The sequence below is a fragment of the Acomys minous genome (assembly GCF_964271855.1).
Source record: "Acomys minous genome assembly, chromosome: 13".
NCBI lineage: Eukaryota > Metazoa > Chordata > Mammalia > Rodentia > Muridae > Acomys > Acomys minous.
This window is the reverse complement of record NC_140495.1, coordinates 25948062-26079401: the sequence shown is the minus strand read 5'-3', so window position 1 is coordinate 26079401 and position 131340 is coordinate 25948062. Positions and strand designations below refer to the sequence as shown.

General features: G+C 47.6%; 1 protein-coding gene and 1 long non-coding RNA gene across 4 annotated transcripts; one reads left to right on the top strand and one right to left on the bottom strand.

The window, feature by feature from the left end:
* The first annotated feature begins 31435 nt into the window (after positions 1–31435).
* Positions 31436–57600, top strand: LOC311580316. The gene is made up of 3 exons (XR_014773422.1): positions 31436–31578; positions 56105–56251; positions 57234–57600. It is a non-coding gene; the product is annotated as an uncharacterized lncRNA (long non-coding RNA).
* On the bottom strand, positions 52322–123530 carry PXYLP1 (2-phosphoxylose phosphatase 1). 3 transcript variants are annotated; one of them, XM_084751760.1, is made up of 7 exons: positions 123000–123530; positions 94335–94416; positions 88779–88910; positions 67120–67278; positions 66245–66371; positions 57615–57754; positions 52322–54602 (listed from the first exon to the last, which is right to left on the bottom strand). In XM_084751760.1, the coding sequence occupies exons 3-7, from the start codon at positions 88855–88857 to the stop codon at positions 53665–53667; spliced, it is 1443 nt and encodes a 480-aa protein (XP_084607886.1). In that variant the 5' UTR covers positions 88858–88910; positions 94335–94416; positions 123000–123530; the 3' UTR covers positions 52322–53664. The 3 variants fall into 3 exon arrangements, with proteins under 3 accessions (XP_084607886.1, XP_084607885.1, XP_084607887.1); XM_084751759.1 differs by lacking the exon at positions 94335–94416 and having other exon boundaries at positions 123000–123529; XM_084751761.1 differs by lacking the exons at positions 94335–94416; positions 123000–123530 and adding an exon at positions 111263–111498.
* Positions 123531–131340: the final 7810 nt, after the last annotated feature.

The window sequence follows — 131340 nt, the reverse complement described above, 5'->3', positions numbered from 1 at the left end:
GTTCAACAGTCTTGTTCCTGGGCCACTCTAGTGGCTTCCCTGAGTTCCTCTGGCGGCATCTCTTTGATCTCCCTGAGTCTACAGGATCACATGAGTTGGACAGCATCCAGAATTACCTGGCAGGCGGGCCTCTGGCATGTCTGTGTTAGGGGAAAAAAATCTTAATTATGTCAGTTGCTGTGGGAAGACCCGTCTTAACTGTGGGTGGCAAGGGGAGGGGGAGGGGTAGGATGGATGAAAAGGGGAGGGAAGGGAGCACACGCAAGCATTACTCTCTGCTTCTTGATTACATGTGCGGCCTGTTCAGCTCCCCAGTCTGCTACCTCTGTGATGTCCCAGTCATGAGGGAATGAGAGCTAAATAAACTCTTTCTATCTTAAGTTGCTCTTATCAGGGTAACTTGTTTTTTTTCCATCACAACAAGAAAACAAACAAACAAACAAACAAAAAAAAAAAACTAAAACACCTGCCTGCAGTCTTCGCTCCACACCAGAGGCAGGATGGTGCTGTTACAACTCAAAGCAGACCATACCTCTCTGTGGTTCAAATTCTCCTAAGGCTCCCTCCCTGTCGTACCCAACACAAATCCCAATCCTAACCCCAATCCTGAGACCTTAAGTGACTGATCCCCTCTTAGATTCCTCTCCCGGAGGAGTCCAGTCTGGTCTTCCCGGGTCCTTGGCCAATCCATCAGGCTCTTCTGTGGATTTCTGTCCACCTGCTGCCCTCTGCCTGTGCTGAGTGACTGTTCTTGGCTGTCAACTTGACTACATCTGAAATTAACTAAAACCCAAGCTCTTGGGCATACCTGTGAGGGATGTGTCTTAAGTAAATCATTTGAAGTTGGGAAAACCCACTTTTAATCTATTATCTTCTGAGGTGGGACAATCTACCTTTTTGTTGGTTTGATTTTTTTGAGCCAGGGTTTTGTTTTTTGTTTTGTTTTTTTGTTTGTTTGGGTGTGTGTGTGTGTGTGTGTGTGTGTGTGTGTGTGTGTGTGTGTGGCCCTGGCTGTCCTAGAACTTGCTCTGCAAACCAGGCTGGCCTTGAACTCACAGAGATCAGCTTGTCTCTGCCTCCCAAGTGCTGGGACTACAGGTGTGTGCCACCAGGGCCCGTCTAGGGAAGACCCATCTATAATCTGGGCCACAGGCTCTGGTGGCAGTTTATACAAGGAACATGGGAGAAGGACTCTCTCACTCTTTGCCTGCTTGCTCTCACTCTCACTGGCAGATCCACTTCCTCACTGGCTTTAGTGTCTGCTACTTCTGGACTCCAGCTTCTACTGAAGACCAGCTGGGACATCCCGCCTCATGGACTGAACAACCACTGGATTCTCGGACCTTTCATGGGTAGACAGCTCTTTTTGGACTAGCTGGACCACAGCCTGACAGCCTGTAAGCCACTCTAATAACTCCCATATATATATTTATTCATATATGTATAATATATATTCACTCTCTCAGTTCCATTCCTCCGAACAACCCTGACTAATACAGCCTGCAACACTAGCTCACATGAACTCCCTCCCTCCCTCCCTCCCTCCCTCCCTCCCTCCCCCCCTCCCTCTCCCTTCCTCTCTCTCTCCTTCCCTCCCTTTCACTTGATTCAGGTCACTGCTTCAATGTCAAAATATCAGAAATATTAACCCTTTATTTTGCTTTGTGTTGATTTATAGAAGCTAGCGTTCTCAAAATAAGATAGATTTGTTTATTTCGGCCGTGGCTTCCACCCCTCATTAACATGGCTGCTCTATGCTGGAAGAAATCTCTCCTTTGTTTACTGCTGCATTCCTACTGCTCAGGACTGTCCCAGCACTTCACAGAAATCCATCCCGTAACTGCTGAGTACAGACGGCATCATAATTATCGTCAGGAAGCAAGCCCTGTGTCTGTACCGCTTACTAACCGATTTGCCCCAGGCAAACCATGTAATCTCTCCGGGTCTGTCTTCTCACCTACAAATCCAGCTAGCAATGCTCTGGATGAATTGAAGACAAAGGGTGGAGCTGCTTGATAGTAGGTGTTCAATACGCAGATCTAGAGTTACACACACACACACACATACACACACACACACACACACACACACACACACACACATTGCCTTTATCCTTTCACTGAAGAACAAAAGGAGACTCATTGCTAAGGTTTGAATGTTCATTTTAAAATCATGTTGAGATTAATCACCACTGGGACAGGACTGGAGCTGGGACCTTTCAGGAGAATGATTACGTTGACGCTGGATTAGTGTTGTTGTCACAGTAGTGGTTTTATTGTAAACCCAGCTCTCTGTGTCCCCAGCCCACAGACTTCCCCTTCTGTCACATTTTGATGCAGTGTCAAGGCTCCTGATAAAGGCTGGCACCAGGCTCTCAGACCTCGCAGCCTCTAGCCACGATGTTGCCATATGGTTAAACCTTCGAGAGGTGAGGTTTGATGGGTTGCTCCTAGGTCCCTGGCTCTTCTCTTTGGCATTCTGGCCCAGAGGTGAACAGTTTTGCTCCCCTAAGCACTCTTTGTCACAATGGCTACCTCGACACAGACCCCAAAGCAACAAAGCCACTCATTAGAACAAGACCTCCAAAACACTGAGCCAAAACAAACCTTTCCTCTTTGGAAATTATCTCAGGTATTTTATTACAGTAACAGAAAGATGCCTGAGCTACTCTGTCTCCGTTATCTTGTCACAGAAGCAGGAAGAAGACTAAAACAGTCATCACCCTCGCTTTCTTAGAACCATAAACTTACTGGCTGTAGCTGTGTGTAGTCCTGAGAGTCACCCATGCTCCTTTAAATAACCTGCATACTCATCGATTCATCAAGCTAGAACTGGGGTGGAATTATTTGTTAACCGCATCTATATGGGTTAAACCAACATTTGTTCACAGCTTGCCAGGGGAAGTCACACAATATAATTGATCCCTGAACAGAGAGACCGAACCAATGATGAGTGTACAAGGCGTGGTTTGTGTGGCCCCTGCTATAGGCGATCAGTTGTACAACTGAGACTGGTCCACCTATAAATGGAGTGTTCCTGGCGACAGACAATCCCAAGATGGCTACCTTTCCCCCATGTGGTACAGACTACACACCTCCTTCCTTAATGGTGAATGCCCGCCCCCCCCCCCCCCGGATATGAGTGCTAAGATACCCAACCAGGCTGAGCCACCTGAGGATGGTGCATACCTCATGGGGAACCGAGGTGTCACAATCCTCCACACAGTATAGGGAAGCATACATCCTTGATGAATGAGAATGCTCCCCCCCCCAAAGGGCTGCTGCATGGGGAAAGTACAGTGAAGACTTTGAAAGTAGCAAGCATAGAACAGGGTTGGAAGCAGTGGAAGAGTGGTTGCAGTTGCTTGGTCTTCACTGTGGGTGGTGGGATATGAAAAATGAGGCTCAGCTGTGTTCCCAGACAGACCTTGCCCACACAAGAGTAGAAGTCTAAGAAGGACACGTGCAGACCCTGCTCTCTACATTAGCCTCTGATTTGCCAGGAAACATGGACAAAGTTTGGAAGGATGCCCAAGAGTCCCCCACGCTGTTTTAAGGAACCCCCAATGGACTCACTGGTTCAGCAGGCTGCTGCGGATGGAGTGCTGCTCTGGTCTGTTGTCAGTCTCCTATCTGATGTGAACAGATGCTTGTTCACATCCTACTCAGGGACAGTCACACGGCAGAGGAGATGGTTCGAGATGACCTCATCTTTTGTCTAATCTGGTCCTATGACCAGACCACAGGCAACACCTTATTTGGGGTAATAGCTTCCTATATAGCTCTCGGCTAGGAGACACACTGTTAAAGTGGCGTGCAGCACTTATAAAGAGCAAGACGTTTCTCCACATTTTAATATGGAAAAATAACCAAGATGCATTTTGGATTTTAAAAACCCAATGTGCAAACCAACACAGAGCTACCTAAAGAGCACGAATTACCTTACCACACCAAAATGAGTGTACAGTGGTTTAAACTGTAAAAGTGATTAAACATGAAGATGTGTAGCTACAGATGCTTCAGCCTTCCCTATGATATTTGATTACAAAGGAGATGTGCTGGGGCTGGAGAGATGGCTGGGCAGTTAAGAATAGTTGCTGCTCTTGCAAAGGGCCCAGGTTCGGTTCCCAGGACACACACGGTAGCTGCCAACCATGTATAGCACCAGTTCCAGGCCCTCCAGCCCTCTTGCGCACACATGCACATACACACACGCTGACAAGACACTCATATACATAAACATTTTAAAATTTGAAAATATTCTACAAAGGCACTATATTGTTTACTAATTAAAATGATTAGTTTTAAAGATGTATTTGTTTTTATTGAATGCATATGTGTGAGTGCCTGCAAGTATGTATGTACATCACATGGGTGCCTGGTGCCTGCAAAGTCCAGAAGAAGGTGTCAGCGTCTTTAGAATTGGGGTGTCAGGTGGTTGTAAGGCACCTGTTGTGAATGCTGGAAACTGAACCTGGGTCCTGCATTTCTCTAGTTATTGGGGGTGGGGGGGCGTCCTCTTCAGCACTGTGGTCCCCAAACAGCTTTCTGTCTAAGGGTTTTTCATGAAGTACAGCCTAGAACTGCACTTCCTAACCCATTTCTACACTCTGGTGTGTGATAGCCCACATTTTAAGAAGCTGCACCTTTGAATGCAAGCCAAAAAAATGTTCCTGGTTTTCAAGAAAAAAAAAATTAAGTCTATTCTAAGGCTGAGGAAAATGGCTGTGATGGAACTAAGAGACCTTTGTTTGTTTTGTGTGTGTGTGTGTGTGTGTGTGTGTGTGTGTGTGTGTGTGTGTGTGTGAGATCTATGTAACTTTAACTTTTAGCTCGGGGTGGTGGATGCCAAGCAGAGGCAGGCAAAGAGAAACAGGACAAGTAGTTCTGAATAACCGTCCCTGGGAAAGACGATGTCCCACTAAGAGTGTCTGGGCCCGGCCACACCTGACTCAGTGTTATAATTCCCACTCTCCTATCCCTCAACCCTAACCCCAACTCCTTTTATGGAGGCAGGTAGCATGCCCTAACCCTAACCCTAACCCTAACCCTAACCCTAACCCTAACCCTAACCCTAACCCTAACCCTAACCCTAACCCTAACCCTAACCCTAACCCTATTTTGTGCCCAAATAAGACTCTTCCAGACACCTGGCTGTACCCTGTCCATTGGGGTCCTCAGATGGTATTTTAGCACTTGCCCACCATAGGCTGGTTGTTTTCTGCTGGTGCTGTGTACAGCATCCATTCTGGTCCTAAGCCATTCCTCTGATGCTTTCTCTGTGCTACGGGAACACTGAGCTCCTCTACTGTTCATCACATTCGCCATGGAAATAATAGCAATGGTCTCTATGTTTTCAGCAAGCACCTCTTTTTATTATTAAATTAATGTTTTTGGAAGCTCAGTACACACCAGGCACAAGCGAGCCATCTCTGACTTCCTTTTCTACCCTCCCAATGCTACCTGGGGCTCCTCCAAATGCCTGGGAATGGGTATTCAGGCTACTGCTGAGGACAGCAGATCCTTCATCCTTATAGAGATGGGATGGCATCACAGAGCATTTGATGTGTATTATAGCCCCTCCCAAGCCCTGCAAATGCAGCAAAGTGGAAAGTATAAGCCAAATGTGAATGGTAGGTGGGCCAGATTATAGGGAGCAGAGGAGGCACCTAAGTGAGTCAAGTCCTGAGTATATTTTGATATGGGCACAGCCATGCCTAGGACTCCAAGGTCTTGGACTCATGGGACATTTGGCAAATGCAGTTCCTTCTATGGGCTAGGCGCAAAAGGAGTGGTAAAGCTCTCCTTGGGAGCCCGGGTGCGCACATTTATGGACAATTGATCGATGTGTACAAAGACTAGCAACTGCAGCTTCCTCCTCTCCGTTGAGGTTCTGGGTTGCTGCTAAGAACCCCACCTGATTTTGGCTTTACATCCATGTGTCTGTGTGTCTGTCCTTTTTCGTTCCTTCAAGGCCCCTACCCAGGGTTCCAGGATCCAAGCTGCATAGGGCAAGGCATCAGATAAGACACCGACATCAATCAGAGCCCAGGCCCAGCAAGGAGCTGTTGTAGGCATATCAAAGCCACAGGGCTGAGAGATGGAGACGTGACTAGAGGTTGGAGTAGCTGGAGCAGGTACCAGGGGAGATGGGGCAAGAGCAGGGTTTCACTAGCTTTACCCAAAAGTTAAAGATGAAATCTCTCTAATCTCTCTCTCTCTCTCTCTCTCTCTCTCTCTCTCTCTCTCTCTCTGTGTGTGTGTGTGTGTGTGTGTGTGTGTGTGTGTGTGTGTGTGTATGTGTAAGAGACAGAGTCAAGGGGAAGGATTTCCCACTAGGATGAGAAAGAAAAACAAGAAGTAACAATGAGATGCCAAACTGCTGAGCTGTTTGCTGTGTCTAGCATGAACCTATCCAGGGAAGCCTGGGGTCAGCAAGGGAGCACGGGTGACTCGTCTGATGCTCACCCTCTTCCCAAAAGATCGCAAGCTTCCAGACCGCTGACTGTAAGCTGCGTTATCTTCCATTTGTTCGTCAGGTGTCAAGAAGCATGGTGACTCATCTGTAGTCAGTCATCGAAAGACTCCAGGGGCTCTGACTCACAGGCTTTCCCGAAAGAATCCTCTCCGGACAAGGGCACGTGATTGCCAGGCAGATGAGCAGCCTCCTGACCAGGCTGGGGCTCCTTGGAACTCTCTCTGACCACCCACATTCATAAGAGAAAGAGCCATAACCATGGCCACTGTTCCGTGTCCTATGACTCTTTTGTGGCCAAAGAGCTGCTCCCAAACCATCAACACGTGCACATGCATGCACACATGCACAGTCACATGTAGCAGGTATGTGCATCAGTGCTGAGCTGGGGTCTGTGGGGGCAGGGCTGTGGGTCATATGGGAGCAGACGACAGCCTCGGAAGATAGCATTAGACTTCGTTTCCTTTTCAGACACCATGATGGTAACACATCTGGGCTAACCTGCTGTTCTCCCTGACTTGGTTCAGTGAATGCCTGGAGTGAAGTGAATTCTCCTATGGGAATCAGCAGTGGCCTTTGTCCGTTACTCAGAACTCAGCCACCGCCAGCACATGTCACTGTAGCTTGGATACACACACCAACATAAAAGCAAACTGGACCTTAGGTTTGATGCCGTAGGCAATTAACCAAGTTGAGGTGGGGATAATTATGAGCAGAAATTCAGAGATGCTGCCCGCAAGAGAGGCTGTTTGTAGCTGAAGGCACCCCACTTTCTTCTTCCCTTGACCTTCACAATAATCTGGGCACGTGGGAAAACATGTTAGTTGGCGGGCTGGGTGGGAATGGATAAAGCGCTAGGAAGTAGAACAAGGTTTTTTTTCCCCTCAGGTCCAAAGGCTGGGTGATTTCCGGAGCTCTACAGGGTGGGTCAGAAAGAGGGCAGAGAGGAGGTGGGAACTTCCAGGCGAGGCATCCTGGCCAAGAAGGGGGTCTACACTAACTTCTCAGCCCCATTTCCCAATTCCCAAAGTCTGACCTGGAGGTTCCCACTGAGTGCCTGGCAGTCAGGATGCTTGTGGGCTGCAGTGGCAGCTGGTGACTCAGCCCTGATGGGAAGGCCAGACCCCATCCCGGGGGCCACTGGTACACTCAGCCCTGGCCGCCAAAGGAAGGAACTCTTTCAAGACGCCCAGGGCGGGCAGCCTCTTTTCCATGTTAAACACATCACACACAGTCTCTCTGATGTTTGACCCAGCTAGTCTGCCCAACTAAAGCAAAACAAAACAACAACAACAAAACCCACAGTGAAAAGAAAAGCAACAGGGGCTTAGGTACAGTCTGCCTTCCTTACCCATGGGTCTGCATTCTTGGGTTCAGTCAACAAAGTATCAAAGATATTTAAAAAACATGGCTTCTGTTCTGAACAAGAACAGAACTTTTTCTTAGCAATACATTTAGTGACTGTTTACACACTGTGAACTAAAGGTCCCAGGGGGTGATTTAAAATATATGGGAGATAAGTAGCCAGATCTATGCAAATGCTGTATTATTTTATTTTTAATTAGCATATAATAATTGTACAAAGTAATGGTTTTCTTTTTCTTTATTTATATTTATTTATTTATTTATTTATTTATTTATTTTGTTTTTCAAGACAGGGTTTCTCTGTCTAGCCTTGGCTGTCCTGGACTCACTTTGTGGACCAGGCTATCCTTGAACTCACAGTGATCCGCCTGCCTCTGCCTCTCAAGCGCTGGGATTAAAGGCGACCGCCACCATGCCTGGCCCTCTTTTTAATTTTTAACTTATTATAATTTATTCAGATCACATCCCAATTGTTATCCCCTTGCTTGTATCTTCCCATTCCCACCCTCCCTCCGTCTTCTGCCCTATTCCCCTCCCCTAGACCTCTGACAGGAGGGGACCTCCTCCCCCATATGTGACCACAGCCTGTCAGGTCTCAATCCAGATAACCAGCTTCCCCTTCCACTGTGTACCTGCCAGGCCTCCCCATCAAAGGGAAGTGGTGAAGTCTGTTCAGATATGACCAGTGGACAGCTCATTTTCCACGGTTGTGGGGAGAGCGGGGACTGCCTCTGACAAAGTAATGGTTTTCGTAGTGACTTCTTCCTGTGTGTATATAACGTACTTTGACTGTATTTGCTGTCCCCTGTTCTGTCATGTCTGTCCTCCCACTGGTCTCCTCCATCTTCTTAAATAACCTTTCTTCTACTTCCCTGTCTTAGCAAAGTCTATATTCTGCATATGAGAGAAGGCATGAGGTATTTGTCTTCCTGAGTCTGGCCTGTTGTGCCATTTTCCCCAATGATGCCCATTTTCCTCAAACAGAGAGGGCAATTAGCTGCTTCCCACGTGTGCTTTTGTTTTTGTTTTTAATCAACTTGATACAAGCTAGAGCCATCTGCAAAGAAGAAACCCAATTGTGAAAATGCCTGCATCATGCCGGCCTGTAGGCACACCTGTGGGGGCACAGTCTTGATTAACAATTGACGAGGGTGTGTGTGTGGGGGGGTGGGTTGCCAAGCCACCTCTGTGTCGGTAGTCCTGGGTTGAATAAGAAAGCAAGCAGAGAGAGCCATGAGAGCCAGAGCAAGCCAGGCGGCAGCATCCCTCCATGGTCTCTGCGTCAGCCCCTGCCTCCAAGTGCCCTTCCTTCCCTTCTGATGACGGACTGAAAGCTGCAAACAGGACTAAAGCCATCCTTCCCCAAGTGGCATTCAATCATGGTGTTTCGTCACAGCAAGAGAAAGAAACTAGGGCAGCAGATCTGCTTCTGCCCCCACACCCTCTCCAGCCTCTGGTCCCCTTTCTGTCACTTGACATGGCAGCAACGCCTGGAGCTTTCTGCGTTCCACTCTAGGAATATTCCATCGCCTGTGCTTTGTACACAGTTGGGTTCTTTAAATGAGAGCAACCAACACTTTTGCTGGCTGTGGACATATTCTTCTCCGAAGAGGCAAGTGGATTTGGGAACCAGGCCCGACTGGGCTGCCTGCCTGTCTTGCTGTTGCATGTCCTGTTTCTAGCAGCTTCCCTGTCTGTGCTTATGTTGGTTAGCTAGCCACGGTTACCGCTCTGAGAAAGCACCCCTCCCATCCTTGGAACTTTCCCTCACGTGTGCAATCACCTCTTGAGGGATTTCACCTGCGAGTGGCATTCCTGCTTTGCTGCCTATAAAAGGGCTCTGTGGATGCTGAATAAAGGCTGTTGCTCTCCTAGCACGAAGGACCCGCTGTTTTATTGTGTGTTAAATCTGCAGTCCCTCGCCCTTGACTCGGTACCACGGTGGCGCAGGCACCACAAGTGGAGATCTTAGTGAAGGACATGCGGCCATGTGTCATGGGGGAACAGACGAAGTCCCCAGGGAATGTGTAGAGTTGACAGGAGCATAGCCATGTCAAGACCTTGGATGTTGCCTCAGACCCATAGGAATTGGCAAAGCCTTCACTGGGTCAAGGGTCAAGTTCAGAGCGCTGGGAAAGTCTCCTTCTGGTCTGGCTATGAATACTGGCAGAGAGAGCAGAAACTATCAACACAGCAAGTGACCATATGTGAGATTGCGCCCCTACGAAGCCCTCCTATGTGAGATTAGTCAAGCCTGCCTCTCCGCTGTTCCACCGTGTACCATACACCTGCCTCCTCAATCCAGATGTATGTGACAAACCTGCGTCTTCGACTCGGATGTGTAAAGCCAATGTGCTGAGAGTCTGGTCTGCAGTTGGCGTCCTGCATTAGAGCAAGCATCAAATAACCAATCCAGCTTCTCTGCAGGTGTGCCCGTGTGTCTGTCTGTCCTTGCTTCCTTCCCTCGCTGCCCCAGTTAGTTCAGTCCCTGAAGCTGTGCAGAGCACTACAATGTGTCAGCATTACTAAATGTGTGCTGCTCCGAGGGCTGGGAACGTAGCTCAGCGACAGAGCAAGTGCTTAACGTGCTTTAGACCTTCAGTTTAAAATGTTATGTGTACGGGTGTGGGTATGTGATATGCACATGAATATGGTGACTATGGAGGCCAGGGGCATTAGATACTCTCAGAGCTGGAGTTATAGGCAGATGTGGGTCTGGAAACTAAACTTGAATTAGACCAACACACACACACACACACACACACACACACACACACACACACAAATAAACAAATAAATAAAACTAACTACACTGGTAGACAGATTTAAGGATGGAATGGAATAATTAATTGGTTACTTTACTTTTCCTCACCATATTGAAGATATTTTCTTTCTTTCCTTTTTTTCCCGAGACAGGGTTTCTCTGTGTAGCGTTGGCTGTCCTGGACTCATTTTGTAGATCAGGCTGGCCTCGAACTCACAGTGATCTGCCTGCCTCTGCCTCCCAAGTGTTGGGATTAAAGGTGTGCGCCACCACCACCCAACTGAAGATATTTTCTTAAGCCCTGCCGTTGAGTGGCTTGAAGATGAAGGGGAAAAAATCAAAACCTTTGTGTGTCTAGCTGTACATGAGTCCTGTGTGCTGAGAAATATGTTGAAATCTTAATAAAAAAAACTGTTCTTGCCTTCTGAGAGAGGAGATTGGGAAAATCAGACAGTGTGTGAAGAGCAACAGCCCAGGAAGATGCTGTCCCCACCCTTTTCCACTGTTGCATTTGTAATAGTCTGACTAGTCAACTGTTGAATGCAATGCCCGAGTCAGGCATGGTGGCAGGGTTGGGGAGGGGCACCCCTAAGGACACCAAGGACACCTGTGTCAGGTTGCAAGGCTCCTGAAGAGGGTTGGGTTGAATATGGAAGACTGAGCAGGAGTAGGACCATGGAAGAAACAGGGAAAGGGGAGGGAACAGACAGCGTGATGAGGAGGGAATAGAGACATACTTAGTAGACTAAGCAGGCCATCCCAGGGATGACCAGGAGTCTGAAGAGTTGTCACCACAGGAATATCATGGCTGAATGTGTACATGCTGGGCTGGGGGCTCGTGGGGCTGGAGGCAGCAGTTCAGCTCAGCTAGGGAGCTAAGGCCAGCTCCGAGAAAGGGATGTGACACCCGACAGCTGAGGCACAGAGGCTGGAGGGAAGGCCCAGACCCAGGAGACACTGAGGCACACACTGCATTCTTTGGTAGGTGAATTATTTTTATGGGATGAGTGAAGAGTCCAAGGTGAGTCCCCGATTAAGCAGATAGGGATGATGACATTATTCATTAGAATAGAGACTTTTTTAAAAAATAGAGAATATATCTTTTAAAAAGTGGTTGGGTGGCTGCAGTAGAGTGCCTGTGCTTGGCATACATCAAGCCTTGGGCTCGATCCCCAGTTCTCCCTGCGGAAACATGATGAGCTAAGCAAGGGTGGGAACAAGACTGTGCTGAGCGCCCTGCCGGACTTGATTTCCATGTGGGATAGCCCAGTGGAGATGTCTTCCATCAGGTGGTTATATTTATAGATCAGACAGTCTCTGTAGGTAAATAAGGTACTTATAGGCAAGTGCAGGAAAAAGAAAACCACATTCTTTGATGATGGATATGTACAGAGAAAAGGTGTCACTGTTTGGGCTGGGGGCAGGAGAGAATGAATGTATGTATATGTGAATGAATGAATGAATGAATGTGTGAATGAATGAATGAGACTATATAGTGTGTAGAATTCTCATATAACCAATAGACAGTTTTCCCTACTATTCAAATCCCCCTTAAATCCTTTTATTAGGTGGGACACTTGTTTTTACAAGCTAATGCCAAAAAATTATTTCTAGGCTTAAGCCTGAGCCTCATTCTGTTTCTTTAAGTCAACTTCCTTTTTCTGTTCTACAAAAGCACTGCAGTGGTGGCACACACTTAGCTGTCACACTTCTTCAGGCTCCTCTGGCCTTGTATGGTTTCTCTCTCCACCACACCCAACCTCCATCATTTTTTACGACCTAGAACCTGTGGATCAAAGCTGCTTCGACAGACCTCTATCTCCAGAACTGTTTACAGTACGATTCATAACAGCAGTAAAATTAAAGTTAGGAAATAGCAACAAAATAATTTTATGGTTGGGGGCCACCACAACATGAGGAACTGTATTAAAAGCTGGCAAGATTAGGAAGGTTGAGAACCGCTGACCTAGACAGAGCTGAAGACTAATGATTGTAGATTCTAACTATTTATAGAATTTCCTTTCATTCAGATTTGACATTTTTCTCATAGTCAGAGCAGGCAGGGTTCTTTCTGGTCTGGGGAAAGAGATCACACAGGTAAAGTGGCATCATGACACACCATGTGACATGTCAAGGTAGGGACTGCCAACCCCAGTCATCCCTGAGGATGTTAATAATGATCACATGAGTAGGTGTCTGTCTTGCCTTTCTGTTGGAAGAAAGCATCTTTTCCCACTCCCTTTGTTGTCTTTTGAATATTCTTTCAAAAGCACATAGGCCAGTCAACCTTGGGGTCTGATTCTAAGAGACCTTTAGTGGGACTTAACATCTCTGGAGAGATGATGGCTCAGTGGTTAAGAGCACTGGCTATCTCTTCTAGAAGACCCAGGTTCCATTCCCAGCACCCACGTGGCAACTCACAATGATCTGTAGGCATCGGGTATTCACGTGATGCACAGATAGACATGCAGGCAAAACGCTCATGCACATGTAAATGTCTCTAAGTGTGCATGCCTCTAAATCACTACATGGCGAGATGGTAACACGCCGGTCAGATGACTCCACTCCTGATCTGGAGGGTTCACTGAAGCAAGCCTAGATGGATGTTTTCCAGGATCCCACCTGCTAGAAACTCATGCTTGTCTGTCTCATGCTAGTCCCACATGTGTGGCCGGTTTAACCACACAGTCAGGAGAAAGTGGCCTTCACCTCCTCCAAGAGGCGACAGAAGTGTTTGAGAAGTAACGTTGGACGGATCTTTTCGTTATCTAACACCAAGTCCCACCTTGTTCCCTAAAGAGCATTCATTCCCACCAACCAACAGTGCCCTTGTAAAGAAGACGCAGGGAGACCAAACGTCACATGGCTACAGAGAGAAGCCAGGCAGAGTTCCACACCACGACAGTGGGGAAGAGGATTGTTCTTTGTAACAACTGGAACAAGAGTAACCGTCGTGGGAGTCACGAAACAAGGTGCTTGTATTGTTGCATCATAAAATTTTATAATTTAATAAAATAATCATTGTACCTTGATAAGATAAGAAGCTGCCCCCTCCCCCACTTCAGTTTCCCTCAGCGGCTGTGTCTGCCCCATCCCCCACCCCCCACCGCTCCATCTCCACAATCCTCTCTCTCTCTTCTCACAAATAAGCTATTTTTCTCTCTCACATTCTTCTCCTTATTGCCTGGACTTTGAAGTCCGTTGCCATGTAAACATTAACTTGCTTCTTAAATAAAACCACAAAGAGCAAACTATAACTTACAACATTTCCCACGAGCTCTGAGGAGTCTGATTTTCTCTCCCAGTGTGTCTCAACTTCACCAAACTTATTTTGAAACAGCCTTCACTTATTTGTTATTGAAGCGTTTTGCAAAGAATAGTTACTAGAGATGATTTATGGGTGTGCCACCCACCATTTCCTTTTAAATAGAGTTAAGTCTAAACATTGGTGACTTAAAGAGAAAGCACACTAAATAGCGGTACAAATGGTAGAAAAGAAAAAAAAAAATCACATGTGTTAGCCAGGCCCGGTGTCTCATTCCTGTAATCTGAGCACTTGGGGAGGCAGAGACAGGCGAATCTCTGAGCTGCAGGCCAGCCTGGTCTACAAAGCAAATCCAGGATGGCCAAAGCTGTCTCAAGACCTCTCTCAAAAAACAAACAAACAAACAAACAAAAGTCATGTGTGACACAGACTGAACATTAGGCATCCTTCAACTTGTAGACTTAACCCCTGCCATCTAAGGTGCCACGTGCCTCCCTTCCCTTGGTCCTGAGCCACTGACTATCTGTATCACCAACAGTCACTTGCTTGTTTATTTTTAATACAGTTGAGACTATCACGAGTCCAAATTTCCCTAGAGAACCCTTCAATTCACCCCAGCACATGCTTCAGTCATGTAATCTATGGGAAACTGGTATCAAAGGGGAGTTTTTATTTTTATTTTTTAAAAATTTTCTACAGAGCTGTTTTTAGACTTTGCCATACATAGTTTTAACTGTCCCTCCCTCTCCCCATCCCCCACTCCAAAGAGGTAGTTTGAAATTATAGTGACTTTTCCAACCATGGGGCATTTTCACTTTACTATAAATTACTATCTGGCCTGCTAAGGAGGCAGTCTTAGCCTTGAGATTTTTACTCTAATATGATATTTCCATCACTTTAGATTTTTTTTTTACTCTAAGTTTGGTATTTTTATCCCTCTCTTCTCCATCCAGCATCCGTGCTACTCGAAGTTGACTTGCTGGACCAGAACTGTATACCTGTATGATATCTAATAGACGAAAGACTGATACTAAAAGGAAAAAAATACAGCAAATCCCCTTTATCTTTTTTTTTTCTTCCCTCTCCTGCACTGAGTTATTTTTCCTTGACACATGATTAAATACACAGAGCACTTGCCAAGTTACTCTGTGGCTAATCTCTCTCAACAGCAGGAAGCTCCGTGAATTTCCTCACCACATCATTTCTGATTAGCTGACCTTTTCCAAATGCCAAATAGAACAGTTGCAGTCAATTCTATCCCCTCTGCCCTCAGCTCCCATTTATCCTCAAAGCACCTGTTTGCTGACCTGAAACAAAATCTTGGTTAGCCAATTTCCTTTAGAGAATTGACGTAGATGCGGAACAAATGGCGGTTACCATTAGGAAGTTTCAACTGTATCTTGAAATATGATCACTACTGTTATTTATACGCTTGTGTCACTACTCTTTACACATAGGCACTGAAGAGTATACTTTTGTTGTCATTCTGCTCTTATTGATCTCTTATCATTTTACAAAGTGGCATTAGATTTAATTATTCTGAATGTTAGCGATAATGCACCTGATTGGTTCTGAAAACAAGATGGCCGTCAACACATTTTTTTTCTAGACGACATTAGCATTCTTTGTATTCATGTCCATCCTCCAATCTTTTCTTCCTTCTCTCCCAAAATCTTTTTTGAGCACCAGTGTGTCAGACAAGCACCACTCTGGATGCTGATGAATTGGTGACAGATAAACTCTAGGACTCCATGGGGCTTAGGCTGTTGGTTTCAAATCTTTTCCTTCTTGCCTGTTCTAAAACTCACTTAGAGAAACCACTCTATCGGAATTCCTGGAAAGGAAAGCCAACGCAGGTGGCTCTAACTGAGCTGGAGGCATGTCACCAACCTTTAGCTGCTGTAGCTCGTCTTCTTCTGGGACTCTGGCTATGGCAACATTCTTCTCTTCTCCGAGAACTGGATCTGGGGAAGTTATTCTTCCTCCTTAGCATCGATAACGTCAGATAGGTGTGTTTGGATGGACATCGGTTGGATGAGACCCACGGAAGCTGGAGAAGCTTCTTAGAAAACTCAAGCACCCGCTCTCATCTGGTCAGCTGCCTGAGTCCCCAGCTACAGAGCCCCAGCAAAAACCCACAAATGCACAGGAAATTAGGGAAAATCAGATAAAGGTGAACCATTACATGACACAGATACAGAAGAGAAACAGTTAAGAATTAACTCCAATTAATTTTAAGGTTACAGGAGCAAGTGCTGCCAACAGTTTAGTTAATAAGAAGCTACTCACCAAAGCTGGGGCATGACATGCAAATGACTAAGGGCTTTTAGGGTTATCAAGGGGCAGGTGGTTAGACAAAGAGACCTATGGCAAAGATAAATCTCTGTGGGAACCAGCAGTGCGCATTTCATAATAGACAAGGAGTTATTTGTCTGTCCGTCTACCCATATGAACATCTGAACACACACATTTGTAGATCCTTTCACCAAATACTTGCTGAATACCCTTGTCCCAGAAGACACTACTGGGGATGTGGAAGCAATTGGGACCTGCATGCCTTTATGGAGCTTAACATGTTTTAGCATGCTGAAGGCTTGTTGGAAAGTCCAATGGAATACAGGTATGGGTGATGCTAAGACGGCAGCGCTGAAACCCGGATCCGATGGCCTTGGCTGACTCCTTCAGAATACCAAAGCCGAGTGGAATACACTGTCATCTACTGCCCCATCCTTTTCCTATTCTGTAACCTCCACATTTTAGGTTCCTGGCAGCCTGTTACCCTTGACTGCCTGCACTTGCCTATGGATGAGCTTCTGGAACCACTGGTTTCCTCACTGTTTTGACCTCGATGAATTCAGTTCGCGTCCTAGATTTCCCAACTCAACGTTTACTCAACACTCTCTACTTACTTGATATCCATAAATTTATAAGACTGCACTGAAGTTCCTTACCTAACAACCCTAGGGAACTGGGCTCACCTGCTAGGCTGTGGTATTTACAGTGCTTGGAGAGCAGTCAGTGAGCAGAGATGAGCAAATCCAATTTTTTTTTTTTTTTTTTTTTTTTTTTGAGACAGGGTTTCTCTGTGTAGCCTTGGCTGTCCTGGACCAGCTTTGTAGAACAGGCTGGCCTCGAACTCACAGCGATCCACCTGCCTCTGCCTCCCAAGTGCTGGGATTACAGGCATGCGCCACCACGCCCAGCTCCAAATTTGAGATGGGATAAACACTCAGAGCCTGTGTCAGGTTACAGTTTGGTCTGGGCATAAACAGGAAACCTGCTGCTTCTAAAAGACTCAGAGTGAGCCAGGTGGTGGGAGCGCACACATTTAATCCCAGCACTGGGGAGGCAGAGGCAGGTGGATTCCTGAATTTGAGGTCAGCCTGGTCTACAGAGTGAGTTTCAGGGCAGCCAGGGCTACACCGAGAAACCCTGACTTGAAAAACAACCAAGCAAGCAAGCAAACAAACAAACAAAAAGACTCACATCTCGCAGAGTTCAGAGTGGATTATGGTTTAGAGATAGTTTGCTGGTGAGAGTAAGGGGCTCTTTGTAAATAAAAACAGAGGAAAGATCATTTAATTCTGATAAGTAGTTATAGGATATATAACTACTCAGAAGAGCTAACAGGAAGATTTATTACTATGTATTAGTTAGCTTGCTGTTGCTACGACAAAATACCCAAGGAAACTAACTTAAATGAGAAAAGAGTGGCAGGGGCTCATGATGTCAGAGGTTCCGGTCTGGGGTCATGTCTCCATTGTTTCTGAAAGCATCGTAAGAAGGGATTACATGCTATAGCAGAGTTCCTTACTGCTTGTTAGTCAGGAAGGAGGAGGAGAAAGAGAAATGGCCAGAGTCCTAACACATGCATCAGGGCATGCCCCTGACAAACTGCTTCCACCTAGACACCCCACCTCCTAAAACCTCCAATAGTTGTGGGGACTCAGCCTTCAACACATGAGGCTCCAGATTCAAACCAGAGTATCCCATGGGCTATGCAGAATAGAGAGGTCAATGACTGGTCTTCTGGCCTGTTTGGGAGAATTATCCCTGAACTAGACATGCGGTATGATTTCCTTCGCTCCCTGATTTGTTTTTGGTTTTGATCACACACAAAACTGTGTAGATAGTATTGAAGAGAAACTGATAAACAGGACACAACCCATTTCCTTTTGGGCCTCACAATTACAAGCTAATAAACAAGAAATAAAAACATTAGGTAGGTTTCTGATAAAGGAATCCCTGGGGATGTCAGAGCAGGGTAAAAATCCAGTGTTTTCCAGGAAACCAAGGGACAACACTATTGATGAAAGTGAGATCTGGAGAACGAGAGTCTTTCCAAGTTAGGAGTGAGTGGATGAAAGGGCACTTGGTTCTTCTTAGTGGGGGGGGGGGGGAAGGCTAGTCTCAGGCTAGCCTGCCGTGGATATTTCAGCCTTGTTGAGAAATACCACTCTTGTTGTTAACCAATGAGCTCCCCACAACTGGGAGTACAGGCATGAGCCACTGTGCTTGGCTTTAGGTTGGCATTCTTTCAAAGGAAGTAGAGGGCCCAGGGGATACTGGCTTTCTCAATGGTTCATGCGTTTCCTGGGAGTAGGAGGACACTCAGAGAGCCAGAGTCTGCAGGGAAGGTTGTTATAAGATAGTGTCTCCCCGAAATGTGTGTGTTGGAGCACTCTGTCTTTCTGAATGTGCCTGTATTTGGAATAGAACCTTCAAAGAGATGGCCAAACTAAAATGATGCTATGAAAGTGGATCCTAATACAGTAGGATGGCAGGGCTGGTGTTTTGTTATTTATTTATTTTCTTATTGTATAAGGACTGCACCTAGGGGTTTATACATGCCAGGTGAGCTCTCTTCTACTTGTCTATGTCTCCAGCCCTGTGTTTACTTTACTTTTGAGAGAAGGTCTCACTAAGTTGCACTTACATCAGAGCAATGGTTTCTTTCTTTCTTTTTTTGTTTTAGATAGGATCTCATGTAGCCATGGCTGTTCTGGAACTCACTGTATAGACCAGGCTGGCCCCAAAAACTCACTGAGCTCTACCTATGATCCCTCCCCTGTTCTGGGATTAAAGGTGTTCGCCACCATGCCTGGCTAGTTTTACATATCAATATCCCTTTTGTATTATCTTTGTTTCTTTCTTCTTGCTATTTGATGTATACGAATGCTTTTTCCTGCCTGCATATCTGTGCACCACATGCATGACTAGTGCTATCACAGTGACCAGAAGACAGTGTTGGATCCTCTGGGACTGGAATTGTAGATGGTTTTGAGTTGTCACATGGGTTCTGGGAATCGAACCTGGGTCCTCTGCAAGTAATCTTGACCTCTTCCCAGACTCTTTCAGTTCTTTTGTCATTTCAATGGGGGCCTTCCTAACCTTTCCCCTTATGGTTGATTTTTAGCCAACCCCAAGCATACAGGTTTACGAAGCAGTTATGTGATCCAACAGTCACTGACACTCTAAATTTGTTTAAAACAATTATTTGCTTTTCATGTAGTTTTACCATTTATTAAAGATAAAAGCAAGTTTGCATGCTAGCAAGACAGATGTGCCTATTTGTTTTCACACAAAGCATTCAATCTTGGCTGCACCTTTGGTATTGCAGGATTGGGGCATAGTCACTCCTTTTCAGGGCTGGTTGGTATTCTTCTGGTTTCATCATGTCAACGCACTCTGCAGAAAGGCTCAGTACAGCGTAGTGGACGTATGTGTACGGCAAAGTGCACACAACAATGTATGTTCAGAACCAAGGCTTGCAATGGCCACCCAAAACTGCACAGGCAAGCCTGCCAGAAACATGTGGCATTCCTTACACATTTGATTTTGCATGACCCTTTGGTTACAGTATACCTGGGGTCACGGCCGATACTTTAAGCTAGGATTTAAGGGGTTGAGGTTTTAGCTCAATGGGTCCTCAGCTCTAGAAGTTAGGATTTAGATGCTTTTATGATTTCCTAATATGAGTCTATCAGAATGTGACTGAGGACAGAATTGCTGAACCGACGTCTCAACTCTTACTTGGGGGGTTAGATGAGAGAATCTGTCCAATGAGGGGACAAATCAAAGACGTTGATGTCTTGCTTGGCTCTAAGAAGCGGGTATACTGACACATATATGTGGAATTTCTGCCAAGAGAATGTGGTAATATAAGGGCCCCTCGTAACTACAGCAAGGGTTCCATCTTGCTTCCTTTCTTTTGTATCACATAATCTGGGTAAAACCAGTTTTTACTTAAAGCCTGAGGGGAGGCCCCCGTGGTCAATACCTAAGGCCTCGTGTCAGCAGCCATGTAAGTTCACCATCTTGAAAGCAGAAGTTAGAACCACCAAGGTGTTTCCACAGCCTTGACACCCAGAAACCATCAGATATAAATATTTGTTGTCTTGCTGTGTTTGGGGTAACTAGCCACACAGGAAAAGATGCTGGGGTGCAGATCTTCTACATGGTGCCCCATTTCATTATCCAGTATTTCTTAAAAACACACTTTCCCATTTTTGCTTTATAAATACTTCCTACTTTGAAAGACAGACTATTAAAGGGACATACCCTTAAGGTTCAAAACATAGTAAAATGACTACAGCTCATTAAGGACATTTTTAAGTGCCACAAGCTTTCTATATCCTACCTCTACAAGTTCAAAAGTACAGCTTCAGACACAATCCGGTGTCAGATTCATTCACGCCAACGTGCCAGTGGTCAAGTTTATCCACCACTTAAGATGTAAATATAATATACGTAACTGAAATTCCTTTCCTTAGAAAGGAAAATGTCAACAAGGCCTGCCCCTCCTCCTAAGGTCCCACTGGCAAGGCAAGATACAATTCTGCACAAGTTCACCCTGGGGAACCAATGAGTTCATAGGCTTCCTTATCGAGAGCATGGGTGACGGATTACTTATGGGATGTATGTCCCCCGACCCCACCAAAGGCCACACCTGCAGAGATTGCCCATCAAGTTTGAGGGCGTCCCTGAGGCTGCATAGATGAGTCCTCTTCCCAGGTCTTGCCAGGCTGACATACTGAAGCCATGCCCAGAGGCCACACTCGATGAAAGCAGAATTACATATAACAAGCTGGGAGCGAGCAACTGGATAATCAGGAGAGGACCGTGTGACCCTCCCCACGCCTCCACGAAGGGATGCAAACACCCAAGAAGACCAATTAGGGTGATCATTTTGTATGGGGGCCCAACTAAACTTCCCACGATAGAATTTGCTTGACTCCGAGGTCATGCAACAACAACAACAACAACAACAACAACAACAACAGCTGTTTTTAAAAATTTTTGAGTAACATTATTACTGTAAAAACAGGTGTGTTTGTTTGTTTGTTTGTTTGTTTTCCTCCTCCTTTTTGCAAGTTGGGATTTGAGACAGGGTTTCATGTACCCTAGACTGATGTTGAACTTAATGTACAGGTTAGGGACAACTTTAAAGGCTTTATCTTCCAGTCTTCGAAGCCCACATGCTGGGATTATATCCAGCTCATATAAATGTCTGACGTGTAGATGCCTTAAAAAGCATCTGGAGAGCCGGGCGTGGTGGCGCACGCCTTTAATCCCAGCACTTGGGAGGCAGAGGCACGTGGATCACTGTGAGTTCGAGGCCAGCCTGGTCTACAAAGTGAGTCCAGGACAGTCAAGGCTACACAGAGAGACCTTGTCTCGAAAAAAAAAAAAAAGAAAAAGAAACAAACAAACAAAAAGCATCTGGAGACTTCCACAAGGCTCGAGGAATGGAGCGACATGGGGAAAAAGTCCCCTCTCAGGGCTGACTTCAGGACTATGTCAAACAGCACACTGCCTCAGAATACCAGTGGTTGGGGCTCCCTAGGAGTTAGGGACTGGTGCAGCTGACTTAGGAGTCTAGGGGTAGGGGGGCGATTACTATGGGTTGTATAAACACACAGAGTTCTAAACAGGGGTTGTCACTCATTGGTACTGCAGTTATCTAGCATGTGCAGGGAACTGGATTCTGGACCCCAGGATGTAGAGGGAAAAGCAAAAAACCAAACCAAACCAGTAATGGTAAGATGTGATGGGTCATGCCTAGAATCCGAATCTCCAGGACGCCAGGTTTATCTACTCCGCGAGATATAAATCAAAGACGAGGGGCATGGCGGCACACATTTTTAATTGGGGTGCTTGGGAGGAGAAGAACGCGGTGTTGGCACCCTTTTGAGTGATGCACTTTCGGCTTCGTTCTCTCTCACTCCCTCACCTCATACTTTAACCTTCCCATTCCCCACCCCCCCCACTAACTCTCAGGCCCTCTCGTGTCCTGTAGCTTCCTTTTAGTCCACTCCATTTCCATTTTCTGAATGCCCCATCTCAACCCTCAGCTATTTTGCCTTTTTTTTTTTTTTTTTTTTTTTTAAGGCAGAGGATGGTCAGGGGAGAGGGTGATTCATAAATGCTGACTTGCTTTGGAGGAGGTCAATAGGTTGGAGTCTGAGGAATGTCACTGAGGGGAGAGTCTTAGCAAGAAGACTAAGTCGGGCATTCACCCTTATGAGCTGGATGGGCGGGGCCACAGGAAAATTCATCTTCCACAGGAAAACATGGTCGGGAGCCACAGATAATCGCCCAGTCGTCGCTGTTCACACTTGTTCTTACAGCCTGCAGCCACAGCGGAAGCTGCGACAGAACTGTAACACGTGACAGCCTACAGATTATGGCTGGAGGTTCAGATTGTCACAGCTTTCAAGAGGGACACTGGTCAGGGTTAAAGAGGAGCTGGAACCATAGTCTGTCTCCTAGAGGACAAGTGGGGAACATGGCACCAGCCTGAGCTAGACGCGGAGCCACGTGAGGCCATCCTAACTAAGTCTGGCTCTCTGTGACTCATGGCCGAGGCCTGGAGGCCCCAGACGAACCTCCCTAGGCAAGGCTCCCCATTCCGCTTTCAACCACAGGCAGCCCCTAGGGGAAGGCGGGTGAAGCTTTCTGGGAAATTCAGTCCTTGTCAAGAGCCTTCTGGGAGTTGTAGTTCCTATAGGTCCCTGTACGCAGACTTGCTTGTTTTTCCGGGTTGAGGGTTTTATTGTTCCAGAACCCTGGAAAAGGGCATGGTTTCTAGTTCCTGGTGGCATCAGATCTGATGGAGTCATAGCAGAAAATGTACTTATAATTGATACACGTTAATATAATACTAAATATGCCTTTTAACGGACATAAAATGCACCGTGCACGGCTTTGCTGTATCCTGTATCGTGCCTAACTCACAGTCCCACCTACGTATTTTTAAAATGTCTTTATGACTTTCCAGAAGTCTGTTATACGACATGATGGAGAAATTTCAGAAGCTGTTTTCTGTTTGTCAGCCTTTTTTTTTTTTAGTGCAAACACTTGTAATTCTTTGTATAACAATTGTCTTCGTGTTGTCAAATCTCATTAGGTAAAAAAAGATTTGATGGGAAAAATCTAAGACTTTTCACTGGCTGATTATTTTTAGTGGGTATATAGTACTTACATGTATTAGTGATAGCTATAATGTCTACTATAGATATGAATTTATATAAATATTAATTAGAAAATAACGAGGCTGTATACTAAGGGTACACACACACTAATACTCTAAAGAATTTTAAGATTGTTATTATTGAAACATAATATCAGAATTCATAAAATCAAACATCTAATTTTATGCTCTTTCCTTATCTTAGGCCAAAATTTTAAAAAGAAAAATGTGGATAATTTAAAGGTATACACAAGTTTTTATTTGGACATAGCATTTTATAACAATCTATGGTTTCTTTCTCTAAATCTAGGTGAGTTATTCAAGTTTTATATAGTTACAGGGAGATTTAAAGGTAAACCTTATAAGATTAATATGTAATTAGTTATAGCTTAAATATTGTTTACATTATTTCCTACCTATATTCATATGTATATGTGTGTGCCTGCAGGAGTTTATGTGCACAGTGTGTGTAGGAGCACAAGGGAGCCAGAAAAGGGCACCAGATACCTCGAACTAGAGTTATGAGCTTCTCTGTCCCGGCCAGAATCATTCATTTTTGGCTCCAGGATAAACTATGTCTTACTCCCTTTGTAGTGAGAGCTGTGTTCTGCACTGATGATGCAAAATGCTTTACCGGGATGGTGTCACATAAAGTTGTTTTTGGCACACATGTGCTCCCGTTATGAGCTTCATTTCTGGGCACAGTAGCATGACTTAAACACTTTGCATTCTAAACAGAGCCCCTCACTATCTAAAGGGAGCAAACACTCATCACAAAGAAAGTCTACTGTTAACGCTGTAGACCAGTGGGAATAACTAAACCATTTTGTCTTGTCAATTGCCAAACTTTCTGAAAATTTCTAACTCTAAAATCTGCTTTTGTGGGTTATGTTTTGTATTTTCCTTGCAATTTTATAGCTGTTATCTATTGACATTCGGGGGGGGGGGAGAGAGAAAAAGAAGAAGAGCTCTCACCACTTTCAATAATAAGATTAGTGCGCTTAATAGACACCATAAGAGGCTAAACTTAACGCTCACCTTTAAGGAGAAAGATAAGATAAAGCTCGCAGGCTACAAAGGCACCATAATCGACCTGGAAACAAAGAACTCTGCCAGCTTCACAAAGAACTGGGAATAGTGCCTAGGTAAACTTAGCCTGATCACCTTTGGCTCCAGAGCTCCCAGGTGCTTAAAGTAGGATAGCAAAAAGGACGTTTGACACTGGCTTCCCTACCTGCACTCCCTCTCTAGTGGAACTTGACCAATCTAGAAAACAAACAAACAAACAAACAGCTTCCTGATGATGAGGGACAATCAAAGCCAAACCTCAAGATGATTTATCAGACTGCCTTCAGAGAACATGGTTCCAAGATAAAGAGGGGAGTCCCACTCCTTCCCAAAGCTACTACATCAGTTGCCTTGCTGCAGCTGTTATAGAATACCATGGCCCAGGCAACTTAAATAGGGTTTATTGTGGCTTATGGTTCCAGAGGAGCTGAGTCCCTAGTGGTGGAAAGAGGCATTGCAGCAAGAAGCAGGCATGGCGGCAGGAGCAGACTCAGGGCTCACGTCCAGAACCACACGCTGGAAGCAGAGAGCAATGGGGACTGGAAGTGGTGGGAGAATTTTAACTCTCAAAGCCCATCCCCTAGCGACATATTTCCTCCAGTATGACTGCACCCCCCTAAGCCTCCCCCAAACTAGTTCACCAACTGGGGACCACATGTCCACATGCCTGAGACAATGGGGAACATTGTAACTAAAGTCAACATGCAGTAGGAGTCAAGATATTCTAAAGAAAGATGCACACACTCCTCCCTTGGCTGCTGGGCTATTGTCAAGGAGCTGGGATGCTGGGAAAAGGAAAAGGCTCGAGCCCCGTGCTGGCTAGAGGAGGGGCATCCTGAAAGAGATTTCACCAGTCCTGACTCCTCCTCAGAAGCCCTTGTAGGAGACACAGGGACTGAGACAGAAAGGAGTAAATGGCATGTAGGACCACACTTCACTATTGTCCACTTGAGTCTAGTTGTTGAAGCTGCCAGAATCCAGGTTCTGACCCTAGCAGCTACTAATGGAGAGGTTATAGAAAAGGGAAGAGATCCTGGGGTTGGAGAGACGGCTCACCAGTTAAGAGCATTGTTACCCTATGTTCAGTTTCTAGCACCCGTACAGTGGCTCACAGCCACCTGTGACTGACATTCCAGATGCTCTGACTCATTCTTCTGGCCTCCAAAGGTGTATGTGCTAGCATATAAGCAGCATCACAAGCCTGCCTCCAGGTTGCTTAGCAACCTCTCACTTAATCACAGGCCACCTGCCACCAGGTGTGTGCTAGGGCCCAGGATATAAAAGGACAAAACCCACCACCCAACCAGTGTGTGTGTGTGTGTGTGTGTGTGTGTGTGTGTGTGTGTGTGTGTGTCTGTGTCTGTCTGTCTGTCTGTCTGTCTGTCTGTGTCTGTGTGTCTGTGTTTGCCTGTCTGTCTGTCTGTCTGTCTGTCTGTCTGTCTGTCTTTCTCTACCTGTCTCTCTGTCTCTGTTCCCCTCTTGCTCCCTTCTTCCCCACTTCCTTCCCTCCCACACTTCCACAATAAGTCCACATTCATACTTGTTGAATGCCACCTCATTTTTAATCACAACAATCTGCATGCATGTGGGTGCACAAACATACACTCGGACTCTCTCTCTCACACACACAAATCTTTTTTCAAAGGAATGGGATGCACGGTTACACAACGCCGACTTGATGTAGGTAAGAACGTAGTGTGAGAGCCTATAGCCTGTTTTGCAGTAGCTCTCCTGCAGCAGCTCTCCCCACCCTACAGATACTGACCTGATGGGCATCCTGTTGGGACACTGCAGCCAAGATTTCTCACCTGGGAAGTGAGTAAACATCAAAGTGCTGCCCTTAAGGGATTGGAACCACATCCGCCCCTACCCACTCTCTTTCTGCCTCCTGCCAGGCTGGGAATCTAAGAGCCTGACTGCAGGCTCTTGCTGTAAACCACCCTTCATCCTCAGAAGGTGGAAGGAAAGACTCCCTTATTTGCCAAGTGGGCTGATTCTTTTCAGAGACCTCACTATGTTGTCAGTCTCTAGTGCTAGGGTGCCTGACTTCTCCTTAGAGCCCCCACCATACTACTGCCCTCTGTCTGTCTGTCCATGCCATTAATAACTTTTCTAATAAACTCTTTAGTTGTCTTAGTTAAGCAACCTGGGGAGGAAAGGGCTTATTTGGTTTAGAAGCTGGTATCTCTGTTCATCACTGAAGGAGGTCAGGACAGGAACAAACGCAGGGCAAGAAGCAGGAGGCAGGAGCTGACGCAGAGGCCATGGAGGGGTGCTGCTTATTGGCTTGCTCTTCATGGCTTGCTCAGCCTGCTTTCTGATAGAACCCAGGACCACCAGCCCAGGGATGGCCCCACCCACAATGGGCGGGGCCCTCCCCCATCAATCACTAATTAAGAAAATGACCTACAGGCTTGCCTACGGTCTGATCCTGTAGAGGCGTTTTCTCAATTGAGGTTTCCTCTTTTCAGATGGCTCTAGCAGTGTCAAGCTGACATAAAACTAACCAGCACATTAGTCCCCAGAAATCCATGCTCACCTCACCCAAACTTAATATTTGAAATCTAGAAGACATATTCTACTAATGTTGATATTGGGGTTCAGTAGGCACCCCTAAATGGCTTTCATGTTCTTGAACAAGGAATTGAACAGAGACTCACACCTGCAGCAGCAAAGGTTTTTTAAGATACACTTCCAAGGGAGGAAGCAGGTCTGACGGGAGGAGAGTTCAGGAGTTCACTGCCGCACAAAAACTGAGATTCTTACGTCATAAAGTATGGGCTTTTGAGGTCATTTGCACAATGCAGGCTTTTCTGTGCATGTGTGTGATGCCATCTAGGGGTGAAGGAACAGGTTGATCTTCTTTGCAGATTGAATAATTATAAGGCAGAGGGTGGTGGTGGTGGTGGTATTGGAGGGTTATTGCTGTAATGTCCTGGTGAAGCTACCATGTGATAACAAGGAATTTTGTGTTCCTTCTCAATGGTCTTAGTCTCCTTATTAAAAAGAATGGCCTCAAAGGGATGCTTGTGGGCAATCTATTAGAGTTTAAAGACAAACAGCTGGGCATGGTGGCCCGTGCCTGTGAGTTCGAGGCCATCCTGGTCTACAAAGTGAGTTCAGGATAGTCAAGGCTACACAGAAAAACCCTGTCCAAAAAAAAAAAAAAAAAAAAAAAAAAAAAAAAAGCAAGAAAGAGAAAAAAGAAAAACTTCAAGGTTGGCAAAAATAACTCTTGCAGCTGCCTAGAAGGAGAGAGTGAAGACAGAAGGGAAAAGAAGTTATGCCTTTGAGATAAGCCAGCCTGGAGGGCAGTCACAGACAGGAGGTCACACGGTGGGGAGGGGAGTTTTACAGAAAGAATAAGGAAATCCAAAGTGCCCGGGAGTTTAAAAGGCTCTGGCCAGCATCCCAAAGAAAAAGTGAGAGAAGGAAAAGGAAACTATGTCCTAGACTCAGATGGGCAGGCAGATCCAGCCAAACCTTACGGTGGATGGCAGAACTGCACAAGGAGACAGCAATCCTGGGAAGGAAGGGTACTGTGTGAAGGGGAAGCCATCTTCTTAGTGGTGGTCTCTTAGCTAGGTCCTTAACCTGCCCACTGGGTTATTTTTTTTTTATTTAAAAATTTTCAACATAAAAATTTTATTGATTTTCTGGGAATTCCACATCATATATCTGATCACACTCCCTTCCCAGCTTATTCACGCCTACCCCCACACACTTGTGACCTGCCCTCCAAAAGTAAAGATAGAGTAAGAATAATCAAAACAAAAAATAAAATAATAAGCCAGGAAAAATAAAAAGAAACAAGTCCACTTTGTGTTATCCATATACTCACGGGAGCGCGGTCAAACTCTCAGTGGCCTGCCCCTTAAATAGAACTGACTCCTTCCCGCTCCCACACCCCTCCACACGCCATCAATTGTGGGGAGCTACACCTCAGCAACTCCATCATGCTTTTTAAAAAGGGTTTTCTTCTGTTGCTTCTTCTCCGGGATGTTACTTTTTGGGGAGGGGTTTAGTATGGGAGTCGGCGTTCCCATAGAAGTCTTCCACGGACCCGCCTCCCTCACTGTGCATCTTCAGTCACTGCCATCACAGCACAAGAAGCCTCCTTGCTCTTTCTTCACAGTCCGCAGAAGGGCCTCCGTGAGGTTCCTGGGGACAACACAGACCATGAGCATGGCCCCCGATGCAGTAGGACCACAGATCTGGACAAGGCGCTTGGAGGCTGACTGGACCGTAGACGTCAACACGGCCTTAGGTGGTGGCAGTGCAGGACACTCAGATCAGTATGGTCCCCCGCTGGAGCACAGTCCGTGGAGCACATGGCTTCAGGTGGCAGCCAGACCACAGGCATCAACACAGACTCCAGCCACAGCGGGACCGAGGACCCAGACATGGCTCTCGGTGGCAGCACGGATCCAGACATCACCATGGCCTCGAATGGCAGCGCAGGCACCGTGGTCTCAGATCACTATGGCCCCCAGCAGCTGCATAGCCTATGGATATCAACAGGCTTTAGGCTGAAGCACAGACCATGGACGTCCACATTGCTCTCAATGGGGACATGGGGCACAAACAGCAACAGGGTCCCCAACATGGCCCGGCGGGTGTAGGCCTAGCTGGCTTCTCTCTCTCTCTCTCTCTCTCTCTTTTTTTTTTTTAATTTTTAATTTAAAAAATTTCTGTACCATGTATTTTAATTATATTTTCTCCTTCCCCAAATCCTCCTTTTCCCTACCAACTCAACCATGTTCTTTCTGTTAACACACACACACACACACACACACACACACACACACACACACACACACACACACACACACGAGAGTCCATTTTGTGTTGGCCAATACTTCTGAGCATGAAGCGTGTCCTGGAGCATAGTACCGCAGTGTCACTCCATCGGAGAAAACAGAATTTTTCCTCTCCCAGCAGCTATCAAGTACAAAGAGTTTCTTGGTTAACGAATAGCACTTGGTGCCCGGTTCCCTTTCTCCACGCAGGGATTTTGTCCGGCTTTAGCTGTGTAGTCCTCCACAGGCTGTCTCAGTTGCTGTGTGTCAGTCCTGCTCTGCCCAGAAAACGGTCCCCTTAGATCTGCCCATCACCTCTGGCTCTTAAAGGCTTTCAGCCTTTTTTTTTTTCTCCTACATAGCCTTTTTCCTCCCTAAGCCTTGAGGGGAAGAATGTAGCGAAGACAGCTCAGCCAGGACTTTGGGCGAACTCTTAGGAAAGGACGCAAGGGCGTGTCTCCCCCTAGGGGTGGACTCCGGTCATTGCTGAATTGCTTTGTTGCGTGTTCTTCCCGCAGTTTCCCCCACGGCATGCTGTTAGCCCACTGGGCGAGAATAAGACTTCTACCACTTGAAGCAAGTCTCCTAAATGCTAGTCGGGATAATGGACACTGGCCAGATCCATAACAGGGATGCCATGTCCCTCCGCCTCTCAACGGTGCTCCAGTGATGATAACACGAAGTGTTACACATTCAGGTGCCCCCAGTTGGAGGCAAGCGTGCATTCTGACTTCCTGCCTGCCGGCCTACCTCTCACCTACATGACACCAAGCACATCCTGTGCAGTTGGGGCAACTAGCCTTTATTTACAGAAGTGCAACCCCGCCCCTTGTTCTCTTTGCGTGAACAGCCCCCAGCATTCCAGGAAGTTATCTGTCCTTGGGCCAAGTGGGGCTGAGAGGTTAGAGGCATTTTTTTTTTGTTTGCTTGTTTTTTTTTTTTTTTTTTATAGATTTCCTAAGCACAGTAAATTAAACTTAAAGCATAACTTTAGCCTTCACAATGTTTCATCGGAACCTTAAGTCTCGACCCAGGGGCATGCACTTTAGTATTTTAATGACTCACAGGTCACCTTCAAACACACTAGAGTGTTTTCTGCTTTAGGGCCAGTGGCTGGACTTAGTCAGCCTCAGCTGGGGGAATTTCCAAGCTTTTCTTTTCGACAGCTGACTTCTCCCCACTTACGGTAATTAGCCTTCTAGACCATATACTCTTTATCTTACTCTCCGGCCTCACTTCCTTCATGAGCGCTGTGGTTGGGGGAGACTGAGAGATGGTGACCCATCTTCCATAAACGTTTCCGTGCTGTTGGGAGGCATGGTCTCCGCCTAAGTGGTACCGCGACACTCCTTATTCTGTCTGTTGGTTGGAGAGAAAGATCTGAATGAATTCCACGTGGCAGGAATCGACATCATAGTGAGTTGCTTTGGAACTGCTGTGCCCCACGAGACACACACACACACACACACACACACACACACACACACACACACACACACACACAAAACCAGACTTCGTCTTTGAACATTAGGCAGATTCTCCGCTCCCCACCCCCCACTTGTCTAGGGCCATCAAGGCTTGTAGTACACTTGTCCCATCTTTTTGGTTTTATATTGACACTATGACAAAAAAAAAAATCAAAACAATTCTAAGAAGGAACCCAGTGGTGGGATAAATTAAAAGGAAAGTTGCGTGAGATTGTAATGACGGAATATATATTACACCAACGTGCCAAAAAATAAAACAGAACATACAGGTTACAACTATGGGTAGATTAATGAATGGGGCTCATATAAGGCATTCTTTTGCCTTGTTTGACGAGAACTGTTAAATCACTTAACAGTTTGTAAAAGCCAAGTGAAAAGTTAATTTGCAGTGTCTGGGATCCTAATGTGGCTAGTTAGCGTTAACTGTCAACTTGACAGCCTAGAATCACCTGAAAAGGGGAGTCTCAAGTGAGTTACCGTCTTTATTAGGTTTGTCTATAAAATATTATTATTGGTGGCTAATTGATACAGGAGGGCCGAGCCTTTGGGCATTCCTGGCAAAAGGCCATTAGGGCTCACAGCTTGGGGAAGCTTCTGAGGACGTGATTACCTGGGTAGTCAGGTGGAAAGTAGAGTTTGCCCAGAGATGAACATCCATTGGCTGCCTCAGAGAATACGTGGAGGAATCTGATTGGTTGCCCAAAGCTATATAGCCTTCTGTCTCTTCCTAAACGAATGAATGTGCGTCTGCTCGCCCTCAGTTTGCTTTCACCTGACTCCTGGGGGTCTCTGTGGTGACTCTGCACTGCACACCCCATCAGCCTGAACCCCCTGCCCTCACCCACGGGCTGGACTCTCGGGAGGAGGAGCTACCCCAGCCCACTGTAAGTGATGCCATTCCCTGGGCAGGTGGTCTTGGGCTGTGTAAGGAAGCGAGGTAAACATGCAAGTGAGCTACCAGAATTTCTCTATGATTCTCGCCTTGGGGTTTCTTCCATGAATTCCTGCTCTGACTTTCGTCAGTGATGGGCAGTGACTTGGAAATGTAAGCTGAATAAACCCTTTCCTCCCCTAAGTTACTTTTGGTAAGACGGTTTATCACAACAGGAAGGAAACCAGAACGCTTTGCCTCTTTTGGCAGCTTCCTCCTATTATCTGCAGAGGGTCCGTTGATGACAAGAGTACCTAGCCAAACTCTTACTTTGGGATAAATAACCTTTAATTATAGTAAACAGATATCTCTACATTTCAGCATTTCTTTTTTACTTGATAGTTCTTTTCTGTCTCGTCTTAAAACAAAAACAAAAACAAAACAAACAATACCCTATGAACATATACAGGGGAAGGTAATCCCCCTCAGGAACAGTCATAGGGGAGGGGAATAAGGGGAAAATGGGAGGGAGGGAAGAATGGGAGGATACAAGGGATGGGAAAACCATTGAGATGTAACAAGAATAAATTAATAAAGGAGAAAAACAAAACAAAACAAACAACAAAACACATTTGTTTTATTTATTTATTTATTTTGCTTTTTTCAAGACAAGGTTTCTCTGTGTAGCCTTGGCTGTCCTGGACTGACTTTGTAGACAAGGCTGGCCTCAAACTCGTAGAGATCTGCCTGCCTCTGCCTCCCGAGTGCTGGGATTATAGGCACGCACCGCTGCACAAGGCTAACACTTCTTTCTTTTTTAGAAAATTCTATTTACTTATTTTATTTTTTATTATTACTTTTTAAATTTTTTACATATACATTTATATCATCACACATATATACAATAAACTACCTACAACAAGAAGAACCTTGAAGCAATCAGGAATTATATAAATGTTACATTCATAGTGTTTTGACTATTTGTATTTGGCAGCCTTGAAGAAAACATTTTTCCTATCTTGGTGCGTCTAAAATTCTGAATGTAAATCAATATCTATCATATGTCATCATCAACTTGAAACATCTATCTAGACCTAAAAACATCTTAACCCCTAAACAACTAAGCTTAATTGTAAAACTAAACTATCTGGTCTTCAACTCCATCAGAGACTTGAGAAGGAATAAAATTAATTACCTGATTATCCAGGGAGTGCAGGTTAGCAGCTTCCAAAATGAGAAGATGACAGAGACAGTTTGCTACCTGAGCAGTCACCCAAAACTCTCTATAAGATTGAAGCATCATCTTTAGCCTTCTGGCCCAATATGTATGTCAGAGGCAGGAGCTATTGAGGACTTGCTCACCCTGTCTTGGCAGAGATTGGCCATCAACTATGCCTGCATCCAAAGCTGCCATTTTTTAGGCAGAATTCTGTCTGGTAGAAATGAGGACATTTTGCCCAGTGGCTGTTTTGCCACATTTGAAGCCATCTCCATAAGGAGTTTTTTTTGATGATCATCATCCTCTTTTAGGTAGACTGGGTGTTGCCAGGAGTTAACCTGTCTCATTGTCAACAAATCTTTAAAATAATAACATTTTAAAATGCCATAGTCTTTATGTCTCTAAAGTTTTTGAAGACCTTATCTATTTTACCTGAATCAACTATCTGTTGCACCTAAGATGTATAGTCTTGTGATAAAAATAGACTAGTCATTGATATGACCATGATTTGATCAACTAACAATTAACTTGTATAAGTTATTTATCCTAAAGACCCTGCAATAACACTTTCAAAGTATTGGAAGTAAACCTTGTATTATAATTGAGTTATGTGGGTACAATACCTCATATTAGAGTAGAAATAAAAATAATGTGTGTAAAGAATAACCTTATATTTGAATTCTATATAACTGTATCTAAAGTTAAACTTATTTTGCATCTATTTACAAAATTCTATACCAGTGAATTAAAAATAGCCTTTTGAATGACAAGGCATTAAGTTGAGGAGTAGATTCACTAATCTACTTTTTGTTCTATCTTCCCTATATATATATTTCCCTTCTTTCTTTTCAACCCCTATCTCCAAACCTAAGAATAGAAGGTAAAGGAAAAGAGAGACATCCTTGAGTCCAAACTTATTTTCTCTCTAAATAAGACCAACAGTAACTTATAGCCAACTCCCATTGAAAATAACCCTCTATTGCCTAAGAAAGCAACCAAAAACTTACCTGACCCCCATTAAAGGAAATGGGATGTCATTCTCTTAAGGTTTTTTTTCTGGCTGATTTGGGATGAATAATACCTTTGTGTGGGCCCAAATAAAACTGGGGAAATGGTTAAACAAGCTAGGAATCGCATTTGTGGTCCAGTTTCTAAATATTGAGAAATTCCAGGCTTAATTAGAGTCCTGTGTGGGACAGTCTGAAATTCTGGACCAATTGGCATTTGGAAGTTTTCTTCAAAGTTGTCCTGGGAGCTGTCTTGTTCTGATAAGGAACAGTAACTGGAGCACTTGGTGCTGGAACACGAAGGATGCAGGATGTCAGTGTCCAGTAAGCTGAGAGGAATGAATCCTGTCAGGTCTAATCCAATGTCAGTGTCTAGTTCTTTTGTTCTGAAAATATATAATTTTTCACAAGCATTATACAGTCCTACAATTATAAATGTCTAAGGTGTGTGCGCGTGATGCACAGAACAATTAACGCTGGTTCTCTGCTCTTTGTATGAGCAGGAAAAAAAAGACATCTGTAAATCTTCATTCATGCCATATGTAGAATGGCATCTAATAATAATTCATAGGGGTTCTGTAGCCAACAAGAAGCCTTGTCTATGCCTTGACATTCATGTCTCAGCCAGTCTCAGAGCTAATGTAGTGGGATTAGCAATATAAGTTACCTGCTTGTTCTGCAGTTTAAATTATTCACATCCCAATTGTATCCCCCTCCCTCCCTCAACCCTCTCTCTCCTTCCCCTAGTCCTCAGAAAGGAGAGCCCTCCTCCCCTAACTTCTGACCTCAGCCTATCAAGTCTCATCTGTATTACCTGTAACCTTTTCTATAGCCTGGCAAGGCTGCCCTGCCGGGAGGAAGTGATCAAAGTTCAGTGGCCAGAGTCCATGTTCAAAGTAGTCCCTACTCTCCACACTGTGGTACCCACAAAGAGACTGTGCTACTACATCTGAGAGGAGGGTCTAGGTCCACATCCTAAATGGTCTTTGGTTGATGTACCAGTCTCTCTATTGTAGTGTAGTTATCCTGTACTTTGTGACTAATATCCACTTATGAGTGAGTATATGCCATGCATATCAGGATGATTTTTTTTTTTTAGTTCCATCCATTTGCCTGCAAATTTCAAGATTTCCTTGTTTTTAAATAGACAAATAGTATTCCATTGTGTAAATGTACCACAGTTTCTTTACCCATTCTTCAGTAAAAGGACATCTAGGTTGTTTCCAGATTCTGGCTATTACGGATAAAGCTGCTATGAACATAGTTGGGCAAATGTCCTTGTTGTGTGGTGGAGCATCTTTCAGGTATATTCCCGGGAGTGGAATGGCTGGGTCTTGAGGTAGAATTATTCCCAATTTCCTGAGAAAGCACCAGATTGATTTCCAAAGTGGTTGTACAAGTTCGCACTCCCAGCAATGGAGAAGTGTTCCCCTTTCTCCACACCCTCGCCAGCATGTGCTGTCACCTGAGTTTTTCATCTTATCCACTCAGATAGGTGTTAAGATGGAATATCAGAGTTGTTTTGAGTTGTAGTTCCCTGATAATCAGGGTTTATCAGCCATTTGATATTTCTCTGTTGAGAATTCTCTGTTTAGTTCTGTACTCCATTTTTAATTGGGCTATTTGGTTTGATGGTGTTTAATTTCTTGAGTTCTTTATATAATTTGGATATTAGCCCTTTGTCAGAGATAGGGTTGGTGAAGAACTTTTCCCAGTCTGTAGGCTGTTGTTTTGTTCTGTTGACACTGTCCTTCACCTTACAGAAGCTGTTCAGTTTCATAAGGTCCCATTTATTTTTTTTAATGAGCAACTCCTTTTCTTTAATAGAAAGAAAAAATAAATGCCGATTTTTAATTCCTGTCCAAATTTACCACTGAAGGTAGAAATATATTGATATTCACTGCTCATCTCACCACAAAGCACATAAACAGATGCTATCACCTACATTCTCTGGTAGCACTTTGTATGCATCAGGATACGTGCTCTCCTTCAATAGTCTGCTCAATGGCTTGCCTGTGAGCGAGGCAGGGTCCCATTTATTAATGGTTGATTCTAGGGCCTCAGCTATTGGTGATCTGTTCAGGAAGTTGTCTCCTGTGCCAATGAGTTCAAGGCTCTTCCCCGATTTTTCTTCTAACAGATTTAGTGTGTCTGGTTTTATGTTGAGGTCCTTAATCCTTTTGGAGTTCAGTTTTGTGCAGGGTGATAGATATGGATCTATTTTCATTTTTCTACATTTAGCCATCCAGTTAGACCAGCACCATTTGTTGACGATGCTGTTTTTTCCATTGTATGGATTTGACTTATTTGTCAAAAACCAAGTGTCCATATGTTGGGGGATGGTCTAATGTATTTTGATGCTAGTTACTGCTTGCTGTCTCTGTGACCCACCTTTTAATTAATAAAAAGCCATCCCACCTGGGGAGGGCAGAGGAGATAGAAGTGTAGCGGCTAAGGTTCCCCGGCTTAGAGAGAGACAGAGGAATCCTGGGAAGAAGAGGAAGAGAGACCCGAGGAGGCAGTCCAAAAAGGGAAGAGAAGAAGGCCACCATGGGTTAGATGAAAGAGAAGCACATGACAGGCATGGATGGATATTTGGCTCAGATGACAAACATTAGCAAGTATTTGGGATTATGGATAGGAAGTAGCTTGACAGAAGTTATTAAAAGCAGATAGCTATGGGAGGTAGTTTAGAGGATTGATAACTGCCCTGCCCCAGGTTAACTAAGCCTATTTTAAAATATAACAAGTATCAGTCTCATACTTGATTGCTAGCTGGACATACTGAAGTACTGACAATACAGATAATTTAAAAACAACAGTGGAGCCTAATGTGGTAGGCATAATAATACAGATAATTAAAAAACAACATCCATAGGTATGTGGGTTTATTTCTGGGTCTTTGATTTGATTCCATTGACCAACCAGCCTTTTTCTATGCCAGTACCATGCTGTTTTTTTTTTATTGCTGTTGCCCTATAGTACAGCTTGAGATCTGGGATGGAGATTTCGCCAGAAGATCTTTTATTGTACAGGATTGTTTTAGCTAGTCTGGGTTTTTTGTTTCTCCATATAAAGTTGAGAATTGATTTTTTTTTCAAGGTTGGTAAAGAATTGCATGGGCATTTTGATAGGAATTGCATTGAATCTGTAGATTGCTTTTGGTAAGATGGCCATTTTTACTATGTTGATTCTCCTGATCCACAAGCATGGGATATCGTTCCATCTTCTGAAATCATCTTCAAATTCTTTCTTCAGAGATTTGAAGTTTGTTTCATACAAGTCTTTTACTTTCTTGGTTAGAGTTACACCAAGATAGTTTATATTACTTGTGGCTATTGTGAAGAGCGCAGTTTCCCTAACTTCTTTCTCAGCCTGTTTGTCATTTTATGCAGGAGGGCTACTGGTTTTTTTGTTTGTTTGTTTGTTTTTGTTTTTTGTTGTTGTTGTTTTTGGTTAATTTTGTACCCAGCCACTTTGCTGAAGGTGTTTATCAGCTGTAGGAGTTCCTTGATAGAATTTTTGGGGTCACTTATGTGTACTATCATATCATCTGTGACTAGTGATAGTTTGACTTCTTCCTTTCCAATTTGTATCCCCTTTACATCCGTCAGTTGTCTTATTGCTCTAGCTAGGACTTCAAGTACTATATTGAAGAGATACAGAGAGAGTGGACGGCCTTGTCTGTCCCTGATTTCAGTGGAATTGACTTAAGTTTCTCTCTATTTAGTTTGATGTTGGCTGTAGGCTTGTATATTGCCTTTATTATGTTTAGGTATGTGCCTTGTATCCCTGCTCTCTCCAGGACTTTTGTTTTGTTTTGTTTGGGTTGGGTTTTGTTTTTTTGTTTGTTGGTTTGGGTTTAGGGGGGGATTGAAACAGGGTTTTTCTGTGTAGCCTTGGCTATCCTGAACTCCCTCTGTAGACCAGGCTGGCCTCGAACTCACATTGATCTGCCTGCCTCTGCCTCCCGAGTGCTGGGATTAAAGGCGTGTGCCACAATGCCAGGCCTCTCCAGGACTTTTAACATGAATAGGTGTTGGATTTTGTCAAATGCTTTTTCAGCATCTAAGGAGATGATCAGTTTGTTCTTTCAGTTTGTTTATATGATGAATTACATTGATAGATTTCTGAATATTGAACCAACCCTGCATGCCTGGCATGAAGCCTACTTGGTCATGGTGAATGATAGTTTTGATGTGTTCTTGAATTCAGATTGTGAGTATTTTATTGAGTATTTTTGCATCAATGTTCATAAGAGAAATTGGTCTGAAATTCCTTTTCTTTGTTGAGTCTTTCTGTGGTTTAGGTATCAAGGTGGCTGTGGCCTCATCGAATGAGTTTGGTAATGTTCCTTCTGATTCTATTTTGTGGAATAGTTTGAAGAAAATTGGTATTAGCTCTTCTCTGAAGGTCTGGTAGAATTCTGTGCTGAATCCATCTGGTCCTGGGCTTTGTTGTTGTTGTTGTTGTTATTGTTGTTGGGATATTTTTGATGGCTGTCTCTATTTCCTTAGGTGTTATAGGACTATTCAATTTGTCTACCTGATCTCAATTTAATTTTGGTAGTTGGTGGCTATCAAGAAAATTGTCCATTTCATTTAGGTTTTCAAATTTTGTGGCACATAGGTTTTTGAAGTAAGACCTGATGATTCTTTGGATTTCCTCAGTGTCTGTTGTTATGTCTCCCTTTTCATTTCTGAATTTGTTGATTTGAATACTCTCCCTCTGCCTTTTAGTTAGCTTGGCTAAAGGTTTGTCTATCTTACTGATTTTCTCAAAGAACTAGCTCTTGGTTTTGTTGATTCTTTGTTTCTATTTTATTGATTTCAGCTCTGAGTTTCATGATTTCCAGCCCTCTACTCCTCTTGACTGTCTGCTTCTTTTTGTTCTAGAGCTTTCAGGTGTGCTGTTAAGTTGCTAGTATGGGATTTCTCCAGTTTCTATGAGCTTTCCTCTTAGCACTGCCTTCATTGTATCCCATGAGTTTGGATATGTTGTGCCTTTAGTTTCATTGAATTCTAGGAAGTTTTTAATTTATGTTTTTATTTCCTCCTTTACCCAGATGTCATTGAGTAGGGAGTTGTTCATTTTCCATGAGTTTGTAGGCTTTCAGTTGTTTGTTTTGGTGAGTTCCAGCTTTAATCCATGGTGATCTGATAAGATGCAGGAGATTAGATTTTCTTGTATCTGTTAAGGTTCTGTGTTTAGGTGAAATGTTCTGTAGGTATCAGTTAGGTCTATTTATTTATTTATTTATTTATTTATTTATTTATTTATTTTCGAGACAGGGTTTCTCTGTGTTAGCCTTTGGTATCCTGGACTCACTTTGTAGACCAGGCTAGCCTTGAACTCACAGCAATCTGCCTGCCTCTGCCTCCCAAGTCCATTTGTTTCTTGATGTCTATTAGTTTCCTTGACTCTCCATTTAGTTTCTGTCTTGATGATCTGTCTATTGGGGGGAGAGGGGTGTTGAAGTTTCCCATTATTAATGTGTGGAGTTCGATGTGTGATTTCAGCTTTAGTAATGTTTCTTTTATGAATGTGGGTACTCCTTTTATGAATGTGGGCACAGATGTTCAGAATTAAGACATCATCTCAATGTATTTTTTCCTTTGATGAAGATGAAGTGAACTTCTCCATCTCTTTTTTATTAGTTTTGGTTAAAAGTCTATTTTCTTAAATACTAGGATAGCTACTCCAGCTTGCTTCTTGGGTCTGTTTGCTTGGAATACAGTTTTCCAACCCTTTACTCTGAGGTAATGTCTAACTTTATTGCTGAGGTGGGTTTTTTGTATGCAGCAGGATGATGGATCCTGTTTTCACATCCATTCTGTCAGCCTGTGTATTTTTACTAGAGTGTTTAGGCCATTAATGTTAAGAGATATTAATGTCCAGTGGTTGTTAGTTCCTTTTATTTTGAGGTTGTTGGTGGTAGAATGTTGTGTCTTTCTGTGTTTAGGATTTGTGGATGTGGAGTTATTTATTTCCTGTGTTTTCCTGGATGTAGTTAGCCTCCCTGAGTTAGAGTTTTCCTTCTAGTACCTTCTTTAGGGCTAGGTTTGTGGTTAGGTACTTATTAAACTTGGTTTTGTCTTAGAATTTCTTGTCTTCTCCATCTGTGGTAATTGAAAGTTTTACTGAGTATAGTAGTCTGGGATGGCATCTGTGGTCTCTTAATGTTTACGTGACTTCTGTCCAGGCCCTTCTAGCTTTCATGGTCTCTGTAGAGAAGGGTTTGCCTTAAAATGTGACTTGACCTTTTTCTCTTGCAGCTTTTAATATTCTTTCTTTGTTCTGTCCATTTAATATTTTGATTATTATGTGGCAGGAGGATTTTCTTTCCTGGTCGAATCTATTTGGAGTTCTGTAGGCTTCTTGTATGCTAATGGACACTCTTTCTTTAGGTTGGGGAAGTTTTCTTCTTTGATTTTGTCGAAAAATGTTTTCTGGGCCTCAGAGCTTGGAATCGTCTCCTTCTTCTACTCTTATTATTCTTAGATTTGGTCTTTTTATAGTGTCCCAGATTTCTTGGGTGTTTTTTTTATCAGGAACTTTTTAGTTTTAACATTTTCTTTGATTGACATATCAAAAACTTCAATCACATCTTCCACACTTGAGATTCTCTCTTCCATCTCTTGTATTCAGTTGGCGTGGCTTGTGTCTGTTGTTCCAGTTCTCTTCCCTATGTTTTCCAACTCTAAGATTGCCTCAGCTTGTGTTTTCCTTGTTGCTTCTAATTCCCTCTTTAGGTCTTGAATAGTCTTATTCATTTCTTTCTCCCGTTTGATTGAATTTTCCTGTAATTCTTTATAGGATTTATCCAATTCCTTCATCTTTTTGGATATCTTTTCCTGTAATTCTTTATAGGATTTATTCAATTCCTTCATCTATTTGAATGTATTTTTCTGTATTTCTTTGAGTGATTTATTTTCCTCTTTCAAGGCTTCTATCATTTTCAGCACATAAGATTTAAAGCCTTCTCTTGTGCTTCATGGGTGTTCATATCTCCAGGGCTTGCTGTGTTAGGATCACTGTTTTCCTGCGTTGTTATATAGCTCTCAGTTTTGTTGTTAATCTTCTTGCGCTGTCCTCTAGGCATCTGGTTGTCTCTGGTGTTAGCAGGCCTAGAAGTTCCTCCAATGAGGTTGCTGTCTGTGCCCAACCTGGGACAGGCAGGTTGGGAGCAAGTAAAGTGAGCTTTAAGCCAAAGGTTGCTTACTAGGGCACCCCAGAGGTCTCCTCAGGATTGTGGACAGTGGGTGTTAGAACTTGCACCCAGCGCAGCTCAGCTCAGCTGGGTTCTCTGTCTGTATCCCAGTTGGGTCAGGCAGGAGAGGAGTAGGCTGATAGATTTCCAAGCCCAAACAGGGATCTGCCTCTCTGCTCTGTGTTCCAGATGGACTAGACCAATAAACATCTGAGGATGGGGGCTGTGAGAGATTGAAGCTTGAAGCTGCTTGGGTGCCCCACAGACCCTCCTGAGATGGCAGCAAATGTGAGTCTTGGCCCACACCAGACTCAGCTCTCCCCATCTGCTCTGTATCCCAGATGGGTTAGGCTGGTAAGCAGCTGGGGGATGGGGGCTGCCCAAAGCTGCTGGGGTATTCACAGGCCTTCTTGAGATGACAGGGCTCTGCTTAAATGCTCTGTTTCCCCGTTGGCCAAGGCCAGTAAGCCGCTGGCCAGCAGGGAGGGATCTGTGCCCAAAGCTGCTCATGGAATGACAGCTAATGTGGAGTGTGGCACACTAGTCTCTGCTCTGCCTGTCTGCTCTGTGACCAAGATGAATCAGTCCAATAAGCTGCAGGTAGGCAGGGAGAAATCAGAGCCAGTAGCTGCTAGTAGGATGGCAGCTAATGCGGATTGTGGCCTGTGCAGGTCTCTGCTCAGCATGTCTGCTTTGTGTCTTAGCTGTGTCAGAGCAGTATGCTTCAGGTGGCGGGCAAAGATAGACCCAGGCTTGAAGCTGCACACAGGATGGCAGCTAGTGCAGACTGTGGCTGGCAGCTAGATTCAGCTCTGCCTGTATGCTCTGTGTCACAGATGGGCCAGGCTGGTAAGCGGCTGGGGGACAGAGAGAGATCAGAGCCCAAAGGTGCTTGGGTGCCCCGCACTCTTTCTTGGGATGGCAGCTAATATGAGTTGTCTGGTGCCAGGGCTCAGCTCTGCCTGTCTGCTCTTTGTCCCAGATCCAGTAAGCAGCAGAAAGGCAGAGAGAGCCCAAAGATGCATGGATGCCTTACAGCCTTTCTCAAGATGGCAGCTACTGTGGGTTGCCCCGCCCCCCCCCCGGGTTTCTCTGTAGGTTAGCTGGGTGGCCAGGGGTCAGACCCACCCGTGCTCCACACAGTGTGGATCCCTCTCACCTGGGAATCAGCAGCACTGGTGTCTTGTAGATCTCAGTTTGGTCTTTAGATCACTGTGCAGTCTTGGTTGTCCTGCAGATCAGAAGTGGTGTGTGATCTGCGCCGCCATCTTGGATTTCCGTCCTAACACTTATTTCTTAATAAAACGAGTATATTCTGATTAAAAACACAGGAATTTATACCTAAAACATAGACAAAGCATGTAAATAGTACTTAGGATATTTCCAAAGGCAGGATAAACCCTTTCCTCTCTGCTTCATTCTGTGCTTGTCTCCCTTCCTTTGTCCTACCTGCCTACACACATGTAAACATGGTAAAACACAGAGATACACCTGTGTCCTGTGCACTGTGACCTATGTAAGGAGTTAAGCAAGCTAAGCAGGAAGCAGCTCTTTGGTTTTTAAAAAATTAAAAAAAAAAAAAAAACAACAACAAAACCAAACCTTAGTATCAGGGCTGGAGAGATGGCTCAGAGGTTAAGAGCACTGGTTGCTCTTCAACTTCCAGCAACCATATGGTGGCTCACAACCATCTATAATGAGTTTTGGTGCCCTCTTCTGGCATGTAGGTGGATATGCAGGCAGAACACTGTATACATAATAAACAAACAAACAAAACAATACCTTAGTACCAAACTAGCCAGGATGAAACCTCTAAAAACCTTTAAACACACACACACACACACATACACACACACATACACACACACACACACACACACACACACACACACACACACACACCCCTAAAGTTCATAATTAGACATGTTAAGAACAATCATTTAAAGCCCAGTGTGATGGTGCATACCTTTAATCCCAGCACTTAGGGAGGCAGAGGCAGGCAGATCCTGTGAGTTCAATGCCAGCCAGTTTGAACTCCCAGCTCTTCTGGGCTTTATTGATTCTCCAGCTGGAATTTGAAACAGTTGCTAGTGTTGTCTCTCCAAAGATCATGTCCAGAATAACCTCCCCAGGGCTAGGATACAAGTCCCTGCTACAAGTCTAAGATCTTTTTTTTCCTACCCAGGTAGAACAAAGGCTCTAACCTAAGAGACTTTCAGGAATAGCTCAGGTCTTTTGTTCAGATTGCCACCTAAGCTAAAAGTGCAAACATGCAGAATTTCCTTTCCCCAGGGACCTCATATTTAAGAGAGGATTTTACTATGTAGGAGACACTGACACAGGTGCGTTGGAGATGGAAGACTTGGGCTCTTCTCCCACACCAACCCCGCAGTTTGACCAGAGTTCTGTTTTCTAATCTTTTGTTTGTTTTAAATGCAGGGAACTAAGGCTCAGTGTGGATATAGATGCAGAAAGAGACTGAGTGGAGGATGAGGGCTCAGGAAGACACTGAAAATGTTTTCTGCTGGAGGTGCTAGCATGCCTGCAGAATCCTTACATCATCAGCAACAGCACAGAAGGTCCACAAGCCAGCTCACATGCACAGCCCACTCACAAAGCATGCACATGCACCCGTTCACCCCAAAGCTATCTGTGTACAGAGCCATGGGGATGTCTACAATTTATGCTTTGCTTGACTGCATCCCTCAAATTCATGTGTTAGAAAAGTAGTCCGTGCTACAACAGTGTTGAGAGGAGGGGCCTACGTAGAGCTGATACAAGTGCTACTCTCGTCACATTAGAGGTGCTGCTCCCATTAAGGCACTGACACCTTGGGGAGCAATTAGCTACCTCCAGAATGGACTTAGTATAAAAATGCACTGGGAGGTTGTGACTGTGAATGTAGGACCACAGCAGTTGGAGGATAAAGGGGTCTTTATTTTTGTTTTTGTTTGTCTTTCAAGACAGTTTCTCTGTGTAGCACTGGTTCTGGACTCACTCTATAGACCAGGCTGGCCTTGAACTCACATAGATCTGCCTGCCTCTGCCCCCTGAGTGCTGGGACTGAGAGTGTGCATAACCATTGCATGGCTGGTGGGATCTGTTCTTGCTGATGTCTGGGGAAAGTCCATTCAGCGAGATCCACCAGTGACCACATGGCTACCTCTGCAAAGCCGAAGGACAGAATTAATAAGCAACAACTAAAAAAAACAAAACAAAAAACAAACAAAAACAAAAACCCCTCAAACTAAGTAGCCTTCAGGCAGAGGCAGTGAGGCTTGGGGGCCACATACATTGGCAAATGTTGGACTTGTTTAACCGCATACACCAGCATCGTATGCAAAGAAGCCTATCATGAAAACGTTCTGAAGAAAGTCTAGAAAATGTATTCAGAGGTGAATGGATAAGCGAAGACAACACTTCCTAAGACCTCCTCCTGACACACCCCACTGAGGACAGGTCTTCAAGTTCCAGAAATTGCCATCTATGAAGACAGAGGCAGAAGCAGCAGACCCCTGTCTATCCACTAGCGATGACAGGATAGCAACCTCCTCACTGGAGCATCGCTGCTTATGTCGGCTGAGAGAGACACGGTCCGTGTGCTAACTTTCTAAAATGCCTCCTGGGGTGGGCGGGGGTAAGACCTCTAGTCACTCAAAATCCATCTGGGGTTTCCAAATGTGTAGGACACTAATCTTTTGATTAATTTCGAGAAAATGCACTGATGCATTTCAGGTTTTTTTTTAAATCAGTAATTTAGAAAATACTCAGTTGAGTCAAGCAAGGTGGCACACGCCTGTAATCCCAGCACTTGGGGAGGCAAAGGCAGGCGGATCGCTGTGAGTTTAAGGCCAGCCTGGTCTACAAAGCCAGTCCAGGACAGCCAAGGTTACACAGAGAAACACTGTCTCCAGAAAAACAAAACAAGCAAACCTCGGGTGGCCAGCTCATTGCAAAGGTTATTTCTTACCTGCCACAGGCATTTGTTCTCTGCCTTCCTTCATCCTGTTTCCCAGGCTTAATGCGCCCATTGAGGGGTTCTCACGGCTGCAGTTTTGCTAATATATCCCCCAGATCTCAAAGAATTCATAGTTTTGCTATGATTCATACCGTAAGATTTATTTCTAGGGGCTTGAGAGATGATCAGAGGTTAAGGGCACTGACTGCTCTTCCAAAGGTCCTGAGTTCAAGTCCCGGCAACCACATGGTGGCTCACAGCCATCTAAAATATGATTTGATCTGATGCCCTCTTCTGACCTGCAGGTGTACATGCAAAAAGAGCACTGTATACATAATAAATAAATCTCTTAAAAAAGATTTATTTCTACTGTTTAGTTTTTCAAAACAAAACTTAAGGGAAAATACACATTATTATACCAATTATTCATAATTATTATACCAATTTTTCATAATTAGTGTTTGATGCAATTTGCAGTTATTTTCTTTGTGGACTCGTGTAGGATTTTGAATGTCGGGAGATGTGGCATCCAGGCCCTTTCCGCCTCTGTTGAGATAACCATGCAGTTTCTGTCTTTAAGCTCTTTATATGAGTTAATACATCTATCAGTTTGCAGATGTTGAATCATCTTAGCACCCGCAGGATAAAGGCGACGTGATTATGGTGATGAACTTTTTGATGTGTTTCTGGATTTGGCTTGCAGGTGTTTTGTTGAGAATTACTGCACCTCTGTTATTCAGGGATCTTGGTCTACAGTTTTCTCTCTCTCTCTCTCTCTCTCTCTCTCTCTCTCTCTCTCTGTGTGTGTGTGTGTGTGTGTGTGTGTGTGTGTGTGTGTTGATCTTATCTTAGTATTAGCACAATGCTGGCTTTAAATAGGACGTTTTGCAGTTTTACTTCTATCTCTATTTTATGGACAGATGAGGAGCGCTGTTCGTGGTTCTTGTTTTAAGATCTGGTAGACGCCTGCTATGAGTGTGTCTGGAACTGAGGGTTTTTTGGTTTGGGATTTTAGGGAGTTGTTTGTTTGTTTGTTTGTTTGTTTGTTTGTTTGTTTTTTGTGGGGGTGGAGGAGAGACTCTTACTATCGCTTTGATCACCTTGATGGAAACAGGTTTGTATAAATTATTGATCTGATCTGCGTTTAACTTTGGTCAGTCAGATGCTGTTTAAAAAGTTCATCCATTACTTTTGTGTTTTTTCAGCTTGGTAGAAGGTATAAGTTTTAAAGTGTGGATTTATGATTTTCTGGATTTCTTTTGTGTTGCTGTTCGTTTTTATTTTTATTTATTTATTTATTTTTTGTTTGTTTTTTTGAGACAAGGTTTCTCTGTGTTAGCCTGGGCTGTTGTAGACCAGGCTGGCCTGGAACTCACAATGATCCGCCTGCCTCTGCCTCCTGAGTGCTGGGGTTAAAGGCGTGCGCCACCACACCTGGCTCATTTTTAATTTTACTAATTTGGACCTTTCTTATTTTTGGTTAATTAATGGTTATTAATCTTGTGAGAATATACAGTCTATGCTAATGGAAGGCTTCTGGCCAATGGGAGGTAGACAGTAAATGGTCTAACAGCCTTTCTGCCGCTAGCCTTCAACTGTCCACAATTAAATTTTTCTAGTGCTTAAATTGTATATAGAGTCATTATTAAATATCCATGGGGGTGGGTTGCAAGACCCTCCATGGCCCAGACTCCACAATGCAATGATGCTCACATCTCATAGAAGATGGTGTCATATTTTCCTGTAATGTATACACATACTGCTCTACACTTCATCTCTAGATCACTCACCCAATACAATATAGACGATAAGCAGTGGATACATTAAGGAATAATCACAAAGGGAAGATCTGTAGCTGTTCAGGGGAAATGCACTCCCTCCCAAATATTTTGTACCCACTGTTGGTGGAATTTCGTGTGTGGTGGGCCCCCCTGACATAGAGGAATGGCTTGCCTTCTACCATAAGACAACAAAGGTCTCCGTGGTAGAGGAATTTATGGTAGATAAACTTCCCTTTCCTAGAAGTGACTCCAGGTCTCCTGCCCCACCAAGTGGAGACCTTGGCACCTAGAACGTGCTGGCCCTGCACAGCCCTGGGAAGCAGCCTTGGAGCGAGGTGTGTGCAGGGCTGTGACTGCTATAAAGGAAGGTGGTGGGGGCAGAGCCTGGGCGGCGGTACAGTCACAAGACCTCTGCTGCCCCTTTGAGAACTCTGATTTGGGCATGGGTCTCTGAGTTATCCCATGGCTATTAAATTCTCATTCTGACCAGTCAGTGTATGTGGCTTCCCTGGGAAAGAGGCTTGTCTTTTGGCCAATGGTGTTCTCTTCCAGGGCAAGTCTCTGAAAGGCCTGATAGTATAGTGTTGCCAGCTAGTGGGAAGAAGTCTTCCTTTGGGGAAAGAAGTCTTTTTGCTTGTTTGTTTTTTTTTGTTTTTTTGAGATAGGGCTTCTCTGTGTCGCCTTGGCTGTCCTGGACTTACTTTGTAGACCAGGCTGGCCTCAAACTCACCGTGATCTATCTGCCTCTGCCTCCCGAGTGCTGGCGGGGGGGTAGGGGAAAGAAGTCTTAAAGTGGGGGTCTGGGAGGCACAGTACCCAACACACCCTGGGCTTTGGTGGGGAGGACATGGAAAGCGCATCCACTGTCAGCTCTGAATCCAGCATCCATTCTTCCTTAGCATGGTGGTTTGAATGAGATTTTCCTCTATAGGCTCATACGTTTAAATATGTAGCCCCCTGTTGATGGAGCTGCCTGGGAAGGACTGAGAGGCGTGGTCTTGTTGGAGGAGGTGAGTTTGGGCGTAGGCATTGAGTCACGTGTCAGGTACTCATTGCATTCCCTGCCTCCTGGCTGTAGTTTGAGATGTGCGTTCTCAGCTGTTGTCCTAGCCACCTGCTGCCTGCCTGCTACCTCCCTCCCCTCTGCCATCATGGACTCTTATCCTTCTGGAACTCTAAGCCCAAAATAAGCTCTACCTTGTGTAAGTTGCCCTGATCGTGGTGTTTTATCACAGCAATAGGAAGTTAACTAATGAACTTTAGAAGTGGCTTTGTTTGAAATAGCAGTGAAGTCCCTGCTGTCCTTGGCTCCTCTGCACTAGAGGCGGGCCAAGGAGGCCCTGTTCTGGGCATGTAACGTCAGTGCGCATCCTGGACCCATAGAGATGATGTATGGCTTTACTTTATTTATTTATTTATTTTGAGTTTTCGAGACAGGGTCTCTCTGTGTAGTCTTGGCTGTCCTGGACTCACTTTGTAGACCAGGCTGGCCTCGAACTCACAGCGATCCACCTGCCTCTGCCTCCCAAGTGCTGGGATTAAAGGCATGCACCACCACACCCGGCTTTATGGCTTTACTTTCTTAAGCCACAGTGATCAGGTTTGGGTTGCGTGTAACCTAACACCAACCCAAACTGTTCAGAGAGGTGTTATCAGGTATCCTGCTTAAGAACACTGTCCTAGCCAGTAGCTGGTGGCACACGCCCCTTTAATCCCAGCAGGTGGATCTCTGAGTTCGAGGCTAGCCTGAACTACAGAGCAAGTTCTAGGAGATCCAGGGCTACACAGAGAAACCTTATCTTGAAACAACAGAAACCATGGTCCTTGAAGTGGACACGGTTGACAACCCAATTCTGCCTCACACCAGGTAGCTCTGTGACATCAGGTAAGAACCCAGTCAAGCTTTTCTATAAAATGGGAATGATCCAATACATTTGTTTTAATGTGTTAACTCATGAGTCACTGGCTTGTCCCCTTTTTTTGGTTAACTTTTTAAAGCACAAGCTAACCTACTTTTCTATTAGGCAGACCCAGAACGAAAGCTTATCTGATGCTGCCCCCTTGTGGTTGAGCATAACTATTGCTCGCTGCAAATAAATTGTATAGTTTTAAGAAAAACAATCCCTAACCATTTAAATTTGTAACTGTTACAATCCCATTTTTCAAATGAATTTGCTTACATCCTTTAGCAAACATGACATCAAGTAGGACTGCTGCAGAGACTGTCAGGAAAACTGGTGCCCTCGAAACGTGTTGTGTAAACCTGGGATAGACGCAGGACAGTCTGACAGAAAAGCAAACTTGTAGGGAGGCAGGACTCTCACTCAGCTGACACATCTGAAGCAGCCCCAAAGGCATCCTCTGCTGAGAGCACTGTTCCTCTTGGTTACTCTCTCCTTACCAATGCTGGTCAGGCACAGCTGGCAGCCGGGCCTCAGCAGCCAGGCGGACCTGATCCTGCCTGTGTACTCAGCCAATTCCTCTTGAACAGATCTTATTACTGAGCTAGCTCCTGGGCAGGCAGGAGAACACAGGGCGACAGTCAGGATATTCAGTGCAGAAGTCCCGCACACTGGGGATCAGGCTGGCATCCCACTAGCCACTGCTGAAGCCCAGATGCTCTACACTGTGTACTTGCATTGTATTCTATCTAACACACTAGGGTGACCCAGCCTGTCTAGGATGCTGAACCTGTTCCAGGGTTTCCTGAAGAGAAGCATGTATCCCCAGCTTTCCTGCATCCGTTCTTGAGTTCTGGAGAAAAGACTTACCTAAGTATTCTCCAAGGCTAATCCTGCTATGCCTGTTGAAGACCTTCAAATACATGTAGCAGTCTAGGAGTTTGCTTGGTGGGCCAACTATTATTGCTGATATTACCGGGCCAGCAGCACAGGCCTGTACTTGGGAAGCTAAGGAGGAGGATGTTAAGATCAAGGCCTGATAGGGGGCCAAAGAGTGAATTCAAGGGCAGCCCAAGGCCTGATAGAGGGCCAAAGAGTGAATTCAAGGGCAGCCTGGAAAACTTACTGAGCCCCTCTCTTAACAGGGAAAAAAGGGGTATGGATGTAGCTCAGTGGTAGAGTACTTGTCTGGCGTGTATGAAGGCCAGAGTTCAAGTTCTGGCCCTAAAACAAACTCTAATTCTAATACCCTTTAATTAAGTTCTCTAATTCTGTCCCAAGTGAAACTTGACAAAGAATGCTCAGCCCAGCAGGGCAATGGCCACTTGCAGTGCAGCACAGGAAGAGAGGGAGGGGGAGGGGGCACGAGGTGGAAGTTGCCTGGGTACCGAGGAGGGAACGGCTCAGGGTGAGTTGGAGGATGGGGCTGCGTATGCTAAAAAATGTTATAGGAAATTCTCAAAGAATGAAGGTTTTTTAAAAAGCTAACGACCCTCTTGAACCTGTACTGACACAAAAGTACATGTGCGCACACACATATACATAAACAAATGTGTTTTAAAGAGTATGTTCTATAACACTTAATTTTTAGTTGTTTATAAAATATACTAATCTGTATTCTATAAAAAGAGCTGTATTCTATAAAAAGGTGGCGCACGTCTTTAATCCCAGCACTCGGGAGGCAGAGGCAGGCGGATCGCTGTGAGTTCGAGGCCAGCCTGGTCTACAAAGTGAGTCCAGGATGGCTAAGGCTACACAGAGAAACCCTGTCTCAAAAAACCAAAAAAAAAGAGCTGACTCTATATACTCATCGCAAGATGGAAATATCTCTAAGACAAACTGCCTAAGAAGCTAATGAGAAAAAAAAAACTTCTAAGTTGTTGCTAAAGGAAGCAGTTTAGTTTTAAAAATTCTTTAAAAATAATTTCCAGCACGCAGGAGGCAGAGACAGGCGAATTTCTGTGAATTTGAGGCCAGCCCAGTCTACAGAGCAAACTCCAGGACAGGCAAGCCTGTATTACACAGAGAAACTCTGTCTCAAAAAACAAAACAAAAACAAAAACAAAAAACCCAAGCAAACAAAAAATAGATTTATCAACTTTATTTTTGTTTTGCTAGTATGTATGTGTGTGCACCATTTGTATGCCTGGTGCCCACAGAGGTCAGAAGGTCAGATCCCCTGACCCAGAGTTGTGAACAACCATCACGCGGGTGCTTGGAACTGAATCCAGGTCTTCTGAAAGAGCAACAAGGCTCTTAACCTCTGAGCCATCCCCCCAGCCCCCCAGCTCCCCAGCCCCCAGCCCCCTAAAAATATATCCCTAACATCAAGTTCTGAAGTAATAGTTCTAGAATGATCTTGTTTCTGTTTTTAAGTTACCCATATCTGTGTATCCTATGGAGGGTATCAGAGCAGTTTGTCCAGCAGCTTGAATGTTGCCCATTTCCCTTGGGATTTCTATCATCATTTCTTTTCACATGCTACGACAAATTGCCTGATGCAGGTGGCCTCTAGGTAGCTCCAAGATGAGGGCTGTTCAATGGGAAGACCAAGGCAGGGTCGGAGGGTGCAACTTGCAGCCCCTCCCCCAACCTTCAGAGATGGGAGGGGCCAGTCATATTGATCACCAATGCCAAAGACATAACCAGTTATGCGGGGTGGGCAGCTGGAGACAGGAAATTAATGGACCGCGGCTCAGCAAGACAGGACTGGAAGCTCTGGGCCCCTCCCCAGGCCACACGCATCTTTTCCTCAGCAGTATCCCTTGTAATAAAACAAGTTCCCCTGAAGCTCTGTGATGGCTCTAGTCCCAGGGATGGGGGCAGGTAGGCCTAAATTTATGGCCAGTTGGTCAGAGGTGCAGGTAATGAAACCTGGCAAGTGAAGTGCAGTCGTGTGTGACAGTTTGGGGGTGGGGTTCAACCTGAGAGGTCCGACTGCGGCACCATAGGTAAAGACCTACCTCGCGACACAACTGGCAGGCGCCCAGCTGCTCCTGTGTGGCGGGGAAAGCCTGGGCACACCTGCTGTCTGAGTGCGTGGAGACAGCGCAGTGGGAGAAACTGAGGCTGCCTCTTCCCTAGGAAGGTTGAACTTCACTTTGGAAGCTCTTCAGGATTATTTTCCAGAATGTATTAATCTTGATATAAAAATACGAAGCCAAGTGTACACAGGTGCACTCCCGGGCCTGTCGCGGGCGATGCCGTTAGATCACTTCCAAGAATCCAAGAATCCAAGGTCTGAAAATGTGCATGTATATATTTAGCTTTGTATTTTGTTTTGAAGTTTATCCACCGTGGAATGGAGGCTTCAGAACTCCGTCCTTTGTGCTGCCCGTGTCTTAGGAGGTAAAACTTTCACCTATGAGTTCTGATGGTGGCTCTCTTACCCCAAAATACTTACTCTCACCAACAGATATACCACGAATTGGTGTTTTTAAAATTCCCTCTTTTCGCTCTTATTTTTAAACCTTCAAGCTGTGTTTAGCAGTTCTAAATCTGACAGCCTGGGAGTGGGAGAAAGAAACCCGAATAGGCTTTAAATAAGAGAAAAGCGGGGGGGGGGGGGGGGGCAGGGGAATGAGTGCACAATTTTCAGCACTACATAGAGCAGTTAAAATTTTAAAATACTGTTTCTCTCGTGTAAAGAACCTGAGTGACTGACAGGCACACACCGTGAGTTGTATACACTAAGAATTCTTCAGAAATTTTATTTCTAAAACCAAAACGTGTTCAAATGCAACACCAGACAAAAAGGAAGAGAAAGGGCCAGGATGCTCAATGCTGGAGAATCCCACGTTGCGGGGGCCGTGTCTTCGAAACGAACTAGCACCATTAACCTAGAAATCATGGAGTCAGTCGTAATTATGCCTAATATATAAAACACTTTAGAAAGACTGTTCAACAATTGAGTAACAAAGTTTTTTTTTCTAGAAACTTCTTTAAAAATCAATTGGAATTTGGCATTTGAAATTGATGAAAATGTTTTAAAAACAGGCCCGATTCTACAGCCTGTCAAAGGGAATGAGTCATTAGTTATTTATTTTTGGACTGGGAAAAAGGGGCCTGAATTCAGCTTTTGGCCTCCTCCCAACCATCAAGCAGGTGCAGTAAACCGAATTATTTCTATAGGAATCAGAACACATCTAAAACTGGTCTCAGAAAATATTTTCCTAGACTATAAAAATACTAAATGGAATACAAAAATTCCACCATATGCAGCCAATAGACTACGGCAGATAAAGACCTAAAACATACTTAAAGCTATTTTGTGCCACAGTCATGAGCATCAAGTATTGTAATTATTTCCTACGAGCTCTCCGACCCAATGTTTATTTCCCCTTGGGCTTGTCACTCCCCCCCATCAGCTTGACCCAATTTCTGTGTTTCTAGCGGAAGTTACTGAAGGACCTGCCAACAACTTGGCGCTCTGTTCGCTCTCAAAAGTGCTGGAAGTGCAGTGGTAGCGAGCTGTTTTTAAAGAGCAGGGGTTAGCAAACCACAGCCCGTGAGCAAGAGTTGGCTGCCTGCCACCTACGGGACATCATCACACATGCCCATGTACGTGTTGTCATCTCACCAGAACGCAGCTGAGAAGAAATGACCGAGACTCCCTGTGAGCTCCAGGTCTACATAGTCTAAGATACTGACCTTCTGGTCCCTTCAGGATTAGGCTGCCAACCCCACTTTGCACTCATCAAGGTTCAGGTAAGTGTCCGAGATTAAGAAGATTTTGGCAGAGGTTTGCTGGTTCCAGGGCAGGCCAAAAATACGCCTGGACTGGTAACTGAGTACCGAATCTGACGCTGCCATTCTAAGCTGCACACGGCTATGAGAACGCACCTTCTTTCCTCTGTGACCCAGCCATTTCGTACCAAGTAACGTACTGTTCCATGCTTCCTGTTTGTCCCAAACCACCACGGGCATCATCACCCAACCTAACCTGCATCCACTACAACTCCACACCTTGACATCTTAGCAACAGACAGAACCAGCAAGGAAACAGTGTTGTGCCGAACACCTTTTAGGCCCCTTCCCCGTGACACGCATCGTAATAGTTAGTGCTGCTGCCATCCAGGGCCACAAACATATCCCTTTTGACAAAGCGGACCAAGTTCTCGAGAGGACACATGGGCTTGGGAGAACGCTTGTGGAAGTCGTGGCAGAAAGAGGTGTGGAAGGTGACGTCGGCCCCATTATAGAGAATCCGGACAGAATGTTCACTGGGCTTCTGGAGGTCTTGCCAGAGCTCAAAGATTAGCCTGGCGGCGAACCTTGGGAACCTGGCTTCCAAAAGGCCCAAGGCACTGAGGACTGGCGACAGAGTGACGTCATGAGCGGAGTAGAGGGCGAACAGCTCGTCCCTGCAACCCGCGGCAGCGCGCTGCATCCGGTTGATGGTCTGATTCAGGATAGGGTGGGCGCCCAGGAGCGAATACCCGAAGTACAGGGGCCTCTCGTGCCTCTCCCGCTCATCCTCTATCTGGTGCGTCTTGATCACCTTGAAGTGTTCCATGCCAAGGCAGCCACTCCTGCTGCACGGGAAGCTGACGTTATGGCAGAAGTGGCAGAGCATGGAGTCGATGGGGTTGGCCGCCCGCAGCTGCTTGGTCGGGATGTCCACAATCTTGGCCATCTCCCCGTAGGTCCTCTCCAGGTCGCTGTTCTTCAGGCGTAGGAGGTACTGCCGTCGCTGCTCCTTCTCCAGATACTGGTTTCTCAGCGGGCAGTAGCAGCTCCCGGAACAGAACAAGGCACTTGGCTGGTGCCTGAAATAAACTTTCTTCCAGTCAAAGTCCGGGAGGAAGCCGTAGAGCAGGGCCAGCCCGCTCTGCAAGGTGCGGCTCTTCCCCGTGGTCTCTAGGTAAAGTTGGTCCGGGGACCAGTTGTTTGGCAGAAGTTTGTGTTTCTTCAGGTAGATGTCCCTCAGCAGCTGGCCATTCTGCAGATGCTGCACGACTCCTGCAACACACAAGACTGTCATTACTATGTGTTTAGTTAAAAGGCCCATGAAGGACCAGCACCCGTCTCTGGTGTGTTTGAGAACAGTTGAAGTTACGGCAATGAGGCCTGTCTCCCCACAGGGGAGCAGAGGTTGCGGGAACAGGTTTGTGTTAGTGATGGGGTGTGGAGGGCAGCCTTTGTCACAGCCTCTCTACCACCCAGTGGACAACACCCCCCCCCCCCCCCACACACACCTCCAGCACAGCAGAGACGAGGAATCCCGAGTCTAGACTGTAATTAACAAGTACCCAAGAACAGGTGTCAGCGTACTGCCCAGGGACAGGAGTCCTCAACCAAGGATGGCTACCTGAAATCCGCCTGACCTGCCATTGCCTGCAGCTTCCTGCTGGGTCTCCGTGCTGTTGGGACATTCCCTCTTAGACCCTGTTTCCATTATAATAATGCCTAACCGAAGGCCCTCTGTTAGCCCCGGGCCATTCTGTCTGGCCCTGCTGGGGCTTTCCAGCCTAAGCCAACTAGCTCCTACTCTGCAGTTTCAGCTATCCAGGCAGAGTGTTTTAAGAAGCATAGGTAGACGGTATGTTTATTATGCTCCTTTTAAATGAAGGAAAAAAAAAAAAAACGAAGGAAAAGCAAGAACATAACAGAAGCTTCAGATGGACGTAGGAGAAGCCAGTGGGCGTGGCTTCCTCAGAGTGGAGGTGCAGAAGTGAGACGGGTGGGGAGTGGGGAGAAGCGAGTCTTGTGCCTTTCCCTTTAAAACTGTCTTGGCTTTGCACCACCACAGTACAACAACGAACGAACGTTTCACCGAAATGAGAAGGCTTCTTCTGTAAGTAGGAAGAGGGCCACTCAAAAAAGCGGGCCAGCCCTGCAGCCTCAGCCGCCTCAGCAATGGCTGGGGGTCCTCTGAGGGTGTGAGGTGCACACAGGCAGTGTGACCAGTTATGTCATGTATGTACAGGTGTCCAAATGGCTTGGAGAGTTCCACGCCTAGATGACGTGGGCACCTTTACCTGCCGAGCTCTTGTCCACCTCCCCATATGAGATGAAATAAGGCAGCGAGGGTTCACTGAGATAGCTCGGCATGGACACAGGAAGAAAGGTCAGCATTAAGGCTCTGTTTCTTTCTTCACTTTTTTTTTCCTTCAAAAAATTATTATTTTATGTGCATTTTTGCAAGCATGCATGTATGTACACCACTTGTAGGCCTGATATCCAAGCAAGTCAGAAGTGTGTGTGTCAGAGCCCCTGCAGCTGGGCTTATGGGTGGCTGTGAGCCTACATGTTCATGCTGGGAACCACACGGAACCTCGGTGCTCTGTAAGAGCAGCCAGTGTTCTTAGCCACTGAGCCCTGAGTCTGTTTCTTAGGTGGGACTGTGGTACTTTCTTCTGATTTACTGTCTTTTGTCACTTATACTCATGCGCACTGATGCTTCTGTAACAAGAAAGGTTTTTTCATTTGCCTTTTTCCTTTGCATGCACACGCGTGCGCAGGGGCACCAGGGCATGCATACAGAGGCCAGAAGCCACCTTGCGGGAGCTGGTTCTTTCCTTCTGCCATGTGGGACCCAGGGACTGAACTCAAGTCACCAGGCTTGGCAGCAGACCCAATCTACCCACGACGGCCACCTTGCCCATAAGGTAACGTTAGGAAAGCCCATGTTACTAGATACCTTGGTGCCTCCGAGTTCCCTGAAGGGCTGGTCCATGAGACAGAGCAGCAGACCCACTTCTCTCTAGGGCTCCGAGGCAGGAGCTAAGTAAGCACTGGTATGTGTTGTTAAATACCATTAGCTGCTGTTAAGATCCTTAGCTCTGTGTTGAGTTTGTGTTAAGTCTTAAGTTAATTCTAAACATTATTTTAATGCTCTCTGTGAATGAGCAGGCTGTTTGACAGGCCCCTCCTCTGTGCCTTGGCAGCCTTTGAGCAGGGAACTGTCACCCGAGAGCCCCTTTGCTGGTGACTGGCCAGACGGCCCTCAGGACAGCCTGGCTGCTTTGGACACTTCACAGTTGCTCCCCCCCCCCCCCCAAATGACACTAATGACACAGCCAAACACAGATGGTCTGCTCCAGCCTTGGAAAGCCACACACTAAGCAAGACAAGCCTTGGTGAACTCTAGCCAACCCTGCAGCCATTTTCTCAGGCCAGAGGGCTTCTCCAGTTGGCACAGAGGGCGGCCTGTGAGTGGTGCAAACAGTTCTTCATCTGTGGGGAAACAGCTGTAGTTGGTACAAATATGCTTGCCATATCCCCCTCTTTTCCTGCTGTTGAGTTTGCTTTTCTAGTCTGCTAGGAGACATCCTCCTGCACTGCCCCCTTGTGTTGCAAGGCCCAAGAAAGGCCTTCCCTCCGCTACTTTGACTCTTGTCATGCAGACAGAGGCGTAGCAGTGGCCAAGGTGGCAGCACAGCCACCCAGGCTGTGGCAACTGTAGTTGGGACAACAGCTGAGGAAACAGAGAGCAGATAAGAGAGGGTGGAGAGCTGAAGAGTGACCGTGAGAGCCACGGGGTAGAAACTGTGGGCCCAGGTTGCTAGAAGGTTCCGGGAAGCTGCCAAAGCTTAAGGGCCCAGGGTTTCAGACATTCTAGGCCTGACTGCTGTAACACTGTCACTGCAGGGCCAGGAGTCCGAGCACCATAAGAGATTTGCGAGTTTTAATACTGGAAGGCATCATTTGCAGCTGCTTTGTTCTGTCTGTTTCCTTTGCCTGTTGCTGCCATTCACTGCTGCCAGAAGCCGAGGACCACTGTGCCTGCCAAGTGCTGGGATTGCCAGCGATTAAGCCCGGAGCAACAAATTCTTAGGTTATAAGGATTCTAGATTGAAAACCTGTGTTTGCCATACTAGTCCCTGGGCTCTAGGCACTCATGGCTCAGGACTACCAGCCCTGAAAGAGCTTCTCACCTACTCACCAGACCCCCCGCAGGACTAACTGGTCACAAATATGTCCTGTATCATCATCGCCTAATGTATACAATTGGAGGTGTGTTGCACATACCTGTCTGCGTGAGCTCTCCCATCTCACACAGAGGATGGTTAGGGTAGAGAGGCAGGGAATTTAGGGGGCTTTCAAACGAGGCTCCGGATCCTTTCGACATGTGACTAACGAAAGCTTCCAGTTTCGGGTGGTACGGCTTCCTAAAGGGACAAGAGAGGCAGGAGTTAGAACGCTCCAAAGCAGTCACTCCTCAGCATGCACAGCCCCTTGTGTGTCACGGCCTCCGCTGCCTCCAAAGTCAGGTTCCCGGGCTCAGTAACTCTAAAGTTCTAGTTTCAGGGACAGACAGATGGTTCCGTAGTTAAGAGCACTGGCAGCTCTTCCAGAGGATCTGAGTTTTTGATTCCCAGCACCCCCATGGCAGCTCACAATCATCTGTGGCTCTAGTGTCAGGAGATCCAGTGCCCATACGTGCAGGCAGAATACCCACGGACATAAAAGTAAGGGGGAAAAGCATTTTTAAGGTTGTGATTTCATTCCTACTTGACCATGGATACCTATACAGGCAATGGAGGTCTGCTTGAGTCCCTCTGCTGAATGCAATATACTAAGATCTGGTCTTGCCCTCCACCAGCACCCCTCCCCCACATCCTGCTGCCTCTGGGTCACGTGGCAGGCAGGAAACTGCTCTGATTTCTCCCTTTCCTACCCTGACACTTGTCACCTGCCAGCCTTGTAGGTTCTGCCACCTCCTGTTCCCTCACGTCTTCCTCATCGCCCTCACAGCGCTGCATGGGTCTGGCTTTAGGCAGCCTTGCCCGATGGCTACGGACCCTTACTGGCCTTCGTCAGCGGAACGCTGCCCTTCTCACCCTGCTCGCTCCGCAGCCAGAGAGGGGTCAGCACCAAGGTTATCGACCCTCACATGCCATTGCCTCTTCACACTGCCACCTGCTGGTGTGCACAGCTGGGCACTTTGCTTTCGGGGGGCCCCCTCACAGAGACCCCCTTCCTTCTCACATGGTGTCCCGGCCACACAGAGCCAGTCGCCTTCCTTTTTACAACACACCCCATTCTTTCTTTCTGCACCGCTTTACATAGATCCTTATGGAATACCTAGCTAATCCTTACTGCTTCTGACCTGGGGGTGGGGGGGTGGGGGGGATCTCTTTGGAAAACCATAAACTAAATAAGATAACCAGTGCCTATCTCTACAGCCTTTCGCAGTTTGCTATGCATTTCGCAAATAAAATATCACATTTAATTTTGAGTAGTAATGAATGCCTAGGAAAGCTGTGAGATCTGAGATTATCTGGGTCTGTCACGGAGTATATACAGCAAAGACAAACACTTTATTTATCCCATCACTAATACATAATTTCCCTAGATAGTGATTATCTATGAACAACACACCTTTTCTCTGTATAACTAAATGACCTGTGAACACCTACACCATTTCTCTGAATAGTAAAATGGCCCACGAGTGTGTCCACATTTTCCAGCTGAACAGAAGTGGACAGATAGAGCCATTGGCAAGAAAACTGCATGCAAATTGGCATGAAAACAGCAGATAAATTGTTCTTACAGCAAGCCCCTGCTGTCTGAAAGCCCAATTAACTTTGGAAATACTTTTAAAAATGATGCCAGAATGGATTTACATCTTTCAAAAGCAGAAAGCTAAAAAAAAAAAAAAAAAAAAAAAAAAAAAAAAAAAAAAATCCATCTTAAAAAAATGTTTTAAAATTAAAGAGTTTGCTAATCTAGACATGTGCTAGTCTAATAAAGCCCCCAGGACAGCTGCCGGGAACTGTGTCTCTCATAAAACAGCAGATCTTATACTGCCTCAGGCTGAGCACATAAATGTTTATAAACTAGGAAATAAAATGTCCAGACCCAGAACACGGCTGTCAATGTAAATTCGTATCAACACAGGCTACCCATCAGCCCAACTCAGATCTTCTGTTCTGGGCCATTATTCCAGGTTGGTGACTCCGAGGCTCTGAAAACGCTTGGCTGCCAATTTTAGAAATGGAGTTTCACTACTGAATGTGTTTGCGGAGACGGTCCAGGTTCTCAGACCATCTGACTGTTTAACGATGCTACACCTTCTAAAAGTATTCATGACAACTTTCCCCCCTTCTTTTTCTATTTTGCAGGACTGAAGATTGACCCCTGACCTTTGTGTATGCTAAGCAGGTCACACATGCTCCACCACTTCATTACCACCGCTTCCCCCACTCCCACCCCCAAAGGACAGAAATATGAAGAATTGTGGAAGAAAAACATCTACAGGACAGATAACTAGTGGCTGCATCTTCTTCATGGTAGGAGGACTTGGTTGCTGAGTCCTTGGGATCTGACCCGGATCCCACTGCTTGGGCCTGCATGCTGCATCCCTAACTCCATCCCTGGAGCCCAGAGCATATCTGGTGGACGCTCCAAAATAATCTGGGAATGATTTCAACTGTGACATGTCTCACCCTTAGAGGCACTGTGAAAAACAGCACGTCCACAACCTCCTTAACCCGGAACAATGAATATTATGCTACCGTAGGGGTTAAAATAATATGTAGGTTTTGATGGGAATGTTAAGAACAGAGGCTGTGGTAGGTGAGGCTATGGTTGTACACCCAATCCTACCGTTTCTTCTTGGCACCCGCTGCTGAAGCATGCTTTACCACTCCCAGGTTCCTGCACCTTCCCGCCCTGTTCTTTTCTCGCAGCTGTGTGGGCACATCAGCATCCTGGGACAGCTGTGGAGCTATCGCTGGAGAGTGGTGGAAGCAACCTCCTCCCCCGACCCCCAGTAGCTGGATGGAGCTGACAGGCATGAATCTACACATGCCTCACAACACAAGAAAGAAGCAAACCTCCCTGTTGAGCCTCACCCTAACGACCTGAGGATGTATCTCTTTCCTCAGCACAACTCACATGACTGTGGCCTCCTTGGGAAGCTGCTTTCATGCTGACGAACGAGAGAATAAAAGTATTACTTTGAGTTGTTTACTAGGGAGTTCTGCCAAACACTTTCATATGCGCTGTTCCAAGGCACTTATCCTACAATGCTCAAGGCAGAATCCCGCGGCCGGCCGCACTGGAGAAAAAAGCGACTATGTTTCAGCGGTGATCTGGGTTCCGCAGGGTTGGTGACCTGAATCCAGGAGAGCAGCGCTATTGGCAGAGAGCGTGATTTAAAGGATGACCTGTCTGGAAACCAGAAAGAATCCACACCACATCTAAAAGACATTAAACCAGCTGAAGACAGCATTGTTTCCAGTCTTCCCAAAAGAAGCGTACAAAAAGACAAGCCTAGTGTACTTTTCTGGACCTTTCTGTGTAACGTGATACGGCCAACTCTCTGCTTTCCTCAGGCCACAGGTTCTGCCTGAGACCATCCTAGCCTTAGCTGTTGTCCACATGCTCAAGACGCTCAAAAAAGCCAGCGTGCCAATGTCCCTAAGCCCTAGCCAGACAGCCCCTGTCCAGCACAAACTCCTCCTTCCTGAGTGTGGGGCACAGGCAACGCTGGAGCAAGAGCCTAACTTCTCTCCAGTGCCCGGGGCTCCTGGAGGGACAGCACCATCAGCAGTGTGGCCCTGACTCCTCCTCTTTCTCACCTCACCTGACCTCCTCCAAGGTCACCCTCTCCATCCCTGATGTCATTCTCAGGGTTCAGCCTCTGTCTGTTTTTCATTTAACAAACAAATATTCATCCTGGGTCCATGGGTGGTACCAGCAATGGACAAGAATAAGAAAAATTCCTGCCTCAGGGAGGACGCTCACATTCCAGCATGGGGAATGTACTGTGATTGTGTATGTATGAGAGCCAGAGACAGACAGACAGAAAATGAAGGAGAACAACAGACGCTATGGCAAAAGAAGGTAGGAGCGCAGACGGAGATGGGAGTGGGGGAGGAGCCCGCACCCTGTCATTTTAAGTAGAATGTTCTAAGTAGAGCTCACAGAGGTGACGGCTGCACCAAGGAGATAAGAGGAAGCCATAATGCTGTCGGTGTAAGTACCGCCCAGGGAGAGGGCACAGTCGGTGCAGCGGTGTGCAGTGTGCTCCAACATGGAAAGCAGTACACGCAAGGGGGGCACACCCAAAGGCAGCTTTCAGGGCATGGGCTCCCACTGAATGAGGCTCTGCTCTGGGTCACTTCCGCCTACCAGCACCAGCTTGTCCTCATACATTCTGCGGCTGCCAAGAGCCTCTACCATCTCACCCCTCCTCCGCCATGCCTGGAGCCCAAGCTCCCCCAGCAGGGCTGCAGTCTCACGGACCCATTTCACATGCTACACTCAAGCCACCGAGAGGAGATTCAAAGCCCCCCTCCCCCAAGTTGCCCAGCACCCCAAGCTGCCTGGGTGGGTCTTACCGCTAATGAGCCATTATCTACTTGGCTGCTGCCTAACTCCTGCACTGCCCTTGGGCTCTCTCTCAGAATGGCTTCCCTTCTTGATCCCTCCCTATCTGTGGTGGTTTGAATGAAAATGGTCCCCGGCCAGGCATGCCTGTAATCCCAGCGGCGCTCAGAGAGGCAGAGGCAGGTGGATCGCTGTGAGTTCGAGGTCAGCCTGGTCTACAAAGTGAGTCCAGGACAGCCAGGGCTACACAGAAAGACCCTGTCTCGAAAAACAACAACAACAACAACCAGACAAAAGAGTTGCTGTGGTCATGGTGTCTCTTCACAACAATTAAAGCCCTAACTAAGACACGACCCTAAGCCGAGTTGGGGTGCTGGCGCAGGCCCCAAGTGTGCTACCAAAGCCTCTTCCGTTCTAGTTTTTTTCTGTCTTCTCTTCTTTCCTCTGCTAAGGCAGTCACCTGTGCTGGCTTCCACTTGCTGAGGACAGACCTAGCACCAGCTTGAGACCCAGCTCACCAGATGCGGGTGGCTCCCTGAGGGCAGGACCGCCCACCTGCTGCTGCGCCTTAGATGGCCACCCTCTGGGCTCCTTCTCCAGGCCAGTCACACTGGCTCTGGTGCCACTTACGCATTCCCCCTGCTCTGCAAGCTGCCGGCCCGCTGAACTTCCTGGTCCTCCCAAGTAGAACATTCTCTCCCTAGGTTTTCACAGGCCTGGCCCCTCCCCTACATTTATGCGCCTGCTGGTGTGTTACCATGCAGCCTGGCCCAGGAAAGGAGTGCAGGTCTAAAGTTTGTTGTGTCAGTGTTTGAAAGGACTATTTTCCTTCTTGGATATAGAAAAAGCATGCTCTTTTTATGAATGTAAAAAGGGCATTTAAACACTTGGCACACACATGGTTAATACCGTTAATGCTGGCTAACAGTGATTCTAGGAGAGTTCAAATAGAAGCTCTCCTCATACCGCACACAGCACTCCAGGGCACTGGCTCCCACTACAGAGACTATGGGGCACAGCTGCACAGAGGCACTCTAAGGCAACAGACGTGTATGGACACACGTAGCTCCCACCACTGGACCGGACATCCCCTATGATGGACCAAAGTGATGGGGACCTTGCAGGCCTTACTGCCTAGGAGGAAAACACAGAATGACTAGTTTACGAGCCAAACCGGCAGCTGGGAAAGCAGAAGGCACTGCTGGGGACGGGGCCCAGAGAAGGTCTGCACACTGCACGTCCGCTCACTCCTCCTCCGAGGGCACGTTTGCAGCGATAAGCCAACTCTCACTGTGTTTAAAGATGGAACTAATTAAACGGTGTTAAGTAGAGTAGTGGCTCCTTTGATCTGAGGGGGTTGCTGGAAGCCAAAGACAGCCTGAACCCCTCCATCTGCCATGCTATTTGCTGTGCAAGCAATACACACGATAAGGTTTAATTTCTAAGTCAGGCATGGCGAGAGATTGTAACAACCAATGATAAGATGGAGCAGTTTCCCACAACACACAGCAACATGTCAATGGAGTTTTCCACTGGATGTGGCTAGACTGCTGTACCAGAGGCAACTGAGATGGAGAAAACCCTGGTGGAGGAAGAGGACTGCTGTGGTTGAACACGTGCCCTGTGCCCTCTTCCATAGAGGACTGAACACAGCTCCTGCAAACACAAAGTAGACACAACGAGAAGCAAAAGGTGCTAGGACAGCAGCTCCCGGGCCCTGAAACAGCTCCAGAAATGACGCAGCAGAAGGCAAGAGCCGAGGGCAAGGTGGCATCTAGGCTGTGCGTGATGCCATGTCACTGTGGGTGGAACTCTGTGTGGACCTGGCCACATACTTGCTCCCTCCTTTATTCAGACACATAAGGTTGATATAAGGAAGGCAGGACTGTGTCTTGTTCCAGGATGGAGACCGGTGGCTCTGAGAAGGGATGGGGTCTGTCCGGTGTCAAACAAGTTGCAAAGGCGTCAGGACTACAGTGGCCGAGGCTCCAGTCTATCACCAGGAACATAGTGACTGCAGCATGCAACATGCAGTGTACCCTGTGATGCCCCACAGAGCTTAAAAATTCATTCTGCAGCTATCAAGTCCAAAAAATGTCTTTTGACAGGCTCTGGGCTGGGCTTGGTGACTTGGGAACAGCCAGGCCTGGGGATAGCAGAGTCAAGTCCCCTTGGGAAGGTAAGCTGCAAAGTGCCCAGGTGGCACTAAGAGGTCCCTTCTCTGGTCATGGTGACCCCCACAGTGACTGTATGGGGGTCTGAGCTGAACCAGTTGGATCCCCCTGGTGGAAATGCATGGCCCCGAGGCACCCACCTAGCAGTGAGGCCCTGTGACCCAGCTGTCTCCCCAGGCTGTTCAAAAGGCTGATAGCCACCAAGTAGGCATGAGCAGAGCTGGACCAGCTGTAAATACAACACCTCTCTGTACCCAGTGGAGAAAAGTGACCCCTCTGTGCTGCCCTTCCCTGCTCTGCACTCCATGGGGTTAAAGTGTAATGCGACAAGCAGCCTCCATACTGGCCCTGGCCCTGAGGCAGCTGGGATGGCTTTTATGCTAGACTTCCCTCCTGTTCTGACACTCTTCCTGTATGTCCCCACCCCCCACCCCCCTCTGCAGTGAGCACTGGGCACTGTCAGTTCCCCATACAGCCACAGAGCCACCCAATGTTTCGCCTATGGGATGGGAGCTGCTTCCTGGAAGAGGAAGCCTCTGACAAGGTCTTGAAGACCCTGTGCAAGTGGAGTGAGGACAGCAGGGGGGCGGCGCCAGCGCAAAGCCATGAAGGGGGTGAGCGCTACAAGAAGTGAGGTACTGGGGTACAGAGGCTCTCAGTGCAAAGTCTGAACAGCAGGCTGGAGAGTGAGGGCTCAGTCAGTGTCCCCACGGTCCCCTAACGTGAGACCCCAGGGTACACACCTTGTTTAATCAATGCAGCAAGGAAGACATGGATCCCCAGGCTGGCAGCACTGCAGTCTTCCGCGCAAGAGAGGGAAGGATGCACAAAACCTCACGGCCTTTCACCCTGAAATGCTTCACTTACGACTCCCCAAAAGCCAGCCCAAGCGGAGGCTTGGACATCAAAGAGTTATCTGAAACCCCTGGGTTCTTGTTCTCAAAGAACAGCCCTGGCTGCAGGAAAGCAATTTATGCATGGTGCTGGGCTGGGCTGGTCCTTGCCTAGGCAGGCTGGCACCCCAGGAGCACTCCATCAGAATAACGTCTTCCCCACTAGGCATTCCCCCTTTGTCTCCCGGGTCTCACTCAGTAACTCTGCACGGGTGGATGCTCTGTGCTCCTAGACACACTGGCTACAGCCAAGCCATCGTTTATTGCTAACTGGGCTTCTAATTTCCATATATGCAATTTCCATTCTCTGTTCAATTATTTTTCATCCTGAGGGCTTTCAACTAAGACAGTACTGTCTCTGATGCTGTGAAAAATTAAATGGCCGAGAGAAACCACTTTACACTCACAGGCCCTAGCAGCTGTGAGCACTCCCTCTTTCCCAACCCTGCCTGGCCAGCTTCCTCATTTCCGTTTCAGAGGTGGGAGGCTGAGCTCAGAGAGACCAAGGCGCTAGCCTGCTGTCTCCATGGAACGTGCTCTACGGAAGACGACTCTTGCCTCAGTGCTCTCCGACATTGGATGAGAGAGTTGGCCTGAGACTGAACTGGGCTCAAACCTCAGTGTATATTCCCAGCTGCACAAAATAGATGATGTCCTGTCTGCTCTGGGCCTGTCTTTGCTCTCTGTTCCCAATTCAAACACTTCCCTCTTGGAGGGAGAAGGGGGCCTCATTAGAGTCAGGAAGCCAAATGCAATTTAAGAGATATACAAAACCTAAGACCCAGAAGCTCAGAAAGTTACAAGACTCACAAGGCCTCACGCTGAGGTTTTAACGGCCGGAAATAATCTCAAAGGGGAGGAGCGAGTGTGATGGAGCTGCCCGCAGGCTGTGCAGGAGGCTCCTGGAATGAAGCTGTCTGCGTCATCACCCATGCTGGGGTGGGCTTTGCAATGAGGGCGCAGCCTTTGAGTCACTCATGTTCCTCTAGGTAACCCCAATAAAATCACTAGCTCACTGAGCTGGATCTGGGTGGAGCCATTTTTCTGATCTGTCATCGGTGCCCTGTCTGGGTTGAATAGACGTTTGTTTGGTCTCCCAAGGGAGTCACACAGCAGTGTGCAATGCAAGACGGTGAATACTTTGAACAGTCGGCGGTGCCCACCAAAGCGTAGCTCGTTCCTCCCTCCCATAATGCTCTGCTGCACAGAACACAGCACAGTGCATGGAAAGGACTCATAAAAAGGTGCAATTTACCTGCTGGCCACTAGAGTGCAGTCAATTTCTGGTCGCTTTGTTTTGGGAATGGCATACAGTGGGTATCTGTCCCCGTGGCGAATGAGCACATGAACGGAGATCAGCTTATAATGATGCGGGGCATGACCTGTGAGGGAGACAAATCCTAGAGTCACCACATGACAAGCCAACCATGTCTTAGCAAGGGTGTTACAAGCCCGGGCTAAGGGACTGAGGAGGTGGAACGCAGGGCGACCCAGAAATGGCAGAGCTGCTACTGAGGGGCCTGAAGTGTAGCAAGTGCCGCTGTGCTAGGTGGGCGATGCTGAAGGACCCCTCAAGGTGGAACAGAGAGGTTCATGGGAAGGCTTGACGTGTCCCTGAGCCCCCAAAGCAACCAGCTGAAGGCCAGTGAGATGTACACACAAAAGCAACGACTAACGTCTGACATGCAGAGACTGGGAGAGAGGCTCACAAAAAATCCTAGCAACAGGCCTCCACTTTGTGAGTCCAGGACACAAATGCACGCATGCCACACCACTCTTTGATACACTTTGAGTGAAAAGTGAAACTCGGTGGAGACGGTATTTTCACACTCCTTTAGAGCAAGACCGTGGGCCCCGTAGACATACTCATAAGTCGTGAATTTACCCTGAGAAGTGGAGTAGCCAAGGGGATGGGCCAGCTTCAGCCTCGTCTGTCTGCCCGCATCTCACCAGAGACCAGCCACCTCCACTACTCAGGACAGCGTGCTCAGACCCAGGGGCCCATCCTCAGGCACAGCGAAGTGGTTGCTGCAGGAGCTGAGCCCAAGCCGGCCCACTTTTTGATCATTGGTGCTGCTTAGAGAGCTTACAGTACTGAGCCCCAGGCTACCGAGGCTGTGATGGGTCTACCTTCCATGCTGCGCTCGGCTACACTCGGAATGTTGCAGTACAGGAGAGCTTCGTACACCGGGTCCACCGTGGGGGGCTCCGTCACTGGGTCCGGCATGATCCTCTTCCGACTCTTGCTGCTCCCTCCGGTCTTCGTCGTGGACACTGGGATCAGGTGGACTGCAAGGAAATCAGAGTGGATGAGGCAGCTGCGGCAGCTAGGTCCGCCACCTTGGCCCAAGGAGGGGTGTCCTCTCCTTCAGTCAGGATGAACCTCAGTGGGACAAGAAGTCAGCGTCCCATTCCAGAACTGCACCTGGGGCTTCCTGAGTGACAGACCTCCCTTGGCGTAGGCGAGAAGAACTTAATCCTCACTCTCAAGTTACTGGAACTAAAAGTGCATGAGGGCACAGCCCCTCTTTTCAAGAAGCCTTTAGCTCCCGTGACTATGACAAGGAGGAAAAAAAAAATCATTCTCCACTGGCGCCTGTTAAGTGCTAAATGGGGCGTGTGTCACACTTTGATTAACACCACCCACCTGACCGCACGCTGTGATCCCCAGAGCCCTATCTCCGCGATCTGCTCACCAGTCCTCGTGCGGCTTTGTCACACAAGAGCGCCTGAGCCTAAGGCACACATGCTCAGTGTATGCACCTCTAATGCTTCTTACTCATCTGCTGGGGCTGGCTCTCCACACCACTGCCAATGGGGCATCATGTGTGGGTCATGCAATATGTAACGGCTTGCCTACTTGGCATCCATCTTTCTGTCAGTGAGCCCCGGCTCCCATGGGAGAGTGGCTAAGCTTATCAATGACAGCATTACTCTACCCCCAACAGGGCAGACATGTGACTGGAGTCAGTGACAAGGCAACCATAATCCTTTTCCTTGTAGGCTAGGAGGGGGCTCTTCTTGCTCTTTGAATGGCAGGTCGGGGTGCCCAGGCAGCCACCTGTCTGTCTTTCCGTGGACTGCCTACTGCAGTGCTTCCCAGTCCTTCCGTGACTGGGGAATGCTGGTGCAGCTTCACGGAGTTTTTAGAGACCCCTGCACGGCAGAAGTCATTTCTGCAGCATGCGGGGGACATGCTTGCAGACAAGTGAGCCCACAAACCGAGTTAACTTCTAAAAAAAAAGGCCTACCGACCACCACGATAATAAAAATATATTTACTCATATTTATATACGCACACATACCCAAACAGTAGCTGAAACTGCGACTATTCACTACTCTACATCGGCTTAAATTCCCTAATTTCTTCTATGTTAAGTGTCTGAAGCTTCCTCTTGCCAAACAGATGCTATGAACAAAGATGAAAGGCGATGAACACACTAAGAGAAGAACATTCCCAGCACACAGAACAGACAACTGATTGATATCCCAAATAGAGGAACACAACAATGGAAGACTCAGGAGGGGACACACAGGCCAAGTGCAAATACCAGCAACCAACAAAACGCAAACGGATGCTGGAGTTAGTCACTACAGAATACAAAAGAAGACTAACTACCAGTGAGATATATTTCCCCAGGCGCAAAAAGCACACTTGAACTGTTACACCTATTGGCAAGGTGAGGTGAGGGTGGAAAATGGAACCTTCTAGAAGGAGGGTGTGGCAGGTGTGCTGTCTTTGATCTCATGCTATGCCTTGGAATCTGTTCTAAAATCATCAGTCCCCACACTCAGCGATGGCCAAAGAGACGGATTGCATTGCTGCCCCTAACAAAACCAGAGAACGATCTAGTCATCACTGGATGAAGAAAATGCTATTTCCAGAGTGTAGAATATTCTATCTGAATTTTTTTTTAAAAAATAGAAAAGAATAAATGATAAATTAAGAGAAGTTGGTTAATCAAGTCACCAGCAGTAACATATCCTCTTTATGTAAAGAAAAAACAAAACAAAACCAACCTATAAATGAAGGAGTGTATTAGTTATATCTCTGCTTGCTGTGACTGTCACACCTGACAGAGTGACTTCAAGAAGGGTTCTGTGGTGGTTTGAATGAAAATGGCCCCCAAGTGGGGTGGTGGTGGTACACGCCTTTAACCCAGCACTTGGGAGGCAGAGGCAGGTGGATCATTGTGAGTTCGAGGCCAGCCTGGTCTACAAAGCGAGTCCAGGACAGTCAAGGCTACACAGATAAACCCTGTCTCAAAAAACCAAAAAAGAAAGAAAAGAAAAGAAAATGGCCCCATAGGCCCATAGGGAGTAGCACTATTATGAGGTGTGGCCCTGATGAAGTAGATGGTCTCACTGAGGGAAGTGTGTCACTGGGGGTAGGCTTTGAGGTTCCAAATTCTCAAGCCAGGCCTAGTGACCCTCTCTTCTTCCTGCTGTTTTCCAGATGTAGAACTCTCAGCTACCTTTTCAGGATCATGGCTGCCTTGATGCTGCCATGCTTCTGGCTAGGATGATAATGGACTAAACCTCGGAAACTGTAAGCTAGTCTTAATGAAGTGTTTTCCTTTATTTTCCTTAATAAGAGTTGCCGTGGTCTGGGCTGGAGTGATGGCTCAGAGGTTAAGAGTACTGTCTCCTTTTCCAGAGGTCCTGAGTTCAATTCCCAGCAACCACATGGTGGTTCACAACCACCTATAATGAGATCTGGTGCCCTCTTCTGGTGAGCAGGTGTACATGCAGGCAGAACATTGTATACATAATAAATAAATAAAATCTTTTTAAAAAGAAAAAAAAAAAGAGTTGCTGTGTTATGATGTCTCTTCACAGCGATAGAAACCCCAACTAGGACAGGTTTATTTTGGCTCACAGTTTGAGGGGATCAGTCCATCATGGATGACATGGCAGGAGGGAGTTGGTCACATTCCACCCAGGGTCAGGGAGCAGAGAGTGGCACATGGCTTACCTCTTCTTGTTTGGTCCAGGACCTCAGCCCACAGAACAATACCACTCACATTTAGGGTAGGGTTTCCTACCTCAATTAATCTAATCTAGATAACCACTCACGAACACCCCAAAGATTTGGTTTCCATGGTGATTCTAAATTCCATCAAACTGACAACCAAGATTAGCCCTTACTGGTGGTCAGCTGGACACTCAAACACACCACCTGTGAGCCCAAACCGCTCGCTCCTTATATCCACACTCATTGCTCTCTCACAGTGCAAAATGCATTCAGTCCAATTTCAAAAGTCCCCATAATTTTTTTACTAGTTCCCACACTGTTTGAAAGTCCAAAGTCCGAGTATCACCTGGGTCTCAAGGCAATCTCGTAACTGTGGGCACCTATAAAGTAAGAGGTAAGTTACATATTACAATATACAATGGCACAATAAAGTTCCCATTCCCAAAGGGAAGAATGGGGGGCATAACGAGGAATGAGCAGGCCAAAGCAACACTGAACTCTAGCAAGACAAACATAAATCCTGCAGCTCCATAGGCACCATCTGGAGTTCAGGACGGAATCATCTGGGCTTCTTTAGCAGCCCCACCCTTCCAGCTCCACCTCCTACGCATTCCTCAGCTGACGTCCCATGCTTCCCACAGCGCCAAAACCCAGGGGACTTCACAGTTTCATGCTGTGGCCTCTTGGGGCTTCCTTGAAGGGGTTCCAAACAGCACCACAGAGTGTGGTGCAAGACTCCATGCCCCCTCCATCCTACATCATTTGTGCCCACAAAACCAGTTCTACACTGCCAGCTCGGGATGGAGCCTGGCCGCCTTGAGCCACAGCTGCGTCAGCCTCTGTGTGCTGACTCCGGGGCAACGTCTCCCTTGCCTACAACTTTTAAAGTTCCCGCCTCCCCCACCAACAGCATGTTTCTCGTCTTTTCTCCCCTCCGCTTGTGGCCTCCCTCACTGTAGACCTGGATCAAAGCAACGTGCCGTAGTCCTGAAATCATGACATAGCTTTGACTGCTACCCCATCTTGACATCTCCTCTGCCGAATGAGGTAGTCCATCACTTTCAAATCCAACTGTCCTGGAGTTCTCAGGACATCGGCAGAAGGCAGCCAGATTCTTTGCCATGTATAACACGAGTATAGGAACCTAACCCGGTTCCTCATAGAATCTCTGTTTCCCTCTGAACCCTCACGAGCCAGGCCACCCCTCTCAAAACCGCTCAGCGTTCTCTCTTCCAAGCTCTCACCAGAATGGCTTATTAGGCTCTCTTACATCATTCAAGGACTTTTCTAGTCCAGACTCTTTCACAAAGCAGTTCCAAAGGCCACAGGATCAGACAGATTTGTCCCAGCACTGGCCCGGCCCCACTTCTCAGTGCCAACTTTCTATGTTAGTGACATGTCTCATGGCCATGGCATACTATCTAATGGGATGGGGAATTTGTTTTGGCTTACAGTCAAAGGAGATCCATTCCGCCTCAACAGAGAAGCCATGGTGGCAAGATCAGGAAGCCAGCTGACAGACAGCGCAGTCACAGTCAGGAAGCAGAAACAATCAATACGTGTACCAATCAATCACCCTCGCTCCCTTTTCAGCCAGCCACGAATCCACATTTCCACGGTGGACATAGTTGCCACCTACACTTTGAGCGGGTCTTTACACCTCAGTTAACTTAATCCAAATAGCAGTCCCTCATAGACATGACTTGAGATCGATCCCATGGTGACTTTAAATCCTATCAAATTGACAAGGGTAGCCATGACACGGAGTACTCAGGCATTTGTTCCCTCTGTGAGAGCCCAGCAACACAGCAGGAGATGTGCCACAATGCCATAATGCTTTCATTCGGGGGAATGGAGGCAACGCCTATGGCCAAGTATTTTATTTGTTTTCTTATAAAAATATGTATCAGCTTCGCAAACATATTTACAGGACTCACACATTACACCCACCCTATATACATAAAAACAAACATGTATTGCTAGATCTTAATAGACGCGGATGTATTTACACGCTTTACTAAAAGCACAACAGGAAACTTTTGGAGTTGACCATTCCCTAGCTCTCAATTTGGCTGCAGCTGGAGGCTCTTTCTTCCCACAGCTGGGAGATGGTTAGGGGCCAAGGCACAGCTCGGGTACCTAAAGTTAATTTACTGTGGGGAGACTGGCAGCAAAACAGATGTCGCACAGTGGCATCTTGATGGCTGGCCCTTCTGGCTGGGTAGTGGCCTCAGTCCTTTGCTCTGCTTTATATGGGGATCTATTCACTCTGGGTCCTTAGCTGGCTCGTAGTCACGTCCTCTGAGCCTGGGCCGAGACAGGGTACAGCTAGGTAGACATTTGCGTAACATGAGAATGTAGTGTGTGTGGAATCCTGGATTATCCAGACATGCAAGCTGTGTGGTCCGGGGAGGCCAACTGGGAACTCTGGAGGTTGGGTGCAAGTACCCCACGCACGACTCAAAAAAGCCGGGGTTTGAAAACCACAGGTGAAAAACAGGTCACCAGCAGAAGGAGACCTTACATCTAGAAAGATCTCCGCTGCCTCCTCTTACTGGGGCTCCTTCGTCTTGTCCATTACTCCATTTGCTGTGCTGTCTGTGACTCATCCAGACAAGATTTCCCACCTACAGGGGCCTCTCTGAGGAGTGTTCCAGATAGCAGGCACTCACAGAGGCTGCTCTCAGCTCCATCCTCACCTGTCAGCATCTGTGCTGCTAGGCATGTGCCGCCTGCTGGCATGTCTCACTCAGAGTGCTATTTGCTTGTACTGCCCCACCCGATTCCTGTTGCTTCAATCTGCCAAGAGCCACCTCCTCCAGGAAGCCCACGCTGAGTTTACAAGTAGTTCCCACACCCCTCTCTCATCAATCTATCAATTCTGCTATTCGGCTTATACCAGAGTACACGTAAGCGGGGGCGGGGGGTGCCCACCAGGTTGCTATTCCACCACCCCAAATGCCTAAAAGGCCAAGGTGATGCCCCTTTCATATTTATGTACGTTAATGGCTGGCAGAGTACAGCCCTTCCAGAAGTGCTTGCTGAGCTGAAGGTCTGCTCTGAGTCACACACTGCACTCTGTGCTTTGATTGGTGTGTCACAGAGTTGCCTGGTTAATCTCAGTGGGTTACCCAGGCAGCCTACGGGGGAGGTGACTGCAGACAGCCTTTCCTGCTTCTGAGAGGCTGGTGTGTAGCTGGCTGCTGTGGTCAGCAACTTAGCTCAAGACCTGCCTCCGATCTATGAGAGACCTGGTCCAATTGACCCATAAGGGGTGACCCACGGGGAGCCCCTATGAGTCCTGACAGAGGAGGGGGCCTGGCGGAGCAGGTCCTTGAGGCTGGGTGTGCTTCCATGCTGGCACTGTGGTGCCTGCCACATGAGCTCTTGGGGGCTAGCTCTTCTGGAACAGGCGCCGTGGGTAGAGGAACAGGCTCGGAAGCTGGGAACACACAGATTATCTGGAGCCTGGGATCTCAGATGACACTTACCCCATCAAGCCTGGCCCATGTCCCTTCCCCAGGGCAATTAGAAAGACTGCTGTCCCGAAGCTGATGACAACAGCTTAGGTGAAAAAGAGAAAGGGACCGTGGGGGGGTGGCATTTGGAGTGAGAGTGGGCAGCCAGAGGGAAGGATCAGGGGTGCCGCTGTGTAGGTGGAAAAACCCCTGACTCCCAGTGTGTTCCCTGGGGCTACGGTGCCACAGTGAATAACACGTGTGACAGAGTAAGTGCTGCTCATTGGTAACTGGCTGCCCACGGGCAAGCACTTTCTCTGTGGTGTGATCTGCTAAGCAGAAAGGAAGATTTCCATCAGCTTCTATTATATTTCATCCTGTCACACCGCTATAATGCCTCACGGACAGGGTCTCAAAGGAACAGCAGAGACTATTTGCTTCCAGGCTTCTTCTTAGGGCCCTGTGGTGGTCTGAGTAAGGAAGGGATTAGGAGGTGTGGTCCTGTTGGAGGAAGTGCGTCACTGAGGGTGGGCGTTGGGGTTTCAAATGCTCAAGCCACGTCCAATGTCTTTCTCTTCCTGCTGCCTACTGATTTGGACATGGAATTCACAGCTACCTTTCCAGCACCAATTCTGCCTGCGTGCATGACACTTCCCGCCATGACCATAATGGACTAAACCTGTGAAACTGTTAATGCTAACCCTAATTAACTATTTTTTCTTTACAAGAGTGGCCGTGGTCGTGGTGTCTCTTCTCAGCAACAGAACACTGACTAAGAAAGTCCCCTACTCTCAGAAGCAAACAGCAAACTTTTTTTTTTTTTTTTTTTTTTTTTTTTTGGTTTTTCAAGACAAGGTTTCTCTGTGTAGCCTTGGCCATCCTGGATTCACTTTGTAGACCAGGCTGGCCTCGAACTCACAGTGATCCGCCTGCCTCTGCCTCCTGAGTGCTGGGATTAAAGGCATGTGCCACCATGCCCAGCTAGCAAACTTCTTAGAAGAGATGACAAAATGCTCCCTTCTCCCATTCCCTCTCTCCATCCTGGCCTCCAGCCTTTACCAGCAGGCAGTGCTGTGTCTAGGCTCAATTGGCCCTGAGCCTAGACAGTACAAGCAGCCAGAAAGTGCACCATAGGTGGTAGTGGGGAAAGGGTCATAGGGCTTCCTGAAGGCTACAAGTCCAGACTCTACCTCCTTGGGCTGATGCCTCTGCATCTGTCCACTAGTCGCTAATAAATAAGACCTTAAAGGAAAAGGGGGACCTCTCAGTTATGATACCCCCTGTACTCCCTGATCACTGGTTTGGGGGTACAAGAAAGACACAGTGCCCACTGTGCTATGGAAGAAACGCTGAGATGCGCTATGAATAATCACTACCATCTTCAGGCAAACAGGAACTTGGCCCAGCCACCAGAGCCATGGACTTCTTGGGAGCGAAACCTGCATCTGATGATTATGTTCTGACTTTGGTTGATTCTATTCCCGGTCCCACAGGATGGGAGAAATGGCCCAGAGTTAGAACTATTAAAACTTCTAGCACGGTCTATCAGCTCCTGGCTGGCCCTCAGGCCACATCAGTTATTCCTACAACTTCAGTAATGAGTGGGTCAGTGGGGAACGTCACAGCCAAGTGTCTGAGGCCAGCTCACTATTCGGGAATCTCTCTGACTTGCAGAGATGCAACGTCCTTCCTCCAGAGTGCCACGCCAGTGTCAGCTCACCTTCCCATGGCAAGGCCCTGATCCAGAGCAGAAGACAAAGATCTCCTGATCCCTAGCTGCTTGCGTCTGGCTTGCATCTGGAATGTTCCCCACAAGCTCGCATTTGAGTACTAGTTCCCTGGCGGATGGGGATGAGTTGGGGGGCTGTGGAACCTTGAAGGGGTGGGGGCTAGCTGGAGGACACAGAGCTCTCGGGGCAGTCCTTTGAGATTACAGTCAGCCACGGTTCCTACCTCGCTCTCTCTTTCCTGACTGGCTGCCACGTGCATGCAGTTCCACACCACTGTCATCATCTTCGCCATAATCTCCAACTGCTGTGCTTTCCCCTTTATGGTGAATCCAAATCTCTCCGAAACCAAGAGCCAAAGTGAAACCTGCCTCACAGGTTGTTTCATGTAACTAACACCCTGGCCCCCTTCTACCTGTTCCAGCCTTAGCCGCTCTGCACAGGTGCCTCATGCTGACTTTAATGGACAGGGCACTGCACAGGCAGACGCTACTGTATCCATGGCAACAGCTCCTTTCCTCTCTTGGGGAAGCTCCACACCTGGTGACAGCAATGTGCTGGCTAGGTGTTGTTGCTGTTGTTTTTAATCAACTTGGTATAAGTGAGAATCATGTGAGAAGAAGGAGCCTCCTCAGTTGAGGGAAATGCTTCCATCAGATTGGCCCGTAGGCAAGCCTGTGGGAGCATTTTCTTGATTTCTGATATGAAAGGGCTCTGCCCATTGCGGATCTTACACACCCCTGGGCTAATGGGCCTGGGTGTGTTAAGAAAGCAGGCTGAGCAAGTCACGGCGGAGCAAGCCAGAAGACAGCATGCCTCCACAGTCTCTGCCAGAGTTCCTGCCTCCAGGTTCCTGCCCTGACTTCCCTTCATGCTAGGCTACAACTATAAGCAGACATAAACCCTTTCCTGCCCAAGTTGCTTCTGGCCGTGGGTGTTTTATGAAGCCCTAACTAAGGCAACAGCTTTCCCACTCTACATCAACACTATGGCCCAGTTGGGTCTCTGTGGTATTCCTCCACGCCCTGCTCTTGCCATTCTAATAACCCGAGGAAGGGGCCGCACTCCAAGCAGGCTAACAAGGCCCTTTCCAAACAGGCCAGGCTGCCCCAAAAGGAGCAGTTTTGCAGCAGGAGTCGGGTGGCTTCTGAAGCTCACCATCCCCGCAGCATGTGCGATCCGTTTGGTCCTCCTCCACTATACAGACACCTGGCTGACTGAAACGCCATGTTGGGAACCACGGGTATCCATCCCAGGGACTGTACACATCGTCAGGACTCAGTGTCACTTCAACTTTGTCTCGAGCTCAGCTGCTCCACAAGTCACCCTAGGGCAGTTGAAATACAGGAACTTCTGAGTTCCTCATGTCGTGGTGACCCCCGACTGCATAACTGATTTCGCTTCTGTTATGAACCCTAATGCAAATGTCTGTGTTTTCCAATGGTGCTAGGTGACCCTCGTGAAAAGGTTGTTTGACCTCCTCCACACACCCCCAAAGAGGTCACAACCCACAGGTTAAGAATCACTGCTCAGGTTGGAGAGATGGCTCAGAGGTTAAGAGCACTGGCTGCTCTTTCAGAGGTCCTGAGTTCAATTCCCAGCCACATGGTGGCTCACAACCATCTGTAATGAGATCTAGTGCCCTCTTCTGGTGTGCAGGCACACATACAGGCAGAACATTGTATACTTACATAAATAAATAAATCTTAAAAAAACAAAAAGAGCCAGGCATGGTGGCATACGCCTTTAATCCCAGCACTCGGGAGGCAGAAGCAGGCGGATGACTGTGAGTTCGAGGCCAGCCTGGTCTACAAAGCAAGTCTAGGACAGCCAAGGCTACACAGAGAAACTCTGTCTTGAAAAACAAAACCAACCAAACAAAAACAAATAACAAACAAACAAAAGAATCACTGCTCTAGTGACACTTCCAGGAAGGAATCAGCTGAGGCCAGGGTCTCGCCTGCCACCTGCATTTTACCTTCGGTCCAGGGCCTCCTCTGCCTTGCTGGAACCTCGGCCTGGTCTGGTCACCTCCTCAGGGACTACATGCAGACTGGGATTCCACTTAAGTCTGTGGTTCTGACCGCTGAGAGGCAGCCTGGGCTGGGGAGTGCAAGGGCTCAGAAAGCAAGGCATGGGCAGGTATCTCTACCCCTCGACAACCTACACTAGGGTGGTGGTGGATGACCTGTGGTCACCTGTGCACAGATGATGGTAAAGGATCAAGACATGTCATTCCCACATCTGTCCTCCAGACACGCCCTATCACCCTTCTGCCAGTGCCGCCACCTTATAATTTCTTAAAAGGTGTCCCCTTCAATGTGGGATCAGAAGGGGACACTGAGTGCTGTTGTCCACAGCCCCAGAAGCACAATGAGCCTGTCTCCCCACCATCCCACCCTCAGCCACCTCAACAGCAGCTGCCTTCAGTTCACCTGAGTCAGCGTCTTTTCTGAATGGCTCTGCCTGGGGCCCCGCCTCCAACCTGCTGGGGGCCCCGCCTCCGACCCACCTCCACACAGCTCCAGCCTGTCTCTATCATCTAAAGGACTCGGGTTCTTTCTCTCTCATCCAGCTGCCAAGAAGTCATAATGATCTGCTCTAACAGCCAGTTCCCACAATTCCCTCGGCACTCCTCAGTCCGCAAAATTATCTTAAATGCCCTCTGTCCTGTCTCCACGCTGTACTGCTGTAATTGCCCACAAAAACCAGAACCACGCGAAAGAGCGCGCGGTTCTGTCATCTGCTTTTGGTCACTTGTGTTAACGGCTGAGCCGGGTCTTGTATTATAGGAGAGGTGGGGAAGGGCAAAACCACAGCTGAGGATCAGGTGTTTGGCTTCTACGGTCAAGACTTATGAAACAGTTGGACCTCAAGTTCCCTTGTGAATTTATTGAGCCACAGTATGCCCGCCTTTTGTGTTTCCTCCATTCTAATGTCACCTCAACATGCGCCACCAGGTGTAGTTAAGTCTGAAAGTCTCTCCTATAAGCTGGCTACCCATGGTATCCAGGGGACCATGCAGAGTCCGGCTCAAGGGTCTGGGGACTCAGCAAGTCCTAGCAGGCTGGAGGCCACTTACAAGCTCTCTCTCTTGACTCTTTCCCCCAGCATTTGCCACAAGAACCTAAGTTTATCAACTACTACAGTGCAAGGGATCCCTCAGGCTTGACCAGAACCTCACATTCCTGGGAGTAGGGGTGGGGATGGGGGTAGGGGTGGAGGGAGGACAGGGCAGGGGGCACAGACTGGTTGCTTCCCAACAGGGCCCACTGTGGTGTGAAGACCAGAAGACTCCAGATCACAATGAGAGCTAGTAGTGACAGAGGTGGCCAGAATGGGCAGGGCAAAGAACTGCGAAAAGGACCTGGCACCCTCCCTTCTCGTGCCCTGGGTCACTTCAAAAAGGAAGTGGCACACACAAATCAGCCAACCATGTGAGACAATACAGAAACCACCAGATTCAGGCTAAAAGCGTAACACTTAGGGACAGATTTCCATTTCAGCACCTTCAAAAAAAAGGTAGCAAATTTCTCCTTGTTCAAATAAAAAGGGCCAGGTGGTACTCAGGAGGCTGAGGGTGGTGGATCAATGTGAGTTCGAGACCAGCCTGGTCTATAGAGTGAGTACCAGGACAGCCAAGGCTACACAGAGAAATCCTGTCTCGAAAAACAAAATAAAAATTAAAAAATAAAAAGGGATCCTCACGCTTCATATGAGTAGGAGCCCATGCCAAGAGAGCCATTATCATCAAAGCAGAAAAGGAAAAAAAGAAAAAGAAAAGAGCCCATAAACTCTCCACCCAGAAAAACCCACAAAGGCTACTCTAACAGGGTGAGCAGCGAGTGTCTGCCAGAAGTTAAACCTGTCCCTGGAAACTGCTCCTTGTCCCTCCAAGAGTAGTAAATATATTTCCCGTGTCTTGATGGGGAATTCCTCAATCGTCCAGGCAGGCAGAGGGCAGGCTGCTCTCTGTGTCAGCGGGGATAGTCTACCAAGTGGGTAAAGGTCTTGGGGTGGGAGGCCAGCTTGGGGGGGAGGACTGTGTGGATGACGGCACACGCAACGCAGGTCACGCCACCCTCTGATAGCTATCCGGGGCTGGGAAGAAGCAGAACTCTGCCTGTGTTCTCATCCTGCACGACAGGGAAGAGACAAGCAGGGAGGCCAAGAGGCCGGGTACCATTTCTTAGCCACTGGTGTGAAGAAGACAGTGAGACAGACCACTGCTGGAGTCCCTGGATTTCACCCCAGCCTTTTCTGCATTAGCTTCTCCAGGCTTCAGGTGGGCTGGCGGGCACTGGGTCCTCAGCTGGGGCACAGGAGGGAGCGAGGTGGTACAGCTGGGGCACACGCACGGGCAACTCTAGCTGCCTTGGGCTCATACCATGGACTTTGCCAGCTTCTCACCAGGTGGGGCTATCTTTTCACTCTGTCTCTCTTCCCACTGGTTCTTGTGACCTGCAGGCACTCCCCAGAATTCACTGGCCAAGTGATACAATTTTTTACCAACAAGCTTTGGATAGCTGGGAATCAAACCTCCCTCCCCCCCATAAACCCATATGCTTACCATAAAACGGAGCATATATAGATTATACTTATTTGCCTTACATAACCCTACAAAGAATGAGGTTTATGAACCTATGTGCTGTCTGTGGAGGGCTTGACTGCTGTGCCCTACTGTCACCCCTCCCCTTTATTTCCTGTTATAAAAGCTCCTGCGATAAGCAGTTTTAAACACATACCTTCCGCCCCTTCATCAAACTGTGAGAGATTCTCTTCCGTCAGAAGCAAACAGGGAGAGAGTAGGGAGGGGAGAGGGAAGACAGAAAAGCAAAATCAAAACTCCTTTAAGGAGTTTAGAAAAGATTAATTAACAAATTGGTTAAAACCTCAGCCAGTGGCGGGGTGAGATTTGATAGACCCACAGCCTTGCTTTCAAGTCCTCATTACTTTTGGATCCAGCTCACAGGACGGGAGGCAGGGAGCCCATTGTGGCTTTCAGAGTCAAATGCAAGTTAAGTATTTCATCTGAAAACATGGAACCCAAAATGTTCCCGAATCTGTAAAGTGAAGTGCTGACATGAAGAAAATCCTCACCAAGACTGTTCCGTGCTCGAGATCATGAGAAGCCCTGCACAGACGGCCTGCAGGCTGCATGCATGATGCATATATGAAACACCAATGAATTTCACATTTGGATTTGGGTTCAATCCTGTCCATTACTTATATGCAAATATTCCCCAGTCTAAAATGAGAAACACTTTGCTCCTATGCATTTCAATTAACAATAAGAAGAAGCCGGGCGAGGTGGTGCACACCTTTAATCCCAGCACTCAGGAGGCAGAGGCAGGTGGATCGCTGTGAGTTTGAGGCCAGCCTGGTCTAGGACAGCCAAGGCTACACAGAGAAACCCTGTCTCAAAACACCAAGAAAAAATAAATAAATAAATAAGAATTGTGTACTGTACATTAGCCCCTTGGCTTGCTTTTAAGTTTTACGTGTGTGTGTGTGTGTGTGTGTGTGTGTGTGTGTGTGTGTGTGTGTGTACGTGCACATGTGCACATGTGGACATGCTAAAGTGTGTATGTAGATGTCAGAGCATAACCTGTAGGAGTTGGTGGTCTCCTTCCACCACGTGGGGTCTGAGAATCAAACTCAGGTTGACTTGGTGGCACCTTATCAACTGAGCCACCTCGTAGCCCAGACTCCTCGTTCTTTTAAGGTCTCCACCTTTAAACCTTGGCCATGGAAACCACACAAAGGTCTTCCAAATGCCCCAGTTCACACACACTGCTAGAGTTCATGCCTTCCTTCATAAAATGTACACAAGACAAAGATCAGAGGACGGTCCAGTCCCCTGCCTGGGTACAGGCTCCAGACTGTTCTGCAGCCAAGGAGCTTACTTTACCCAAACTTGTGCTCAGCAAGATCATGTGGTGTCATGCACACAGGCCGTCAGGGACCACCATGGAATTGGCACACGGCAAGAGTTGTCCGTAAAGAGCATACAAGGCTGAGGAAGCAAGAGTCTAGACAACCAGGGAAATGCCACTGTTCCTTTCTTGGCTCCTCTATGCAGCACCGGCGGCTTAAATTCACGGGACTCTAACAAACGCTGTTATTCTTTTTCCTATCAGTCAGGAGATCTAACGCACTACAGGGCAGGGACGGAGTTTGGAGTCTGGAGACTACAGGAAGAGTGCTGGCTCTGCTCATAAAAAGGCGCCAACAGCTGGGTTTGGTGGCGCATGCCTATAACTTCAGCACTTCAAGAGGCAGAGGCCGGCAGAGTTCAGGGCCAGCCTGGTCTACAAACTGGAGTCCAGGACAGCCAAGGCTACACAGAGAAACCCTGTCTTGGTACCCAAAAGGTACCAACAGAACCACATCACCCTCTTCACAGAGCTGATTAAGCCTGGGACTCCAAGTCTGTCCTCCTGAGACCTTCGGGGAGGTTACCTCCCTCCTTGGCTCCTGCACAGCTCCTGTCTAAGCAGCCCCACCCAGTTTAAGCTGTCTAGTCTCCATCTTCTCCCCTGTCTCCCCAGGATCTCATCTTTGCCCTCTCCCCCACCCCGTCTTTTCCCAGGGAAAAGGCACAGCTGCCGCAGCAGACTGACCAGGATAGAACTACAGGTCTCAGGTGCCAGGGAGAACGGGCTTTTCAAACAAGAGCTGAAAGTTTATTTATGTTGAGGCTGGTAAATAATTTTTAAAATCTGAAAACACCGCCTGGGCCAAACCAAACAAGTTCACAGCCTCTAAATGATCCAGCCTTCCCAGCATGGTGATGAACACAAAGCCACCAACAGTGGCTGCAGACTTGGCCTTTCCTAGGCCTTCGACCAAGATCTACACTGGGCGGGCCGGGCACTGCACCCATCCAGCCCTCAAGATGCCAGCGGCCACCCGGGGCACCTCAATTCGTCACCTCACCTCTTCCTGGAGCTCTGTCCCACTTCCTCTCTTGTCGTGAGCCCTCTTCCTCCCCTCACCTATGTCCTGGGCATTCTATTTCCCTCGGCTGGCCCTCTCTTCCTCCCGAGTAGAGTACTGCAGGAGACCTCTGGATGTTGGCTCTGTTTATTAACAATTAAACTTTATTATACAACCCAACTAGCATATACAAGAAGGAAAAAAAGGTTAAAGGGACAGAAGAGTAAACCTTCTGGAATCCGTTCGGCAGGACGGGTCCTTAGGTGTCTCTGTCTCACGAGCTGGTCCGGTCCCTTCCTCTCTCCGCGCCCTCTCCTTCTCCCTCTCTACCTCTTGTTTTTCTCCTCACCACCTTCCCAGTCACATACAAAGGGCGGTCTCCTTCTCCCTTCGAGGGTCAATTAGGAAAACAATAGCCACGGTGGGGTTCCCAGGTAGGCTTCCCGAATTCTAAGCCCAGGAAGGCTCCAAACAGTCTCTCACAAGGTATTCATGGTGTGCCCCAAGGGTAAAGCCCGCCAAGACTGCTTCCACCTGTGACAAAGCTTAATCTTTCCCACATCTGGATGAATACACGAATGAGCAAAGCATCTAGCGACTACTCAAGCCAGCTCCACTATAACCCCCAAGCAGCCACAAAGCCCCACGCATGCCGTGGCAACTCCAGGCTTTTTTTTTTTTTTTTTTTTTTTTTGGTGGGCAAACGATTTCAGTGATTCCAGGAATACGGGGCAGAGTTCAATGGCCAAGGACAGAGTTTTTTGCAAAAGAATAATACAATTAAAAATAGCGTTACATCAAGTCTTTTTTTTTTTTTTAATTAATTTATTCTTGTTACATCTCAATGGTTATCCCCTCCCTTGTATCCTCCCGTTCTTCCCTCCCTCCCATTTTCCCCTTACTCCCCTCCCCTATGACTGTTCCTGAGGGGGATTACCTCCCCCTCTATATGTTCATAGGGTATCAAGTCTCCTCTTGGTAACCTGCTGTCCTTCCTCTGAGTGCCATCAGGTCTCCCCCTCCAGGGGACATGGTCAAAGGTGAGGCACCAGAGTATGTGAGAAAGTAATATCCCACTCTCCACTCTACTGTGGAGAGTGTTCCGTCCATTGGCTAGATCTGGGTAGGGGTTTAAGGTTTACCGCCTGTATTGTCCTTGGCTGGTGCCTTAGTTTGAGCAGGACCCCTATGCCCAAATCTGCCTATCATAATGTTCTACTTGTAGGCTTCTAGGACCCTCTGGGTCCTTCTACTTTGCCTTTCTCCCATGATTCTCTCATCTAGAATCCCACTAGAATGTCCTCTCCTCTGTCTCAGTTTCCTGGTAAGTGAAGGCTTTCGTGGGACATGCCCCTTGGGCTAATATGCAGATATAAGTGAGTATATACCATTTGAAGATCAAAAATTCAAGCGACACCACATGCTGGCGAGGATGTGGGGAGAGAGGAACACTCCTTCATTGCTGGTGGGAATGCAAACTAGTACAACCACTTTGGAAATCTATCTGGTGCTATCTCAGAAAAATGGGAATAGGGCTTCCTCAAGACCCAGCTATTCCACTCCTTGGAATATATCCAGAAGATGCTCCAGCACACAACAAGAAAATTTGCTCAACCATGTTCATAGCAGCCTTATTCATAATAGCCAGAACATGGAAACAGCCGAAGTGTCCCTCAATAGAAGAATGGATAAAGAAACTGTGGTACATATACACTATGGAATACTATTCAGCTATTAAAAACAAGGACTTCCCGAAATTTGTGGATAAATGGATTGAGCTAGAAATGATCATAATGAGTGAGTTAACCCAGAAGCAGAAAAACTCCAGGCTTTTGCTCCCTTCCTTTCAGGGCGAATGCCTGCATCTGAGCCACCCCCAGTCTTCAACTACAAGAGTCAGAACAGCCTGAGATGCATCACCCAGTGTCACCCTCCTCCCAGTTCACGCTACGTGAGTCACACGCAGTGCTGCCTCTTACTTAACACAGATGTCTGGGCTCAGATCCTGTAGGGAGGACCACAAGCATTTTTGTTCGCTTGTTTAGGAATGTGCATTTTAAACAGGATTCCCAAAGGCCCTGCCGCTGCAAGCACTCAGATACTCACATTCTGCAAAAAACAGAACTGGGCTCCGCACTCTCCAATATGCTAGCCGCGTGGTGGCGTCTCTGCCACTGGGGCTCCCTCTTGCTCTGCCTCTGCACAGCTTCCATCTGCCAGGGACACCCTTCTCTAGTGTCCTCCCCAGACAACTCCTACTCTCTCTAAAGCATGACCTCAGATGTCCCCCTGTCCTACTCTCCCCGCCAAGCATGACCTCAAATGGTCACTGACTCCCTTGGCTAGGACTCTTGTCCTCTGCCCCAGCCTTACATCCATGATCTTAACTCGTGTAACACACAACAGGATTACTATGTGCCAGGCACTGTTCACATATTACATAATCCTTTACCAACTCCATCACAGTCGAGATCCCCACTTTACTGAGAGGAAACTGAGGCACCGAGAAGGCAAATAGGTTCGCTAAGCTCAGAAATCTGGTTATTGGCAGGGCAGGAATTTGGTTTGCAGTCAGGCTCCAGGGTCCACGCTCTGTCCACTCATCTGTGCCTTGACCCTTGCCTGGCCAGCACCACACTGCTCCTGATGTACCTCCACTGGCCAGTGAGCTTCCTGTGGCTCCAGAAGGGCTGAAGTCCCAGCCCAGCGACAACTCATGAGTATTAGCTAAAGAACACGCTCACACAACCCTGCACTGGATCAATAACGAGAGATAAAAATCAATTTTAAAAAACTTTAGTGTTTACATAGAGTGTACAGACACAAAATAGGATTGGGCCCAATGACCTACCTGATACTGCATTCCTCAGAGAGTGCCCTTCCAGTGTGTGCTGCCCCTGCGGGGAGAATACACCACCCAAGCCACCCAGACACAGCACAGAGTCCTCAGAAGGTCCACTTCATGCCTGGTGCAAATGTATCTCTGTGTCCATCTGGGTCACACACAACAGGCCAATGCCTCTTGCAGAAAGGATGCTTCAGACACTGAAGACAACACTGGCTTTCACTGCTGCAGATGAACCCTACTGTGGTCCACTGAGGCCTTGCCCAAGAGTATGCCTCCCAGATATAAGTGCCATATACACCATGAAGATGAACTGTCAGCCAATGTACACTGATTAAAAGCAAATGAATGGGTGGTAAATTTCAAGTTTTCTTTCACCAAATAGCTGAGGTAACCTAAGTGTTGACTACCTTCTGAGATGCCAAAATACCACAATTGTGCACTCTGGTAGGATCTTGGTTCGCTTACACACTTACAGTCAGCATGCTTCTGTGGGCCAATGGTTTTCCCAAAAGCTCTCAGCTCTCAATCTTGTAGAACAATAATAGTCCCATTTTACAGAAGAAAACAGTTGCTGTCATGAGCCAGGGGCTTTCCAAAAAGTCTAAGTCCCTATCCCAACTTTACAAAGGTGTTGCAGGCAACTAAGAGGCTTCCACGAGCCAAGGGCTTTCCAGAAATGTGTATTCTTACACAACTCTGCAAGATTACGATGATGAGCTGTCTTACAGAGGACGATGCCGAGCACCGGCTGCCTAATGAGGAAGCTAACACGCAAGTCAAGGCCACAGTCTCAGAGCCTCTGTGCGCCTGTCACACCACAATGTGGGGAACGCCATTGAGAACACGGAGAAATGAGCACAAAATACACGGCGAAGGAACACAGCAAAGAGGGATGAATAATGGCTGACTATAAATGGGCAGAAAACCCGGAAACGAATGATTCAGAGGTCTTCAAACCCTAATAATCTTTCCATGTCATAAAATAAGATCCTAGGATTTGAGAAGTTATTTTCTCACTGTACACATTTCAACGTTAAGGAATTGAAAAAGAAAAACCTCAAGTAACTTTCGTGAGGACCTTCAGCATATGTAAGCCATTAGTATTATGGAAGATGGGCACGCGTTGAGAAGCTATGAGCAGTGCTTCATGCTATGTCAGCCCCTCCCCCCACTCCCTCTACCTCTACATCGCTGAGCACACCACGTACCTAACAGTAGTACGTGCAGTCTGACTACTCATGCTCTCTGCCCACAGGAAGACAGGCCTGTTTAAACAATCCCATTTCTCAATCCTGGCCCACGTCAACAGGTTTCCATGTCCAAAGCATTGACAAGAAAAGATGTAGTGAGATACACAATAGTTTCAGAAAATGAAACCATACCATTTACATAAAGCACACCACGAAATTATAGTTGATGACTTCAACTATATTATTTCAGATAACAGTATCACCAACATGACATTCAAAAATTTGTCAGAAGGAGCAATAAAGAAAATGCCTGTGTATTTTTAGGGTAAGAACAAAGCATGAGCCCATCAATCTTTGTTTTGTAAACCAATGAAGTCTCTTACACTACAATAATAAGCAACCAATAAAACAACCAAATCAATAAAGCAACTAAGTGCTATTTCTACAAAAACAGGCAAGTTCCAAAGTTGCTGTTTACCTAGAAGGAGCAAGACAGCACGGACGTCCATTTCTTCAGCCTTCTGAACTGCAATGGTCCTCCAGAATAAAAAGCTCGGAGGCCAGTCAGGCCAATTTATTCTGCAAAACTTTCCTTAAAAAAGTGCGGCTGAAAAGAGGCCCTCCTAACACAGACGAACATTCAGAAGCACACAAGCCAGACACACAGGGCCATTCAGTGCCACACAGGCCAGCTCATGCGAGAGCTGCCTGAGGAACACAAGTCAGCCAGTCACCTCTCACAACCCGCACAGGGCTCAGGAGAAAAACTCCAGGCTGACTGCAGGTCCCACCTCCTTCACTGAAGGATGGAAAATTTCCAATGAAAAACTAGGAACAATGAAACCACTGAAAGCCAAGCCCCACTCTTTGGAAAGGATTTCTATTTCTGCAGGTCATTGGCCATCTGCAGTATTTTTGCACATCTCTGGTCACCTCATCTTGACCACTTCCAATATTGGAAGGACGAAGTAAGTATTTTTAAGCTTCGTCGTGGTTAGAATAGCTTGTCACGTGCACAGAGGTGAGCCTAGCCATGCACCACCCTGGAGGTAAGTCAGGCGTGCCTGCTCGAAGCTCTCTTTCTTCAAACCACCCGTTTCAGATGCCAAGTCTTCCCCACCCTCCTCTGCACTCACAGCATCCCACTTACTGAGCCACCTGCTCCTCTTTCTGACACTCCAAGTGAGACAGAAATGCCACCTCCCCCACAGAGCTCCTGGGGGGGGGGGTGACAAACACTCGTCTCCCACCCATTGGGGTGAGGTGGTAAAACAGAGAAGCCAGGTGACAGCAAACACACAGTGCTCAGCATTGCATCAGCGCCTCCTCCAGTTCCCAATACACAGAATCCAAGGAAAGGAAGATGCTTTTAGAGTGGACGCAGATTCGTTCATTCGTTAATTAATTCATTCATTCATTTATTCAAGAGACGTCCACTCTGTACCGGGCATGTGGGCTCCTGAGATACACACAGGGAAGTGGCACAGTGAGCCTTCATGACTAGTAAAAGGGAGCCGCCTCAGAAAACCCCGAGGTACATCACAAAAGCATCAAACCTTTGGGAACAATGGAAGGGTATCAAGAGGAGAGGAAGCAAGGGCTGAGAGGATGAAGCGGGCCCATGCACAGTGGATGGGTGAGCACCGGGAAAGGCTGGTTCTTTGCAGAAAGCCAAGCACGTGGTGGGGGTGGTGGGAGTGGGGGGGCTGGAGGGGTGGTGGGGGGGGTGGGGAGCACAGGAACACAGGGGACAGTGGGCCACCACTGAAGGACTGCAGTCAATAAGATACTAGGGCAGGATTGGAGCTCCAGGATAGCCCCTATCATGGCAAGTGTGGAGAGCACAGATTTGGGGTACAGTGTGCACATAAGGATCCAAGATCCCACCGGGGTGGAAATCCAGGATATCCAGCGAGGAATGAGGCCTCACCAGAGAGTCCTTACTTCGCTGCCTGGGACCCCCCATGTGCAGCCTCTGCCACCCAGGGGCCAGAGTTCAGACCAGTGACCTAATCTCCCCAGCCTGTCCTGAACTACTCCAGCCCCAAAGGTGACTGAACATAAAATGGCCACTCAGTCCTCCAGGAACCAAGTGGCTCTGCTCAGCATGAGAAATCAAGATGGCCCCTCTCTACCTTGGGGATGGATGCTGATGAAGCCTGTGGGAATTAAAAAGCAGTTTAGAATGGACGCATGGGTTCAGAGACTATCACAAGGCCGCTTAGGAGACTGAGAAAGGAGGATCATAGGGTTCGGACTACAGTAAGACCTGTTTAAGACTCTTGCTTGCTGGGGCTGACGAGGTGGCTCAGCAGTTAAGAGCACTGGCCGCTCTTCCAAAAGACCCAGGTTCAACGTCCAGCACCCACATGGCAGCTCACAATTGTCCGCCACTCCAGTTCCAGGGGATCTGACATCCACACACATCCAAGCAGGCAGAATACCAAAGTACATAAAATAAAAATCATTAAAAAGAAGACTCCTGCTTACAACCGTTCACCAGGAGCAGCAGCAATGAAGAAGCTCTGGGGGTGTCCTTGCTGACAGTGACGAAGCTCTGGGGGTGTCCTTGCTGCCCACAAGCCCAGCCCCTGAGTTCCACAGTGAAGCCATCTACCTTCATTGAGCCCTGAACACCCCTCTGTTACTTACAGAACTGCAGGCTGAGGCTCAGGAAAGCCAGCAGCCCAGCCAGGGCCAGCAGCACCAGGAAGCGATTGCGGTGAAGCATTATTGTCTGTTCTACGTTCTCGTCATGGCTTCACCTCCAGTCGGGAACCTGTCCTGCAGAGAAAAACAAAGGCCAGGAGTGACCGCTCAAGGACAAAGCGAAGTCTGTCACCTGGAAGTAATCCGGTTAGCCTTCCCTGGCGGGGAGGCGTGAACCCCAGCGGCAGAGCACCACTTGCTCTCTAGGTCTCTGCCCAAGTGAGAACACTCTTCCAAGCGAAAGAAGTCCTCTAGCACTTCCCTTATCTGCCGTCAGCAGCTGAGGACGCTGTTTAGAGCCGTGACATTCCAGAGAGGAGTGCAAAGCGTGTTCGTTGGGCATGTACAGTCACACACAACAAACCCTGCACATGGACCAGCTCGCCCCATTATAACCTCAAACACTTTAAATCTTCAACTCTTGATGAACTGTTGGTCACAGTTGACCTTGACTTTACATCACCATCCGGGTATCAGCTGTTGCAATATGTCCCATAATACTGCTTTTAGGGATGCTGGGTATACCCCTGTACTAACCAGTCCCGTCAGAGGTGTGGCCCGTTGCAGACCACTGGGCCTCTCGGTTACAGTCTGGGGTCTTCATGCAGCTCCTCTCCCCGACTCTAACTTCTAACCACACGAGAACTGTGTAACGCAACGTTTACTTTCTTTTTTTACTGAGTACAATCCTTCATTTTCTATCCATGAAAACAAAGGGTACTGTAATTTTCTTCTGTTGACCTTGCACATGAGGTTTTATTATTTGTGTTTGGTGTGTGTGTGTGTGTGTATGTGTGTGTGTGTGTGTGTGTGTGTGTGTGTGTGTGTGTGTTCCCGCGCGCGCACGCATGCATGTACCACAGTGTGCCTGGGCAAGTCAGAAGACAACTTTGTAGACTCGGTTCTTTTCTTCCATTTTTACATGGGTCCTGGAGATTGAACCCAGGCCACCAGGCTCGCTTTACCTGCTGGTACATCCCCCGGCATATTAGGCTTATTTTCTGGTTCTCACTGAAGTTTTAGGTAGAACCCAGAAACCGTAGTCTCCTTAGAAAACATTCTTAAGATTCTAACAATAAGATTATAAGAGCTATTACACACCTAAGTCTTTCCTCTCTTCAAATGCAATCTCCCACAGATCCCAGTTAGACAAACATCAGACAGAAGCTTCGGCTGCTGATGTGAAGATGGCGTGACGGAATGTACCAGGGGCCACCCAACTGCTCACTGGGGTGAGGTGCATGTCATGTAAACTAGTTCAATAAGCTACTTTATGAAAAATGACATCAGCTGGGAGTGAGGCAGGAGCCACAGAGAAGCACCCTTTGCTCCCCCATCCTCTCCCCCACAGCCTTGCACTCCTCTTTTAGGAGGGGACCTGTCAGAATTTTATTTACCAAGGGGGGGGGGGATAACTTTTGCTAAAAGACATTATTAAAATACATGGACACAAATTAAGACAGATGGCAAAGTGGAGCAGCAGCACCCCTCGCCCGTCCTGGACTCGCTTTGTAGACCAGGCTGGCCTCGAACTCACAGCGATCCACCTGCCTCTGCCTCCCGAGTGCTGGGATTAAAGCCGTGCGCCACCACGCCCGGCAGAACCAGAGTCTTCTAATTGCTCACACCTGTCCATTTCTATTCACCAAGGACGGTGCAAACTGGTGCCACGTGTGCCCCAAACCGCCGCCTTGCTCGCACTCTGCCGGGTTGGCGTGTGCCGTTCCGATGCACGAACAGGAAGTGAACCTGTGAGTGGGAATTTGATAAGTGATGGTGCCAGGGTGTGAGGGGAGGCCTCTGCGGCTCTGGAGTTCTTTCTTGTGGGCTGCTGTGTCTCCTTCAACATCTACACACCGCCCCTTGGCACCTAGTCTTTCCCGACTGGATTTATTCTATCAATGACCCAATGCAGTGACTCTGAGGTCTGAGGGTTTGTTTTTGCTTTGTTTTCCCGTTTTTGTTTGTCTTTAAAGAGAAACAAAAATAGGGTATCACCATGTAGCCCAGGCTAGCCTTAAAATCCACTTGCTTCACTCATCCACCACTCAAGCCTCGGTGATCCTTTTTGTTTTTGTTTTTGTTGTTATGGTTTTTTGAGACAGGGTTTCTCTGTGTAGCCTTGGCTGTCCTGGACTCATTTTGTAGACCAGGCTGGCCTTGAACTCACAGCGATCCGCCTGCCTCTGCCTCCCGAGTGCTGGGATTAAAGGCGTGCGCCACCACGCCCAGCTTGAAGTTTTTTGTTTTTGTTTTTGTTTTTGTTTTTCTCGGTAATCCTTTTGATTTGGTGAGGGAGGGGGCAAGTATAGACCGTGGGATGGTAAGGGAGGCTTAGAGCATCTTTGGGTCATCAAACGAAATGAGATCGCCACAGTTTAGTTTGCCGTCTTCTTTGGTGGCTGGTGCCGTCTTGGAACATTCTCCTCCTCTACATGGCCGTTTTCTAGAGCTTCTGCCTGGGAGGCAGCACTGGGGAGCTTCCCGCACTCTACAGTTAGAAGGTCCTACAGGCCTGACTTCCTAAAGATGCCATCACAGGGCCCGGGGCTGTAGGGTCCGACACATCAGAAGCCTGGTGACTGAGGCTAGCCACTAAGCCTCCCCGAGGCAAGCTTCTCATCTGGAAATTTGGACTAACCGCCTCAGGGTGCTGTGTGGACCAGATTCAAGGTGAAGTCTACTCCCTAGCATAAAGGGGACTGGCATTCTAGAGAGAATTGCTCTCAAGAGCTGTCGGACCTACTCACTTTGCGACTGACTCCTTTCTCTTGGGAAACAATTTAGGACCAAGTTTCCTGACCTGTTCGTTTGTTCGTTCGTTCGTTCATTCATTCATTCATTCATTCATTCATTCATTCCTTTTGGCTCCTGTTAGATAGGGGAATACTCAATATTCTTGGGTTCTTATCCATAGCCTTCCCTCTGCAGCTCTGCCTCAAATCTGGTCTTCAGGTCTCTCACTCTAGGCCTGGACTCTCACTGGCCCATGAAAATTATCCTTGATTCTTGGGACCAGTGGCATCTCTTGCTGCAATACTGACTAGGCTAGGCTTGCCTTTTGGTTGCCCCATGTTTGCATGTAGGGACAATGAATAGCTTTCTCTGGCTTCTAGGCTCCACCTGGCCCGTCACTAACTTTCTGCCCCCAGCCCCTTGGGGGATTTCCCACCTCAGAGACTGGCAAAACAGGCTGCTAGAACTGCTGCATGCATCCTACAGTTTTTCTTGACGCTGACTTTTCCTAAGGAACTCACTACAGTGTGGCTCGGGTGGGCGTCAGGTAGCAATAATTGTTACTTGCTGAGCTAAATCCAGATTTGCAGCCGAATGCATTCCTTACAGCAATGGCTTTTTCTGTATCCATGCACTGATGTCCCATGCGCCCAAATGGACGCCCAGTTTAACCAAGAGATTTGTTTTGGATAATGGGAAAATAGCAGATGGGGTGCCCGTCGGGCCTTGAAATGCATTGGGGCTGGGTTCTGAGAGGATTTACAGGCTTATCTGCTGGAAGATGACAGACCACGTGGAACCAACAAAAACAGCTCCTACCAAGGCCTTCCCCAAACAACCAGCCTGCCAGCCATTATGAATGAGGGTAGCCTAGATCACCCAGCCAAGCCAGGAGACATTACTAGCGGAATCTGCGCAGACCAGAGGAAACCCATATGGCTGCTGGTTTAAGCCAGTGAGTTTTGGGAACCTGACACAAAGCAAAAGCTAATGGATAGAAAAGAGAGAAAAAAAAATGTTTTGCATCTTTACCAGAAAACACAAACCAGGATCTGTACCCCGACAAGGCCACCCTCCATCTTGTCCATATTCCCCAATTGGCTGAATGCTTTTTGAGAAAGGCACTGTATTTAGGCTCAGACAGAAAACATAGGAGGAGGGCTAGGCTACCCAGATGGCTAGGCTTGTTTCAGTTTGCAGATTCTAATCTCTGGACTGCTGTCATTTCTGCCTACCCTGACTTTACAGTGGGAACACACCCCTTGTTTCTCTTCTGCCACCCCACCCCGCCCCACCCCCTGTTTCTGTGCCCTATCCAACTCTCCAGCAACGCCAGAGTCTTGCCTGTTGCACCTGTGCTGGGTCACATCCTCAAGCTCTGCACACAGGCCAGCTGGAGGACAAGTAAACCCTCAGACAGACACATGACATCTCCTGGGGTCCATTTCCTTCTCTGGGGGGGGGGGGGGACAGAAACTATGCTTAGTTTTTAAAAATGGCTAAGAAATGTTGACAGGACCCCAAATCTGCAGGGATTTGAAGACAGTGGTTTATAACTGTAGCTAAGACGCCAAAGGGTCAGTGTGTGCTTGTCCGGTGGGAAATGGCGGTGGCACGGTTCCACCTCCGCAGGTGTTCCCTGCCAGGGACACTCCCTTCAGTCGATGGGAACCCTAATAGAGTGGAAAGGATGAGGCTCCAGAGACCCAGGGAATCTATGCTCCACTCCCAGCTCTGCTGCTCATCTTCCACACGCTCTCGGGACAAGGGCCTTACTTTGTTTCACTGAGCCGTGAGATCGTGAGATCGGGACTTTGCAGTAAACCTGCGGATAAGAGCACGAGCGAGCAGAGGCGGTGAGGAGTCAACTCTGCAGAGGGCAAAGGCAGGAGGCACGCAGAGACGTGCCACATCTGACCCTCCGGCTCTGGTGGAGTTACATAGACACCATGCCTACCTAAACACAAAGCTTCACTCTCCGGAACAGTGGTTCCTGTTTCATGCTGTGCTTTCGTCTCAAAGGCCTGGCCACTGGGCACTTCCCTGTTCACTGGCCTGCATCCCTAGCTGTCAGGGCAGGCAGCCAAATCTGCAGCCACATTCATGGCTCCTGTTCCATGGCGAGACTCTGGCTCAGCTGGGGTGTCCAGCCTTGCCCAAGGGTTTCCACCCTGGAACTTACGCCTCAGCTTGTAAGCTCCCACAGCCAGAGTGCAGATTACCAAGTATGGCCTCTGTTCAGTTCTGTGGTTCAGGAGGCAGCCTCGGTCATCCAGCGCTCTCTTTCCCTTTTGCTCTGCCAGACAGGAGGCTGAAGAGGTGCTTGGTAAGTCATGCTGGCTTTCCTTCCTGCCTTCTTCATGCGCTTGCCTCCCCAAGAAATCTGTGCATACCACGGGAGGGGGGGGGGACGGGGGAGGGGGGATGGAGGCAGCTCCTCAGACACCCTGCCACACTCACACAGGCCACAATCGCCCTAGCCAGGGCTCTAAGCCTAGAGAGAAGCCCCCATAGCCTGCTACTCAGCCCAGAAGATCCAATCCACCACGGGATGACTCACTGCTGTGCTGGCTGGGTGAAGTGCTTCTGAGGGACTGCAGCTCCCTCATTTCCTGCTCCCCAATGTCTCTCAGGCCTCATCATCACCTTCCATGGAAAAGATGCCCTTGCTCCAACATGCATCATAACCAAACCCAGTTCCCTCCCAAATACCCCTGCGGAAACAACCGGTCCATGTCCCAGCTGAACATAAGATGGCATTACCTGTTGTTATGAGGTATCCACTGGGCATAGCTCGAGTTTCTGGTTAAAAACACCTCCAACCCCGAATTAGTACATTGAATTTCTGCTTAAACAAACAGAAAATTCCACCGAATTCCCTTTGGCTTTACCATAAATCTGAGCGGCTAAAGGGAAGTACAGAGTTGAAGCAGCAGCACAAGATAATAAGCAGATCCCTCCACACTCTGGTAAATACCGTGTCTGAATTAAAGGGGGGGGGGGAGGGAACACGTCAAAGGCATCTCTCTCTAAGCTACTGTCTAATCACCAGAGGCTTCCAGAGCCAAGCCCTGGACTATATTTTTACCTTGTAAGTACCAAAAATGCCAGGCCAGGCAACAGGCTCTGGTTTCTCCTTCAAAGGATACAGAATTTAGAATTTTAAATGTGACCATGGCTACTTGAAAGAAAATATGCATTCAACTACCTTCCATATGTGCAGCTAAAGCACGATTACCAGGAATAGAAAGATAGAATTAAGTAAGGAAACTACTTTGGGTGGACTCTATGCCCTGGTTCATTTTGCCCATAATCATTTCGGCCTAAGTAAAGAACATTGTAATTTTAAAAAGAATCATGTAATTATAGGGTAACCATGAGGCAGGCAAGGCGAAGGCTGCCTCTGAAGGGTCCTCTCTTTCCAAGGGCACCGCAGAGTGGGGGTTTAATTGCAAAATCAAAGATGCTTGGCTAAAAATAAACCAACCTTGGAGACGGATGAAGATGGATGAATTCTAGAGCCGCCTGGAAAGCCCAGGAGAGCAGACTGAAATGGGGATCTCTTGAGCTCACAGCAGCTCTCTAGCTAATGTGTAAGCTTGCTTCTGAAGTGAAAGCCAACCTATCTGTCTGTCTGTCCGTCCGTCCGTCCATCCATCCATCCATCCATCCTCACGCTCACATGTACAATTCATTCCACAACGGCGTCATCAACAGGTACCACTCTAAATGAGAAAGACCTCAGGCACAGGGCAGAGAACACTCCTGTGAGGTAAAAGGAGGCACCTTGAAAGCTGAAGCTGAAACGTACTACAGATTTACAAAAGAAAGGCTATGAGACCAGGATTTGGTGAAACTAAAAATACTCGTGGGGTAGGGCTGGAGAGATGGCTCAAACAGTTAAGAGCACTGGCTGCTCTCCCAAAGGACCTGAGTTCAATTCTCAGCACCCACGTGGCAGCCCAAACCATCAGTAACTCCAGGTCCAGGGATCCGATACCCTCTTCTGACCTCTGCAGGCACCACCTGCATGTGGTGCCCAGACCAAAGCACCAATGCGCTCGAAATAAAAGTAAGTAAATCTCAAACAAACAAACAGCTCTGGGGTGAAAGGGAGGGTAAAGAGGCAGGGGACATGCTGGTGACCGCTGACGCTGGGTGGTGGAGCCTCAAGGATCATCATGTGATTCCCTATTTCCGTGATGCTCAACGTTCAAAGTAGAAAAACAAACAAAACCAGCTTTTTTTTTTTTGAAAGTTTTGTTTTTTTTAAGAGATGGAATGCAGGCAAGAGGACACATGAGTCATTAAAACTAATTGTTTTTCTAGTTTCGATTCTGCCATAGTTTTTCTTTGTGCTAAGCAAGTACATAAAAAATGTAATTGAGAATCAAAATATAAAACACTAAACGAAGTTCCAGAACTTCAGAACGGTCATTTTAAGCATAAAGGTACCAAGTTCGGGGCTGCGTAAGGGCTTCTCTGTGTGGCTGCTTTAATCGGGCTGTGTGATGTTTGTATCTGTGAGTTCAGCACAACAAAGCGGGTTTATCTAGTAGTAATCTTAAAGGCAAGCTTACAGTCCATCCAGTGAAGTAAGGAATAAGCCAAACATTAGGTCACAGAAAACCAGAGCCTCCAGGGAAGGAGAGGGCACAGAAGGACATTAAACCAGACTGGGAGACAGCAGGTAGGCTCCCCGGAAGAGGCGACTTGAAAGCAGCCCTGAAGAATGGACTGGAGTTGGTGCATCTGTGACTGTGATTTACATAAACATGCCACCGAGCAGTACCAGCTTGCATGACAGGCTCACTTCGTCGGCTGGCACTTGTTTCCTAAGCTAAGAGTCCATCTCTTGCCAGCATGTGTTTTCCCCTGGGAGCAAGCCCAGAGTACCCGCTGCCCTCTTTGTAGCAGAGATCTTGACACCTAGGAGCCCTGAGGTGTGGCTGCCCTGGATGTCTCTGCCCTACACCTGGCTTTCCCAGACACTTCTCTCACCTCGGGTACCTGGAAAGGTGATGTGACCCATGACAGTGCCATGCTCAGATGTGGCAACTGTTACGGTGCAACGTGCAGTGGTGCAGGAGCAAGGACGCAGATCAATACTGTAGGTCACTCCCCAAGCATGTCCTGAATAAAAGGTTAAACTGGGCCCAGTGAATCTGAGATGATCTGGCAAATACCACCTCAACTTAGTCCCCTCCACACAGGAGGGGGAGCCAGGTGCCTAGGTATAGAGCTGTTTTAACCCTTAGTGAGCCATGGCTTTCGCCGTGAGGAGATGGAGCCTGGTTGTGAGGAGTGTAGCAGACATCACTGCAGAGAGTTGCCTACAAGTGCCAGCCCATGACCCTCAGACAGTCTGTGCCCAGTAGCTCACTCAAAGTATTTATTCTGTTTCCTCCTTGCCTCAGCTCACTCTCACCCCATCCCTAGCAAGAGACTGCCCACTAGGAATAGAAAGAAGAAGAAGAAGAAGAAGAAGAAGAAGAAGAAGAAGAAGAAGAAGAAGAAGAAGAAGAAGAAGAAGAAGAAGAAGAAGAAAGTCCAGAACCTGAAGAGGTTTGAAATGCCATCTGGTTCGAGGTCAGGGTAGAGCAAAATTGGCCCATGTCCCCAGAGCACTCAGAGAACTTGATCTGCTGCTTCACACTTAGAGTGGTACCCAGTACTCTGTCCTTGCGTCCTTCCTGTGTACCGCAGCAGACACACTATGTGACAGGCACCTCTAACTGTACCCCTTCCTATCAGACTTCTCCGGGCTCAGGGAGACCATGGCCAGAACTCTGTAGCCTGGCCTGAACATTTTACTTCCACACCTTTTCCAGCTTCAAACCTCAGGACGATGATGATGATGAGCCGTTTTCACAGGTAGATGAGACACAGCGTCCCAGTGGATGGGAGAGAGCCAGAGGTGACCCCACGGGGCACCCATTTCCTTGATTGCTCCTCAGCTCAGCAGTCTCTCTGTCTGGTCTCCCAACCATCCCTCAGTCCCACCCCTTAAAGCCATCATTATTCTACTTCTGCTGACGTCATCAGACAAATATGCCACCGTTGGTACTATAAGACACTGAGTCCTTATAAAGGACGCCCCTCTGGGGACTATGATGACTAGACACTTACCACGTGTGTGAGGCAACAGCCTCATTACTGACCAGGCTCAGTGTCACCCCTGGACACAAAAAGGAGACATGACCATGACATAACCTTGGTTGTTGCTTTGTTTTAACCTTAACTTATTCCGTGTAGCCGTGACGACGGGTTGGCTGCAGGCAACAACAAAAGCCCTAGCTAACCCAGTAAGACGCAACAACCTCAGCAGCCACAGCGCTAGGACAGCAGCTCAAAGCGCCCACCACGTGGGGAGCCAAGACCGCTCTATACGTTGTGTTCTTAGCAACCTCCTGCGTCTGTCCTCCCCCAAGGCTGGCTTCTCTGAGCGTCAGAAACTGATGCCACACTCCCAAGCATCACCATACCTGGTAGCTTCGAGACAATCGCAGCGAGACAATCTCGGTGCCTCTACGTTACCAGAAAGTTAAGCATTTCCTAGAAGCTCCTCCCCTCCCTAGAAGAGAGTCACATGCCCCAGCCCAAAACCAATGACATAAAAAATGGATTGTGGCGGCTGAGTGAAACTGATCAGGATTTACTTTTTGGCAAAGGCCCAAGCAGGAAGGACAAGAACGGAACAGAACTTGAACAGAAGGAGGGAGCCAGGACGCTCTCTCACAATCCACACCTGAAGAAGGTTTGCCAACACACGCAATTTTCCCAAGAAGTGGTTCCTCAGCGCCGTCTGCTGATGACAGCACCACCACTTTTCAGATCTAAGCATCAAAGCACATCCCGTCATAATTACAGGCTTCCAGAACTTCAGTGCTGGCTTGCTCGGGTATTATAATCCAGCAGCGACAAACCGAGTGCTGTGCTTCCTGCAGCCTGCACGTCCTACCGACAAGACCTTTTATTCCAAAATTTGTGTTTCTAAAATATGCAGCATGAATTATTTATCTGTGATTTCTTTCCAAGAAAGTTCTAAAGTTGGTGACTTACAGAGTTGGTGGTTTTTTTTTTAAAGCATGGACTATTTTTAATTTTTTCTCTTTTTTTAAAGATTGTGTGTGTGTGTGTGTGTGTGTGTGTGTGTGTGTGTGTGTGTGTGTGCGCGCGCCACACGTGTAGGTGCCTGTGGAGGCCATAGGCATCAGATCCCCTGGAGCTGGAGTTACAGATAGTTGTGAGCTATCTGACGTGGGTGCTGGGAACCATAATGGGGTCTCAAGAAGAGCAAAAGGTGCCTGCCCTTACTGAGGAGCCATCTCTTAAAATGACACACACACACACACACACACACACACACACACACTCCCTCCCTCTCTCTCCTACCCAGCTGCTCCCACACTTAAACTGTCACAGGGTGGTCAGTTATTTCTCAAGACTGAAACAAGAAGTTCAGCAAGGTAGGGGCTCACTTTTTATGTATGTTTCAGCTATCTCTGACGTTCTAGTAGAAGTCTGCATTGCTCTGCTCTTCCTGAAGCTTCGGGAGCAGCTGCACCTGAAACCAGCATTCCTGTTTGAAATGCCAACCATCCCAAGAGAAAGGATAACATGCTTTGGCCTAGCTAACTCATCAAAGCTGCTTCAAAAACATAGCTGCCTTTCTTTTCTTTTCTTTTTTTTTTTTTTTAATTTAAATCGTATTTTGCAAGCAAACTATGTCAATTAAAAGGCTCTTAAAATGCCAAGGAAAGCCAGGCATGCCTTTGGTCCCAGCACTCGAAGCGGAGGCAGGCAGTTTAAGGCCAGCATGGTCAACAGAGTGAGTTCTAGGACAGCCAGAGCTACACAGAATAAGCCCTGCCCGGGGGAGTCAAAGGAAGGTGAAGAAGGCAGAACAGGCTGTCAAACTGGAATTGCAAGTGGTGCACAATGAACGTCTGAATGATAAAAGTCGCATTTTTTTTTCAAGCAATAAACATATAAAACGAAAAAGCTTTCTCAAATCTTAACGAGTCGCACACAGGTATGCAAAGTGAATCAGGCACATAGGGAAAGTGGGCTACCAAGCACACTGTGTTTCTTGCTTGGATTGCTTGGACCAGAGCATGCCAGCTAGCCACAGGAAGCTGTTTTGTCTCACGAGGACTTTTTCAGGCTGAGCGCACACTCAAGAGTCCGGGCAAACTCTCGGCTCACTGCCAGACCATCTGTACCCTGGTCAAGATAAGACTGGACAGCAGGCTCTCCAAGGACCACTGCTGGTGCTCGTGGGTACGCGGTGGCCTTAGCCTTCAGAAAGCTGCAGCCTCGCCCCATGGGACAGTGACAGTAACTGTGGCAGAATGAGCCTTCTAGTCCGTGGGCCCGGCCAATGGTGGAAAGCCACTCCCAGGTGCCCACTCTGTGTCAGGAACCAAGGAGACCTTGATTCAGAACTCCGAAAACAGGTTCTCAAAAACATTTCTTGTGTCCTTTGCACTTCAAATTGCGCTGAAGCATCGTGTCACAGGCCCACAGGTGTGTCAAGCTTGGGAACCAGCACACACTATTGTTTGGTCTCAGCTCCTAGGGAAGAAATTAGGGACTAACACTGCTGGACAGACACCCTAGTATTTCCATTCAGTAGTTACCTTTCTGTTGCTGTGATAAAACACCAGTACTGAGAACAACTTAAAGAAGAAAGAGTTTATTTTAGCTTACGAATTTGCCGAGTGAGAGTCCACCACGGCAGGGGGAGGTGCGGGAGGGAGGGAACAGAAAGCTGGCTGATCACATTCTGTTCCACACACAAGAAATAGGGGTGGGTGGGGAGGGGGGTGAGGATGATGGGAGGGGGGAGAACAAGAAGTGGGGCAGGGTTAGAAACCCTCAGTGCTCTCCCCGAATGGTGTATGTCCTCTAGTAGGGCTCCATCTCCTTCACTTTCACAACCTCTAAAAGCAGCACCACCACCAACTGGGGCCAAGTGCTCAAATGCATGAGCCTCTGGGAGACATTTTTTACTCACTGCCACAATCAGCCACAACCAGCATAGCTCAGCACTGCGGCACATGCAATGCAACGCAAGGCTTAAGGTCAGTGATGCTGAATGGAGGCTTGTTGGGGAAAGGCTGTTGGCATTAAGTAGTGTGCAAGAGTGTAAAGCACCCCTTTTTATTCATCTTCTGCAAAGCTGAGCCAGAACAAGTAGGTCATCTGCACTACCACCGGAAGCTGGGTTTCTACAATATGCACGATATATGGGCAAAGAGGGCTCCAGCAGTAGGTGGAGGCTTGTCTTAGAAACCAGGCCTCCAAGCTCTGTTGAGCTACTTACCAGGGAACCATTGGGTGTGGTTAACCAGCAGGAGGTATGTTTGCTATAGGGTGTGTTTAGTAATTTACTGTTCTGAGCACATCCTGTCACAGAAAGCTGGCTTTGCTCACTACCTCCATGGAAACCTTGGTTTAAGTGGGTTCAGTCAGATTAGAGATCTGCTGCTTCTCTCTGACCTCAGAATATTCTGAGAGAAAGCCTCCTTTTGTCTTTTGTAAGACAAATTGTTGAACACATTGATTTAAAACCCTTTTGGGTGGTGGTGGCTCACGCCTTTAATCCCAGCACTCAGGAGGCAGAAGCAGGCAGATCTCTCTGTAAGTTTGAGGCCAGCCTGGTCTACAAAGTGAGTTCCAGGTCAGTCAGGCTGTTCCCCAAAGAAATCCTGTCTCAAAAAACTTCAAATAAATAAATAAATAAATAATAAATCGTACTCTTCCAAAAATCATCTCCCTTGGACCACTCTTATTTCCTATGATGCCGTAGGACTAAACATGGTCCACGAACGACAAGGCCCCGCCCTCTGACCCAGCCCCACACCAAGCCCCTCCCATTTCTCTACATGTTTTAATTCACAAAAAAAGTCTTGCTCCCAGGGGATTTGGAGACACCATCCACATATACCCAGTTAGGGCTGCAAGAAGGTATCTAGGATGCCAAACCCAGAGGGACATCTTCCCTGCCTCCAGAAGAATGTGGGACGGGAAAGCCACGGCTCTGTGGAGATGCCTAAGCAGTGAGGGAAAACACATTCTAGACCTACCAAACCTTCCTGAGCTCACTCTGGAAAGGTTCTGGAATGTGAGACAGGCAGTGTAGCCGTCACTTTGTCTTTGCTGTGACTGAGTAGCAGAAAAACTTGCTTTGGTTCCTGTTTTCAGAGTTTGCTCTGTGGCTTGGCCTCACTTAGGGAGAAGAGCACAGGGTTGGGACCCTAGTGGACAGGAAGGAGGGGGAGGGGCAGGGGGAGAGTGAGTTAGCAAGTGCTAGAGAGGGGCCCAGGGCAAGACAGAGCCCACAAGGCCTCACTCCATTGACCTGGCTTCTCTAGCTGGGCTGTACTTTCTCGGGTTTTCAGAACCCTGCTCCCAAACAGAGCAGAGTACCAAGCAAGTATTCACCCCTTGAGCCGGTGGAGACATTTGCCTTTCAAACCATAACAAGTAGGGAAGTTTGAAGCCAAGGCTGAATTAGTCAGAGAGAGGCGAGGGAGAAAGGGAGGAAGGGAAGGAGGGAGGGAGGGAGGGAGGGAGGGATGTGAATGAATATGAAAATGTAGTGGTTTAAAATCTTATCCACAGCCTGTCGTATCTCCCATCAGAAGTGCCCTAAGTCCTCTGAGCAGGCCATGGCGGCTGTCTTGTTTAACAGATTGTGACAGGATATAGATACTAATGCAGACACTGCCCGGCTGCTCACTTGCTTCAGAGCTCTGGTGACAGCAAGCTGGAGAACCACAGCAGAGGTCAGAACCCTGCAAGAAAACACTCCCCCCTCCCCCGCCGCGCCCCCCCCCCCCCCCCCCCCCCGTGCAAACAAGGCTTCCGAAGATACTGTGAGAATCTGGGGATAGTCGCCTCGCTTGTCTATAGGAGAATGGGCAGAAGATGACAAACAGTGCTAGTGCACCCTGGAATAGGACTCAGCTGTAAGTAAGAAAGGACTGGCCTTCAGTGTGGAAGTTGAGCGCCCAAGAAAAACTGCCAAGTGAAAAACAAGTTGGGTGGGTAGGCTCCCAAGGTCCCACCCTCAGCTGTGGAGCTAGTAGCAGCAGCTGGCTGGCGAGGAAGGGAGAGTCAGTTTTCTTCAGGGAGGCAATGCCTGGTAGGTTATCTATGCTCCATTGGATGGGCCTGGACCCATGTGCATATGGACAGCAGTAACTGGACTCAGTTTTTTTTATTTATTTATGTTTGGTTGCTTTTGGGTTTTTGAGACAGGGTTTCTCTGTGTAGCGTTGGCTGTCCTGGATTCACTTTGTAGCCCAGGCTGGCCTCGAACTCACATCAATCCACCTGCCTCTGCCTCTGCCTCCCCAAGTGTTGGGATTAAAGGCGTGCACCACCATGCTCGGCAGAATTTTTTTTTCAGGACATAAAGTTGGGAGACATGGTGTTGGGTACTAAGAACAGCTGAGGGGTTCTGAGGGTGGATATGATCAAAACACATTGCGTATATAATGAAATTCTCAAAGAATAAATATTTTTTCTTTAAAAAAAAAAAGGGAAGAATGGAATCCAAGAAGTAAGAGTTGCATACAGAGAGAACCCTAACACACAGTCCCCTGTGAGTGTGTGCTGTGGACGTTAGCACAGCCATGGCAAGGACCCCAGGGCCTCAGACCCATGGTTTTAGTCAACTAAAAATTGCCCACATCCCAGAACCCATCAGGTTTCCAGGACCAAGCTATACAGGAACCAGCAACTTCACTTTTCACTTAGGCAAACCTTAACATTTGCACACCTTGACATGAATATGAAAATTCCCAGAAAACGGGTGAAACATCCAGAAAAAGAAAAAAAAAAAAAGCCTGGCAGGCTACAAATCCTAGGTGAGCTGTCATTTCCACTGTGGAGGGGGAAGGGCCTCTCAGAGCTTACTCACACATGTTAGGCCTTCTCTAGTAACTGTGAATGCTTAACAAAGCCAGTGATAACAGGAAAGCACTATTGTTAAGTCAAAAAGGAAGACTATAAAGGCAAGCTACAGTGCCACGTGTCCAGTTTGATCTTAATAACATTATAAAGATAAAAGACTAGCTAGGCACGGTACCTCACACCTGTATCTCAGCACTCAGGGAGGCAGAAGCACCCTGGTCCTCAAAGTGAGTCCAGTTAAGCCAAGGCTACACAGAGAAACCCTGTCTCAAAAAAAAAAAAAAAAAAAAAAAAGAGGAGGAAGAAAGGAGGAAGAAAGACCATACTACAAAGGCTGGGCAGAATGAAGGGTTTGTTTGTTTGTTTGTTTGTTTAAGGCAAAGATGCAAAGATGAGAGTTTTTATTTGTATACTGTATACAACTCAGAACCTAGAAATAAATGTGTGTGCATGGTGTGTGTGTTTGTGGTGTGGTGTGTGTGTAGTGTGTGTGTGTGTATGTGTGTGTGTGTGTGTGTGTGTGTGTGTATTTAAGATGGATTTTATATAATTGCTGTGAGGAATGGTCTTTTTCCATCAAAAGAAGTTAGTCTGACAAGGGCTTGTGTGCCCTGAACCTTCCCATTCCCCTCCACACCCATCAGCCGATCGTCTCAGGTTGTGAACTCAAACTCCCACCGATGGGACGAGACACAAGTCACCATCTACACTAGGGATAGAAGGCAGGGGTCGCTGGGCGGTGGTGGCGCACACCTTTAATCTCAGCACTTGGGAGGCAGAGGCAAATGGATCTCTGTGAGTTTGAGGCCAGCCTGGTCTACAGTGTGAGTTCCAGGACACCCAAGCTGTTCGCAGGGAAAGCCTGTCTCAAAAACAAACAAATAAATAAACAGGGGTCATCTTGGCCATCCATTATCACTAGTCCGTAGCATTTGGGTTCTGGGGTACTCTTTTTTCCAAGAAGAAACTGTGGGCTTTTCACAGTGGTTAAGAACACTGGCTCTTGCAGAGGCTCAAGGTTCAATTCCCAGCACCCACATGGCAACTAAAAACTGTCTATGACTCCAGTCCCTGAGGACCCAACACCCTCTTCTGGTCTCCAAAGACACTGTATGCATAAAGTGCACATACAATAAAGGTAAGAAAAACATCCATCTGTATAAAATAAGAGTACATTTTTTAAAAACCGCTTTGCTGAGTTATTCTGCTTTGTATGTTCCTTCATGCAATACCAAAATTATTCCTGTCTAATAAAATGAGGCTTCATCTTAGATTTCAAACCCTCTGGCAGAGTGTTCGGATGCCCAGCCTTGGGATAAATGTGCCCCACACTGTGTTCCAATTGGTCCAAGGCTCTTAGATGAACTTTGGATCATCAGTACTGACCCCAGAATGCAAAGTTTCTCAGCAATGCAGGGAGGGCCCAGGGGACACCTCAATGGCCAGGTAACCCCCATACACAAGACAGAGCCAAGAAACACCAAGAAGAGCTAGGCAGTGGTGGTGCCCACCTTTAATCCCAGCACTCGGGAGGTAGAGGCAGGCGGATCTCTGTGAGTTCGAGACCAGTTCTATGAGTCCAGGGACGGCCAAGGATACACAGAGAAACCCTGTCTTGAAAAACCAAAAATAAATAAATGAAAGAAAGAAAGAAAGAAAAAGAAACACCAAGAAGAGCAAAACCCTCCTTGGTGATGAGATCATCCTGGAGCTCGGATGAGACAGCGAATGAGATATGCTCCTGATGGAAAGTGAATATGGAGCCCTGATCCACAGCTGCCCAGTGTCCTTGGTGACCTCTGGTAACCCCATTGCTCACAACACCTAACACAGAACACCGCCTCATGAGAGAGGCTGTCGGAGGCTAAGAAAGCACTGGAAACCGGGGTGCAAGAAACTTCCATTAGGGTGAGGCTCTGCGAGGTGAACTCTCAGGAAACCAGGATAGGAAATCATTGAGGTAAAAAAGGGCTCTAGGAAAACATGCTCCCCCAGACAGTAGCCAGAACCAACTCCTCTAGTGGAAGGACAGACTCTCCAACCCCGTTCAATATTCTTCTCCCTAACCCTACTAAGGAGTACTGGGCACCGTAAAAGAGACCTCAATAAGGCTACTTACATATTATATCAGGAGTAGCTATTTCTAACAAGTTGGGTTTTAAACTCTAGCCAACATAGTGGATCACAGACCTATCTAACCTCAGCCCATACCATCCTTGGGGCAGGGCAAAGAACAGCACCAAGGTCATTTTCTTTTTCCCAGAGCAACAGCGCCACCTCTGGGCACTGGGGACACCTTCCACTCAGTTCTCTTCTTTTCATGGGTGACTCCCTTCTGAGCAACAGCTTGTCTCTAGGAACTCAGGGGAAGTCATCAAATGGAATCCAGATGGCATTGCCTGGCGTCTGCAGTTGTAATTTGTGGTAAGACATACGGACGCCCTTTGCCTGGGTTGTGAGGTGGTTTGTATAAGAAATGCCCGCCTAGGCTGGGGTTATCTGAACACCTGGTCCCAGGTGTCGGCGCTGTTTAGGAAGCGTTAGGAGGTGCCGGCTTCCGGAGGAAGTGGGTCACAGGGGGAGGGTTTTCAGAGAATAGAGCAGCGCCCGCCCTCCTGTAAGTTCTGCTGCCTTGTGCCCCTACTGTGATGCTTCTGGAACCATAACCCCAAGTAAACCCTCCTTCCTATAGACTGATTTTAATCGTGATTTTTTTTTTCTTTCTTCGAAACAGGGTTTCTCTGTGTAACAGCTCTGGCTGTCCTGGACTCACTTTGTAGCCCAGGCTGGCCTGGAACTCACAGAGATCCACCTGCCTCTGCCTCCCAAGTGCTGGGATTAAAGGCTTGCGCCACCACGCCTGGCTCTTTTTTTTTTTTAAATCACAACAGAAAAGTAACTAATACATAGTTAAGACTATGGAATTTCTTCCTGTTTCTTTGCTTTTGGGGGGAGCCTACATACACAGGCCACTGTATGGTTTCCTCCTTGTATCCATGGTACCCCAAATCAGGGATCCTTTTTTTTTTCCTAAAGAAAAGGAGGTGACTACCCATATTTAATCTGTGATATGCGTGTATCCCCACAGGGACTTGTGCCATGAGGGATAGGCTCCTTTTAATATGGATCTGAGGTCTCCACAAGCAAAGCTGCCATCTTGGCCAGCGAGGTCTTCATAAGGCCAACTGTGCCTGCTTACGAGACATCAGCACAGTTGGCCTTGTAAATTATTGATAAAGATTATGATACCTGATTTTTTTTTTCAGAATGGAAAAAAAAAACCTAGAAAGTTTGAAGTAAGCTACAAAGGTCTGAGCAAGTGACATGAAGGTGTGTAAAATGTGAAACTTCATCTACGGTATTAAAATGTCTACGGTCAAAGTTCAACACACTGCAGTCAAAACCCTGCTTAAATTGTATGTCTAATCGATGTTTACTTAAAAATGTTTGTTTTTAACCCCAGCTTATCTAAGTATCACACAGTAGTTAAAAGCACCAAGTTGGTTTAGGTTGACCTTCTGGGTCATCAGCAGTAACCATGTGTGGTTGTCTGAATAAGAGTGGCCCCCAGAGGCTCACATATTTGAATGCTTAGACATGAGGAGGTGACACCTGAGAAAAACTAGGTGTGACCTTGTTGAAGGAAGTCTATCGCTGGGCGCAGGCTTTGAGGTTTTAAAAGTCCAAGCCAGGGTAAATTTTGGATAGAAGGTTTTTGTGGGTGGGTTACCCTGCCTACAAGGTGTGCAGGGATAAAGATGGAGCAGAGACTGAGGGAAGGCCAAACAATGACTAGCCCAGCTTGAGGCCCACCCGATGGGAGAGAGCCAACCCCTGACACTATTAACAGAAGCTCTGCTATGCTTGCCGACAGGAGACTAGCCTAACTATCCTCTGAGAGGCTCCACCCAGCAGCGGATCAACACAGATGCAGAGACCCACAGCCAAACATTCAGAAGAGCTCAGAGAGTCTTGTGGAAGAGTTGGGGGAAGGATAGAGGGACCCAGAGCAGACAAGAACTCCACAAGAAGACCAACAGAGTCAACTGAGGACCACAGAGACTGAAGCACCAACCAAAGAGCATGCAGAGACTAGACCTAGGTCCCGTCCACATACGTAGCTGATGGGCAGCTTGGTCTTCATACGGGTCCCTATCTACTAGAGTGGGGGTTGTCTCTGACATGGACTCTGTTGCCTGCTTTTGGATCATATTTCCCCTAGCTGGGCTGCCTTGTCTGTCCTTGGTGGAAAAGGAGGCACTCAGTCCTGATGGGACTTGATGTGCAGGGGTGGGTTGGTGCGGGTGGGGGGATGGGGGGGGACCTCCCCTTTTCTCAGGAGAAGGGAAGGAGGGAAGGGAGAAGAGGGTGAAAGATTGGAGGCTGTGATAGGGATGTAAAGTGAATGAATAAACAAACAAGGAGCCCAAGCCAGGCCCACTGTCTCCTGCTCTCCCTGTGGATCTGGATGTAAAACAGTCAGCTCCTTCTCCAGTGCCATTTCTGCCTGCATGCCCAGGCTCCTCACCATGATGATAACAGACTAACTCTCTGAAACTGTAAGCGAGCCCCAATGAAATGTTTTCCTTTAACAGAGATGGCTTGGCCAAGTGTCTCTTTACAGCAACAGAGCACTGACTGAGATACCATACTTGGAGGCCTATACTGATGTGGTCGGAGGAATTGGAAGGGGAGAACAGTTTCCTCTCATCCTCCAATGCCAACTAGGTCCCAGGGGACTGTGGGACATCTCTAAAGTGTCCTGTATCCCGTGCGTAGTCACTTGTCCTCTTGTTCAAATAGGCCATGAAGAGCCCACCTGGTAAACTGTAACCACGTCCAGTCTATAAAGTCAAGGGTCGACTCAGAGGAAAAATCTCCTTCCTTCAAGTGAAGCTTTGATCAAGCAAAGTCTTTCTCCTGTATTGTACTTAATACAGGAGGGCTGGAGGGGCTGGAGGCGCCTCTCAAAGAGCCTCAGCTGGACTTGATCGTTAAAAGGGGGTTGTGGGGGGTGATTAATTTTGGCCACCTGAGTGTTAATAAACACTCAGCAAGAAAGTATAACCAAAGACTAAAATGGTTGGTCCATCTCCTCCACACTCCAAGGGATCACACTCCTCACAAGTTAGGCTTAAATCCACACGGGATGCTGGCTCAACTATTCCTCGCTTATCTTCTTGATAAGAAAAAACGCTGGAGTGCAGACCTCAGCTGTCCACAGCCAGGAGGGACGGGCCCACTATTGTTTAGCCTAAGAACTGAATGAGAGCTGAGTCTTTTCCCTCCCTATCTGGAGGCCATTTAGGAGGGGGCTTGTGCTGATGCTAGCCACTCCAACCACGGGGCCCAAAGGCAGGCCCTGGGTCCCCCACTCTGGAGACTGGCCCCGGAAGCCAAAGCAGGGTGAAAGAAGAGGGACTGGTCAAGAGATGGATGCTCCTGTAAGCCCATCAAGAGAATTTGGTTTGGAAAACAAAAAACAAACAAAAAGGGCATGGTGACTGGCTCACGCCTTTAACCCCAGCACTCGGGAGGCAGAAGCAGGTGGATTCCTGTGAGTTCGAGGCCAGCTTGGTCTACAAAGCAAATCCAAGACAGCCAAGGCTACACAGAGAAACCCTGTCTCAAAAAAAAAACCAAAAAAGAGAATTTGATTTGGACTTAAAAAAAATATATGTGTGTGTGTGTGTGTGTGTGTGTGTGTGTGTGTGTGTGTGTGTGTGTGTGTTATGGCTTCTCCTAGCTCCCCACTGCCTAACTTGTAAGGCTAATAACCTTTGGCTTCACATCTCTTTCCAGGCACCAGTCAAGGACTTCCTTTCCTACCTACACCTGGCTGTTATACAAATGAGAGGCCCATGCACTTTGGGGACCCTTTAGATGAGCCACTAGGGGGGACTCTGACTGCCATGGAGGGCACCACCGTTCAGTCGGAAGATCCATTCACCACCTATTTTCTCTCCTGCCTAAAAGCCAACACTGTTCCTTGGGGGCCTCCTGGGACCCTCTTCCTGGTCACAGGTCAGAGATGCCAACAGTATTTTGTGAGCTCTGGTCTCTCAGCTGCCCCCTCAGCAATTCCTGGGTCACCTCTTCATAGGGGAGACCAGAAGAACAGCAGTAGGGGGCCCACTCAGAGAGGACTCCTCGTCAGAAAAGCAGGCTCTCTGGCCAGAGTGAAAAATCTAACATTCCAGTTGGGCCAGGTCAGTTGCCCAGTCAAAGGAGCACCCATAGGGAGGTAGGAATCTCTTAAGCCAAGCTTAAGTCTTCACTTATCATAACAGCAATTTATTATTACCAGAGACCTCATGAAGTCAGCATATGCCAGCCAAGTTTGGAGGGAAAATACATACATACATACATACATACATACATACATACATACATACATATTCAAAAAGAGGAGGGAACTGTGAAAATTGTTTATTTCTTTTCTATTAGAGTTGGTCAGCCTGACCAGGACACCATTTTTCTGTACTTCCTGTTAGCTAATCATGACAGATTGTGACGGTGACTTCCCACCAGTGTGCTTGGACACAGTCACCACCTGTATTAGGGAATAAGACAGCGGCCCTCTTGGCATGCTACTAGCAGGGTTTAGGTCCTCCCACGTCCTTTTTGTTCCTTTAGCTTTGTCCCTTTGTGCCACATCCTGGTTCTTTTCCTACACTACTTTAAAAGTAACAGTTTGGAAAATAAAAACCCTGAGAAAGAGAAGTGTCCTAACTGTTCTGAGCGGTTGTCCCTATGACCACAGGCAGTCTCCATCTTCCTCGACAACACACTGCAAATGGGGCTCCTGCTTCAGACTCCTGAAGAAGATGGCGGCAACCTTAGAGAGCACGCTCCTCTCGCCTGCTCCAGTTCCTCTCTTCCTCTCTCTCATTGGTTTTCAAATTTGTGGTCCATCTGCCTCAGCCTCCCAAGTGCTGGGATTACAGGCATATATTACCGTGCTTAGCTTCCAATCAAAATAACAACAACAACAATAATGTATTGCTTTTAAAACTCAAGAGGGAAATGCTGCAGGACTTAAAATATTTTTCAAACAATCCAGTTAAGCAAGATCGCGATGGCAGGTACAGCATAAATTATAAACAGACCCATGGTCTAGAAACAGTATCCCCCTTTCAACACTGAAGGCTGCAAAGGCCTAAGTGTGATGCGTACAACAACAGAGCTGCTGCGACTTACACGGAGCACTCCAACCCTGGCACAAGCCAGGATCTCAGGAGCACAAGGTAAAATGCAAAATACAGTGTACAGACTAAGGCTACAGAGGCCTAGGGGCAGTGGGTGGAGTGTACTGTGGACCACAGAGGCCTAGAGGTGGGAAGTGGGGGACACTGTGACCTACGGAGGTGGGGAGTGGGCAGCACTGTGACCTACAGGGACCAAGGAGCAGGAAGTAGGGAGCATCATAAGCCAGGATGCTGACAGAGGCAGGGACTGCGTGAGACCCAGCGGGGGGGGGGGGGCAGAGGTGGGGGGAGCAGGACAGGAGTGCCTTCCACGGGACATTGGCAGGGACAGTGGTTCTGAGGGGTCTGAAGTTCGCCCCTTTGCTCTTGATGACAAGCTTTAAGCGGGGGCTCATCGGGGAACAGGGGGAGAGGACAACTGGGCCCAGACTAGACTCCCACAAGAGTAGGGAGCCACTGAACATCGGAGCACACCCTCGACAGGATGGAAGTGCATCTATGGGAAGCCACACCAAAGCTGAGCTGCTGAGGGACACACTAGAAGGAAGTAGCACTTACAGGGCATTCTCCAGCCTTCTGGACCCTCTGTCTTCCAAGTAGCCTGAGATGCAGGGACAGGGGTCCCCGAGCCACAGCTCCGGGCTTTGACTGCTCCACTTCACCCAGCTGTGCCTCTGTGTGCTGCAGCAGGCTCCCCTGACAGCGGAGGTCTCACTTAGTCATACAATACCCACTCACTGAGCGGCCGTGCCATGCCCAGCAAACTTGGGGAAATGGAGCCTGGTGGGCGAAATCAGCTCAAATCCCTGCCCTGGCGCTCCTGTTCTTTGGAATGAGCATCATCTGCCTCTTAGGACTGGGGGGCGGGGCGGGGGATGGTGATGACTGCCTTTTCCTTGTTATCATCACAGTCTCCGAAGCACATGGACCACTGGCCTGAGACTCCATCTATGGAGTCACATCAACCTCCCTTGAGGCAAAGGGAAAGAAAGAGCTGTTCACTCAGCCCTGTGAGGGTGGCTCTTTCTGCCCCACACCCACCAAGTCCACAGCAATAAACAAAGCTGGGAGAAAGAATGAAGGAAAACTCCCTTGGGGCCATTCATCACAATGAGGGCAGCTGACAGCTTTCAGTTCAGCCCTCAGCTCCCTAAGGAGAAGCAGCCCGCTGACTGCGTGAGGGCTGATCCTCCTCAGGCTGAGCCTGAACACACACCTGACCAGGTTCTCACATGTGGGTGATGGAAGCACCCCTCAAAGGATGCTGGGTAGCAGCTAATTTCTCACACCAAGCCAGCATGAAGCCCATGGCGAGGGAAGGGGTCTGGAGTTAGTGTGCGGGGATGAGTGGGAAGACTCAGTAGACACTAACCGCAACCAGATCACCGAGTAAATGGCATGGAGCGCTGGTAGGCATCCAAAGCAAAAGCGAAAGTATAAGCTAGCTTTAGAACGTCACCCCCAGAGCGCCAAGAAAGCCCTGCGTCAAAACTCTCCCTGCTTAAGTGTCTCCATAGGTGATGACAGCTCCGGCTTTCCTCACCAACTTCTCCCTGGGGCTCTGGTGCCAGACTCTATTTTTACAACCTGAGCAATGCCTGGGCAAAGGACCAGCTGAGGGTTGGCGACAGAGGGATGGGGCATGAGAGGTGACAGCACAGGCGACGAAGCCATCCTCCTCGGCTTCCCACAGTCAACTCGTGAGGGCAGAGTTAAAGCAGTAGCCACGCCCTGCTCCAACTCTGACCCAGCACTCTGCAGCCCCAGCACTTCACAGCCAGGCAGGCCCTGAGTGCCACTGAGGCCCGGCTGGCCCTCGGCTGTCTTCTGCAATGCCTCTCGCCACCTCAGGTGCTGAAGCCCGCCAAGGCCCAGCCAGTGAATGGCCCCGCTGCCCCACCCCTTGGCACACTGGACTACAAGAACCTCAGGCAACCTTTTTCATAAATTAGTGTCTGGGTCCATGTCACTGTCTTGGCCATGGCATCATCTTCTTGACTTGCTTTAGTCCCAATCATCCTTAAACTGAGCGTAGATATAGATGTCACCTTCCTCAGATGGATGCCCTGAGTCCAAGGCTGGGTGATAGTCTTCAGCGCTGGGCAATCTCGGCGCCCGACAACATTAACGGCTCAGGTCAGTTTCCTCCCTGGCCTCTTCCAAACTGCAGTAGCCAACAGGTGTGGGGTTTGAGTGGGGGAGGGGGGACAGGGGGGGGGAGAGGAAGGGCACTAGAAAGAGCACTGCAGCTAGAAAAGCACCTGCCACAGTAACCTACAACAAACTGAAGAAGAAAGCATCTGGTCCGCCAGTGATGTCTCACCAATGTTTTGTTTTCTGACAAACACGAGCAGGCACACTTCTCAAGAGGTAAGAGGGGGAATCGAAGGTTGCTGTGTCGAGCTATGGGCAAAGAGTAGGCTTTGGGAGACGGGAACATTTGAAATGCTGGGTGGGCTCCAGGACAAGGAGCATTCCCAGGGGCCCTTGGTCTTGGGGAACTTCAGGTCACTTCCCCTGGGATAAACTCCAACTCCTGAGATGAATCACCCAGGAGCTCTACTCCACCAGGCTGAGGAGAGCATGGCATGAGCCAACGAAGGAAGACCTTTCATCCTCCTACTGAGTCATGTGCTAATTCCAAACGGAGGCAGAGAAGCAGCGATCTAAAACAGAGGCATCTCAGAGATGGAGAGATGCCTCAGAGGTTAAGAGCGCTGGCTGCTCTACCAGAGGACCAGGGTTCAACACCCGGCAACCACGTGGCAACTCACAACTGTCTATAACTCCTGTTCCAGGGGATCCGACTTCCTCATACAGGCAGACAACACTGAACAATAGCAATGCACATAAAATAAGAAAGAAATTACTAGAACAGATATCTCCTGAGACGGACACCACTTTCAGCTGGAGCCTTCCTAGTACCTTTCCCTCTATGGAACAGCACCCCAAGTGCCCCTTAATATTCATGCCTTCTTCCTTGCTAACAGAGTACCAACTTTGGAGAAGAAAGTATAGCAAAGACGGTGGCTAGTCATCAATCCATCTCCTCTTCCTCCTAGGCTTGCGACAGGCCATTTTCCGGCCTTCTCTTCCCTGCAGAAAGTGTTCCAGATCTGAGGCTGCACCCTGACTAGTGGATGCTACAGGCAGCAGTTCACCTCAAGCTTAGCAACACTGCCCCCCCTCACCCCCATGCTCCTACCTCTCTCCCACTGATTGGTACAAGTGAGGATGGCTGCCTACATGTGCCACCCCCACCATCAGGAACAGTCAGTGTTGGACTCATACGTACAGAAAGTATATTGCTACCACCCTGTAGCCATGAAAGTTTTCTGATCTGCGTTAGCATCTGATCGGTGTCCCCTGAAAACGTCCGCATGGCCCCTTTCAACTGGCAGAAACTGTGTGATAAGTTTCTGGCCATCAAGTGTAAGGAAATTCTGCTGGGGGACTTCAGAAAAAAAACAAACAAACATACCTGCTTACCCGATAAACGTTACCAAATGTGGCTGGTAACTTTTCTGAACGCTTGTATTTTTCTAAAATATACTTACCCTTCTACAGTACCCATCCACACTATGAGCCCATTATCCGTTTCCTTGCCAGCTGTACCCCCAAGCCTGAGGGTCTTGGATCTGAATAAGCAGCAGTGCTTGGCAGATGTGCAAGGAAAAAAAAGGGGGGGGGAGGGACACAGGGTTCCAGGAAGGATGCTGCCGATGAAGAAGCACCAGTCCCATAACCAAGAATAAACTGAAGGACAAGGGAGGGACATGAGAAGTGTCACAACAGCTACTGAAGACAACAGCCTTCTTTTACCTTCAGACACTTTGCTACACAATGCCATACACTAAGGCCACTTAGGCAGAATCCAGCAAGTAGCACAGTCAAGGACACTCATGAACGCATGCTTTGCACACTCATCACCTATTCACACAGAGCGGACTGATGATCCCTACTTCACGCCAGTCTGTGTTAAGAGAGAAAGCTTCTGAGACGTGCTGGGTGCAACATCTGGCACCCCTCCCCCCCTGCCCACCCTCCCCCCCCCCCCCCCCCCGTGCCCCAGACACGATGGGGAAGCAGACACCTGAGCAGTCACTTTGCTTCCCATGACGGACAGATACTGAGAGGACACACCATGTCAAATAGGGCTGCAAGCACCTGCTAGTAGACCAGGACCAAGGTAAGACATGCTCAACTCCTTTCTGGTGCAGTGAGCCAAAGTTAACTGTTCTCAAGCTGAGAGTAAGTAAGAAGAACGCGCCGTCATTAGCTGAGCCGACTGCAATTACCCACTGTACGCAGAGTCGTTAAATACCATCAATTAATGCAGCCGCTTCAGGATAATCATCGGTCATTAGATCAAAAAATGCACAAGAGGAGAAAATCAAAACTCAGATGCTGTGAACTCAGAAACGCTCGAGACGATGGGGGTGGGCCGGGCTCCGTCTGCCTGCTGGTTGGTAGTCAGCTTCTAAAATATACTTTCTCTACAAGTCAGTAATTTTTCACCTTGGAGACGAAGCCAAAAAAACATGTAGGCCATGACCTTCAATCATTAATGTCCAGGCTTTGATTTTTTTTTTTTTCAGGTCTGAGTTCCATTAAGAACTGGGGCAGAGACAGACAGGTTGGCGGCAGAAGAGGATCAGGCTGGGAGATCAAGAAAAAAAACCCAGAGAAGTCAGAGCTCCAAGCCAGAGAAGCTGCCCCCTTTTAACTCAATTCTCTGGACATGAATGAAATCATTTGCCATTTCTGCTGTCTAAGTACGAGGCAGGATTTTTTTTTTAAAAGACAAAACCTCATTCATTTCAAATTTAAGCAGTTTAAAAATGAATAGAGATGACCAGGCTGCTAAGAGTCATGGACACCAGTTTCCCAGCATAAAAGGTAGGCCACCCCACACCCGGAACAGTCTAGGAAGCGCTGGGTTTCTTAGAATCCGTCACAGAAGTTTCCCAGGGCACAGCCCATGATTTCAGGTCCTGCGTCAGCTCGGCCAAGGCTCAGGGCAGACAGGCCAAGCTGCAGGATGGACCAGTTGGTTGGTAGACCTGAACCTATCAACACAGTCTCTCAGGTTAAGAAGGCTTGGCTATGGCAGATAGGAGAGACCTGGTGATCTGACTCCTTGCCTCTTGGCTGGTCCACTACCTGTCTCCAGCGACTGCAGCCGCTAGCTACTCACTCTGAGTGAGAACTGGGTCTCCAAAGGTCTGAATGGATTCTGGGACAATTGAAGAGCCAGCCTGAAACAGAAGCAGGGGTAGCATTCTGTCAACAGGGAGTAAGAATAATTCTGGAAAGCCGGGCATGGTGGCACACTCCTATAATCCCAGCACTCGGGTAGGCAGGGGCAGGGGGAAATCTCTCTGAGTTCAAGGCCAGCCTGTTCTACAAAGTGAGCCCAGGATAGCCAGGTTACACAGAGAAACCCTGTCTTGAAAAAACAGAAAGGAAAAAAAAAAAAAGAATAATTCTGGAAATGCTAGCAGGTGAGGTGAGCAAACACTGGGCTTATGGTGCCTTGTCTTCTCACTAACAACACATATCCAAGAATGAGTTAAAATATTAACCACAGGCCTGGGTCAGACACAGAGCGATGAACCTGAGCTTTAGTTTACTTAAATAGCTGGCAAGGTCGTTACATGACACCAACGTAGGCCAGCTGAATACCACCAGCCTTTTCCACTTCCATCCTGATCGCTCGGCCGCTCACAGCCATGACAGGTGGCCATGAGCCAAGAGAGAGGTCCAGATGGTTCTGCACGGCTTGAAGCCTTTGTTCCATTAGGACATACATGTCTATGATCCTATAGCTACCCTCTTGGACAAGGGATGGTGGAAGAATGCTTGCCTAGCATGCACGAGGACCCAGTACAATCCCCAGCACCCACCTGAGTATTTTAAAGGCTATTTCTTTCTTTCTTTCTTCTTTCTTTTTTCTAAGGCTATTTCTAAATCTATCAACTCAACATCTATCAGCTCACATCTAAAACAACGGATGAACAGGAACAGCAGTTGATATTTGTTCATTACGTACCAGGCACCGGTTCTAAGCCCTTGGCATATAAACTTATTAAGGATGCATGATACATAAAATGGGCACTGTCAGCACCCCCATTTTATGAGTAAGAAAACCGAGGCACAGAAGTTAAGGAACTTGCCCAAGGATACAAGGCTAATGGGGGCACATGCCAAATCCAAAGCCACTCTTGCCTGGGAGCCTTCTCCACTCCTATCCACTGCACTGTGCTCAATTCCACAACCGAAGCCAGGTCCTCAAGGAGAAGAACGCCATCAGCAGAGAATCTGACAGCCGCACACCCGGGCGATCTCTTCCCGGAAGTTATCTGAACACAGGCGGTGTTGTTTGGCTTGCAGGGTCCCTTAAGGAAAGCCAAGACCCACTCACGCTGCTAAGAGGCCACCTGCAATCTCCAAATGGCTGTGTAATCACATCTGATTATCCAGCAACTGTTGCGGGATTATCCAAATCAATTCTCTGCTCGAGGGAGCGGAATTCTAATAGAAGACTTTATTCGTTAGCTTTCTTTAAGCTACGGCTCCCGTAGCTTAGGCAGCACTCCCCACACCTGCCATCCTCCCACGTCAGCCACCCAGGTGCTGGGTTTACAGGTATTTGCCGCCGCACTCAGTTCTAAGGGAAGCCTCTCACACACCCTGAAGATCCACTCCTCCTATATTTATTACTTTCCTTGCTATGGCCAAACACCCGACAAGAAGCGGTTAAGGGAAGGGTTTATTTGGGCTTACTGGTCCAGCGGATGCCGTCCATCGTGGGAGAGACCATGTGGCAGCAGGAGGCAGCTGGCCACCCTGCACCCACAGTCCAAAGCAGAGAGCTGTGAGCATCAGCCCAGGACCTCAGTCCACACAACCGTGCTGCTCATGGTTAGAATGGGCCTTCCCATCTCAATTAGGATCATCTAGATAATCACACAGTGGCATACCCAGAGGCTTGTCTCTTAGTTGCTTCTAGACCCTGCTAACCTGACAATCAAAACTATCATACCCCATTGCAATAGAGATCACTGACGTTCTGGATGGTTCTGATAAGATCATGGACATACAAAGTGAGGCCTTTCTGTATGGTACTAAAACTTCTGTACTTACCCAAATGTCTAATTTTTTAAAAAGATTTATTTATTTTTATTTTATGTGTATGGATGTTTTGTCTGAGGGTATATCTGTGGACCACGTGTGTGCAATGCCTAGAGAGGCCAGGGGAAGTGACAGATGGCTGTGAGACATGTGGTTGCTGGGAACTGAACTCAGGTCCTCAGGAAGAGCAACCAGCGCTCCTAACCACTGAGCCATCTCTCCAGCCATTGTCTATATTTTTAAGGAAATTCAAATGTGTTATCTCCCTACATTTTAGTAGTATCTTTTTAAGGCATATGAGTTTACTTCTAAGCTTTTAAATAATTCTGCTACAAGTTCAATTGCTTTAGTGCGACCCAACTTTCTGACTTTAGAAGTGAAGACTTAACAATATTTCTCTTTTATCTTCAGATTCTCCTGTGTTTGCAAATAATAAAATTAGCAGGAGATTAATTTATTTTATAGCTAAATGCTCAAAATAGTATTATTTTATCCCTAAAGGTTAGTATTGGATCCAAGAATGAGACCAGTTTAAGAGATCAAACTGCAGTTTGTTAGTTGGAAAGATAGGTCTCTAAAAAGCAAAGGGGCTAAAATAAACAGGATTCAAACTATTTGTCAACTCCGTGTAAATGATAATCTTCCTCAAAAGCAAAGATGAAAAGGAGGGGGAAGGGGGGGTTAAAACCAAGCATAAGAATTCTAATCTTAGTCTGCTTTTTTTGTTTGTTTGGGTTGTTGTTGTTGTTTGCTTGCTTGTTTATTTTATTTATTTTGGCTTTTCAATACAGGGTTTCTCTGTGTTGGCTCTTTGTAGACCAGGCTGGCCTCGAACTCACAGAGATCCACCTGCCTCTGCCTCCCAGAGTGCTGGGATTATAGGCATGTGCCACCATGCCTGGCTCTTAGTCTTTTTTTTTTTAAAGGTCTGGTTTCCATGCTATTGGCTATGGCTCTCCCTGAGGAAGTTGGCTACACATAGTGATGCACAGGATGGCAAGGAGATTTAAAAAAAAAGAGAGAGAGAGAGATGCCTTGCAAACAAAAACAGTGCCTGAAAGTATTAAACGAATTTGTAAGTTCCTATGGTTCCCTACTATCTGGAGGGAGCAGAGGGAAGAATGGGAGACTATCCAAGTCCTAAAAATCCAGAAGCGGGCGGGGGTGGGGGGTGGGGGTGGAATTCTGCCCAGGAACTGTCTGTGCTCTACTTTAGGGGTACTCCTAGTTACCGTTACCTTATCTGAGTTTCCCAAGCTCTCCTCGACTCGGCGCTCCCCACACAATGTCGGTGCCACCAACATACAACGAGTAAAGGGATGGAGGAATGAAGCCATGGGTGAAATGCTTGGGTACAGGATGTCCTAGCCAAACGGCTGGCTCTTTGCTGCAGGAATAACGAATCACAGCACTGTGCTCATTCAAGCTTTTGTTTTGTTGACCTTTCGTCGTTAAGCTCTTCCATACTCCCTTCATAGGAGATTGGCCTTTGGCCAAAGTCAGTGGCTTCCCCACCCGAAATGGGAGAGAGAAGCCTGCTGGTTCTAAGGGATGAAGAAACACAAGGATGCATTCTGACTGCATGGTTGGGGGGGGGGGGTAGGGTTGGAGGGGGGAGGGGCGGGGCGGGTGCCTCTCGTCTTCCGGACCCAGAGCAGACCCTGCAGTGCACCCTGGGTTCACAACAGGCGCCCCCTGGAGGCTGATTTGAGGTAGTTCCGGGCTGACTGGCACCACCGGGCCGTGTTCTATTTGCAAGGCTGCAAGGCAGGTCCAAAATGAGTACCTAAGAGGCTGCCTCTCTCCTCCTACTAGAAGGCTAGTCTCTTCTTCACTCCCTGAGCACAGGCTCACAGTGCTCTCCTAAACAGCCCCCACAGCATCTCTAAGTGAGGTGGCTCCCCGAGGCCAGACCTCAGATCAACCTGGCCCAGTGAACCAGATTCCCCAGGGCACGCTCCTGACACACGCTTACAGCGGCAAAGAGTGTCTTCCCGTCTGGCCATGTCCATTTCGTAGATAGCTTCCCAGGTCTTTTAAGAAACAGAATAGCAAGTCCAGCAGACTTTTCCTCAGATCACTGTGAGCTCTTCCCCTCCCCTAACCCCCCAGTGCAGTGATTTTGCTGCTAGCAGTACTCCCTACCTCAGAATGAGGGCACATTTCTTACCAGAGTCCTGTCTGGGACAGGTGTGGGAGCTGAAATCTCTCTTCTGGATCGTCAGGACCCCACTGTTCTCCTATCTTGTCTCCTGCGCCCCTCCATATAGCAGCATCTCTCTTTTTCTCTCCCCCTCCCTTTCTCACCCACAAACTGCAGGCATTAATTAAACCTCTTCTAGAAAACAGGTTTTTACCAGCTGCAGGAATTCTGGGTAAGAGCCAAACCTGAAGGCAGAAACAGTCTGGGTGAGAAAGATAAGCTAACGGCGACCATGGCAGTACTCTGAATTCTACGTGTCCCCCAGATTCCCAAGCAGGGTGGACAGAGGCCCCGCAGCCTGGACCCTCGGTGTGCTCTTCCTCAAATTGGCCACTCACATGAACAGAAGATCTGGACTCACCCTAGGACAAAGCTGCCCCTGCCAGCACAAAGCACATCCCCAACGCTGAAGTCCCTACCTCCAACAGAACAGTAAAGCACACCGACAGAATCGCGCCACTTCTAGGCTGTCCCCAGGAACCAGACCTGGAGGAACAGCACCCACGTCGTAGAACATCACAAGCGTGCGGTGGCAGGTGGGGCCCTGCAAGTGACTCCATCTCCTAGCAGCCTCCTCCGTCAGCAGGAGGAGTTTGGGGATGTCCAGGAAGCCAGGGCCACCAGGTGTGGTTGGTACAAGTCTTTGATCCCAGCACTTGGGATGCAGAGACAGAGGAATCTCTGTGAGTTCCAGGCCAGCCAGAATAAACAAATAAATAAAATAAAGGGGGGAGAGAGAGAGAAAGGAAGGGAGGGAGGGAGGGAGGGAGGGAGAGGGAGGGAAGGAAGGAAGGAAGGAAGGAAGGAAGGAAGGAAGGAAGAAAAGTATGAAGAAGCTAAGGCCACAGCCCAGGGCCTGCAGGGTCTTGGTGGACTTACCTCACCTCTCAGCACGCAGCCTTGGGGCCTCCCCAGAACACCCATCACCCTCCCACTGCCATTTCCGGGATGAAGAGAACTATTTCCTTCCTAAATAGTCTGGAGTTTCCACTGAGGGACCGGTCCAGCTATCATAGCCCTGATGGAATTTTTTATTCCCTCACTGGCCCTTCACACCCCCTGTCCCACCAACAGACAGTGAGTCTTTCTCCAGTTAAGAGAGATTTTAACATTTATGTACATACATATGCAAATCTGTTGAAATGAGAGATATTTTTGAAAACACTCCAGCACAGTGGAGGGCATGGGTTGTGGACTCAAGACTGATGAAAGAAGGGATCTTTATTTTTTTTTTTCCCCATTAAACAAACACTATGTAACAGGCAGGGGCACCTGACCAGGTCCTAAGGTCACAAAGATAGGTCTATCCCAGTCCTGCAGCTACTCCTGGCCAGAGGACAGCAGCCTGTGAGGACAAGGAGATTCACACAGGAAGTTGTGAGCACTCAGAAAGGCCCCCATTGAGCCCCATGATGTCTTTGGCTAGTCCCTTATCTATGCAATGGGAAATAAAAAAATATTGAACTAATTACTACCAGAGCCATCAAAGAAAACCCAGAGATACAGATAGAGCAGTTGCACAGCTCTGAGTGCCCCGGGTGGTCCTCCCTGCCACTGGTACCCACTTGCAGCCTCCCAAGGTGTCTGTGAGGATGGACTGGCCAGGAGCCAAGCCCAAAAGAGAAATACCCTTTACATGGTCTTTCTATGACTAGGCAATTAATTTAATCTAAGATTTAATGAAAGACCCAGAAGAGAAGGGGTGAATGCACACACTGGCTTTCAGGCTGTCGCCATGCCATCTTCACTCCTCTCTGGGGACCGGGAGGCTTTCCAAGCCATCTGCTTTAAATCTCCTTCCCACAAATGTCCCAACGGGGCACCAACACCTCTGAGGAAGGGGCTGCTGCCAAACCCGACAGACCAACAGTTCCAGAGGGTAGGCTGGGCTCAGCGCTGTCTATTTTACAGTCGGGGTCCACCCTGGGGGCCTGCTGCAGAGAGCAACAAATGTCCCTAAGTAGTGGGACTCTCACCCCCACACTTCCCTACCCACACTACAGCTGATCAAATTATTAACTGGTTTTACCTGTTGAATGTTTAGAAAGCATTCTTGCCTTTCCACAAAGACAATGGCTCACCCAAGAGGGGACAGTCAGCCGCCCCCCCCCGCCCCCCCTCAGTGCTTCCCTGAGCCGAGGTGAGTGAGAGTGGAGATATGGCTCCATCCCTAATCATTTCCTATCCACAGGTATTACTGAAAGCCAGCTGCAGCCACAAAGAAAACCTGCTCCATATTTGCGTGTGACAAAGGCGGCTTCTTTTTAGAAATCGCAGCCTGTCCAAGTTCACCCAGGAAAGGCAAGCAACGAAGTAACCACACTGTCCTAAAGCAGAGCATTGAGCAAGCTTAACCTGCACGCGTGTAGTGGCCCTCTTCTGGGCCCAGGGTTCTGGCAAGCCGGTAGCTGTAAAGAACCAGCCCAACCCTCCCCTCGCAGGGCAGGCCTTGAAGTTTCAGCCACCTTTTACCTGGACACAGCAGGTTCGGGACAGCCGGGGTAAGGGGACCCCGGAGCTCAGATTCCCGCTGCAATCGCGCGGGGGGCAGAATGGGAGCTCGCTGTGGTGGCGTCGGGGACCACAGGAGCAAAGCTGGGTGGGAGAGGGAGGCGGCAGGCACCCGGGAAGAAGTAGGCGTGGGAGGGCTTGCAAGAGAAAAGGGGGTGTGCAAACAGGCTTCTAGGGCACAGGACGGTGAAAGGGGACGCGTGTCGAAGGACGGGCACCCCCGGCGCCGGGAGGGGTGTGGAGAAGGGTGGAAACTGGGGAACGCGTAGATAAGAGAAAGAGCTTAGTGGCGGGAGGGGGGTCACACCCTCTGTTTGGAAGCCCGCCCCTACCTCCTGTCCCCAGCATCACCGACACCCCTCCGGGGTTGCCACCCGAGACCCTAAACACAGATCCACCCAGCCTAAAGCCTGAAAACCGCTCGGGCCCGGCGCGCGCTGCACTCACCCCCTAAGGTCCCGGCCTCCGTGGCTGCGAGTACGGCTCTCCACCAGCAGCCAGCTCCTCCTGGCGGGAGTGCAGGCGGCGGAGGCGCGCGCAGGCCGCCGGGCTCGGGGTTCCGCAGCGCCCCCTGCCGGGCCCTCCGGAGCCCCTGCCCGGCCCGAAGCGCTTGGTGCGCCCTGGAGCTCCTCCCCGCAAGCTGCCAGTTGTGCGGGACTAGCAAGCTGCGGCGACCCACTCCTAGGGTCTTGGAAGTGGACACACTCTCGAGTGTCCAAACAGCCCTCCCGACAAGCTCGGTCCCGCAGCTCGGGGCGTGGGAAGCACGGCACAGGGCCGGTGCTCCTCCTCACGCCGGACCGGAGAGGGTGCCAGGGCCCCGGACATAGCCCTAGACCCGCCCTGTCCCTGGCAGTGGGTGCTCTGGGACTGCGTGCCTGACCCCACGCCGCCGATCTAGTAGAGGACGCGGGTCCCCGGGTGCCGCATGAACTCCAAACTGTCAAGATCTTAGCCACCGTGCCACCTCCAGCCACGCGCCTATCCCACTCTTCTCTTCCGGCGCGGGGCCACATCCGGCCTGTTGTCTACTAGAGACCTCACTGTAGTTTTGTCCCTAAAGGCCTGTAGGCACTCTTGAGAGGTCGGGGCCTGTGCAATCCCTGGGGCACTGTGTACTGCACGCCCCGGGGCCTGCCGCTAAAGATCTGATCGGCTCTAGTTCTGTAATGCTGTTAAGAATCTGAAGGCACACCGTTGTCTTATTTGATCTGGTGTTTGTGGGTCTTTTTTTTTTTTTTTTTTTTTTTTTTTTTTTTTTGCAAATGTTGGAATAGAGGGATCTCCCCAAAGGCAATTGTGAGGCTTTTGTTGTAAGTTTCAGGTCTACTGTGACACCCCTGTGTGGCTCTCTCAACTGACCCCTGGACAAAACAGGTGTAATAAGCCACTGTTTCCTGCCTGTGAGGTTCCGAGGGAGCACATCCCTTGACTTTCCCGAACTCATTCGATTAACAGCTAAATCCAAGCACTATATCTTACCCATGTCTCTGCCTACCTCTGGATCAGCACGTCTCCCCAGATTCAACTTCCCTGGTCTCAATCCCATTTACCCCTGTGGTCCAGCCATGGTCCAGCCATCTGGAATGCCCTCTTCATCCGAAGCCTTGATGGGCAGCTGGCACTTGCCTCGGGACACTGGCTACTAGCTAATGCTATCCCAGACTCAACACCCCCTTCAGCCTGCTTCAGCCTTGAGTACTGTTGACGGTCTTCTCCAATACATGAGCGTGGAATCTCACTCCCTCCGCCTCTTCCCCCTTAAACTCCTACCTGCGCTGGCCCTCAAGGACCCAACAGTCCAGGCGGGCGTCCTACCCACCATGTTCTCTGCCTTCTCTCCACAGACGCTGGACAGTTCTGCACTAATTCCAAGTTCCACTCCTTCCCAAGTCACACAGGATGCGAATGACAGATCGCGCACTAGCTCAAACAGAGACAATGTAAAGAAAAAGACCAAATGAACAAACAGAAACAAAAAGCGCTTATGGCACATCGGCTTCAGGTCTGAAACTAGACCCCAGACTCTCAGCTTTGCTTTCTCTCGAGTCTACTATCCTTTCAGGACCACCAGAGGCTCCAGCCGAATAAGGCTGGGAGCTCTGCCTCTAGCACAAAACCGCACTTGTGCTGTCTCTGTGTCTCTGTCTCTCTCTGTCTGTCTGTCTGTCTCTCTCTCTCTCTCTCTGTCCCTCCCTCCGGCTCCCTCCCTCCCTCCCTCCCCTCTCTCTGTCTCTCTCTTCTCTCTCTCTCTCTCTCTCTCTCTCTCTCTCTCTCTCTCTCTCTGCAAGCCTCAGGACTGGGCTCTCACCATTCCTGTGTCACAACCACTGTAACCCACAGGGGTCAGTTCCCTTTCTTGGCTGCTCTCTCACCCCTCACATGGAGTATACGGCCAGTCCTAGACCCAATACCCTCACAAGGCACCATTCCTCTGTAAAACGTGCCACTGTCCCACTTGACTGTGGCATTCTTCTGAAAGTACACGGCGTGGAAGTGCATCACAGGCCTCCTCTGCTTGCATCTTTCTTCAAAAGCTCTTAGAGTTTCCATCTTTGTACCATCCTGCATCCTAGGTTGAGGCTTGATATCATGATCGCTTTAGTGCCACTCTTGGGCTCTCCAGCCTCTTCCCCTCGTCCTCGATTCCCTGAAGATGTTGATGTCCCTTCCTGTTCCAGAGAAAACATCCCACCTCCTCTCCAGAGGACTTTTAAGGGTGGGAAGGTTTTCAGGGAAGGGTTTTCTGCAGGGAACAATATACAGGGAAGCGTGTCAAGCCCGCTGATCACGTGAAATCTCCTTCCTCTGTGGTGGTTAAACAGGGTGCCGGCCTGAGGCAGCTGGAGCCACTTGGCTAACAGCTGGGGAGGCTGTGCCAAAGAGTGTAGCCCCCAAGATATCCTCAAGCAGAATGGAGGTGCCGGTTTCTCTCCTGATGAATACCAACATACTACTGGTCACTCAAGTACGTGATCCAAACAGCCCTTAACCAAGTGAAGTAGAAATTCTGTTTCTCTGGCCTTGGCACCCAGGAGAGTCCTGACTAGGACAAGTCCCCACACGCAGTGTCACATGTGTTCCTGCAAAACAGTAACTGTCATGATCATTACTCATCCGCTATAACAGCAAACTGTGCTCCCGGACAACCGTAAAACAGAGAGCAGGCAAGGTACCAGTGACCCCCCACCTTCCTCCTGGGCTGCTGCCTGCTCCTTTGTCCTTGCCACACTCACATCTTTGGCCTCCAGAAAAACACTCAGCATTCATTGAAAGCTGAGCCCCCCTATCTGGCAGCTCCAAGTCATGAATATTTGAATATTCCGCTAGGCTGCACTCCTTGCCACTTTGCCCCAGCCAGCCCTGCTTGGATTGGAGCAGCCATCAGCAGATGATCACCTTCATGTCAATTTCCACTCTGGGGCAAAAAGCCTGCAAATATTTGCACAGCCTCCTTTGTCCGTGGACTTATATATATTAAAAAAAAAAAAAACCTGCACTCTGCCTGCTCCCTTTTTACAGAGGCACTGCCAAGGAGCCTTGTCCAGGGCGGAGCCTGAGCTAGCAAATGGCTTTGCCAAGGGGTCTTCCTACGGAGAGGGACAGGTTGCTTTGTTTGAGGCAGTTTTACACGGCAAAGGCCTGGATTGTCTACAATTCTGTCTTACAGCCAAACCGATTCACCCCACAAAATATTTCTGTGCTGCCCACCAGAAGGTTCAGATGAGCAGTATTATTTCAAAATTCTCTTCGCCAAGGGTTTTGTTTCTCTCGTTATGACAAGAATGTTCAGCTACCCCAGGAACGTGGGGAAATGCTAAATGCTCAAAATTAAAGGTTAAGATAAAAATTATTCGGGATAGATTTCTGTCGGCTCATATAGCACAGAACATCAGACTGACTGACATATTTATATTAAAATGGAAATTGTCCTGCCTATCCCACATCTGCAACCCCTGCACCTTGGAGAGAGAAATATCTTGCAAAAGGTTAAAGGTCTGTTCTTAGGCGGCTGCAGAGCTTCTCTTCCTAGCATGTGCTCATGTTTGAGAAAGGCGGTCCCCTCCCAGCTCCAGGGTGGTCTGCTCTCATTTATGCACAGATGATTCTTTTTCCTTACTCCCAGCTGGGGTCCCTCCCCCACCCCCACTGGCTTATTAGAAAAGCCCCTCCAACACTCCTGAGAGCAAGTAGGGAGGGTGAACTCATTTCCCCATATATCCGGGTGAAATTGAATTATAAAGGCAAATCTGGAAGAACAGAAAACAAAATAACCACATTAAATAAAAATAAAAGAGGGCTCGGAACCTGACCTTAAGCCAAAAGGGAAAAAAAAAAAACAAAACAGAAATTCATTGAATCATAGATCTAAATATTCATTTTTGTCCTCTAAACTCTTAGCCCAACTGAAAGATGTTTCTAAGGACAAAAGAAACAAAGCATTTAGCTGAACTCACACAAATCACATTTAGAGATCACAAAAAGGCAAGGGCTTTGGCAAGCTTTTTAAAAATCTAAAACAGTGCCCAGACCACGGTAAACACTTTATAAAAGCCAGATGAAAGGGCATGTGAAGCAAGAGCCTGGCCTTCTCATTTTACAATAAGAAACAAATCAGAAAGGAGATGAGATGAGATGAAGGGCCCAGCAGAGATTTCTGAGGCTCATAGTGACATGTGCTATGGCAACTGCAGTTGAAGGTCCATGAGAAAGAAGGGTCCTGGGCAAGACCGTAGACTTTGCCTTAGTAACAAGAGCTAAAACAAAGTCATTACAATTCATGTAGAAAGCTATGGGCAAAGGAGAACTGAGGCCAAGAATAATCAACCTGCCCCAAAGTCACCCAACCCACAAAGTGCGACACTGACATAGGGAGGGTCCTCTGGACATTTCAGGCAGGGCCTTTCACTCAACCTGGGCTTCTAGAAAGAAAGAAAAAAAATTCTTTTTTTCAAAAACTGCATACAAAGCCTCTGTGTGGCCAAATCATTATATGTGTGAGCCCTGGCTGAGTTGTGTCCTGACATCCTTTGAGTCCAGCCTTCTCTGCAGAGCAATAGACCAGAAGGTGCAATTGTTTATTCGGTGACTCCATTGATTGGTCTCGTGTCCAGAACTGTGCTGGTGTTCCCTGCCTGAGGTTACAGCAGCCATGTTACCTTCCTCAGTCTGTACACTAGAAACACATGTCGTGGTCTGAATATGAATTTTTGCCCCATGTGCTGGGGCATCATGTGCTGAGGTTCGGTCCCCAGTTGGTGGCGCTATTGATGAGTAATTAATCTTATCAAAGATTAACCCACTTCATAATTGAGTTCATAATTGAATGGGCTTTTAGGAGGTGGGGCCTATTTGAATGGAGTGCGTCACCGATGTGTGACTTTGATAGATCTATCTTTTCCTCAGAGGGCTCTTGCTCTCTTTGCTTCCTGGCCACCATGAGGTGAGCAACTTGGTTCTGCTATGACCTCCTGCCCTGATCTTTGCCTTTTCTTTCCTCATGGCCCGGAAACAATGACCGTGGGCTGAACCTCTGAGTCACGAGCATAAATGATTTCTCCCTTAATTTTTTTTTTAATCACACTTCCCCAGGAATAGTGTCACACAAAAAGAGCGTAACGAAGCATTCTGGTAGCATCAATATCATTAGGAAAGTGAGAAACCTTTTTGTCCCCTTACCAAAGGGAGTTAACCCAACAAGGGAAGGGTCACTGTTTTCTAAGCCTCCCCTATCTTGTGACTTGACTCTTTGGATCTGACTGTTAAAACGGGAGGAAAGGTGATTAATGTTGACCACCTGAGTGGTCCTAACACTCAGCAGGAAAGTATAGCCAAAGACTAAAATGGTTCATACGTCTTCTCCATACTCCAAGAGTTCTTACTCCTCACACGTTAGGCTTAAATCTGTATGGGATGCTGTTTAAACAACTATTCCTCACTAATGATTTTCTTCTTGATAAGAAAAAATGCTGCCCTGATATGAGTTCCGACCTCAGCTCATGGTAGCAGCTGCCTACAGCCAGGAGAGACGGGCCCCACTATGTTTAGTCCAAAGAAGTAAATGAAAAGTTAGGTCAAGATTTTAGTGGCGTCTGGCTTAGTAAATAGTTCTTACAGTGAACACAAAAATCAAGGACTGGAGATAAAAAGAACACTGGCGAGCACATCTTTGAAACGTAAAATGTTTTTCTTTAAAATGCATTGGTATAACTTAAAATAGAAGGCTTTGAGCTTGAAGAATATATTTTCTGTCTCGCAGACATGTATGGTGGAGAACATTTATGAACTACTCACTATTCATTAGCATAGCAAATAGGCAGATGAAATAGAAAGCACATTTGAACAGACACTTCATCAGCAGAGATAAACAGATGGCAAAGGAGCACATGAAAAGACACGCCTCTTATTAAGCATTGATGAAAGGCAAATTAGAACAGTAATGAGACACTGCTGTCTACCGACCAGAATGGCCGAAATTAAAAATGCTGGTCATGCCAGGGCCAGGGAGGGATATAAGCAAAAGGAATTCCCACCCATCAGCAATGGAATCGTACAACAGGATGAGCAGTCTGGAGAAGAGTCAGTTTCTTTAAAAGATGAGCAAAGCCTATGGTGATTGTCAGTCTGTATTGTCAACTTGACTCAATCTCAAATCATCTAGGAGACGTGTCAGGAGCAGGGGCAAGCTGGATTGGCAGAAGCAAGCAAGTGAGCTTCCTGGAGGCAGCCCACTCGCACGGGTGATGGATGGGTGTATCCCCCCAACGGACTTTGCCTCAAGACTGCTTATTGTTGCTATACTGTCTTTCCATGCTTGTCCCACATGCCTGGCATAATGCGGTTGAGCACGGATAGACCCTCACTGCCTATAGAGTAATATTATTCCTCTACAGGTGCTATTGCCTCTCTTGGGCAGATTTCCTACAGATGATTTTATAATTCCTGATAATGGTTCCTGAATTGATTCTGGTGATTTAAAAACCCTCCTGAAATATGGCAAAAAGTGTTAAGTGCTCTATGACCCCCCCCCATATGCAGTACACTAAGAAGGAAAACAAGACTGAAACACATTAATAATCAAGGAAATAATGTTCATTCTAGGTTTAGTGCAAGGATAAGGCCCAGGTGTACACCTTAAGAAAGACCATATGAATATAGAAACAGAAATGGCTAGCTATGCAAGACAGACCCCTGTTTCTTAGAAAAACCTTGACATAAAAACTATCCTTTGAACACATAATGTACATATAAAATAAGAAAAGGATAAAACTTCTGCTTTGAACTTATAATGAGACTATAGATAAAACCACTGCTTTAAACTTATAATGAGCAAAAATATCTAGTTAGATAAACGTTCTAATGAAAGAACTTACAATCAATAGTCCTGTTGTGAGTCCCTTTTTTTGTAGCGATTGTATCTATTCTTGAATGAGGTAATTTTTCTTACATAGAAAACCTTTGCCTTAGAGGGTATGAAACCCAGGACAGAAATTAAGTTGTTGGTGGTTAACTGGAGGTTTCCTCCATCTACCATCCACCAAATATGTGCTTGTCTGTCTGTTTGTCTGTGTATATGTTTATATGTATAAATGCGTGATTGTCTGTATGTCTGTATAAATATATGTGTGTGTCTGTGTGTATGTAAATATGTTTGTGTATATGCATGTATGATGGGGACCCCCTTGAACGTGAAATGATACTGTGGAATGTATGGGAGTGCATGATTCTCTCTCTCTCTCTCTCTCTATCTATCTATCTATATATATATATATATATATCTCACTCATAAAGAGTTAATGATCCTCTGAGACCTGAGTAAAAGAGGCAAAAGTGTTTCACTCGTATAAGTGATTAAGTCTTAAACCCTGAGAAAAAAGTCTGAAAGAGTAATTTATGCAGCTGACTCCCTATACACCTCAGTCTTTCCCCCTGGCCTGTCAAAGCTGGACTTTTGATAGAGACGTCAATCATGTCACCACCTAGGGACCAGTCTCCAACATCCTTTCAGGGCTCCGGGAATGGACTGTACTGGGACGCCAAGGGAATGAGTGAAAGGTAAACAGAGACACAGACACTGAAATACTGGAATCAGGTGGTCTGAGCTCTTGGCTGAAAAAAGCACAGCACAGGGCGGATCGTTACATACAGATGAAAGGGGGTGGGTTAGATACAGATGAACAAGGAGGCATGGTTTATGGTATGTAGCTGGATCAGGACACAGGCTTAGCTAATCTTCACAGGCTCCATAGGCTCCATCTCTTTGGGGGGGGGGGCGGCAGCCTTCGGGCTATACACATCTTTACTTGCTATGCTCCTGTGCTTGCCTTTTCATCACTGTGACAAATACCCACAGGGCGTCATTTTTTTAAAAAATTATTTATTTATTGGTTTTTCGAGACAGGGCATCATTAATTGGACTCAGTGAGTTAAGTAAATATATAAAATTATAAAAGGAGGCTATGAGGTTGGGAAGGAGATGTGTTGAGACCTTGGTATGATCAAGATACATTGTACACATGTATCAAACTTTCAAAGAGTAAAGAAAATTTAAAGATCAAAATTACGCTGAGATTCCCACTTACCCCAGTTGGAACGGCTGCTCAAGAAAACAAGCAACAGACGCCAGCAAGGGAGTGAAGATAGGAGAAAGGAGAACCCTTATACCTCGTGGGAATGTAAATCATCCAGCCACTATGGCAATCCACATGGAGATTTCCCCAAACTCTAAAAACAGAGCTACCATATGATCCAGCGGTGCTGCGCATACCACATCACAGAGACCCTTACA

What these genes read in the sequence shown, in the direction of transcription:
- PXYLP1 (XM_084751760.1), bottom strand. Translation starts at nt 88,857, where the DNA reads ATGCTTCACCGCAATCGCTTCCTGGTGCTGCTGGCCCTGGCTGGGCTG. An exon ending in GAGCCTCAGCCTGCAGTTCT is followed by an intron (nt 67,279 to 88,778) that starts GTAAGTAACAGA and finishes ATTTCCTTGCAG; the next exon opens with TCCACCTGATCCCAGTGTCC. An exon ending in AGCCGAGCGCAGCATGGAAG is followed by an intron (nt 66,372 to 67,119) that starts GTAGACCCATCA and finishes TCTCCCTCACAG; the next exon opens with GTCATGCCCCGCATCATTAT.